We start from the raw sequence: 121896 nt of genomic DNA, 5'->3' as shown, positions 1-121896 counted from the left end.
AATACACCTGAAGGGCTGAGCCTTGATGAAGGAAGAGAAGAAGATACCTTAGACCCTAATCACATTCCTCCCCATCTTCATCCCTAGAAGGCAGGGACTTAGCTCAAGAATGCTCAGCGTGAGAGGGCAGGGGAAAAGGGAGAAGAGATTGTAATAGTTTGCAACTGAAATAGTAAACTTTTAATAACCAGGAAGTTGTGGACTCTTCCTGTGTCTGTCTGGGCTTGTTTGCCCTCAAGGTGTATTTCTCTCTCCCAATTCTGCCCCGTTTTGAGGGTGGGGACCTGATCCTGGCTGGCCATGCTGCCCAAGCTGTTGGCTCAGATGACTACCTTTGATAGGTGAGGGATTGGAAAGCAGGAGGAAGGAACGAATCTAGGCATTTTTCTTATACCTTATCTGCATCTACTGCAGCTTCCGGCTGTGGGCTCTTCTTCCTTTACGACTCCAGGCCCGATGCGGTCCAGCTTTCGCTGTTTGGTATTCATCTCTAAGCTCTGGTAACACATCCTCCTTCATTTGCCCCACTTTTGGTGATATCTGGATAGTCTTACTGTGTCCTGTTCAGTTTCTCAGCTTCCCCAGAACTTGGGTAACTAATTGTCTGCATCAGATTCCCTCTGTTTCAAATATTAAGAATGCTTTTGGTCTTTTGGATGGACCTTACCTCATATACTTCCCCAGAGGTTCATGAGGGTCTGTAGTCTAATAGTTCCATGCTTTTATCTTAATCAAGATATCTCAATACACCAGTTGCTAACATCTCATCTTAAATGCCATCTCTTCGGAAGGGTATCTCAGCCTCCTCCCCACTTCCAATCATACCTCATTAATTGGCCTACTTTTAGCAATAATCAGTACCTGATTTCATCTTATCTGTTTATTTGTTTGCATGCTTATGATCTATTTCCCCTCACACTGAAATATAAGATCTTTGAGGGCAATTACTCTTCCTCTATACCCCCAGTTTGGGTTTTCCAGGTGGCACAGTGGCAAAGAAGCCACCTGTCAGTACAGAAGACATGGGTTCAATCCCTGGGTCGGGAAGATCCCCTGGAGAAGAAAATGGAAACCCACTCCAGTATTCTTGCCTGGGAAATCCCAAGGATAGAGGAGCCTGGCAGGCTACAGCCAGGGGTTGCAAAAGAGTCAGATACAACTAAACAACAGCAACAACAATATCCCAATTTGCTCAATAAATACTTAGTAATTGAGTGACTAGCATAAGGACCTGGTGGAATGGATTGTACATCATCCAGAGACCCTCAACTTGCAACAGCTGGGTGTGACAGCTGAATGTCACTTTGGTTGTCAAATCTTAAGGGGGGAAGCTGAGTACATTTTTATGAGTTAACTGTATTGTAGATATGGGAGAAAGAGAGAAACCCAAGAGGCCAAATGTAATAAGCACCTTTTATTTTCTCATTTGCCAATTCACTTTTCCTTTCTTCTGTAGCATCCCCCTTTCTTTGAGGAATCACTCCTATCCTGGCCATAAAACTAAGAATGCAGGATATGGGGAGGAGAGATTTTTTATAATGTTTTACATTTCATTTGTGGTTAGAATATTCAGCTTTTCTATGTATTTTTGCATTAGTTTTGATCATTGTTTTCATATCACATGATTGATTATATCTATATTTTATAGAACAGTGTGGATACTGGGGCCCTGATTTGAAACTTACTCTAAGGAGAAGGGGAGCTGACCTGCTGAAGGGATTGTAGTAGACACCTCTGCATTTGCACCTTTAGCAGTCCATCCAGGCTTAGCTGTAGTGGGTAGTTCCCATTCACCTTCTGCTGCTGGCGTTCTGCCTTTAGACTCACGTCACTTGTCTGCTCCATACTGTGCCAGGGCCTTCTCTCAATGCCAGGGAACTTTCTGGGCTGGCTTATAAGCGCAGCTTAGAAGCGAAAAGCAGTTACTACCCTATGGGCAACGCTTGACCAATACAGAATGGCAGCCAATGGACAAAGCATCTAGCCTCTTGTCCAGCAGATGGATAATTTGAAGAACTACTCTGTACACTTCTCAGAGGTCCTGGTGGAACTGAACTCCCTTTGCTGACAGTAGAGAGGGTGATGATACGCATCCTTAGATGGGCTTTTCCCCCTTCTCTGTCTCACTCTCCCCATTGTCTCTCTTCTGCTCCCCGAGATCACCTGCATCGAGAGACACCAGCACAGTTCTCAGCACCATGAGGTCCCCACTCACTGCGGATGGAGCACTGACACCAGGCAAGTGAGTTTGGCGCCAGGGACATCCCTGTTCTTCTCTCCCGGCAGGGACCCACAGGCAAAAATGAGGAGACCTGACTGCAGGGGGAAATATAAGCACGCGTGGATTATTGGAAGGTGGAGTTATTCACGGGTATTTGGGGAAGAAAAGGACTGGACTTTGTGTTATTTTCCCACCGAGGACATCAGATTTGTAATTTGAGTTTTAAAAGAAACTTGAACCTATTCTGTCATCACAAACTGCTAAGTCTGGAACTTGTTTTATAACCACAATATCAACAATTGTTTAGTCCACTTTCTCCAAACTTGCTCATTTTCCTACTATCTTAACAATATACCATTTGTACTGTTAATTACTTAATATTTTTCTTTAAGCCAACATACTTTAAAATTTTTTTTGACTGTGCTTCATGGCATACAGGATCCTAGTGATCCTATATGATCCTAACGGGGGATCATACCTGCACCCCCTGCATTGGAAACAAGAAGTCTCAACCACTGGACCACCAGGAAAGTCCTAAATCAACAAACTTTTGTTTTTTATTTTTTTTTCAACAAACTTTTAAAAACTTAACTACCCACTAAACACTTCATATTAAATTAAAAATAAATGTGAAAATTTTGATTTGGTGCTCCCCGTATATTTCAATCACATGTGAAAATAAGTATATAACTATTAAAGGAAAAATCAATCTAGGTGTGGTATACATATTACAACTTGGGAAACACTGATTAGATAAAGCTGAAAATTACTTTGTTTCTCTTTAGCTTTCTAGTGTATTACAGTGCCCTCTACTTGGTGAGATCTTAATTCTCTGTTCATTTTTATGGGGTTATAATTGTTCTACTAAGTTTGTTTCTCAGGACATTACCTGGGGGTTATATTTTCAAGTCTTGACATTTCTGGAAGTATCTCTCTTTTGTTCTCAGTTTGGCTGCAAAATTTTAATGCTATAATTCTTAATCAACAGGATTATTTATCCATTGTTCCATTGTTTTCTGTCTGAGCCACCAGTAATATGACAAACGAGCACTCCAGTGCCAGTCTGAATCTCTTCCTGGATCAAAGTTTATAGGATTTTTATACTAACCTTGGAATTCTGAAATTTTACCAGATATGCCCTTGGGTGAATTTTTTGCAACAATTTTGCCCAGGACTAGTGAATCTCTTCAATCCATAACTAAAACTCTTTCAGCTCAGGAAATCTCCTTTCATTATTTTGTTAACTAATATTTCACTTCTATCCATTCTTTTCTCTTATTCTATGACTCCTGCTATATTAACATTGGGACATTATATCTATCACTCTATTTTTATCTCATGAATTTATCTTCTTGTCTGTGTTCTGAGAGGACTGTATTAATTCTTACAAGCTTACTGATAATTCACTAAATCAGTTTTCAATGGTATATATATTGCAGTCCTGTCTTATTTTGGGCTCATACAATCATGTACTTTATTTTCAAGGACTGTTTCTTGTTCTTCTAGTATCCTATCTTATGCTTCTTTTATCCTCTGACATTTCAAAAAGCAAATTTGAATTTTTCAAACATTTGCTCCAGTTTTCTGTAATAATTCTTTTTAATAAAAGCCACTGGCTCTGAATGATCTCCTGGTTCCCTTATTCGAGACTGCTTAATCTTCTCAGATGACTGGAGACTTGTCAAATCAAATATATGTTGCTATTTAAAAGTATGAAAGCCTGTATTGAAAAGGATGGATAGCTCTTCTCAGTGTTGGCAGCAACCTCCCAGGTCACCATGAACTTCCTTTCACAGGTCCCAGAGTATCTTTGCCTCCAGCCCCGGCTGGCACAGTTCTGTGCAAACCAGCATCCCAGGACAGATTCACAGGCAGGCCTTGCCTTTGCTGTGGCTGTAAGATATCCAATCACACAAGGTTCACTTCTTCCAGGAAGTTCTCGAGGCTTCTGCCTGGTTGATTTTGTTCTTCCTTTGCAACAATAGTATTTCAGAACTTTCTACCTCCTCTTATTTTTATTATTTTTATCACTTCAATGAGATTTGGGAAAGTTATTGTAAGCTCAAATTATTATCGTGAAATAGAAGCTGCATGGCTTCCCGTTAAATGAGCCTGATGAAATGGGCTCTGTGGTGCTGGCCCTCAGACCGCTGATTGCCAGCATTTGTGTCTTTGCCTGAGAGCTTTCTCCGGCAGTCAGAGCCCGCCGTGACTGAGCTCAGCAGGCCAGATGTACCAGGTGACGCACTCCGCCTTTCAGTGACTGCTGTGGGTTGGTGTATAAATACCATAGCTCCTTGTCCCTTAGGTGGGAAACTCTGCGGTGCCTGTCCTACACTGAATCCTAGAGTTCCTAAAAGGAGAGGATTATCTGGTCACTCCCAGCAGAGACTAGATGCCCCCCTTCAAAGCCTGCCTTCCTTTCCCTGTCTCACACCCACATTCCCCTATCCGGTGTCCTGGGATCACCTCCCACATAAACTACTGGCAAATGAATCCTCATCTAAGAAGGATGCCAATTCCAAACACTGACAGTGTGGCAGGTTTTTGAGAAAGATGTCTCTCCTGGTGTAGAGAATGAGCTGGAAGGGAGAAGCTGTGGGCCAGGAGATCAGCATGATGGGAGATGCAGTCCTACAGAAGTAAAAGCAAGCTCTTTATCTCAAAGGAGGACCAACATGCGCAGCAAAGCAAGACTCACCAGAGATATCTTTTTAAAAACACTTTGACATTTAGAAGAAGTAGCCATCATGGAACAAGCCATACTTTGCTGAACTTCCTTGCACCTACTTTACATTGTAATATTATTGTTTCTGTTATTACTAAGAAAGCACTCAGAAAATATCCTGATTAGTGGATAAGCAAATGACTCTTAGGCTACTGGTTGGCCGGTGGCACCATTCCCTGAGAGAAGGACCAGAGGAGAAGGAGCAAGTCTGGAGGAAGGGGAGGGGCATCTCCTCTATGAACATATCAGGTAACAGGGCACTCTGGGTCCTGCTTGGAACTAAGGGTGCTGGGCAGGCTTAGGCAGGGGAATAATCAGATTATCTCACAGTCATTATGGCACATGCTCCTGTCAATCTGAAGGAATCCAGCCCCAGTGCCAGATCGGAACCGTGGAGCTCCTACTGGGACAGATGATAACATTTTAGTTGTAGAATTAGGGGGAGAATGAGCAGAGAGGCAGGACAGCCAGGACCCCCAGGGGCTGGGGACAGTGGATATTCGTCAACAGGTAACAGCTGCACTAGTGTATACGGGTTGAGTCAGAGCCCTGGGCTTGAAGGCAGAAAGCCAGATTGGAAGATGCCACCCGGCAAGTCTAGAGAAAGGGCCCCCAGCTCATTTTGAGAGACACCTGGGGCAGGTCATAAGGACAGTCAGCACTTACTGGATTCTTACTCACGGTCACAACCCCATTCCTAGAGCTTCCAACAACTTAACTCAGTGGAGAGTTGTTTCATTTACTATCTCTGTTACAGATGAAGAAACTGAGCTGCAGGGAAGTGTTGAGTGTAGGGTAGGATTTTCAGTAACATGCCTATGATTACATGACTGGTAGGTGGCAGAGCCCAAATTCAAACCCAGACAAAGACCTGTCTACATTCAACTGCCCTGTAAGTTAGAGTACGGATGGAAGGTAAAGGGGGAAATCAGCCAGTGGAGATCAAAGAGCTCTGAGGAGGTTCAGTGGTGTCTTGGTGACTCAGAAGCTCAAGGAATAACCAGAGAGGTACTCCTCCATCGATGGGTTAGGCAAGAATTGCACACATACACTTGGCAAGGTCTTTGAGGATTTGGAGGAAGAGAAGATACACATGGGATTTGAAACAATCTGTGGCAAAATGGGCTTGGTGGATGTGAAAAGTGGGGGCACCATTTATCTTGTCAGTGGCTCAGTCATGTCTGACTATCTGCAACCCCATGGACTGTAGCCCACCAGGCTCCTCTGTCCATGGGACTCTCCAGGGAAGAATACTGGAGTGGGTTGCCATGCCCTTTTCCAAGGGATCTTCCTGACCCAGGGATCGAATCCAGGTCTCCCACATTGCAACCAGATTCGTTACTGTTTGAACTACTGGGGAAGCCAAATTTATGTCAGCATCTCCAAATTTAAACATGGTTCTGGGTAAAAAAGCATTACTTAAAAATATCTCTGGATGGATAAATGAACAAACCAAAGTCCTGTTTGATCTTTCTCAAACATAAAACTGATCCCAAATCTCAGCTTCTTGTCTTCCAAAGGTGCTCTATCAGTAGCAGGATGAAGTCCACACACCGCACCCTAGAATTCAAGGCCAGTGTGCCATTTACCACCACATCCCCCACCCTCAGCCCTTCCCTGTTGTTGGGTGTTGGGATCTGTCTCTCTCCCTCTTTGGTCTTCTTAACCTCCTGAGCCCTATCTTCTGGTCACTGCAGCCCCCCTTCACATTTTGGGTGGAGGAATAGTTTTTTCTGCACAACTCATCTTGGGTGGAGCTGCCAATTGCAATCATAGGCACACAACATGAGCGGGACTAAACAGAATTCTTTCTGGGAACTAATATAATTTCAGACAGGAGAGAGTCTTCTCTTTCCTCTGAGGCCACTCCCTGGGGTGCTGGGATAATGTAAGCCTTGAGCTGGGAGCAATCCCTGCCACATGAAGGAATCTTGTTCTCACCATAAGAAGGAAGCCACATACAGAGAAAAGCAAAAGCACAACAGACAGACATATTCACACAGAAGAAAAAATAGACGAAGTGACTACGTTGCTTGAGTCTCTTGGATTCCCTGTCCTTCCTGGTTTCACAAGCCAATACACTCCTTTTTGTTGGTTGTTCATTTTTTGGCTTATGCATTTCCTTCACCGATCAATATTCAGCCATACTGGACTGCTGACACTCCCTGGGGTCCATGCCATCTCCTACTTGCCCTTCCTACAGGTTCAAGCAACACAGTCTGAGCCATCTAAGTTCAAGGGTGCAGGAAATCTGAATGACTCTTGTGATCCGTTTTCCTCATTCTCTCAGTTCTTCTGCAGGCACCGCCGTGTGGCCACATTCAGGTCGGCCAAGAGCTCACCCTGCACGTCCCCCTCTGCACTCTGTCTCCCATGCCTCCCATTCCTTGCCAGTCTCTTGGCTGCTATGTGCCTTCCAGAGTCTGCCTCCCCATGGGACCTGGTGTGGGTGGATATGGGACAGCTGTTTCTGTCCTTCTGCTTCTGAACAGGGGACTGTGGATGCTGTCAGCTTCGGACCTTGAGAGCCCACAATATGGGCTCAGAGCAAGTACCCCAAGACCTCTCACACTGTAAAATCCAACAACTGAGGAGTATCTTCCATGCTGTATTATGCCAGAGAATGCTAGCCTGCTCCCCAGACTTGAAGGACACTCAGGGGTAAAGTGAAGGCTGGAGACTTTTCAGTCTTTACTTGTGTGACAAGATCCAGGTGTTAAAAACGCCAGGTGTTCAGAGGCGGAAGCATGATAAAAGGTTGGCAGGTTCAGAGAAGCAGGGGATGTCACAGAGGAAGAGAATCTGCACTGGTTGTTGGCTAGAGGGCCAGGTTAGACCGAGAGCAGCTAAGGCTTTCCCAAGATGAGGCAGGGCATGGACAGCAGCCCCACACAGGGGTCTGTATGCTCACATAAGTAATCGTGAGGGCCTCAGGCTGGTGGCCTTTGGCAAGTGACAGGAGACCTGATGTTCAGTGAAGGGCCTTGAATGCTAGACCCAGGCTTTTGACTGTCATTCTGAGCCTAGCCAGGGCTGGGGTTCATTCAAGGCCTCTGCTGGGAGGACAGTTGGTCATACCCTCCTTCAGTACACAAAGAGGACTGAGGAGCCAAGGCATGAATGTCAACCTCCTTCTTGGGGTCAGCACACCCCGAGCCCACCCTGTCCCTTCTGTGGCCCAGGGCCTCGGCGGGCTCTGGCTAAAATGGATGGGATAGCACCTTCACTTCATGACCTCAGCCCCTCCCACTCCCCTCCTCCCTCAGTTCCTGTGCACGCCAGGCACCCCATCACCCGCCCCAGTCACTGTCCTCAACAGTCCACCTCTGGGTCTTTCCAACCTATATGTGTCTTCAGCCCATGACTCAGATTCCCACCACTCTTCCATGTAGGAAGCCCCTAAGTGGAGGTCCTGGGCTGTCTGCTTTTTTTTTGGTCCTCCACTTCCTTCCTACCTCAAGGACCATTAGCGTGGATTCACTTTGCTGAGTTTCTGGACCAGCCTGGCTGAATGGGAGGAAATATCCTGGCATGCTACTTGCCTGGCGATTCTGTTTCTCCTGCAGCATCAAGCCAAGAGCCAGAGTCACAGCCTAGGAGCTGAGAGGGAGCGAAAAGGCAGCCTTGTGCAGTTGCTCCTTGAAACAATCCTGGGCACTGGAGTGAGATGGACCCTGGGCGTGAAACCAGCCCTACCACTCAGCAGCCTTGTGACCTGGAACAAGTGACTTCCTGAGCCTCAACTTTTTAACTTTGTTTTCATTTGTAAAGCAGAGATATAAATACTTACCTTGCAGGTTATTGCGAAAGACAAATGAGACTTATGTAAGTCTGATATTTAGGAACTGAGAGCTGATATTACTTATTTGATCTCAACTTCCTTGAGAGAAAAAGGCAGATCTGCCCAAATCATGTGTTGAGATACAGTTGATCCTATTTGTCACACTGGGACTCTTCTGCATGCCCCACGCTGCCCTCGCTGCGTGGAAGACAACACACAGGAGAAGAAGAGGATGATGGGAAGATCTTCCTGTTTTCCGATCATCTCCTGAGGGGACAGACAAGTGGCAGTGACTTGTGCGTCACATCACTTCCTCGCAGGGTTAGCAATCCTGCCTGGGGCCGCTTCCACATCAGTGATGAGGAATAAAGGAACCAAGGGGAAAAAGCCAAACAGAAGAAAGCGCCTGGAAAAGATGTTTTTATGTTCACTTATCACATGGGAAAAAAAGAACAAAAGTATACAGCATGAAGATATATGTGTCTCAGAAAATTTATCCTCATGAACCTGTTTGTTCAAATGGAGTTATAATTCAAGAATTGCCAAATGGAAGTCATAAAATCAGGGTAGGGGTGGGGAAAAGGGCCCCCAAGGGAAAGGAAGTAATTATGTGGTATTTCTTCTCTAGTTTCAGATCATTGGGAACTTAAACTTTTCCAGCAAGTCATTCACATAAACAGATGTCATACTGAAATATGATTGTGTAAAAATGTAAAACTCCTAAAGTATGATGGCAATAATATTTTAGGAAGAAAACATTAAAGTCTGGTAATATCAGAAAATACAAATAGGATCATTTGGAGCAGTTCTGTCTATATAAACAGCAGTTGCAAACAATGGATGTATATTAAAGAACAAAGTGTTTGGTCTGCACATAACTTAGAAAGGGGTAACATTTCTAAACACTGACTTTGTAAGAAAACATGAAGGACATCTTATACTCAACAATGGTTAAAAGGAGGAAATCACTTTCTGAAGGATGCAGTGGGCAGAATGCCAAGGCCTTTGTTTTTAACCTGCTCCTTTTTTAACTTGCTCTTAACCGTCTTGGGATGTGTTTACACTGCATGGGGTTTCCCGCAGAATCTAGCACCAATAGATGAATCAGATTTTGTCTTTGATCTGAGTCCTTTATGTCTTCAGTTTTGAGTATATTGAGGTATGTTTTCTTTGCTTGCTGTTGTGACGAATGTGTAATAAAAAACTAATATTTACAACGCTTAAACATTTTAGATTTCAGTGTCAACTCTTCACATAAAAAAATTGATAAACTCTTAAGAAGCATGGGAAGGTTGTTACTTCCTCGCATCTGTCATGAAACTGTTTTCGATACACAGCACAATTAGCCTGTTAGCACAGCTGTATGCTTTCTGGTCCAGAATCTTCCCCGTGTTCAGCGGGGAGGCCAAGCCCATGACTGCCATGTCGGCGGTTCTCCACGCTTCACAGTACTGATCCACAAGACGGACTCCGTGGGTGCTGGAGCCATGCCAAACGACCTTTTGGGGCCTACAAAGGAAGTTTGTTGTGTTACTTTTTGAAATGACCCTTCTTTGTGGCATATCTTGGTGAGGAAATCAGCCTAAGTCTAGTGAGTTAAGTCAAACTCCTGAACTCTCCAGGGTCTGACCGCACATTACTTCTCTGTCTTTATCACTGTTTCCAACTTTCTGAACACACTACATTCTGACCATATCCAGTTTCTACATGCTCCGAAATTATACTCTCTACTTTTGTGAATTGGAAACTTTGATGAGTCCCCTTAGGCTGGAATGGCCTCACTTTCATTTTCAGCGATTCCTTGTCATCTTTCAAAGTCCATTAAATGGACTTACAGGAAGCTTTCCTTCTTCTCACTGCTAAGGAATGTTGACTGTTTCCTCTGTGCTCCTACCATCTTATCTGTTTCTTCATTTTCCAATGACAATATCATGTCTAGAATGGTAGCTAGTCTGTGTCTGTCTTCCCACAGACTATAAGCTTTGAAAAGGGAGGAGCTGTGTAGGTTTATTACTGCGCCTTCCAGGCCTGACATCAGGCCTGGCATACAGTAGACAATGAGGAAAGATTTACTGAGTTGTTGTATTCTTAAAAGCATACATAATTTTCAAAGAATTAGAACACAACTCACAGGAGAGAGTTAAAGAATCACCAATAACAGCATTACTTACCACTAATTAAGTGCCTACTGTATCCTAGATATTCTCACACTTACCTTTTTATTCTCACAGCATTATTATGGTATGGATATGATTATTCTGCCCACTTGACAAGTGAGGCAACTGAAGCTCAAATAGTGGAAGTGCCTTACCCAAGGTCCCATATAGTTATTGGACCCAGGTCTCCTAACTTCAAGGCCAGGCTCTCTCCAAGGCCTCTGGCTGCCTCACTGGGGTTTTATCCTGGCAGCATCTTAGAGGAGTAGCTGATAAGGGCATCCCATTGTTAGACTGTTTCCTAAAGCTGTCTATCATATGATATACTTCAAAGGCTTCAACCTCTACTTACCAGGAAGGATCTGTCATTACATCTCGGCCATCAAAGGAATATATTGGAACGTGTGTATTGAACTGACCTCCGTGGCCAGAAAAAATTGAGTCCCAGTTATTAAAAAGTACTTGGCCCTGTGGAGACAAAAATGCTACATTAGAATCATTATACAAACAGCTTGCAAGTATTTATCCATTCTTCAAAGCTCGGAAGCCCCCAACTCTAATCCTATATCCTGGACAGAGTGAGAACTTGGGAAATACTTTGGTTTGATTTTATAATCTATCCTTGGAACCCTTTCAGCTTTATGATCTTATTTCTTGAGGTAATTTCTTTTACTATATGTGCATAATGTCTCTTCCCCATCAAAAGTGTGTTTTAGGTCTTTATTTTATTATTGCTATTTTAAACATTGTATAATTATATGAAAATGAAACTGTTAGTCGCTCAGTCGTGTCCGACTCTTTGCGACCCCACAGTCAGTTCATGGAATTCTCCAGGCAAGAATACTGAAGCGGACTGCCATTCCCTTCTCCAGGGATCTTCCTGACTAGGGGATCAAACCTAGGTCTCCTGCTCTGCAGGCAGATACTTTACCATCTGAACTACCAAGGAAGCCTTTATAATTATATTCTGAGCTTCAAATTTGTGCTAATATACAAATGGGTGAGTCTTCCTTGGTGTCTTAGATGGTAAAGAATCTGCCTGCAATGTGGGAGACCTGGGTTCAGTCTCTGGGTTGGGTATGGCAACCCATTCCAGTATTCTTGTCTGCAGAATCCCCATGGACAGAGGAGCCTGATAGGCTACAGTTCATGGGGTCACAAAGCGTTGGACATGACTAAGTGACTAAGCACAGCACAAGTGGGTGATGTGGAGATGAATCTTTTACTCCTTTTCCTTCAGTTATTTATATTCTAAGAATACAAACAATGTGAGTGGGTGAAATGGTAGAACAGACCCTTGGAAGAGAGGATAGGAAGTGCTGTGTGTGGGGTCAGGACGAACTTGCCAGGCTCAAGCTTCCAGGTTGGAATACTGGGATCACAGGGACCATAGGGTCTCAAAGAACCTTTAAGATCTGGTTAGGAATCAAGACCCAGGATATGTGTGAGCAGCAATGAGCTGCTCTTCTGTAGCCTTAAAGGAGTAGGCTATTTCCATTGTGTAACTGAAGGATGCAGTGAGGCCCTGCCTTGCCAGCGAACAAGGGCACAGAAATACCTGAGGGTAGCAAACCAGGGTGCCGGACAGAGTGGTTCTGGTGCCACTCAGGTAGTTCTCTACAGAAGGCACCCTTGGGTGGAAACAAGAGCCCTGGACATGGGGATCAAGGAAACCAATTCCAGTTTATAGTTACTCTGAGTGAACTGTTTCTCCCTGTAAGCCTCGGTTTCCTAACAAACTGAGAAAAGAATAACTCCGATTTTTATTGGAAGTATCTATTAGAACAGATATGAAGTGCTTTATAAACTGAAAAGCTGTATGAATGAAAGAGGTCATTACTATCCCTCCTGTTTGCTCCAAGGATCACAAACCATCTAAGCAGGAAGGGCTATTGCAAATATAAGGGAACTGAGGCCCAGAGAGGGAAGGTAACCACCCAAAGTCACACAACTAATCAGGGCCTCGAAATAGCACACTCCTGAAGGTGTGAGGAGTGGCAACTGCCCTAAGTCCCTGTGGAGAACAGTACATCCAGGAGGCAACGGGAACCATATTTAGTTTTACCTTGAGGTTCACTATTGGAAGGCTATATCTCTCTGCTTTCCTTACAACTGTGGAGAGATCTTGCAAATGGGAGGATAAGAATGCTCGGTAGGTGGACAACAGTCCTGCAGCCCTGGCCTGCTGGAAGCACTGGAAATCAGCTCGAATGTCCCCAGAAAACGGCGTGTTCAGAGCAACCAAGTGTAGCTGTAAAAAGTGAGAGAAAAGACAGTGCAGTTGGAGAACTGATAGCAAACTCCAACTCCTATAATCACACGTTCCTAATAAGATCCCCGACTTGCTGCACTGGAAGGCACGCTGAGGTCACCTTATTCCACCTCTACCTGACACTGGATTCCCAGCCCAGGTGTGACCATCTCCAGGGAAGGAGAGCCCAGGTCTCCCAAAGCAGTCTGGCTCAGCAGTCTGAACCGCTCTAACTAGTAGACATTTCTTATGAAATGTACGAGAAAAACAAACTAAAGCACTTCAGAGATCTGAATTCAGCCTGCAGGCAGGCCATCTATTGGAGACTTCTGGGTCTGCCCTTCATTGAGCTTCTACGAGGTTTTTAAACTGGCTTTGGTTCTAGATCTCAGAGGTGCATCAAACTATCTGCCTCCTGCCCTTTCTTCCACCTCCTGAGTAGGTCTGGGGCTGATCCTGGGGGACCAGAGGAAAAAGGCCTTGGAAGGAGAAGGTCGTGACATTTATTATGAAGACTGTTCAGATAGACTCTTAGAAACCAGGGATCATACAATAATTCTAGCCTCACATTCCTGACACCTTGGTCAGTAGCCCAAATAAAAGCCATTCCATAATCTTCTTCCTCCACACTTTCTCTCCCCAAACCCAGACTTCTTTCCCAGTCCTTTCTGCTGTAGCCTCTGAATTACATTTCATAATCAAGGAGCAGTCATCCCCCTCCTCAACCGCATGTCAGAAGTAATTTTTATCTCATTAGTATAGAGCTGGGGAAGCACAGAGCTGATGCAGGACCTGGGCCCAAGTCTCCAGGAAAGAAAAATATCTTAAGCCCATCTTCCTCTTCTTATATGTCTGAACACCGTGGCATGTGAGGGAAGAGGCCCTATGGTCTCATCACCCTCCAGCCACTGTGCCTCTGGGGACTACACCCAAGAGCAGTCACAAGAGGCCTCAATAGAACGAGCTTTCCTGGGGGACACCCAGGAAAGGAGCAGTGGTGAGAGGGGGCTTCCCTGCCACACCCCTGACCCCATCACTACCACTTCTTCCTCTCTAAGGAGATGCAGAAAAAGGCCTGGAACCATGGCTACTTCTGAATGGTGGGATTGGGGGCTTTTATGTTCTCATGTTTCTGTATCTTTAACTGCTGGAACATTTCTATAATGAATAGCTATCATTTTTGTGAAGACAATGACATTTCAATAATCAAATGCTAAAATAGTTATTTTGTGGATAGTTATAGTTTTGTAAAATTATAAGTGATTAGTTTCTTCTCCATTCTTTTTATTCATTGTCTAGACTTTCTAAAATGGATATGTATTACTTCAGAATTTATAATACACTATTTAAAACCTTTTTGTAGCTACTGCCCTTATGCCTCCCTGCATAGCTAAGCTTTTTGAAGGTTTACCTATACTTGCTTCTGTTCCCTCACCCCCCACCTACTCTGCCACCACCTAGAATCTTGTTGGCATCCCTCCATGCTACGGAAATGCTTTTCCCTAGTTTCTCAATTTGAACAACACCTATTAGCTCTTTGCATGGGCCTCCTGGCAGCATTTGACACTGTTGGCTTCTACCTTGCTTGGCATTCCTTCCTCTCTGGCAATAGCTTCTCGGTTTCCTTCTCATCTTTCTCCAGTCAGTGCATTTTATTTTTGCTCCTCACAATCCAGTCTCTCCTCACCATATAGATTCTCTTTTAGGAATCCTTCCATCCCCAACACAACGGCCATGGCTTTACTGAAGACTCCCAAGTCTGCATTTCCAGACTAGACCCACTGCAGGGTTGCAGACTTTCCGATGCTGCTTCCTTCTGGGGGTCTCCACTCAGGTATCCTACAGGTACTGCAGACTCACCATGCCCCACAGGATCTCCTGCTGGGCAGAGGGCAGCACTACAGGAAACGTGTTCCCAGTGCCCGCCAAGTTCATGCCTTGTGCTCTGAAGAGTGTCCCCACAATACTTGCTAAAGAGTCGCCTTAGGCCATTCAATTTCATTCTCTTGGCTGCTCTTGATTTGGCTGGGAGGGAGTCTGAGCCATGTGGACTGGCTTCTCCCAAGACTCTGAATTGAGCCAGGTGGTATGGGCTCTGCAGCTGTAAGATCACATAGCGCTGGGGCCAGGATCAGTGCCATGGCAACCCTAAGCTGTGTGCAAGTTTTGCAGATGTAATCTATGTCTGTGTCCTGGGGTGGGGTAGAGAGGAGGCAGGAGGAAAGACCTTTGCAGAGGCTGGTCTGTAGAGATGGTGGAGCAGACTCAACAGGGACAAGAGTCCACAGGCCTTGTATTTCCTGCAATTGAGGTTCCGGCAATTATCTAAACAAACTGCATGTCAAGCATGGGGCCTGGCACATGGTAGACACACTTTCGGCATTTGTAGAGTAAACGCATGAATGGTACTTACTGCGGGTCTGCCGTAATTGACATTTGAAATAGACGTCAGTGAAAGTTGAGGTTGATGAGGCTGTTCGGTAAAAAAAGAAAACAAACAGTCCTGAACATACATTCACTCTGCTCTTTACCGTACATTAAGGTACAAGTGCACTGTTTCTTAAAAAGCTGTCTTAAACAGTTTGTCATGGTCTTTGGACCACACTTAACTGAAGAAAGTTCATGCATGAACGAAAAATGATCCTCAGAAAGGGAGCAATATTCTCAAGACTTTTAGAAAGAGCACTGAACCAAAAAGCAGAATTCCCATGTTTTACAAACAACTCATTCACTTTATAGAGCAAGGCACCCCTTCAGAGCCTCAGTTTCCTCACGTGCAAAGTGGGAATGATAGTACCTACCTGAAAGGGTAGCTGTAAGGTTGAAACAGTGGACAATGCAAGTTGTTAATGTTCTAATCAGGTAAGGAAGTCTCAGCATCAAATATTAAAGGGTTCTTCTAGATTGCTTATGCCAACCATGTTTTCACAGATCAATAAACTGATGCCAAGAGAAGGGGAGTCCCTTGCCCAAGAGGATTCAGCTGTGACATGGGAATGGCAGGTCTCCAGCCTCTGGGTCCAGCTCCACCCCCCTCCCCGACCCGCCCCCCTGCCCTGCCGTCCAGTGTGAGAACCTTCTTTTGGCACTTGGTAATTTCTGGGCTTCTGCCAGATAGTGAACCCTGCAGGGCTGGCTGTCCGGAGTCAGAGAGCTTGATACTGGATGCCAAGGGGATTCAGTCAGGGCTAATGAATGAAGGAGCTAGAAGTAAGGCGGGGAGAGGACTCACATTGCTGGAAAGTGCAGGGGGAGGAGGGCTGTCATCCGGAATGGGAATCAGTTCTCCCAGCTTTAAGGAAAAGAGGATGTTGAAAATGAAACATCAACTGGAAACTGTTTGTGCATTTTCAAATCAGAAAAATGGCATTTACAGGAGCAGACTGTGATTTTTAGAGGGTACTTGGAGGCAGTCTGTTAAAAGGAGTTTAAGAATTACCTGTAATTTTTTCCAACCATCTCTGACCCGAATGAAAAACTCGGTGCTGTCCTTCAAGTAGATGAATGTCCCTTCTATGACCAAATGTGCTTTCTGTAACATGTCATCCATGTTGCTAAACGTTGTAACCTGTTAGGTAATTTTAAATACCAAACGCTGCAGTTACCATTAGAGTGATGGTGCGATTTGAAAGCCCAGCCTCTTTGTAAAGTCAAATATGAGCCATTCCCTCACAGGCAAGGAAAAGGTTATTGTGCCACAGAGAGATATATAACTTCATCAATAACCAAAGGACTTTCCTTTTGATCAAATAAAAACATTCATTACCTTGAAATAGAAATCTCATTTACAATAAAAAAATTAAACAAAGAAGATAATATCCTGTGAGTTTGAAGACATTTAAAAACTGTCAATAGACTTGGCTCTGCTGGGCATTGGTACTGGGAAAATCATGGGTGGGTTTTGCCGCTTCCATTCGCGTGAGTTGCACCATGGCACAGGCATTGTTACATATGTTACGTTAGCTCATGCTGCTCCTTACAGGGTTTCAAAAGTGTTTTCATTTGGATTCAGAAATATAAACAAGAGAGTGACTCTACCTAGGTCCTGAACCTTTTTTTTGCCTGGCTGAGTAGTTCCAATAATAAATACATACAAGAAAATAGGGGTCTATAATTTCTCTGTCTAGACAATTGCCAAAGGTTAGAAAATCATGTTGGCCTCTCTAGGCACAGACATAAAAGCAGGAAAACTCTATCAAGAAGTATCAAGTCTCAGAGAAATATCAGAAAAGGAAACTCTTATTTTTCTCTTCAACTGTAATTTTTGCCTAGCTTTTAATGACTTTGTGCATTAAAATGACCCAGACATCCCCCAAAGGCACCAAATATCAAAATTTCATCAACTGCTGGACAGTTTTTCATCTGGCAGCCCAAATTTCCAGCTAAAATCTATCAAAGACCAACGTACATTGCTAGGCCTCCTGACATCCTAATGAGGCATTTGTTCCTCTTTCTGTGCATCACAATAGTCTCCGTGTGCCATACAGAGTCAGGCGATCAGGGTAATGAAGGTACAAGAGACCTTCTTCGGTAAAATGGAGAATGCGGCATTACCCAGGGGAAATGTGACCAGCGCAGGGGCTCCTGTAATGTTGTTTACACTCTAGTCTTGTGGTTTTTGATGTAATACAATTGGCTCTTGTGGAACCTGAATCATAAATGATTTTGTCGTCTGTATCTTTTTACTAAGTCATCCAAAGAGTATAATAAATATCCTGTTTGTGGAATTATACCAATTCTGTTGTCATGGAGGCCCAACTCCAACAGAGAAGGTGTGCCAGCCCATAAACACTGTAGCCACAGTTCTAAACAAACTCATCCAAAGCAGAAGGATGAAGACTCCCTGATGATAATACTGACCAGGTTTCTGGATCCAGGAAGCCCTGGTTGTCCTGGAGGGCCAGGTGGGCCTGGAAGGGCCACAGCTAAGATAAAACAGGAAAGAGAAGTTACAGAAAAGCACACTGTGCAAAATGCCTCTGATGTTAGCCGATCACTGAGAGTGTTCACCACCTTACTCACAACGTTCGCAACTGCAAACGCTGCACCTTGTAACTGAATCTTAGGAGCTCTGTGCCCAGTTTATGACTCAGCCGCATTTGGCTGGCTTAGGGGAGGGCTGAGATTCTTAACTGTAGCCCTGAATGAAGTCATGCCTAAGACTTTCCAGTTTTGTAAGTGAATCCGTTTCTTTTGTTTCTGCTGTTTGTGTAAGTCAGTCTGAGTTGAGTTTTCTGTCACTTGCATCCCCAAATGTCCTGATTCATACAACTTACTTGTCCCAAGAAACAAACAGGTAATTACTGAACAGAGGAAGAAGACTCAGAAAAAAGAGAAGGTGCCAAGCTACAGGAGGGCAGGGTAGGGCAGTGCCAGGGCCCTTGCCTTCCAGCCAGAAGACTGAAGACCCTGGTTTGTTGATTCTCAGCTGTGTGAGCTTAGGGAAGTAACAAGCTCTCTGAATCCCAGCTTCATCAGTGAAATATAAACAGATATTTCTTCACTAGCCTATGTTGAGAACTGAGAAAAATACAAACTAGGAATGTGCTTTGCACACTGTATAGTATCCAACCAGAGATTCTTAGCTTTTGAAAAGTCAAAGTGCCCTTAAAAACCAGATCAAGGCCCTCTCCCCCAGGATAGAGATACACACACACACACACATACACTTTTCTACTTAGAATGTTAGTGGGATGATAGCTCTCTGAGGGCACATCCTTGAAATTCCTAGGAGTTTATGGTTCCCAAATGAATAGCCCTTACTTTAGGCAAACACAAATATCATTACAGCTATTTTGTTGTTCTCCTTCTATCTTTCTAACCTCCTGTCTCCCCTCAAAATCTGCAAAACTCTTGGCAGGGTTAAGGATATTTGTAAAAGTCCCAGTAAAACTTGGGGCTTCCCAGGTGGCGCTAGTGGTAAAGAACTCGCTTGCCAATGCAGGAGAAGTAAGAGATGCAGGTTCAGTTCATCCCTGGGTCGGGAAGATCCCTTGGAGGAGGGCATGGCAATCCACTCCAGTATTCTTGCCTGGAGAATCCCCATGGACAGGGGAGTCTGGCGGGTTACAGTCCATGGGGCTGCGAAGTCAGACACAACGGAAGCGACTTAATACAGCACAGTAAAACTACTGCATGAGATTTTTCAGGTTGTGCACAGAAGCCTGCAGTTCTGACATAGGACCTGAACATTCACACACAGGTGGTGAATGTCTCTAGTGGAAAGAGGGCCTGAGGACTTGGGTTTGGACCCCAGCCATGCCTCTTCCTAGCATTTGTGACCTTGAGTTAGTCTCTTAACCTCTCTGAGCTTTGGTGCCTTCATCCATAAGATGAGTTTTATAATCTTATCCATTTCATCTTCCTCCTGGGGTTGCTGTGAAGATGAAATGGGATAATGGATATGGGAGTGTTTTGTAAACTATGAACCGTCATGTATTGTGTGAAAGGTAATTCTTTCCAATGCAGCAAGGAGTTCCAGGGCCCTAGTTTAGGGCTACTGTGGACAACAGAGTCTGCATTCTGTACTCGCCCCGCAATGTCCCTCCACCTCTTGCAATTCCCTTCTATCCCTCAAGGTTTTGTGGGCACCTGTGGGACCAGCATCCCTACCTGCTCCTGAGAGCTTCCCCTTCACCTCTATGACCATTCAGGTCCAGAAGCAGCTGCCACGTTCTCATGTGAGCCCACCTCCTGGCCACGGTGACTGCTCCAAGGTTGGGCATCTGGCCCAGGACAGGTCAGTCAGAATCTGTCCCCAGAACATCCCTATGCCAAGGCTTTTCAAATGAAAACTGAGAAAGAAGGCCAAGATTTGTAGATGACAGTGGAAGCTGTAGGTTGTTGGTATTTCCCACCATGCAGAGGATGTGGTCTGTGGTGAAGAAGCACGAAGCTGCGCCCAGAGAGAAGCCTAGCAACAGATGGAGAATCCTCACAGGGACTGAACCCCTGGTTCTGGCTGTATCTGAAGTCTCACTGCATGCCTGCCCCTCCCACAAACTGTTCACCCCTCCTTCACATGCAGTAAGCTTCCCTGTTACTTGAACTAGTTTGAGTTCCATTTCTGTCACTTGCCCCAGAGTCACTTCCTGTGTAAAGTTCTCCCAGATGCCCCAGACATTGTAGGTCTCTTCCCAGGTGTGCTTCCGCCACACCTGGCTCATGCCGACCCAAACAACAAAAAAGGAGGTATTCATGCTATTACTGCCACTGCTGTTATTTTCCACCATGGGCACAGTGGAAAGAATGTAGGCTTCAGCGTTACTCTGACCTGGGTCCTGATCTGGGTCCTGATCTGGTGCCACTTATTGGCTACGTGACCTCACAAAGGTTCCTAAACATCTCTGGGCCTCACTTTCCTCATCTATAAAATGGGGATGCTAATACTTTCCTTGAAAGGCTTTGTAGGACTCCACAAAATATTGTAGGAGAGTGACTAGCAGATGGCCTGGCACTTAGTAAGTATTCAATAAATGGAGACTTTCTTCTATTTCACACAGTTTTCATTTGAGGAAGTGAGGTACCAAGGGGTAAAAAAATTTTTTACATAGAGGGTTAGAATCAATTCTGGTCCTCAAGTCCCTTAAGGCCCAGGCATTGACAAATCAGCCAAGAAGTTCACACACACACACGAAAAGATGTCCAACATTATCAGTCTTTAGGGAAATGCAAACCAAAACCACGATGAGATATTATTTCACAAGAATGAATGATGGTTAGAATAAAAAAGATATAATAATAACAAATGATGATGACAACAAAGGGAAATTGTAACTTTTGTACACTGCTAGGGGGAATGCAAAATGCTATAGTCACTTTCGAAAACAGTCTGGCAGTTCCTCCAAGGGTTAAATATAGAGTAATCACATATATTGGGGATTCCCTAGTGGCTCAGACGGTAAAGCGTCCGCCCGCAATGTGGGAGACCCGGGTTTGATCCCTGAGTCAGGAAGGAAGATCCCCTGGAGAAGGAAATGGCAACTGACTCCAGTACTCTTGCCTAGAAAATTCCATGGAGGGAAGAGCCTGGTGGGCTACAGTCCATGGGGTCACAAAGAGTCGGATGCGACTGAGCGACTTCCCCTTCACCTTCCATCACATATATGACCCAGCAATTCTACTCCTAGGTATAAACCCAAGAGAACTGAAGACATATGTTCACACAAAAACCTGTATATAAATGTTCACTGCAGCACTACACAAAATAGCCAAAACAGTGGAAACAACTCAAATGTCCATCACCTGATGAATGAATAAACGAAATGATACATGTGACATGGGGGAACTCTCAAAACATTGCAGTAAGTGAAAGAAGCCGAAGGCCACACCCTGTGTGATTCCACCGCCATGAAATGTCTAGAATAGGCAAATCCATAGAGAGAGAAAGTAGATTAGAGGTTTCCAAGATTAGGGAAAGATCAAGGTTTGGAAAGAGGAGTGACTAATAACTGGTACAGGACTTCCATCCGAGGTGATGAAAATGTCCTGGAGTTAGGGAGAGGCGAAGGCTGCACAACCTTGTGAATATATCAAAAACCATTCAGTTGTCCACTTCAGTGAGTGAATTCTTTGGCATGCAAATGATATCTCAGTTTAAAACAAAAGAAAAGAAAGAAGGCTCAATCCAAGGCTCAACACAGCCTCTGTCAGACAGTGTGGCTCCGACATGCCACCCAGAAGTGGCGACTCACGGTACTGACCTGCTCCTAGGATAGCTGGAGGTCCTGGTGGTCCCGGGGGTCCTGGTGGCCCAGGGGAACCAGGTCTCCCAAAGCCAGGTGGCCCAGGCAGGCCAGGAGCACCTGGGGGTCCCTGGGGCCCGACAACGGCTTCCCCTTTCTGGCCCTGTCAGGTGCATGGTAACAGAAGAGAGAAAGCACCATCAGTCACTAGAAGTCTGGTCTTTTTGTCAGGACATTGGTAAGAAGTCAGTAAACTCCCGCTATTGTTATCTTTGTCCTCAATCCTGGGCACAAGCTAGGTGGTGGAAGACTTAAAAGAGCAGTGGCCTAGCTGTTATGTTGAATGACAGGAGAGAAGCCCAGGAAGCCCTGGACTTACAAGGTCCACTGGAGGTCATCTAGTTCAGCCTTGGCATTTCACAGATGGAAAAACAGAGGCCCAGAGAAAGGTAGGGCTTGGCCAAGGTTTCAGAGCAAATTGGCAGCAGAGCTTGGAGGAGAATCCTGGCCTCCCGGCTTGCTTTGTCTTGCTCATGGCGAGTTCCACGCCCCTGAGGGTCAATGATCTCGTCATAATCTCACTGGAGACGTAAACTGAATTTCTTTCTTGTGACCTGGAGAAGCTTCTCATCCTAAGAAGACCAAGCTGACTTAGGGGCTTCTTGTTTGATGAAATTCCAGAAGAATCAAATAGCCACTCTAAAAATATCTTCCTCACCTTTGCTTCTACCTCTATTATCTGATGAGTCTACCATTAACAACTCTTTGCATTGAGTGAATTTTCCACCACTGGTGTGAATAAGGCAATGCAGTGGGTGACATGGAAGCTACCTGCATGCACATGGCCTTGGCCAGCTCCCCTTCCTCCGTGGCCTCAGTCAGGCTCCCCACCAGTTAGCAAGTATCGGGGGGAGAGGCTGACACCCAAGGCCTGCCTCTAGCCTGTGACTGGCCCTTGCTTCCCAGCTGCCTAGTCACACTGGGAGGCTTCCAGGAACTCCAGGATTCACTGAGGAAAGGGACTCGGAGGGGTCACTACTCACCACCAGACCTGGACTTCCTGGCAGGCCCGGTGGCCCTGATACAGAGAAGCCAGAGAAGCCACTGTTAGCGTCTCCTTTTTCTCCTTTGATTCCCTTGTCTCCATTCTCCCCCTGGAAGATCATTCAGAGAACATTCAGAAATGAGCCAGTCTCTGACATAAGCCTGAGAACTTGGAAACACAGGCCAAAAGTTCAGAAAAGCTCACCTTCAAGCTGTTCAGAAAGTGCCTCAGGTAAGCTGGATCCACAGGAGGGCCTGAAAAAGAAATGCTTTCTAAAATTTGCAATCAGTCTCAGAAACTCAAACACCAAAGCGTCTAGGAACATGATGAGTGCCTAGCCGAAATGACCTCATATTGGTTTAGCTGGTAGAGGGGACACAGCTTGGAAATGAGCCCCAGTCCAGGATCTGTGACCCTGTGGGATCCTAGGCTCTCCCCTGGTATTCTCTGGGGCTCGTTCTGCATATGAAGCTGGAATGATGGGAACTTCTGGTTTCTCCTGACAATGTTCCATCTTGAACACGCATCACCCATGACTGGGTCTCTCTGGAATTTCATGGAGCTTGCAGGCAGGGTGGTAATGTAATTAGCCTCACTTACTGGCTCTGTTGGCTTTCTCGAGAACAAAAATAAAGGGCAATATCCAGAACAAGAGTTGGGATACCTGGTGGTCCCTGGGGTCCCTGGTCGCCTTTTTCTCCTTTTGAGCCGGGAAGGCCCCAGGATCCTTTTTCTCCTTTAACACCTGCCACCAAATACACACATGTTTTTAAAAAAATAAGATAGTGGAAAAACACCTTCATTCTACATAAGACATTTTTGAGACAGGTTTTGAAATGGATCCTCTTAAGTCCAATCAACAAACAAAAGCTTATTGAGGGTATAAAATCCTTTGCTGTAGGATGGAGAGGCAGAGGTAGATGCAGTAGACACAATTCCTGACCTTGGGAAGCTCTCAGGGAGACAGACACAGTCAGGGTAGCACCAGGCAGGATGGAATAAGTATCATCATCAAGGTACCAGCAGTGCATCATGGGAGCACAGCAGAGGCTACAGTGAGCTCCCTTGGATGGCCTCATGCACGTGGACTGAGACTCAACACCAAGTCAAGCACTCAGTCCCATATCACCTAAGCCTGGGCAGCACAGCGGTGTAAGGGGAAGGGAAGAATGTCCCAGGAGTGCTGCAGAGGACAGTTAAGGGTGGTCAGTATTCCACTCACAGTTGGAAGAATGCCAACAGTGCCGTATCCCACTTCCCAGAGGACTTATGAGAAGCACTGTTTCTGTAGAATCAGCCTTAGAGCCTTCCCTTCTCCCTCAGCTCTTTATCTTGAAGACGGGCTCAGAGGGAGCCTCCTGGGAGTAGAGTTTGGAAAAGGAGGCAGTGCCCTTTCCCCACCTGGATAAGTGGGTGGACACTAGAGCTTTGAACTCCTGGTTCCTGAGAGAGACTAACCAATGTGTAGCCACACACAGGGGATCTGACAAAAACAAATCCAGCTCCACCTGCTCCTCCCCAAGGTCAACTTGGCACCAGAGGAAGGGAGAACCTTGAATTGGATCTGAACAAGAAGTCTGAGAACATCCTGGATTTTGTAACCAAAAGTGACCAAAAACCCATGACACTAGATACCATCAGGGAGACCACCACCTGGCAGGCCAGGGGTGACAGAGCTGAGCCAGAGATCAGTATTAGGGGGGAAAAATGGGCCTTTCCCTGTTTAAACTGCAAGTGTCCAGACTTCTCAATCAAAACGGGCACACATGGTGTGACATTGTGTGGGGACAGAGGACCAGAGTCATTGCTCACCCGCGGCTCCCGTCTCCTAGCCTATTTCCTGTCTGATGAGTGGTAGATAAGCTCCCACCAGCCGCAAACATGCTGAAGTTTACGAATCACTCAGAGCCAGCGTGTCTCACAACGCACTGTGTGTGAATACACCTCAGAGGGAGCTTATGAAAACGAAGCTTCTGACCCAGCAGGTCTGTGATGTGGCCCAAGGGTCTACATTCCTAACGAGCTCCAGGAGTGCTGATGCTGCTGGTCCAGGAATGCTCTCAGGCAAAGGCCTTCTGAGCTGCAGGGACCCCCTGCCTTAGCTCTTGGTATACTGCATTGTAATGACTTTTTAAATGGTTTCTCCCAGCAGAATCTAAGGGCCTGGGTGGCAAGAAGAGCATGGGGTCCATCTGTCTCAGCCCAGTGAATGGGACGGCACCAGGCGAGGAGAAGCTATCAGTGGACACATTAAGAACAAACTAACACACGGATGGAAAAATGGAGTGCTGGCTCCTAGCTAGGAGGCCCAGACAAGATGCATAAAATAGGCAGCTGGGTGACACAAGCAAACAGAGGTGCCCTTGGCTCAGCCTTGGTTCAGCCCCCCTCCCACAATGCAGTCAGACTTTTCAGAGCACCTAGTTTATGCCCAGAACTGGGCAAACAGAAACCACCTCTGCAGAGATAGGAGGGTCAGGAAACATCCCAGAGAAACATAAGGTGAAGACAGGAGTGTGTACCATGAAAAGTGATGAGTTCTGAATTCCCAGAATACGTGGTACCAACCTAGAGAGAGAGAGAAAGCCAAGGTCATACACTGTAAACCCTGTTCTGGTTTTTGTATGCGCAGGGAGCTAGTCCCCTGTCCCAGGGGCAAGGGGCAAGGTCATGGAGTTAGGCCTGCCCTGGATATTGGGGCCCCCAAAAGCCCTGAGCTCCCCAGTGCCCCTCAATGCAAAGCATCTCAGGTCTTCAGTTAGCAGGTGTAGGGGTCGGGGGTGCATCATGTAGCTGAGCCAGGGTGAAATCTATGGGCTGAACAACTCTGCAAAGGGAAAGATAAGTCATGGCAATGTTGGTCTGGCCAACCATGAGCATTCTTGGCCTCCTTTCTGATCAGTTAGGACTGACTCATATGAGAGGTGAAGAGATGGTAAGTGATGTACTCAAGTCATGAACCTGGGCCAGCCGTTAGCTTTGCTACCATGTGTAATCAAAGATGAGCACCCAGAACAGGAGTTGATGGTGGTGATAATTAATAAAGAGGAGTTATCCTTAGATTGGGGTGCTATTCTGGACTTCCCATTAAGTGCCATGGGTCTGGGGTCTAAGCTGTTCAAGATAATATTCCTTCACAGTTCATCCCCAGTTTCCTGCATTTTTTTCCCTCTTTTTTAATAACAGAGCTATCTGCCACCTTCCTTTTATAAGTCCAGCTTTTTCCCAGTTAATATGTGAATCAAAATGATCCCTCTGATCCCAGATCCTCCCATACTTTTGGGTGGAGGGTCACAAGCTGCTCAGGGGTCACCAACAGAAGATGTGGGAAAGGGACAGTAATCTTCCAGGAAAAACATTTCTAAGTTAAAGACAAAGGCGGCAGTGCCAAGCAGGTATCTTATAGCTGTGCTGATCAAGTTCCTCCACTCCAGGGGTGAGCTGTTAATTGTTACGGTATTAGAAAGGGGATGAAATGAGAAGAAGCCCATGAAATGCTGGATGTGAGAGGAAGCATTTCTTATTCAACTGTCCACTTTGAGAGCTGGTCAAGAAACATCCACACTCAAGCCTGCATGGTGTCTAGCCAGGCAACATGAAATCAAAATCAAATGCTCTTAGCTCATCTCTGGCTTTTTTAAAGTAACATCATGAGCCCCAGTGGCCATGGTCACTGCAAAGGGTCCTCGCATAGGTCACAGTAATTGCAGTAGCATTATGCAATACTCTTGAGTTTTCCAAGTTCTGTCCCACGGTCAGTCCATTTGAAGCCTGTTTGTTGGGAGAGGCTTTGGGCACCAACTCAGAGAGAGACCTGGCCTCTCTAGGCTATGATTCCTTGTCTATGGTGGGAGGCAGCCATCTCTCAGGTCACCTTACACAGGCAGGTCCCTATACAGGTGGGTCCCATCCTCTGCCTTCAAGACCAGAGTTCCCAGGTCCTGGGTTGCAGAATTGATTGTTTCAAAGTTTAGACGTGGACAGATGTCTGAGCAAACACTCAGTCAAACTGTGTCATTTTAAAGCCCTTGACCCAAGTCTCATCACCACCCCTACAGACATCAATTAAGAACCCGCTTCAAAGAACCTTTCTAAATTGTAATTTGCAGGCTCCCGAGAACAGAGCTCACGCCTGTCTAGTTCACCGCTGCAGTTCTAGGGCCTCACATGTACTTGGCATTCGTAAATCTTTGATAAATACTTGCTGAGTGAACGATTGTGTTCAGTGACTAATGCCTGTGCATGGGGAAAGGCCCACCCTCCTGCGTTTCCCCACAAAAACTAGACCCTCCTCACATGGGTGAGGCCTCCGGGACAGTGCCCTGACCAGTGGGGTGAACAGGCATGTGCCTGACCCCTTGGGGTTCCCAGGGGTGCCCGGGGACCTGAGCGATGGCCCAGCTGTGTCCTTCCTGTGACCTTAGACAAGCTGGTGAGCTTGTCTGAGTCACAGATTGTTTTGTCATTACAAAGGGGGAGAGAGGAAGTCCCTCCTCTCAGCGTTATGTACTGTGCAGAAACGTGACAGGTAAGAAAGGATAGTTATAGATTTTAGCCTGCAGCTCCCAATGTGAAGATCACTAGTCAGAATTGCCTCTTTATTCTCCTCTGTGTTTTAAAGTATCTATTTCCCCCTTTTTTTATACTGCTCCAAGCACAAAGCTAACGTGTCCACATGAAGATAACAAAAGACACTGCTTATTGATTGCAAAGAAACATTGTCCACACGTGTGCCCTTAGAAGCCCTAATATGACTCAGAGCCACCTACTCAATTGAAGACATCAGAGAGAACGCTGACAGAGTGGCCCAAAACAAAAACTAAAAACTTCTCTTCTCTGAGTTGCTTTCTATGCCAAAGCCTGCTCTTTAAGGCCATGACTGTTTTCTACTTACTGGTGTTTTGCAGTGTGGCCGGACTGGAATTGGGAAGACAGCCTGTTGGAAATGAGAATGAGAGAAGAGATTGAGGACACCCGACTCCAGCTCAGGCCAGTAGGGGACCATTTCCCGCTTTCCCAGGAGGTCTCTCTCCCTTCCCACCCCAACTTACTCCTTTGATGTTAATCACAGCTCCTGGTGGTCCTGGGGGGCCTGGAGGGCCAGGTAGGCCAGGTGGACCCTGAAGAGGGGCAAGAAAGGCCATTCCTGAGTTCAGCTTGATGTAAGCACAGAGGCAGCTGCAGGGTACTTCCCCAGGGTTTGGAGACGAGGAAAGGAGGGTCTTCTAAAGTCAACTAACTCCTCCCACGGGTGGGCCAGCCTCTTCCAGAAGCGTGTCCACCTCTGTGTCCTCACTGGATTTTCACAACAGCAGAGCAAGTATCACTGCTGGTTTACAATTGGAGGTAACAAGGGCCAGAAAGGGGAAGTGACCTGCTAAAGGCCACACAGCAATTCACAGAAGAATGGAGACTGGAAGCCAGATTCTGACTCCCAGAGCAGTGCTCAGCGGATACAGAGCCCACCACCTCTACCCACGTATCCCTCATATGGAGGGAGTGGTGGGGTGGGGCCTTGCTGGGATACGGTGCCTGAAAGGGCCCCTCATAAATGTAACAATAAACACCAACTCCTGTTACATGGCAGAGTCCATGGCAGAGCCAGGTCAGCCTGGCAGTGACACCATGCGATGTTTTCTCTGCTGATCCTGAAGCCCAAGCTGCACCTGAAGCAGACGTGGGGGAGGGCGAGGCTCTGACCGAAGGTGAGAGCCGCCCGGCCCACGTGGAGGCTCCACCTGATCACTAGACTGGCTGCTGTACCTGCAGCCCCAAGGGCTTGGTGAGTGAGTCAGTGCCCAGTGATTCAACACCACCTCATCTCTGCAATTCTGGGCATGCAGAATTGGAGACCAATTGGAGACCTCCTGGAGACCAGGAGGTGCAGACAGAATCAACAACATACTTCAAGCTGCATTTGCATGTAGCAAATGAGGGGGCCTCCAGCGGTGACTAACTTCTACAGGCCCTGGTTTCCTTTTGTGTAAAACAAGGACTCCACAGAGTGTCTCTCAGGAGAGCTACTATCAAGACTGAGATCTTGTCCTCAAAAGCACCAATAAACACTGGCTTCCTTCTCGCAGATGCGGGACACTGTGGATGTTCCAGGGTCTGCCATCTTGTGAGGCTCTGCGTACGCAGCTGATTGAGCTTCTGTGTTCTCTCAAGAATGCTCACCAGCCCCACCCCATCTACACCAGTGACCTGTGAAACCCCCAGGAATGTGTAATCCAGGAAAGACATGATATAACCCAAGTCAGAAGACCTGGGATTTGAAACCAGACTTCTTGAGGATTCCCAGATCGTGTTCTCCCACCCTCCTCTGGGTCTGGATGCAGAAGCTTATGCTCCACTAAGGTGGATTTGGTGCAGGACCTCCTGAGAATGAGCCTGAGGACAGGGCTGGGCTGCGGATCTTTGGAAGTGGCAGCAAAGGAAGAAGAACACTCCTGAGCATTCTGTCTGCTCACTTGGACCTGGCACCCGACCAATCCTCCTCAATCCACCCTGGGGCCATGTCCCTGGGTGTTGTGGGGCTGGGCCTCTGGTGTGGCACTTACCGGGATCATGACCCCTCGATCTCCTTTGGCGCCTTTGAGGCCATTCAGTCCTGGGCGACCCTGAAACCCATGAGAGAGGCCTTAGTAAACCCACAGGCCAGCCTGGCCCACATGTCCTTCTTCCACCAGCAGTCTGAGGAACTCAGATACCTACAGGTCGTCCAGGGAGGCCAAATTCTCCTTTGTGTCCTGGTGGTCCTTTGGGTCCCTGGAAGCAAAGTAAATGCCAGATTAGAAAGAGAAAAATAGTGTATGATGTCACTTATATGTGGAATCTAAAAAAGCCAAAATAGTAAAAAAACAGTGTATAAAGGTGGTTTCGGGGCAGGAGGGCGGGGGAGTAGGAGAGGTCTGGCTTAAGGTTCAAACTTGCAACTAGTACAGCGAGGTCCTGGAGAGCTAACAACGCACAGTACAGGGAATACCACACTGTATTATAATCCTCAGACTTGCTAAGAGTCTAGATCTTTATTCCAGCCGCAAAGAGAAATGATAATTATGTGATGTGAGAGAGCAGCTATCTCTACAATGGCGATCATATGACAATATATAAATGTATCAAATTACCATGCACACCTTAAATGTACACAGTGCTGTATGTCACATATGTTTCAACTAGAAAAGAAACAAAGGAACAGAAACTAAAAGGCCAGGGAGATGGGAGGTGTCCAGCCTACCTCTGTGGGCAGTGGTGACAATGAACCACTGCTGGGAGGATGGAGGACAAGAACCTACGAGGCATCCCCCTGCCTGGCTCCTTGGCTGCTGGTCTCTCTGAGTTCAGCTGGACCCACTTGCTCCATCCCTCCTACAGGCTCTACCCCATCGCAGACATGGGACCCAACCCTCTCAGCCAGTCAGGAATAACAAGGAAACAAGAGGTCAGGAGCCCCAGGCCTCAACTCCCAAGGAGTTGTGTGCTGGGCCAGCTCAGAACGTGGACCTTTGCCTTCAGTCTTAAGTTCCAGGGCTCTCCATATCCCCTGCTGTAATAATGCAGCCCAGACCCACTCCTCACGTCAGCCCAGTCCAATAATCTGCTCCAGGATTTGGTTCCTGGCTTGCTCCCACATGTCCCTAAGGACCAGAGTCTTAGCCTGGCATCCCAGTTCTCCAGATGAGCGCTGCCCATGGACCCCATTCCAGTGCTGGCTTTCTGTGTCCCCTTGCTCCCAGAGACACTGCTCCACCCTCCTGCAGGAGCCTTCATGCCTTCCAGTGCCTGGGATGCATACAATGCATGATCTCCTCCTAGAACAAGCTCTATGTCCAGTGGACACCTCTTTTTTTTGAAGCTGGGTCTGTCCTGTCTCTCAGGGGAATGACTGGTTTAACCCTGGGACCTATCAAGCCACTTCTTTCTGCTCTAATAACATGTTCATCCATGCCCTGAAAAAATGGCAAATAGACTGTGTTGAGACAGGCTATGTATGCGAAGTACTCAGATGTGTACAACTCTTTGTGACCCTATGGACTGTAGCCCACCATGTTCCTCTGTTCATGGGATTTTCTAGGCAAGAATACTGGAGTGGGTTGCCATGCCCACTCCAGAGGATCTTCCTGACCCAAGGATGGAATGCAAGTCTCCTAAGTCTCCTGCATTGGCAGGTGGGTTCTTTATCACTAGCACCATTTGGGAAGCCCTGCTGCTGCTGCTGCTAAGTCGCTTCAGTCGTGTCTGACTCTGTGCGACTCCATAGACGACAGCCTCCCAGGCTCCCCGTCCCTGGGATTCTCCAGGCAAGAACACTGGAGTGGGTTGCCATTTCCTTCTCCAGTGCAGGAAAGTGAAAAGTGAAAGTGAAGTTGCTCAGTCGTGTCTGACTCTTAGCGACCCCATGGACTGTAGCCCACCAGGCTCCTCCATCCATGGGATTTTCCAGGCAAGAGTACTGGAGTGGGGTGCCATCACCTTCTCCGTTGGGAAGCCCTAGTAAGTGGTTAACCAGTGGTTAACACAAAACTCTCCCAGTCTGCCCTAGCCTGCAGCTAGGACCAAGGACGCCTCTCCAGGGCATCCATTCTGCCTGACTTAAGGGACCAAACTTCGAGATAATCAAGCTGGATTTAGAAAAGGCAGAGGAACCAGAGATCAAATTGCCAACATCCACTGGATCATTGAAAAAGCAAGAGAGTTCCAGAAAAACATCTTCTGCTTTATTGACTACACCAAAGCCTGTGACTGTGTGGATCACAACAAACTGTGGAAAATTTTTCAAGAGATGGGAATACCAGACTACCTTACTTGCCTCCTGAGAAATCTATATGCAAGTCAAGAAGCAACAGTTAGAACTGGACATGGAACAACAGACTGGTTCCAAATCAGGAAAGGAGTATGTCAAGGCTGTATATTGTCACCCTGCTTATTTAACTTATATGCAGAACACATCATGTGAAATGCCAGGCTGGATGAAGCACAAGCTGGAATCAAGATTGCTGGGAGAAATATCAATAACCTCAGATATGCAGATGACACCACCCTTATGGCAGAAAGCAAAGAGGAACTAAAGAGCCTCTTGATGAGGGTTAAAGAGGAGAGTGAAAAAGCTGACTTAAAACTCAACATTCAAAAAACTAAGATCATGGCATCCAGTCCCATCACTTCATGGCAAATAGATAGGGAAACAATGGAAAAAGTGACAGACTTTATTTTCTTGGGTCCAAAATCACTGCAGTTGGTAACTACAGCCTTGAAATTAAAAGACACTTGCTCCTTGGAAGAAAAGCTATGACCAACCTAGACAGCATATTAAAAAGCAGAGACATTACTTTGCAAACAAAAGTCTGTCTAGTCAAAACCGGTTTTTCCAGTAGTCATGTATGGATGTGAGTTGGACTATAAAGAAAGAAGAGCGCCAAAGAATTGATGTGTTTGAACTGTGGTGTTGGAGAAGACTCTTGAGAGTCCCTTGGACTGCAAGAAGATCCAACCAGTCCATCCTAAAGGAAATCAGTCCTGAATATTCATTGGAAGGACTGATGCTGAAACTCCAATGCTTTGGCCACCTCATGCGAAGAACCGACTCATATGAAAATACCCTGATGCTGGGAAAGATTGAGGGCAGGAGGAGAAGGGGATGACAGAGGATGAGATGGTTAGATGGCATCACTGACTTGATGGACATGAGTTTGAGCAAGCTTTGGGAGTTGGTGATGGACAGGGAAGCCTGGTGTGTTGCAGTCCATGGGGTTGCAAAGAGTTGGACAGGACTGAGCAACTGAACTGAAGGGACCAAAGGCCTTAGAAAGTCCTTTGAAGGACGCACCTTGGAGTTTATGCACCATTCATCAAGGACACATGCCTGTTAGAGCAATGTGAGGTCCTTTCTCCCCAGTCCAGAGTTCCAGCTTCAAACAAACCCCACATTCAAATCCCAGTGTGCAATTCCCCAGCCCCAAATGTTTCAGAAGAATGAAGGCATTCACGGGAGGCAGTGAGGTGTGCTGGGAAAAACCAGGACACAGACTCTGACAAGTTCGGTTCAAATTTCCGCTTGTTATTAACAAGCTGTGTGGCAGTGGGCAAGTTACTTAACTGCTTTGACCTCAGTTTCCTGGTCTATAAAATGGGCATTCTGATATTCACCACTCAGGGTGGTGAAAATTAAATGAGATGATCTGTGTTGAAGCATCACTGTCCAACCCATAGTGGATGTTGCATGAGTTTTCTTTGTTCTTTGAGGACAAATGTATGACAGGGAAGTTTAGGGTTCATCTGGAGAGAACTGGTAGTTTAAAACTGCTCAGAAGCCTGAATGAGTTATAGGTTCCTGGAGCAGTAAAGCAAGAAAGGCCCAATCATGTCATTCAGTACTCAGTCAACACCCTCAATTGCAGATGGGAAAACAGAAGCCCAGAGAGAGAAGAGGACTTGTCTGAGGTCATACAGCAAATGAGCATCAGATCTAAGACCAGAAGCCAAAAGGCCCAGGTTGCCTGGGCAATGGTAGTCTACAGCTGGCAAGACCCATGGTACAACTGGGGGCTCACCACCATCTGCTTCCCCACTTCCTTCTGGACACACAGCTCCCCCACCACCCACCCCACTGTCTCCTGCATCAATGGAGGCCAGAGGTGGAACTCATCATCTTCCATGGTCTCTCCCCTCCCCAAGCTTGGCCTGCCAGCTGAAAGATGCCAGTGTGAATCTAAATCCACCAGACAGTGAAGTCACAGGACACAAGCATCATGGGCTCCCGAGTCACTGCTTGGAGGGGAGATACCCAACTGGCAACCACCACAGTGGATTTTGTAAAACTCAGAACTAAGCCACGACTATGCTAAACCACTGAGATTTTATTTAATCGCAGTCAGCCTACCCTTGATACATTGATACACACACACATTGCCATATCATTATTTTCACAACTCAATCTAGTTGAGCCAAAGTACGATAAATGCTTCAAACCCCAGTTTAGGGGCAACATGCTCTGGCTTACCATTGGTCCCGGGGCTCCGTGCTCTCCAGGTTCACCCTAAAACAGGAAGACAAAGACCTGTCACTCAGATGAACACAGTCAGCAGCAGAAACAAAGATGGGATTTGGAGCAGACATGTGCTTTCAGGGTCTAGTGGAATAATTACCTTTTGGCCCCTCAGCCTTTCCAGAGGAACATCCCCTGTCAGGATGGCACCCGGCTCTCCCTTCTCACCCTGTAATTCAGAGAACCTTTCAATGAAGCTGGGCCTCACCTCGCCACCTTATCCACAAGCTCCCCACCATGATTTCTTTGGCCTTCAAATCGCCTCTCCAACCCCCTGCCCTGACATGACCTCTTGCTGAAATATTGCACAGCCTCCTAAGTGGTTAAATATCGTCTACTCTTTTGCCTCCATCTACTTCAGTTACTGTCTGAAAGCACAGGTTGGGGTCCTGCAAGCCCCTCCAAGGCTCCTGCTGCTGCCTGCTCAGCATCCCCACCTTAATCCTCCAGGAACCTCAATCCTCAAGGTCCACCCCACCTCTGGCTGTATGCTCCCCGCTGAGAACCTGTGGCTCCTAACATTAATATATTTGGTGGCTTGTGCTCCTAACAGCTCAACTTGAGATCTGTTCTCGCCTAAAATCCTTATTCTTGTTAAAAGATCTAAAATTGGGAAAGCCATGAGAGCATGATCAGTGGAGACTTCTCTCAATACAGGGGTCCTGAGTCTCTATGTGGAATTTTGCCTCCAAGCTCCAGGCTCCTGTACAAACACTCACCTGATCAGGCAAAGTTATCTCAGTTGCTGGGACATACGGGGGATAGGGAGACCGGTGGCAGGGACACAGAATCCTGCCCCCAATTCTGCACTCCGCAGGGCTACCTACCATCCCAGGAGGCTTTCAAGAAGATATATGTCCAGAGAAAGGCCAGAGAAAGGAGCCATTCAAGGCTCTGGCTCCAAACTTCAATGCTGGCCCCTGAAGAGCTGGGCTGGACCACACGAAAGTCTCCTTTCAACAGGGCTGGAAGCAGCCAGGGCAGTGGCGCCAAAGCAATCCGAGCAGCCTCTCCTCTCTGTCCCCCACGCCCACACTTGATATTTGGATCTTACCACTCAACTGATGAGGAAAAGTGGTCCTGAGCACGCCAGCAGCAAGAAGAAGCAAGCACAAAAGCATTAGAGGTAAAGCCAGAGAAAGTGCATTTGCCGCAGGGGTCAGAGCAGAGCTGTCTGGGTGTTCTTCCCAGTTTTCAAGGTGGCAGGGGATTGGGGCAGGGATGGCAAGTAGGTCCTTCTTGATCCACCTGACCTTGCCACATGGAAAACAGAGTGTTTAAGGCAAGAGCTGATCTGATTTGACCAGGTTTCCTCGCAAGCCAGAGCTGCCCTGACCCCACACCCTCTCTGCAGGCCCGAGGCAGCAAAAGGCACCCCAAGACAAGGTCTCATGTAGCGTTAAACTCAGACCTAGCACACTGAACCCTCCATCCCCTGGACTGTAGTCCAACAGACACTAGAGACTCTCTCCACTTCCTTGGGGCCAGTGTGAAATGGTATGGGAAGGAAGGAAAGAGAGTGGCTAATGGTCCTTTCTCTTAGAGATGCACCCACCTTCCCTGACACCGCAAGGCAGGCTCAGGGTTTCTCCTGCTGGCTTTGTACAGACCCCCGTTACAGCAATAAAACCAGTCTCTCTGTGGCTCTCTGCATGTCTGTTCCTCACATCTTATCTCACTGCTCCTAGCGCCTAGCATAGGAACCTGGCTGGTACACCAAAGGGAATGGATGTAAGCAGGATTAGTATATAAATGGATGGATGAACAGATGAATCCAATGCAGAGTCACTGCAGTCTGTGTATGAAAATGTTACTCTCCCCTTACCTATAAAAACCAACTGGGAAATCAATTCTAAGAGGCAAATGTGGAAAGGTACAAAGATCATTTCAACGTCCTAGAAATCTCAGGAAGTGCTCTGCATGCTAAATATTTATCCCAAAACTTCTGGACCAAGACTGCTAACCAACTGTAGAATGCCCCAGCTTATAATAATCATAATAATTTAATAGCATAATAAGAATTTCTAAATGTTAGCATTCATTGCATTCATTACTCATACATCCTTTCATCCAGCAAATATTTTGAGTGCCATTCATGTACCAGCCACAGTGCTAAGTACTGGAGCTACAGAAAGGAAAACGGATGTGCCTGCTCTCAGGGAGTGCATATTCTAATGTGAAAGCCCGGCGGAGGCATAGACCGAGCACAGAACTCGTGGGAAGAGCATTCAGGGGAGTGTTGGCTGAGTTCTCTTTCCAACTATGATGAGAATCTATTTCTCCATGCACCGCACCTGCACCCTGGAGGAATCTTGAGATCATGAAAGTGAACAGCTGGGGAGTGACTGCTACAAGACACAGTGTTTCTTCCAACATGATGAAAATGTTCTATAATTAGGTAGTGGTGGTGTCTGCATGACCTTGCAACTATACTAAAAATCACCGAATTTCACAATTGAAAGGGGTGCGTTTTATGGTACCTGAGTTATATCTCAAACTTTAAAAAAAAGTTAACAGCTACTTTCAACCCACTTGAAATATTTAGCAAATTGTCCCACCCACATACCTGGGCCTTCTTACCTGTTCTCCTTTTAGTCCTGGAAATCCAGGTACGCCAGTGTCACCTTTCGGACCTCTTGGGCCCTAGAAGGAGTTATTGGAGAATATTTGGTTGGTTGTTAAAATTAAAATGCTTTAACTAAACAAAGGTTTCTTTTTTTTTCCCCCAAAAGTAAAAGAACACAGAGTGTCAGTGGAAGTCACAGTTACGATGTTTTCCTAATTTTAAGTGGTCTGGAAATTGTGGTCTGGGGGAGGAAGACAGCATTGAGTGTTAGGAGCCCTAGAGGCCCCATTTCTCTTTGAACTATGGTTTCCTCCAATGGGCATCACTGAAACGGCCTTGCCTGCTACCTCTGCTCACCCATGGGTCCTTGGGGCTGTCCTGCAGCCCACTTGCCCCATCATCCATCCTCCATGATTCCCACCCCTTCTCTGGCTCCCCACTACCTAAGGAATGGGATCCAAACACCCTAGTCTGACACCCAAAGTGTTCCCAGCTGGTCTCGGCACTTCATCCTCCACTCCCGTCGCTCCACCAGGGGCGAGCCTGTCCCCTTAGCCTCTCTGCACCCACCCCCAACCCCCACCAATGCCTCCACTATTCCCTCTGCAGAACTAAATTCTGCACATCCGGTGAGACGTGACCTCGTCTCAACTCCAACAGACACTTAAGATCTGCGACAATGACTCACACAGCCAGACGTCTGTCCCCAAAAAGAGTTTCAACACTTTTTATGTAATTTAGCTTTTCACAAGTCCCTTTCTTCTGGGTTAATGCAGTGGTCCTCAAATAGTTGTTATTTTTTAGCAGTGAAACTCTTTTCATTCCTTTTTTCAAGTAAAGTCTTAAACAAAAGCCCAATATATAAAATACATCAGATGAAGCCTTGTCAGTGCCTTGGATCCTGCTTACTTGGCCCCCTCCTTACTCTTGAAGTGGTCCCAAAGGTTCCTCTGAGAAGCCCAAGGCTCCCTCGGGAACACAGAACTAGTCATTCAGAGGCAAATGTGTCTGGAACACGCTCTGGTTTTGGAGAAGCCAGGCTGGGCCTGGAGCTCAGAGGTCTCGCCTCCTCTTCCTAACTAAGAGGTCTTCCCTGTGGCTGTCACTCTCTCCTGTTTTTTAATGTCAAGTTCTCCTGTATTTTCAGTGTCAGCATAGCATATGCTCCTTTAAAAAAATAGAAAACCTCGGAAAATATAAAAAAGTAGAAAAAGAAACCACTTATAATTCTACCATCAATGACAAATTCCCATTACATTTTTTGATAAATTTCCCTCACCTATCCTGGAAGCAGCACACACATCATCAGCGGCATTTAGGCCTTTTCATGACTGCACTGTACAGAGAAATGGTGCAGACTTCACTCTGGAGCCTTGGGCTTCAGAGCAGACGCAAACATTTAGACTCAACTGATCACTTCCTGCACAGAGATGCACTTTCACCTTCCATGGTGGAAGTCCCATAGCATGGTGCACACAGACTGCTAATTACTGGACTTGCAGGCTCTGATTCCCCCCTTTCGGTCCCCCATCACCACCATCCTCTCTCTCTAGGAATTTTATCTACTTTGACTCTCAGTTCAGTTCAGTTCAGTCGCTCAGTTGTGTCCGACTCTTTGCGACCCCATGAACTGCAGCATGCCTCCCTGTCCATCACCAGCTCCAGGAGTTTACCCAACCTCATGTCCATTGAGTCAATGATGCCATCCAACCATCTCATCCTCTGTCATCCCCTTCTCCTCCTACACTCAATCTTTCCCAGCATCAGGGTCTTTTCCAATGAGTCAACTCTTTGCGTGAGGTGGCTAAAGCACTGGAGTTTCAGCTTCAACATCAGTCCTTCCAATGAACATCCAGGGCTGATCTCCTTTAGGATGGACTGGTTGGATCTCCTTGCAGTCCAAGGGACTCTCAAGAGTCTTCTCCAACACCACAGTTCAAAAGCATCAATTCTTCCGTGCTCAGCTTTCTTTATAGTCCAACTCTCACATCCATACATGACTACTGGAAAAACCATAGCCTGACTAGACAGACCTTTGTTGACAAGGTAATGTCTCTGCTTTTTAATATGCTGTCTATATTGTTCATTACTTTCCTTCCAAGGAGTGAGTGTCTTTTAATTTCTTGGCTGCAATCACTATCTGCAGTGATTTTGGAGCCCCGAAAAATAAAGTCAGCCACTGTTTCCGCTGTTTCCCCATCTATTTGCCACTCTAACGCTAGCTACCTGAAATGATTGATTGATCTACTCGCATTTATAGGAAGCCAACCATGGGCTCCAACTCTGGCTCTGGCTGGCCTAGGCTAGAAAGAGATGAACAAGACCCGATCTTCTGCAAGCTGATCATGGTACAGTTGAGGAAAAAAGAATAGGGGCATAAGTAACTGTTATTCAAAGCAGAAAAGAGGTGAAAATAAAGCCCTTTTAGACTCAAAGGTGGGAACAATCACTCTAGGTGGGGGCAAGTAGGAAAGACTACATGAGCAAGAACTACTAGAGCTCAGCTGGGCAGATGAAGAGGAACAGCATTCCAGGTGGGAGGAACAGAATGTACATAGCCACAGGGCACAAAGGAAGATGGCTACCATGGTACTCACTGGGAATCCTGGCAGCCCAGGCATGCCCTCGGGGCCCTGTGACACAGAAAGACAAAGAGGTAGCTCAGGAGCAGCACTTCCAGGCCAGCAGGAACCTGCACCCCAGAGGCTCACTTCCTCTGCTGCTGCTAAGTCGCTTCAGTCATGTCCGACTCTGTGCGACCCCATAGACGGCAGCCCACCAGGCTCCCCCGTCCCTGGGGCTCTCCAGGCAAGAACACACTTCCTCTAGCACCTCCCAAAGGCCCAAGCGTGTCCCCACCCAGTGGGACTCAAGACTCATTCCACAGAGGGAGGAACCATGCAGTCACACAGCTAGTTGGCACGGAGCCAGGAAATGCCCAGAAGCCTGGAGCCTCTGCACCCCCAGTCAGGACTTGGGGCTCTGTAAGTCCCAGCCTCCCCCACCCCCAACCACTCCTCCTCCTTCTCGACCTCAGAAACCCCTGGGGCAATGAATGCAGTGCTTGACCTTCACAAATACCCTCAAAAGTTCCCAAACTCTGAGGAGTGGGCCCCAAGGGTGTGCTGGGGTATTTGGGGTTAGATGTGGGGGCAGTTGGTGAGACTCAGTTCTCTTCCCTCAGCGAGAGGGATTATTTTAAATGGCCAGCGGCTTTAAAGGCTCTAGGAAACAAAATTTGTGTTTCACTCCACATGGTGCCAGGACACTTTTTCCTCCAAGCCCAGCTACCCACATACCTATTAAAGGCATAAGAGTTTGGCAGAATATACATACAGAGATATAACTGAACGACAACAACTTTCCTAATGCACAGTCATCCCTGGGGTATCTGAGGGGTACAGGTTTCAGGATCCTCTGTAGATACCAAAATCCTCAGATGCTCAAACCCCTTAATAAAATGGTCAGCATATAACCAATATACATACTCCATACACTTTAAATCATCTCTAGATTACTTATAATACCTAATACAATGTAAAAGCTATGTAAATAGTTGCCAGCAGGCAGCAAATTCAAGTTTTGCTTTTTAAAACTTTCTGGATTTTTTTTTCAGTCTTTTTTTTTTATCCAAGGTTGGTTGAATATGTAGATGCAGAAGCAACAGGTACAAAGGACTATATACTAATACATACTAATATATACATATATATATAGTGTACAGACAAAAAGTGATGAAAGTGAAAGTCGCTCAGTCATGTTTGACTCTTTGCGACCCCATGGACTGTACAGTCCATGGAATTCTCCAGGCCAGAATAGTGGAGTGGGTAGCTGTTCCCTTCTCCAGGGGATCTTCCCAACCCAGAGATTGATATAATGGAGTGGAAAAGCATAAGGGTGCAACTGGGAGGGAACTATCTGAATAGGAAAATCTTGGTCCTCCCTTAGAGATACCCTTGAAGGCCCGGATTTGCCAAAGAGAAAGCCAGGGATTGAGACAGAAAGAAGATTCTTGGGGTGGGAAAAAGAGAAGGGGTGCGGGCAGACAAGGCCTAAGGCCTCAGAAAAGAGATGCCAATTCTTAGATCTTAGGCTGTGTTCTGCTTTAGAATTAAGCCACCTAATGCTCTAAACTTCCAATAATTAGAAGACACTTTTCCCACCCACTTTGGGAAATGACTTTTGCTTCTTTGCTTTAGGGTTTGCTTATTGGGGTGTTTTGGGTGGTTCTAGCAGAAATCAAGGAAAGGGAGCCCCATTAGATGTAGGGAAGAGACAGTGGAATGACCCAGGAACAGAGGCACCTGGCAGGAAACACTGGCTCTAGAGGAATCTCTCAGATATTTGGTTTCAGGATATATATTGCAAGAGCCTTGGGGAGAGAGCTGAGTTTTCCCCAGGATGTGGATGGCAGGGGTTCAGGCCAACCCCACTGGGGACTGGGAACCCAAAGCTTTCAAGGCCAGAGCTCTTTCCTCTCTCCCCAGCTGTCACCAGCAGATGCGGAAGATGCAATGGGAATCCACCCCCCGGGCTGCAGGAGGAAGCTTCCTTCCTCTGAGGTCCTACTGTGTCACAAACTGACTCTGTGGACTTGAAGAAATGAGCTAGCTTCTTTGTGTGTCCCTGATCTCTAAACGGGGCCAGGAAGACTGAAGCCAGTCACATTCCCTCTTCATGTGCCAGTTTCCCCATTAGCAGTAGGCTCATCCCCTTCTGGGAAATGAGACCACGTAAATAAAAGCAGGCCCAAAGCATTGCTCAGACGTCAATTAACTTGTTAGTTATGAGTCTCTGATTTCCATTACACATATTTCTGATGCAAGGGACTGGAAGCTTCCACCGCATTGGACAAAACTCCCAACACAATCAAATTAATGTTGCAGCAACTTCTCAGAGACACAAAGCTCTCTTTCCATTCCACTTTGAGACACTTAAGCTCTGTCCTTCAGGAGCGCAAAGATTCCAAACCCACCCAACTTAGTTTCAACTGGGGCATCTGGGTAGGACCCTCATTCCAGGGCAGCTGTGGATACACACCGGAGGCCCGATGAGCTCAGGAATGTCCGAGAAATTCATGAATCCTTGGGTGATGTTGGTTAAAGACTGAAAAGAGAAAAAATCAGACAAAGAGACAGAGGGTGGCACATATCCCACCTTGTTCCTGGCAGTGAGGCTTTAACTGAAGTCACCCCGCATGGCAGATGCAGGTGGACGCTGACAACACCCGCCCACTGCCAATACACACACTCCACCCACTTCTTAAGGTGGCCCTGAACCACATTATCACTTTTCTCTTTTGATAAATCTTAAAACTGCACAGTATATGAATGTCTTCTTTCTTGTATAATTTTAAATATTAAAATTTTATTAATTTTTAGAATTTAAAATATATACATGGTAAAGGAGATAGTGAAGGACAGCGAAGCCTGGCATGCTGCAGTCCATGGGGTCTCAAAGAGTTGGACATGAAAGAGTGACTGAAACAATTAATATTATATGTATGTTATTAATATATAATTATAAATTAATAATAATATTAATACCCACAGAAAATAGCATTGTTGGGATGTGTATGTGTGTTTTATGTGTATCTGTCCAAGTGGTTATTTTATATAAATGGTACCAGGCTATATGCATTATTCTTCAACTTGCCTTTTTTACTCAATCATATGAAATGGACGTCTTTCCATGTGGAAATTTTCAATATGAACATATTAGCAGGTTGCCAAAGAGCTGTCTAAAGGGACTGTACAATTTATACTTCCAACAAAGAGATTTTTCTATTTCGCCACATCCTTATCTACATTTGATATTTTTGAATTATACTTAAAAATCTCTAGTCATTGTTTTTTTCAGTTATTTGGGACTTTTTGTCTTTCTGTCATCTACCAGTATGACGTTATTTCTCTCATAAGCACCACGATTTTTCACAAATGTGATGTTCTAATGTCCAGTGGGCTGCGATTGGGTCCCAGCCCACACCCCAGTCTTCTCTACAAATTTCCATCACTCTCCACATACCCCCAAGCCCATCAGCTCCCTGGGCATTGGATGCACCCATGTTTTTCTATTCTGTGCTTCGGCTCTGAGAGTTCCAACCCCCTGAGTTCTGGAAGTCCTGTCCTCCACACCTACCTGGTAAATCCTGCTTAGCTTTCAAGTCCCTCTTAAAAGATACTTCTTCCAGAAAATCTGTCTTGACTTCTCATATTCTAAACCATCTTTCCTCCCTGGTTCCCCCACTTATGTTCCTTGCCTGTCAGTTACAGCTCTGTTACACTTATTTTCCTGACTGCAAATGCTGCCAACCAGAAGAGAGGGTTGGGGACACACTATGTGAGACAACAGAGGTATCACAGTAGGCATAGACAGATGGCCCACACTGGCAGGTAGAAACCCAACACCAGATGCCAGCTACACACCCCCTGCGTAACTAGCAGCCCTGAAGGCACCAAAGTTGTAGACAACCCTCCCTCCCCTTTAGCAAAGTCACAAAACATATAGCCATGCTCTGACCTGGTAATACTCACACTAGACAGGACCTCGATGCGCCCTGGTGGCCCCCTGGGCCCAGGGGGTCCCACAATGCTGGCTCCGTCCATCCCTCTGTCACCCTGGATATAGCAGTGAGAGTGGGAAAAAATCACTGTATATGGGTAATGCTCCTAGAACCAGGATGAAACCTTCTCTCACCCCTACTACAGATCTATGACCTCACCTTAGGTCCCCGGTCTCCTTTTTCTCCTTTGGGACCCTGGCAAAACAAACAAATATTCTTTGAATTTTTTTCTATTCACTTTGCCCACTTTCCATCTACCCTTCCATCTTGCCATCTCTCCCTAAGCTCTCACAAGGATTTTATCCCTGATAATGGTAGCAAAAGATGAAGGGCAAATTCCCCTTACAGAGTCAGAAGGAAGGAACATCTCAGACAGCAAGAGGAACAAAGGTCTTCTCCCAGCACTGGCTGAGTGTCCTTTGACCCTGAACCTCAGAGCTCTCTGCATCTGGGGGATGGGGGAGGTCTTCCTATTCAACCATGGAGGGGGCAGTGATGCTCTCCTCTGTGGGGCTCAGCTCCTCCTGTACCAGTGTGCTCAGCTCTGGGTACCACTTGACAAACATAATGAGATCCTGGGGACTGGTCTTCTTGAGAGAAGTATCATAGCAGAAGATGGACCACACCTCCCTGGGGGAAGAGGTAGCGGGCAGGGGTACCTGTTAGGAGCATGGGATTCTGAAATGGGGCAAAGTGTGAGTCTTGAAAGGGCAGCAGAAAGGAGGCAATGAAGCAGAGATGCTTGATAGTTAGGGACTGGGGAGAGAGAGAGAAAGGTAATTTTCAAGTTTCCCCATATTATATCTTGTGCAAAACCTCTATGCTGTTCCTCAAAGAAACAAGCTATAAAGACCACCTGGTCTCCCCACTGCACAGCTGGAAGCTGGAGGCTCAGAGAGTGTGAATTATTGAAAGTAACAGAGCAGGACAGCACCCCACAGCTTCCCCGCTCCAGCATGACAGCATGACAATCCTCAAAGTGAAGGTTTCAAAAGTCAACCTACACTTGAAGCCGTTGGCCCAGAGATGGGCTCATGTAAGTGCCTGATACTTCCTGAGCCCTCGGTATCCTAGGGAAGGAAGAAGAAGAATTTCAGACCTGACTCCCAGACACCTCCTTGTGCCAGGTATGGTGCTGGGAGCTGGGGCTCAGCAGGGAACCAGCAGCACCGTGGCGTCCAGTTAGCTGGCCTTTCCAGTCATCCGTAATGCATGTTGCTCTTTAACCACAGGGATGAAGGAAAATACCTCAAATCCAAGTCCTGTTGTACATCCAGGGCCTGGGGGCCCAGGGGGTCCAGGAGGCCCTGGGGGTCCCATGACCCCAGGAGCGCCAACTTGTCCATTTTTCCCTGGGGGTCCTGGTAAGCCTCTGTTGCCGGGATCACCCTGTGAGGAAGAGGACAGGCTGACTATCTAGTCTTGAGTTCATTCATGGAAGGAATAACATTCACACCTGAGTCAGAAAATTGTTCTTTGAATTTCATTAGATGGATGGATTTTCTGATTGGTGCTGCTTAATGGTACAGAAACAGCCGTCTTGCCAACTAACATTTTACTTGGAGATAAGCTGACAGCACTCACTGAATGCGTTTGGGTGGAGGGAGTGACAGAGCAGAGAACCTGGCAGGCTATTCACTCTCCTCCAGCTCCAGATGTTCCACCTTCCCCAAGCAGTTCCATCCAGATGTTTTTCTCTGATCCATGACATTTACATGTTTTGTACTTCAGCCCAACAGTTCAGTTATACTAAACCCAGAGAGACAGGAAGAAGGAAGAGAAAATTTTTCTTTTTCATTTTTTACCTTTTCACCAACTGAGCCATCAGGTCCTCTAGCTCCCTGAAAAAAAAAAAGATGGCTGATTATATATAATATAATAATATATCTTCCATTAGGTACATTTAGAAGAAAATGCAGGATTACAGACACGTAAGTAACAGGACATTAAAATGGGACTCCTCCTGTGCAGTTTTGACTGATGTCTCAAACCTGAGCCCATTACAGTAATTGTGAGTTTGCTAGGCAGGTCATGCTGAAAGCTTGTGAAACCCATTTTTCAACCATTAGTTCATTACCTACCTCAAGATTGAAAAGCAGAAGTTGAAGATGAACCAGGGAAAGATGGTAAAGGAAGGATTTCCCTGGAGAGCTGTCAGTGTTCTGAGTGGACCTTCTCCCCACCTTCCCAAGATGGAAGTAAAGGGGTGCCTCTCCTCCTTGAAGCCAAGAAAAGGGGGTTCAAGACTTTGATATATATTCCCTAGGCTTTTGGAGATAGGTATATAATGGCTGACTCTCTTCTGGAAAAATCTAAAGAGCAAAAGCTGGCTGGAATAGCCCCAGAATTGAAGGGGAGGGTCTCTAAAACAACTTATGTGTCCACCACCAGTGGGGGCCACGGTAGAGGTTTTCTAGGGGGTTAGATGTGGATCCCGAGGTAAAGAGCCAGGTGTGAGTTCAAAGCAGAGGGGAGGACCAATGGGAGCTGATGGCAAGGCGTGGTCAGCCACAGTATACACTGCCCTGAATCAGAGGACTGCAGTCGGGGTTCCCAGCAGGAGAACCTCCAAGGAGACCACCCAAGCACCCTCAAGAGAAGAAGCCAGAAACCGCATGGCCACACAGAAGGCTCTCGACACCATGACAAAGCCACAGTCTAAGGCTGCACCTTCTCCCAAACCCCTCTTCCCCTTCCTATATCAAATCCACAGAAGTGACAGAGTGGATAGTTAAACAGTCATGCTCAAAACTAAGATGGTGAGTGACACTTGAACCTGAAACAGTGAAGAATGCCAACGAGAAAACATGGGAAGCTGAAGCCAGAGGCTTCAGCCATGGAGACAAACCACAGGGAGAAAAATATCAGGTAAGGGAGGAGTGGAAGCCAAGAGCAGACCATGGCTCTGCTAGACAGAAGTTGACATTCTGGAGCTAGATAGCCATGGAGCCCTGCCCCTCTCCCCTCACCTTCCATTTTCACTACAAGAACAATAAGAGTTGTTTATTGAAACAAAGGGATATGGCAGAGCCCCAGGTGGCTAGCAGACTCTGGGAGGTCCAAGGGTACCCCAAACACCTAAGATCAGCTGTTGAGGCACATCCTAGTCCTCCTGTCCTAAAACCTGCAGAAGTAGCTACCACCCAACTCGCCAGTACTTTGTATAAACAGAGGCAGAAAACAGATTAAAGAGGGATTCCAATTTCTAAAGCATAAACACACAAGCAAGAAACCCTACACATCTGAGCAAAAGCACACTCTGAAAGAGAACAGCATCAATCATGGAATGTCTCCTGAGGAAACAGAGCTAAGAACACAAACCAATCAGGACTCTAAGTAAATACTATATATTCTCAGGGAGAAAAGGGAGGATACTATTACAGCCAAGAAACAAGGACAAACTATTATGAAATAAGAACAGTGGTTAGAGAAAAAAATCAATTAGAGATCTCAGACAAAGATATGTAACTGCTGAGAAGAAATACTCTATAGAAAGGTTGAATAACAGAACAGACATACTTAAAGAGAGAACCCCAGAGTGAACCCGGCTACTCTGTGGGGTGGCGGGAGGAGAGGAGTGCTTGCAGAAGGAAGTAGAGGTAACTGGGGTCCTGTGGCTTCCCTGCCTGCCAACCTGACCTGGGAAAAACTAAGTGTGATCTTACATCCAGAGCAGAAACAGAAAGAATTGGGTTCCAGTTTTGCTGCCCAACCTGCAGGCTACAGTTTCTGTGTCTGTTTTTCTTGGGTGTGACCAGCCACCATCGTCTGCTATCCGATGCAATTTGTCCTTGAAGGAAGTACTGTCCTTATGTATTTTTCCAGTAATAAGTCAAATCTCGGTCAGAGATATTGTGAAATAGAAGTTAACTTGGCCCAGTCTCTTGATTTTTGGACTCTATCCTCTGAAAACATTATTACTGTTGACTCCGTTCAAGAAAAGGATGCTCATAAGATGAAAAACTGTACTTTTTCAAGTGTCTTTCTGACTTTTCAAATCAAGAGTACATCTTGTAGAAGTTTCAAAGGAAGTTCCAGAAGATATGTTACCCTTTCATTTATCTGTCTCAGAAACAGATGGTTTTATCTAGCTTGTAGGTATGAAGAGATAGTATCTGGGCCCATTTCATTGGCTCACAGATTTGGTGACCACCATTTTGGAATATGAGTAGATCAGTTCAGGGATGGAAGAGCTTATGTTACTATAACATACATGAATAGGCAGAGTCAAAGTGGTAGCTCCAATTTAAAGGATCAGCAAAGACCCCATAGCTAAAATGGTGAAGGCAGACCTATACTTCACTCCTCAGTGAGAGAGCTGTGTGGTGAGGCTATGCACTGTCCTGGAATTCCAACCAGCAGAGTGGCGAGTCTGAATATGATGATGGTATGGAGAGACCAGTTCTACAGCAGAAACACTGTGAAAGAACCAGGTATGGGAGTGCTGCCTGTTGCAAAATGATGGTCTAGAATTTATTAGAAATTCTGGGGACTTCCCTGGTGGTCCATTGGCTAAGACTCTATGCTCCCACTGCAGGCAGCCTGAGTTCAATCCCTGGTCAGGGAACTAGATCCCATGTGCTGCAACTAAGGGTTTGAATGCCACAATTAAAAGATCCTGCATGCCATAACTAACTGAAGATCCCACATGCCTGGCGCAGCCCAAATAAATATTTTTTAAAATTCTGGCTCATTATGGTAGCTGGGTTTGCTAAGGACAATGTTAGACTTCATCACACAACATCAAAGACCTTTTCAGTTGTGGTTTCTTACTCAGTGCCTTATCAAGTCTGCTGGTTTTGTGTATAGTGTTACACTGATAACTTCAATTTGTTACAGTTAAAATTGACTATGCTCTATATGGTTTCATGGAGGCCTACAATTCAGATTTTTTACCAAATACATTTGATGATTAAAGAAGATATAAAATAGGAAATCCAGCCAATATCATAGCATTTAATTGAAACAAGCTGTTATAAGCTCTAAACCCATTACTAGATCCTATTTAAGAGCAGCTCACCACTCAGGTTCTTGGGAAGGGGTACACTGTTCCTTACTACACAAGATTTAGAGAATTGATCGAAGCCAATTTGGAACTGGTTGGAGAAAGGGAAGGTGATGGTCATTTACTTGCATTCCTCACATATCTCATGCAAAAGCTGGTTTTACAGGGCCCAGCAATGACATTTCAGGAGCTCAGTGAGGTTACTCACAGCCAGTTACTGGGAGCTTAACAGTCCTCAGCAATTCTGGGCACTGAAGAAAATTTGAAACATAAACTCTCTTCTGCCTGGGCATCCCAGTGCCTTTTGAGACTGAAGAATAACATGTATCAGTTAGATTATGAAATAAGCAAAAGAATGACAACCATTAGTCCTAGGTCTGTGCTGAAGACGGCAGAATCTACAGTGCAAAAGCAGAAAGAAATTTTTCAGAGAGCCATTTCCAGCGTGTTCTTCAGCAGCCTTTCCAGAACCATTCTATAGATGAGAAAGCAAGCCATCCCCTGCCCATTCCTTCATGGGCTAAAGATCTCAGAGTGGCTGCTCATCTTAATTTTGGGAAAATAAACTATGGAATATTCCTATGATCAAACTCAACACAGAATAATCTATTTGATGAATTCTTAATGACACCCACATTTTGATGACAATCTCACATTTGAAAATGATTATCTATAACAATATTATTTCCAGCCAAGTAAACCAAATCTTATTCTTCAGGGTTTTCAACTATCTGGACTGGCTGATACTTGAGGGTGAAGAGAAGAGAGCCTGATGTCCTGGTGACAACGAGGAACGACCTCCCTGCAAGTGTCCACCTAGCCGTGGAAGGCACTGCCTGGGCAGGAAATGAGTCCTCTGGCACTGGAGGCATGTAAACTGAAGCAGGGATCGGAGGAGACTCAAGGATCACCCGTATCATTGGATTTTATGTGGTGTTACATCCCTGAGATTATTCACTTTCTTTAGCATGTTTTTGTTGTTATTTCACCTTCAGACTATTCTGCTTGGTTTACTTTGCGCGGGTGCAGGTAAGTGTCATATTCAAGGTTTCCCTTCAGTTCTCCTGAAGCAAATTTCCAAGTCTTTCTAGAATCTGCTTTTCCTTGACCAGAAACCATCATAGACACACAGGGCAACAAATTAGATCTCATAGCAAATTCCAGGAAGAAAAAAGTGATTTATCTGCCACAGTTATTCTGGGCAAGCCTGCCACTTTTGTGCATGACCGAGTGTCTGAGCAGCTGCAGAGTGCGCCTGCACGGGTGTTTGCGGGCGGATGTGGGCGTGGGCTTGGGCATTTGTCAGTCTGAGACCAGAGCAGCAAAGGGTGTGGACGGGGTAGAAGTGTGAGGGGAAGGGGTGTGGGGCGGGGGCAGGGGAGCTGGTAAGAAGAGGAGGGAAGGCGAGAGTAAGTCTTGTAATGTTTCCTGCGAATTTTAATTTCTTATGAAAGAGCTGGTCCATGTACAACGAGTTCTGTAAAACTCAACAATTGTTTCTTCTTTTTCTGAGAAATGAGCTTTCCATGAAAACTGAGTTACTGTTTCAATTAAACACACTTGAGAGCTGACTGAAAACGGAAATTCAGTTCAGTGATGATGGGGGTGTCTAGGGAGTCAGCATTTCCCACAGCTTTGTCCCGGTGGGGTACACAGAGGGTCTCCACTCCCCTAGCCATGTGGATGAACCCTCCCTCCTCTGAACCCCAGTGAAGCTCAAGACTACATCTCTAGAAGGAAGCTCACCTTATCTTTATTGTCTGCCTGGCAGAACACAGCTTATCTCATCAACCAGGCCAGGAACACAATTGGCAGGAACCCCACCCCCACAGCACCAAGTAGACTTAACAGACAGAAGATTACATGGGTTTATGGAGAAGGAGGAGAATGAAGACGTGTGAGACTCGGAAATGGAGGATTCATCAAACTGCTCACAGAAGCCTGTGCTAGATTCTAAGGAGACACAGACAATGCTTCTGCTCTGGTTGTCAGAGTAGGGTGGGGGGCAGACTGGTAAGCTAACAGCTATAGTGTCCCTGGCTGGAGGGCTCCCAGCAGAATCAACATTGAGCTAAAGGCAAGTGGAGGAAGGAGCGTGCTTTCTACTCATGAACAGTCCAGGAGAACTTTCCAGAGGATAGATCTGAACTGGGCCTAGGAGGATGAGGAAAGGGAAAGGACAGGAAGCCCCGCGCAGAGGCCAGGAGGTTGCGCAAGCCTGGGGCCTTTCAGTAGTGCTGGCTGGCCCGGAGGCGGGTGTGCGAGGGAGCAGTGGTAGGGAACAAAGAGGTAGGTCAGGAAGGGACTTGAAGATCTGCACACAGTGAAGGTTCCATCCTGCGGGCATGAGGGAGCCAAGGGTGCTTTCTCAGTGGAAAGACAGTGAGTGATGAGAGCTTGCTCTGGCAAGATGGACTGGCAGGTGGGTGGAGGCTAGACTGTGAGTGGGAGAAGGGGCATCAGTGAGGGGCCTGATGCCACCCTGTAGGCAAGGAAGAAAGAATGTCAGGTCAGGGCAGAGAGAGGGGTGAGAGATGTGGACTTAAGATTGGCCACTCCTGGCCACGGACTGATGGTGGCAAGAAAGGAGAGGAGGGAGGACTTAGAGAAGACTCTGTTTTTGAGTCCAGGTGACTGGGCGGATGGCGGTGCCATTCTTGGAAGCTGGGAACATGCAGGAGTAGACGGGAGAAGATGCTGAGTGCAGGTTTGGGTATAGAGAGCCCTGGGGAGAGACATCCAGCAGGGAGGACCAGGATGGGGTCAGAGGCAAGGTCGGGCTTAGAGGACAGAGGCAGGATGGGCCTGGTGGTTCCCTATGCAACACCCCTCCCCTTTTCCCCGTACCTTCTCTCCTTTCATTCCAGGAAGACCAGACGCTCCATCAAGTCCAGGTTTTCCCTCGGGGCCCTGAGGAACATCAAGGACAATCAGCCTACAATATCTTTGATAAGTATCAAATACGAACCCTCTTTGGAAAAGGAGGCCAGAGCTGAGAAGACCCAGCGGGTGAGGCGGGTGGGTCTAAAGCCTTGTGTCAGTCTGTAGCGGAACAACTGTCCTGGCCACAGCTCGGCCACTGCTGGCTGTGCGCCTGTAGACGAGTGTCCTTCACTCTCTGGGTTGTGCTTTCTCTTCTGCAGGGCAGTCGGGGGCAGGGCTGGACTAGACGGTCTCTGGGGCCTCCCACCCCAGGCCGAGCACTGATGGACTACGTTTCCAAGATTTTACATGAGCCTGTATTTCCTACACAGACTAAGATGAAGCAGTGAAACAACGTGTAGGATGTTATTTTCCTTGGCTGTTGCTTCTTATCTGGAGTCAGTAAAAGCAATGTCTTGGCTGAGGAGGATTTTGTTTACAAGTGCCAGCTAGCTGCTTACACCTAGTCATAAGCCTTAGCACTGGGGTCTGCAGTCTGTACCCCCTCCCTGGCTAAAGGAAGCCCCATGGGTACTGAGAGGGGGCGGTGACTTCGGTAGCTCACCGGGGGACCAGGTTCACCAGTAGGTCCATCTTCTCCAGGAGATCCAGGGGGTCCCATGAAAACATCAGTTCCTGGTTTTCCTGGGATCCCAGGTAAGCCAGGTGGGCCTGGGGGACCTGGAGGACCCTAAAAAAAGACACCGTGTTAAAAAACAGGGCAGGAGGGGACAAATGAATATGTTCCACTCACTCCATTGTTGACAACGACCCTACGGGTACAGACTGGTGTTGCTCCTTAGAAGATGGGGAAACTGAGGCTCAGTGAGATGATGTGACTTGCTTAAGAGCTCACGCACACAGCTAATTAGGAGAAGAGCTGAGATTTGGACCCAAGTCTTTTTAAGCCCATTATATGTTTTCTGCCCAGATGTATGTATACGATAAAGATGCAATTTGTTGGAATTCTCAGAGGTGCTCTACTTTAGTTTTCTGATTACCTGAGAGGTTAGTCTAAAACTGCCTATTGTTATAAAGTGAAAAGGTTAGTCACTCAGTTGTATCCAATTCTTTGTGGCCCCATGGACTATATAGCCTGCCAGACTCCTCTATTCATGGGATTTCCCAGGCAAGAATAATGGAGTGAGTTGCCATTCCCTTCTCCAGGGGATCTTTCTGACCCAGGAATCGAACCCAGGTCTCCTGCATTGCAGGCAGATTCTTTACTGTCTGAGTTAAGGCTTACTTGTTAAGCCTTATTAAAATACCCCTGCAATGTACTAGTCTTTTTAGCCTGGGGCTGGGTTTGCTGATGCCACCAGCTTGGATGTTCTAAGTGGGTCCTGTCCCACTCATCCAGTGAGTCCTGAACCCTTCCAGCCCTGTCATGATGAGCAGGCAGAAAGGCAGCTGAGCAGAGCCCTCTAGGTGGGGATTCTTGACAGGGGCTCAGAGGAAGGGATGGAATGAGGTTGCGGCTCTGAGGACAGATGCATGAGATCCAGGTGAGAGGAGAGGTGCTCCCAGGGGGAGATCTAGAGGGAGCTCTGGTGGCCCAGCCTTGGGCAAGAGGCTGGGGGACCAAGAGTTGCCAAGGAGGCAGAAAGAGTGGTCTGCAGAGGTAGAAAGGGGGCTGCCTCAGGGTAGGGAGGGTTTTGAGAAGGGTCTGGAAGTCAAAGTGTGAAATGCTGTGTAGAGAAGAGGCCAGCAGGTCTCTGTGATGGGTAAGGGGGTGGGGGGTAGAGCTGGTGGTAGAGGTGAAGGTCATGGGCATACCTGCTGTGGAAGACGTGCTGGAGAAGGCTGCCAGGGGAAGGAGGCAAGTGTAAAGTGGGGCTCCTAACTATAAACTAAGGTCAGACTCACTTAAAACTGACCAAGGATGGAAATGCCGGGCATACATAAATGTAGATGGGAAGTATAGTGAGTCCCAGGAGCCCACCGCCAGCCTCAGCAGTCATCTACAGAGGCCAGGCTGGTTTCATCTGTTATCAATCCCTGTGTCCCCCCTCCTAGATCCTCATGAAGGCTGCCCTCCCCTCACCACCCAACACCAGGCCTTTTAACCCTTCACACTCACTCTCAACAGCTCCTCACTGTGCACCAGGTCACCAGAGCCAGAGCTGACATCCAAGCCCCAGCCCAGGCCGGAGCCCTCAGCCTCCACTTCCACCTGCAGAGAGAAAAAGTTCCCATGCTGGGTTTCACCATCATTCTCCAAGGACAGGCATGTCACTGAAAGCTTTCCAGTATTCTGTGCCCCTGTAACTGCTGCTGGTGACTTCCCTTCTGGCTCTTTCGCCCCGTCCCCTCTACAGCTGCCCTCCTTCTCTCCCTCCCAGCTGTGCAGCCAACATATGGCCAGTGCTCAAACACAGGACACTTTCACAGCCTCTCATCCTCTCTTTTCCTGCATTTCCAATCCCTACTCATCCTTCAGGGTCCAGTTCCATGGTCACCTCCTCCAGGAAGCCCTGCCCAACCCCGTTTTCAGACAGAATTCATCTCTCCTGCTCTGTGTTCCCACCAGCCTCTGTGGAAGTCTGGATTTGGCCCTAGGGCCACCTGGCTTTGAAGCTCAGTTGTGTGTATCTGTCGGCCCCGCTAGGCTAAGACTCCAGAATTGGCCCAGTCCTGAGACACCTCTGGGTGCCCAGGGTCCATCATGAGATCTGGCACCAAAAAGGCACTCAGTGTCTACTTGTTGAATGTCATCAAATTCCTCCAAAGAACAAAAGGAAACTTCCAAAACACCTTTCTGGTACTTAATTCCTGAGGATGGAAACCAGGCAAAGCCTCCTTCAATCATCAAGTAAGGAGGATCTGGGTTAGGGGTTAGAGCTGAGTCTGGGCAGGTTGTGTGTGTGTGGGTGGGAGAAGGGAGGTGATGACATGGAGGTGGAGAGACAGTTAGGAGGCTGCTGTCGCCATCTGAGGGATGAGGAGGTGTTGCACAACTAGACTGAGGGGCTTGGGGACTGACTGGATCAGGGAGGCGGGGGAGGCACTTGAGGACATTTCCTGGCTTCTCTCTTGGAGATCAGGAAGATGGGGTACCATTCCCAGAACAGGGGAGCCCTGCAGGGACAGCAGGCCTAGGAGCATGGTGACAAGTTCAGCTTGGGATGTGAGGGACCCAGGGGCCTTTCAGGGCACAGGATATAAAGGAGCTTTATGAATATAAAACTCCTGGGCTCCAGGAGAGAGTCCCGGCACAGGAGTGAGCACTGAGCTCTGACTGGAGGGCACTTGAGAGGAAGAATCCTCTGTGGCTGTTGTGTGCATCCCTGGCCCCGGCACTTTGTACACGTGACAAGCATGGGTAGGAATCTCACCGTGGGTTCAGTAGGCCCAGCAGGTCCAGGGGCGCCAGGAAACCCCTCCTCAGCTTCACCCTAAAGAGAACAAGATGTCAGTGGAGCACTGGGCACCCCTTCCTCCTGTCCCCTTCTCTCTCCAGAAATTACGCTCCTCTTCAGAGGAGGCTTATGCAGGAGTTTTATATACCTAATCTGTTAAGCATGTACCACATGCCAGGTAAAATTTCCAGGTATTAGCTCATTTGATTCTCATCCCAGGGAGAAGGTCTACATCCCCATTATACACACGAACAGACAGAGAGAGGGGTGTGGCAGGGCCAGATGTGGGTATCCCTCTCACCCATTACCTTGGGTGAGTCTAAGATTCAAAATCATCCAAAAGATACTTCAGAGTGGGTAGTCCTGTTACTGTCTTTGTGGTGTTTTTAAATCATTTCCTGAGGAATCAGGGTACCTATTTCAGCTCGTCACAGATTCCAGACACAGGCACTTAGGGTGAGGTATCTTTACAGGTTATATGCCAGGATGAAATGCTGCAAGCTCGTCTTTCCCTTTCTCCTTTCTCCCCCTCTCTCTTCTTTTTTCTTGTTGCTTAGACACTAAGTCATATCCGACTGTTTTGTGACCCCATGGACTATAGCCCACCAGGCTCTTCTGTCCATGGGATTTCCCAGGCAAGAATACTGGAGTGGGTTGCCATTTCCTTTTCTAAGAAATCAATCCTGACCCAGGGATTGATGTCATGTCTCCTGTGTTGGCAGGCAGATTCTTTACCACTGAGCTACCTCTCTTCTTAGAAATTTTTTAAAATCTCATTGGAAAAGTCAGAAGCACCCTTGGTGGAAACACCACCATATATTAGGAAACTATCAACCACCACAGTTCTGCTACTTTAAGGCCATACTTGCTGACATTTAGAAAGGGTATTTCCTTCCCGGGCTTTTGCATGTATCTATTTTTAATATGTTAAGACCACACAGTATACTAAATTTCATAACCAATTTTTTTCACTTAGCATTATACAGTATTTTCCTCTGTCATTAAATACTCCTAGTAAGTTTAATTTTAATAGCTGTATAATGTCCCATTATTTGAACATCCTTTAATTCAGTTAACTCCCCTATTGTTGGCTAAACTGTATCCAGTTTTCTTTTTCCATTAGGGACAATACTAAGATTAATATCCATGTACAGAAAGCTTTTTTTAATATAAGATTACCTCTTTTAGGATTGATTCCTAGAACAGAAGTGTCTGGGTCAACAAAATGCAATTTATGGTGTTTATATGTGTTGACACAGAACTTCTCAGAAGTAGTCAGTCACTGACACGGCCACCAGCATAGCTGGTCTCACCAGGCCCTCACCAAACACCAGCTTCTCAAAGCACAAAATATAAAGGATCTAAGGACAACTGAACCAGGCTGCCCAACAAATCAATGGCAAAAAGAACAAAGTAGGTGGGAGAAAATCAGACTAAAAGAGACTTAAGAGACACCAACCAAACAATGTAGACCCTGTTTGGATTCAGATCCAACCTAACCATAAAAAGGCATATTTAAATAGCCAGGGTATTAGATGATGTGAAGGAACCATTGTCAGCTTTGTTAGATGGATAATGACATCCATTATCACCCACTGATGGATGATACTGTGGCAAAGGAGAAAAGGTCCCAGATTAACCTTTTAACAATACACATTAATGTGTTTTTTAGTTAAATGATATGATGCTTGGGATTTGCTTTAAAACACTCCAGCCTTCCCTCCACTCCAAAAAGATAGCTGTAGGAGGTGGATAAAAGCAAGGCACATTATGTTGCTGACTGATGTATATGAGGGGGTTTATTATACTATTCTAAGTCCTTTCGGGAATTTTTAGAGTTGCCATAATAAGAAAGTTTAGAAGAAGGAGAACTGGCTCTGTGAGAGGGCACATGGCCAGCCAGCCCTGCTGCACCCGATGTGGCATCTCTGTGGGGAGACGCAGTCTTGGGGTTTTGCGTGTTCCTTGGGGTGAGGAGCAGAGGAGCAGGGGGACTTCATTTAGGGAGTCACAGCACAGGAGCTGGGGGCCACAGGCATCCAGCCAGCCTGGTGGGTTCCATGTTCATTTCCCAGTCGAGTCTCCCGGGAGCACGAACCCTGGCACCAAGAGCTCCTCAACTGGCTTGGCAGTGGACTCAGACACCTGCAGCAACCTAAGCATCCAGGTGTCTCCAAGATGCAGAAAAGTTAAAAACCAGAGCTCTTGCTCATCTTCTCCTTTTACAGAAAGCAACACCAAGACTCACCACAAGTCAGAACCTCAGCCTCCCGGCTCCCAACCTGGAGCCTCTTCACTACACCACACTCTCGGGGATGCGCCAGGGCATGAGCTTTGCAGGCCAGTATGCCCGGGTTCAAATCCTGGCCCTGGTCTTTGGGGCGCGCCACAGCAGGCAGGTTCCTTTACCTAAATGTCACTCCCCTTGCCTGGGAAACAGAGATGACTCTCCTTGCACCACAGAGTGGCGTTGTATAGATCAACTTGGAACCCAGAGTGCTTAATAAATGTCCATGCAAAAGGCTTATTTCTTGCCCCTTCACTGTGAGTTCCTTGGGGACAGGAACGAGGTCATATTCATCTCAGTTTCCAAGTGTATAGACTGAAGGCCCTGAGTTGCTGTGCACTGAGTCATGACAAGTGAACGAACAAAAAATAAAGAGACAGAGCAGTGCTTGGCAAGCACCAGGGGCTGGCGCAGTGGGCATCTGGGACTTGCAGCTGGCTCTCGGGTGTACCATCCCATAGTCCCTCCAGTCCCGGGTCAGCACTGTGGCTGAGGGACCACGTGCCTGGAGGTTGACTCAAGGCTCTGAAAGCATGTGTGACCAAGTGCTACTCGGGGAACTGGCAAGCCCAAGCTGGTCACCAATGGAACACTTTCCTTTAAAAATATCAACACTTAAAGGGCAATTTAATTCCCCAGTTCACACAAGCCCATGCCGAGGACTGGCTCTGGGTTTCCCACTTCTAAAAGACAAAGTCACAGCCCTTAAGTAGTGACAACCTCACACCTGTGCACAGAACTTTCCAAACAGTCTCTGACCTGCATTTCTGACTTGACGTCACAGCTACCCTATTTTACAGATGAGGAAACTGAGGCCCCCAAAAAAGGATTTGCCTGAGGTCATATAGTTGCAACACAGAATTATAGAAACTTGTGTTACACGGCACCTGAAGGTAATTGGACCCTCTCAACACACACACACCTTTGATGCTTCTATTTCCTTTATAGTCTCTGCCACAGCTTATAAGCTTTCTCACCTCCAGAATGGGAATCTCATGACATTTGAGATGGGCCTTTGTACCTTTCGGCAGGTCTGCCTGTTAGACTCACTTCAATTAAAGATGTGGGCAACTTGGAACACAAAGCCAGGTGCCCTAGCTTCTTACCTCGTGCTTTATCTCTACAGACTGCAGCTTCCTCATGTGTTCTCTCAAAAGCCCCAATTCTGCATGTTCCAAACCAAGATGAAAACCCACGCCCTTCCCACGACTCTGGCCTTTCTTTCCCTCCTCTGTAAGACTGGCCAAGTCAAATCTTCACACCTCTGTGTGAAGTGAAATCTTCACTTACCGGAAGGGCCCCGCTTTCAGGGGCTACTGAGGGTAAGGGGAGTGGGGGCCCCTCAGGGGGAGTGCTGCCCAATGCGTCTGCCCCAGCCGCAGTAAGGGGCTCCTCTGTCGTGGCTGCTGCTAAGTCTTCGTCGCCAGGACCCTGAGAAGCCAAAGCAACATAAGGACTCGTGTCGCCTCACCCACAACGCCACGCGCACACTGCTGCTGGGGAGTTTTGTCGACTGTCCTTTGAGTGGTGCTAGCCCAGTTTCAAAGCACTTGCCTACCTACAACTGTCATTACTCCCGACATACTCACCAAAGCACAGGTTCACGATCCTCTTCTGAAACGTGCATCTCCTCTGAGCCCTCCTCCCTAGCAGTGCTCACTGCCTCCCCTGATCCCAGCAACGCTGTCTAACTTTGGACCACGCTCTGAGAAAGTTCTCCTAAGACAAAGCTGGGCGTAGTAGGGTCAGGACCAAGCCTGTTCCCCTGACCCCCTCTGCCATGCTCCTCAGTTACATCCTGCCTCCCTCTGTTGGTGCCAACCTAAATCCGTGCCCTATCGAAGTCGCCTGTGCATTTGGCTCTGGGAAGGCCAGCAACTGCTCCTGTCCCATGACCCTGACCTCCCTCCCCGCTGTGAGCTGGAGAGGATGCTAGGAGACACCTACAGAAGTGACCCCTTGCTCGGAGGCCGCTGTCGGTGTGATGAAAGCCAGGTCATTGGTGGGGACCCCGCTGGCCTCTTCTTCCTCAAAAGTGCCGAGTGGCACATCTGTTGCAGCTGCTGCTGTTGTAGAGCCTTCTTCACTGATTGGACTCTGAAAGGAAATTGGCACAAGGGCTCATCCACCTCATCCATACCCCGGGTCGCTGGGTGTGTGACTGCAGGGAGGAAACTACTGAGGTCATCAGACAAAAGCATGGCCATAGCTCATCTAGCACCAGCCTCAGCCCACAGACCCCCAGAACTCCAGGCTTAGAATGCACCCCTCAGGTCATCCCCTCCCTGCCCCGGAGTCCCCTCAAAGACGTTTCTGCTGGATGCACAGCTTGAGTAATGGGAGCTCCCCACCTGCACAGGAAGCCCTTCTATCTCCAGACAGCTCTGCTAGCTTAGTTTCTTTTGAGTAAAGACTGGAACCTGATCCCCGGTTTTCTCACCCTGTGACAAGGGATTTGCCTTTAAGAGGAAGGAAAGGTAAGGGGGGAGGGAAGCAAGGTGAAGAAGAGGAAGAAAAAGAAAGAGCAGGTGGTAGTGACGATTAGTTAATTAAAATAATCCATGTAACCAGCAAGTGGCTTGGGGCACTCCATCACCTGGTAGGGGCATGCCCTCTCCACTGTAAAGGTTCCTTGTCTGGACATTAGTACCAGAGGTGAAAGGCTGAGAACGAATGTGTGGAAGGATCTCAAAGACCAGTGTTGGTATGTGACGGCCTGACGACCCCCTCCTTTCACGCACCCAGCAAACATCTACTGAGGCCCAAGCATCTGTAGGGATGCAGACAGATCTATGAGCAAGATGTGTGTGCTCCCCAGCCTCACAGAGCCCACAGCCCAGCTGAGCCAGAAATGAGCAATTTACCCAGTCTACTCCTAATTACAATTGTGATGAGACCTTCCAAGGAGACATTCAGGGGTGCTGTGAATGTGTCTGACAGGCAGACTTCACAGTCTGGGAGGCGCCTTCCTAATAAAGTGATGTTTGAGCTGAACTCTAAGGATAAGCAGGAATTAAATGAGGGAAGGAGGAGGAGGAAAAGGTCCAGGCAGATAAAAGAGGGGGTGGGAGGGTTCTAAGGCAAGGAGGAGTGAGGTATGATCCAGAAATTGAAAAAAGACCAGTGATGCTGGAGCACTGAGAGCAGGGACAGTGGCCCAAGATGTGGCCCCAAGGCTGGTGAGGCTGAACCCTGCAAGCCGTGGCGGCCAGGTGGGGGAGCAGGGCCTGCAAGGAGGACAGTGGGAAGCCTCCCACAACAGCTGCCCCCACCAGGAGGAGCTGGGAGAGAGGGTGGAGGTGGCCAGGGGAGGCCTTAGCCATCGTCTGGGCTGGGGATGTCTGGGCTGGGCTCGATCCAGGGGGCTGGCACTGGAGAAAGGTAGAAAGAGGCACAAGTGTGATATGTTGAGGCAGAAAAATCAACAAGACTTGACACGTGACAGAATGTGGGAAGTATGGAAGAGGGAAGAGAATTCTGGATTTGGCAGCTGGTGGATGAGGACTCCATCATCTGAGACAGGAACTCAAGAGAATAAGGAGTCTAGGTTTGAATCTGTCGAGTCTGAAGGTCGTGCAGGACAGCCATTATGACAGTGTTACAGGACAGACTTGCAGTGTCCTTGGATCCTTGCATCCTGCCTTCAGGAGATGGGAGCATCTCTCCATGATGCCTGAAAGGAGGGTTGAGAAGGCCTGGCCAGGCCATTGGACCATGCCAGGGCTTGCTTGAACCTGACCCTCCACTGTGCTCTGACCACCTGTGCTTGTGCCCACAAATGGGCGTGGCTGTGGCCACCATCACCTCCTCCATTCACATCCAGCACTCTTCCACTCCCGCTCCCAAGCCCTGCATCAGCCCTGCGCTGTCCGCATGCCTCCAGGGGCCACAGCACTCTCCACAGCACGCTCATGGGCACCGGCAGACCCCACCTCTGAGGGAGTATTTGTCAGGTGCCCCCTCCCCATTCAGGTTCTTCTGGATTTGCTAGACAGAATGGAGACTGGCCCTCTCAGAAGGCTGGGATCTGCTCCCAGCTGTGACCCACAGCCTTCCAGCACTTTACACTCTTTACCAGAGTGACCATTTCTCCAGGGTCCTGGGTGGGCATAGGAAGGGTCAGTCCCCCGGTGGGCACGCTGCTGGCCTCTGCTTCCCTGGCAATGCTCACGGGCTCCTCGGCCTCCCCTGCTGCTGTCGCTGCTGAACCTTCTTCGTTTTCTGGACCCTGAATAGGAAGACATCACCAGGGCCACCATCACTGACCTGCTGCACTATGGCTGGAAGGAACTGAACTGCCCTCCCTGAGGGCAGCAACCATCATTGTGACAGATCCGATGGATGTTTTCCAGGCCTTTACTCATTGGGATTCTTGGCAGGAGGTGGCATCATTGACTACTCCTACAGCAAGGCAACATTCCTGTTCCAGACCTAGACATAGCCCCCAAACCCACCTGCCTACCTCCCGGCTTGTTTACTTCCTTCTTTCCCTACTTAGGAGTCAAGGGATCCAAGATCCTGCTGTGACTAGGTCACTTCCTCTGAAATGCCCTTCAGTGACTCCCCACTTCTGCTGAGCGTTCAGGTTCTTTTTCACAGCACCCGTGGTCTCAGAGGCCTCTCCAGCTGAGTTTCCCTTCCCTACTGCTCACGCCTGGCCCTGCAGGCATGCTGCACTTGGGTAGGTCTTTTGTGTTCATCTTGATGCCTCCAGCTTCTGCTCCTACTGGCCTACCTCCTAGAACACCTGTCTCACTCCCATCACGAGGCTACTTCTAAGCATCCCCCGGTCTCCCCTTCAGCATCCTTTACCCAGAAAGGCCTCTTGGACCCCCAACTCTGGGTTCTGGGCCCCCTTTTTTGTGCTCCCCTGTGCTTCTCCTATCGTACCTCTCCCCTCTCTGTCCCCCCAGGGGCTGGATCTGTCCTTTTCACCTGGTGCCCAGCACAGTGCAGTACTCCACAAACACCTGCTGAGTCAGTCAACAGAGGCCTGGGCCTCCAAATCTGAGTCTACTTGGACTTGGCCCCACAAGGCCATCGCTCTGTACTTTGCAAGCAGGTGAGGAAGACCAGTGACTGCTCCCACCCGAGACACCGCCAAACTCCAGAAACAAGTGAAGTAGAGCATGCACTCTGAGCTGCTTACCAGAGTGACCCCCTCCCCAGGGTCCTCAATGGGCATGGAGAGGGTCAGTCCCCCGGTGGGCACGCTGCTGGCCTCTGCTTCCCAAGCAGTGCTGATGGGCATCTTGGCCTCCCCAGCTGCTGCTGTTGCTGCCAAATCTTCTGTGTATGGACTCTGGGAACAAAGACATCACTAGGGACCAGATCACTTGCCCATACCCCTGATCAAGATGGCTGTGGCTGGCAATTTGCATCTCTGTATCTTCTTTCCTCAAAGTACTTTCTTATCTATGATGTTGCCCCAGCTCCACAAAAGCCCCCAGAATCCCTGTGGCAGGAGAGACTGCAAGGCCCCTGTGTCTTCCACCTGATTCCAAGCATCTGTTTGCCACACCAGTGACTGGGAGATCGCTGCCTCCTGAGACACCTGCTCGGGTACTAGACACTTCAGTCCAGCCCCGTCTGCCTCCCTGTGACCTCTCCTGCGTGCCCGTCCAGGAGCATAGGAACAGGGTGAGTGTCTTCCCCCATGACACTGCTTCAGAGGTATGTAGGCAGAAACCCTGTCCTCCTCAGCCTTCTCAAGACTGGACACCACTCTCTTTCCCTGTGACTCAGTTTCCTTAGAAAATTCACAGGCAGATTCTCTGAAGGTTACACAGCAGATGCAGGATATGATGCGAGAGAGCAACTTATGCGGCTGGTGTCACCAAACCAACTGCGCTTTATCTCGGTTTCACAAAGGTTTGTTTTTTTAAAAAAAAATATTTGGGTGGGGTTTTGCTCTGTTTCATTGCAGAAAATAGTTCTTTTGATACTAAAAACACTAACCTGATCAGAGTTAGATTTCTTTGCTGCAAGACTTAGAGCCTATAACCAGAATACAGAGAGGAGCATTTCCCAAACCCACTGGGCTACAGAACTCTTTTCCCACATAACATTAAATCCTTATAGAATTATTGTCCCCCCCAAAAAGAGAAAAGATGATGTCATAGGATTTTAACATATTATTGACCAGGGGATTTTTGCAGAAACTAAAGCCTTTGGTTGGCGATTTGTTATATAAGTGAATATTGAAACACTCCAGTCAATAATGTTTGGGCAGCGAAAGACGCATTAATAAATCTTTGGTCAATAAGTTGTTAAAACGAGATTTTATTCTGACTCAGTGTCAGCTAAAGTTCCAAAGGGCAAGTATAATTCAAGAGGCTCCAGATACCCTCTGTTAACCTCTAAAAAAAAAAAAGAGCCAGACCACTTATGTGGGACATGCACAGAGACAATGAAAGGAAACAGAATCAGTTCTATCCTATCCTATCGATATTTGCCCTCCACCTGCCTCCGGGCTATGTAAGAAAAGGGAAAGAATTCATTTAGGGGCTAAGCAATTAGAGAACAAGAATTCCTTTCGGCAATTTCCTAGTAGCCTAGTGGATGGGAATCAGCCTACCAACGGAGGACACAGGTTTGATCCCTGGTCCAAGAAGATTCCACGTGCTGCTGGGCAGCTAAGCCTGTGCACCACAACTACTGAGCCTGCGCTCTAGAGCCTGGGAATTCAACTACTGAAGCCCACTTGCCCTAGAGACTGTGCTCCGCAAAAAGGGAAACCACCACAATGAGAAGCCCACGCACTGCAATGAAGAAACCCTGGCTCATCGTAACTAGTGAAAGCAACGAATACCCAGCACAGCCAAAAATAAATAAATAAACTAAAAAAATTATTTAAAAAAGATTCCTCTAGAGACAATTTTCTGTGTGCTGTGGCTTCCCCCCACCCTCCATCATTTGTTAAGCACAATACGTAGTCCTCGGACTTTGGGAGACAAAGGGACTGGTGTTTGATTCCTCTAGGGAAATACCAAAGGCAAAAGCAGGGAGCTATCTAGACTCAGAGTGAAGAGAGAGAGAGACAGAGAGATAACTGTCCTGCTGTTGCTTTCCTGGTGATAGAATGATAACAACCGCTCCAAAAAGAGCCATTAAAGCCATCCTGAGATGAACTCACCCCACAGGGCCCCCTAGAGGTTCAGGGTGACCAGAGGGTGGAAGCCCAGGAGGAAGTTAAAAGGTCAAAAATGGACTTGGGTCCTAGATCCCTTGCAGGACCTCTGGGGAATCACAAAAGCCCCCATGAGAGAATATTCTAGCAATAAGACATCTTCCCCACAAAAGGCCCAGATCACAGTCTGACCAGACACATAAAACTGTGCCGTTTTCTCCAGATGGGCCAGGCTCTGCAGATGTTGAAAACAGCTGCTGGGGGGTGGGTAGTGATGAGAGAGAGGAGAAAGAAGTAAGAAAATATACAGGAAGTTCCTGTGCTTCCTTCCCTGCCTGGCTCCTGGTTGTATCTGTATTTTTATTGGATTTTTTATATTATGCTGGACTGGATTTTGGAAATACCTGTGAAAATAGGCTGTTTACCAGACAGTGACTGGGAGAGGAGTGTCTTGAATTTTCGTCCCAGGATAGGGGAAGGAGTGAGCTGACACACCGTTCTTAGTAAAGGTCAGAGGTAAGAAGGTTCTGAGTTGGAGAAGGAAATGGCAACCCACTCCAGTATTCTTGCCTGGAGAATTCCAAGAACAGAGGAACCTGGCAGGCTACAGTCTATGGGGTCTCAGAGACGGACACGACTGAGCGACTAACACAGAGGAGAGAAACATAATGTTTTAATTTGGCACCCTCCCATGTCCAGCATTTTAAACAACTGGCTTTGCATGTGTAAAAGCCAATTTCCAAACAATACAGTGGACACACTGCAAAAAATCTGATTCTGTCCTGAAGGGGCTCAAATGGCAGAAGAGGCTGTGCATCTTCACAACAGGAGGGAGTCAGGTTCTGTGTTGAGAGCCCAGTATTCACCTCTGGGGAGGTCTGAGGACCGGCCTGAGCTGTGTCTCCTCCCCTGTCCTGGCACATCCTTGGGGAGCATCTTGGGCCCTGGGACTCCCACCTCCTCTGTACCAGAAAGAGGGAGGCAGTCTCCATGGTGTTCAACTAAAACTCTTGCAGCCTTCTGCAGTGCCCAAGACAAGTCACCATCAGGTCTGAAATAAGCAAGCAAATGTACTACCGACTTACATGAAATTTACCATTCACTCACCTCTTCAGTGACATGAAGGAAGACCCCATCCCCTGAGCCAATGTCTGCAGTCGGGGAACCGTCCACAGTCTGAACTGCCTCCAGTGTATCATTCAGGATCTCACCAGACCCTACAGGAAGCAGGCATTTTTCAATGAGTAACTGCACTTTGCAAGTGAAAAAGAATGAGGTTTCTTTTCATCTATGACTTGAAAAGATGTTCGTAATACAGGATTAAGAGGGGAAAAGTGCTGCAGAAAGACAGACGCTGAAAGGCAGTATTGCAAGGTGGTTTCAATTACAGGCTCCAGCATCAGCTGTAGGGTGAGAACCCAGCGCTGCCATTTACTGGGCATGTGACCTGTGGCAAGTCATTTAACTTGTGGCTCAGGCTGCTTGCCTATAAAGAAGGGATCGTAATTCCTATCTCATAGGGTCATTTTGAAGATTATGTGTTACAAAGATTAATTAAGCTAACATAAGAAAAGCATTGAGGACGGTGCCTGACATACAGTTAGTGATGGATAAATGTTCATTGTTAGCGTGGTTCTATATTTTTAAAAGGAAAAAAATATATGTATGAGAATACACACTTCATTATCATTAGATATATCATCATCAATATGTAATTAATATATTGTTATACATAACATATAAAACATACAGATACATACATATATATGTGTGTGCAGATAAACCACACATACTAAGCTAAACCACAGTACTTAATATTGGTTTCCTCCAGAGGACAGGAGAGGAAACTACCATTTTTTTGGTTCGTACAACTCTGCATTGATTGAACTGTTACCGCAAGCACATATTTCTTTTGCAATTTAAAAAGCAAATGGAGTCCTAAAGCAAAGAAAAAGACATTAAACTACACAAATGCCTGCCTGTTATGGGCTAGGTCCCAGGCTAACTCGTGCCATGCACTCCTTCCTGGAATCCTCTGGCGGGCCCATCGATGCTCCCTACAAGGACCTCCCACCACCTCACAGTCGGTGGGCAGAACCAAGGTAGGAGTCCCACGTTTTCAGTCTCCCCGTTGTCACCCCATGGCATGTGTCCTGCTCTGATCTGCATATTAGCACCTTGTGATTATTAGTCCCATTTTGCAGAGGAAGAACAAGGTCCCACACAAGAGGCTGGGAGGGGCCCTGAAGCCAGCCATTTACACACATGCTGTGCTCAGCCATATCCCGCCGTAAGGACGGTGTAAGGACGGTGTCGAAGGGAGATGCTGAACTATTCAAGGGAACCTGTGCCCGTGTGCACTTTAAAAAACGGAATGTCCTGGAGTCATCAGCCCCTCGCCAGTCACTCTCTCATTCTCCCTACTCTGGCCACCAGAGGGTGCTGTGCAAGCAGCCAGAGGGACCCCAAGCCTCTGCTTCCCCACCCCTTGAAGAATGAAGGTGAGGATGGCTCAAATGTCCTGTGCCGGGATGATGTCAGCGACCCTTGGAATACAACTCTTGGGAGGCTTTCCCTAGCCAGAGTTGGGGCTCGGGGTCCAGCTCCTTCCTCTAAAGGTCTCTAGCCAGCTCTGCTGTTTCCGCTTGGCCTCTGTCTGCCACAGAAGGAATCTGGCAGATGCTGGGAACAGGCGAGCTGCGCTCAGACTGGGTCCCACCTCCTACGCACTCACTTCTCAATCTAGGAGAGGCCTCGCCTCCCAACCCCGCAGTCTCTGCCCTCGCCTTGCTCCTCTCTCTGAGATCCTAATCACCCTCTGGAGAGCAGCATGCGCAGCTCACAAACCACTTCCATACCCGCAGAGGCAACATTCAACCCTCTCATCCACCCGGGAGGCAGGGGTTGTGAATGCTCCCAGTGGACTGAGGAGGAATCCAAAGTTTGGAAAAGTTGAGCAGCTTGCCCAGACAGCAAATAGGTGGCTAAGCAGGGCTTTCGTCCAAAGGATCTACTCTCAGCCAGCAGTCTTTCCATAGCTACACCCTGACTCCTTGCTGGTATTGTGACTTTATTAAATTATTATACAATTTTTTTAATTCAGTACTGTATACCTTCTCTCACGAACAGACTTCCCAAGTTTACTTGCTAAAATAACATTCATTTACTGATGAAAGTAAAAGTGTTAGTTGCTCAGGCTTGTCTCACTCTTTGCAACCCCATGGACTGTAGCCCACCAGCTCCTCGGTCCAGGGGATTCTCCAGGCAAGAATACTGGAGTTGTTAGCCATTTCCTTCTCCAGGGGATCTTCCTGACTCAGGGATCGAACCTGGGTCTCCTGCATTGCAGGCAGATTCTTCACCATCTAAGTCATCTTTTTAGACTTATAAAATACAGAAGAAAAAAGAAAATGAAAACCACCTATAATTATGCCTACTCTCAACATTTTGTTGTATATCATTCTAACACACACACACATACAAACACACACACAGCTCTATGTGGCAATATATAAACAGATATAAGTAACATATATTCAAATTTAGGGTCATAGCACACATAAAGTTTTGAAAGCTGCTTTTCCTTCGGAGTTCACCACGACCATGTCCCTGTGTAATTAAATCTTCTGTGTCACCAGTTCCAGGGCTGCATGTGTGAATATGGGGGGTTTTGCACCTAAATCTCGGTGCTCTGGTGTTGGCTATAACTTACTTCAATTTGAATGGCTACCCCTCTGATAAAGGGCAGAAAACGCAGGTTGATCTCAGGCTATGGGCACATGTCCAGCTGCTGCCTGGGGGATCTGTCAGACCCTGGACTTCTGCCGGGGCTCCTCTGTATGGCTGAGCAATGGTGAGAGCCTTGGATGGGTAACCAGGAGGCCAGGCTTGCTGATAACCTCCTGGGTGTCTGCCATTCTCTGGCCATCCGTTAGTTTCCGATAAGTGCCAACAGGAGTTTAGATGGCCTGATCCTCTGAGAGTTGGTGAGTTTGTGGCCAAGGCTGGAAAGAGTAGGGATTCTGGAGTCAGGCCTGAGTGTTGGCTCAGTTCCACCACTCACTAGCTGTGTGACTGTGGACACGTTGCTCACCTTTCCAAGCATCGGTTTTTCCATCTGTAAAATCCTGGCTAATACTACCAACTAGGAGATGTGTTGTAGGGATTGGAGAGGAAGTATATAACACTTGGCACACAGTAGGTATTTAATAAACAGTCACAATGATCACAAGCTTTTCACACTCCAGGCCCTCCTAGAGGGGTGGAGTCTGGGGGTTAAAAGTGCTTGGTATCAAGATTAAATGCCAGCTCTGCCATTTATGAGCTGTACAATCTTAGCTGGGTGACATCACTTCTCCATGACTTGACTTCTCCATCTTATTTGTAAGTTGAGGATGATTGCAGCTCCTTACTCAAGGTTGAAGGGAAAGGCAAGTGAGATGCTCCACACACACATCATCTATACATAAACACATCACCCAGTCATCACTCAACATAACCCACTGAGTATTAAGGAGCTCCAGGGACTTGCCTTGCTCGGGGCTGCTGTGCAGGTCAGCGCTTAAGTTGCTGGTTTCCTTGGTCCCTTCAGGTACAGGTTCACCAGAAAGCTCTGCATCCTCAGAGGCAGGGGATGGAGTTGGAGGTGTGTGTATGGGTTCAACTTTTGCTTCTTTAGACTGCAGGGAGGAAAAATGAGACCCAAAAGGATTTACTTGGCATGAGAGCAGAAAAGACGGCAGTGAGTATCACTGGAGAAAACAGTATCTCCACAAAAGCTGAATAAACCCAGAAAGCCTTATCTTGCCTATTATGTACCTGGGTCATCACTGATCTTCCTCAGTCCCTGAAAAAGGTGCATGTTGGGATAATTAAATTTTGTTCAGTTTACAGCGAGACCCTGCTACTCTTGGATGAAGCTCTTGGAGCACAGAGATCACATTCCTGTGATCCCTGCATCCCAGGCCAGCACAGAGGAGGTGCTCGGTAAAGATGTGTTAGAGGGAGGAGACAGAGGAAGGGATGGAGGAAGGAAGGATGGGAGGAAGGGGGGGAAGGAGGGTGAGAAGAAGGAAGGAAGAGAGGGAGCGGGGGGAAGAGGGCTGTGTTCAGCGAAAGCTGGATAAATCCCATCCCAGATGTATACTAATCATGCATGCCTATGAAAATAAAAGACAGGTATGATTTCCTTTCTAGGAAACTTCAGTTTTTGTGTAGCTTTTTCAAAGCCAACCTATATCTTAACCACCTTTGCCAACTAGGAAACAACAAACAAACAAAAAAACCAACAGTTGGAAACAACAATTCAGAGACCTAGGTAGGAATCCTGATAAAGGGTAGCAAAGGTCATCCCCAGACCCAGAATCAAACAGCAGTTCCTGTGATCCAGGGCTCATCAGGGGTCAGACAGTCTCATCATTTTCTGAGCTCAAGGGACTGGGGTGAACAGAAGGATCCTGCCGACCAGTGTTGGGTCTGTGGTAAGAACAGGAAATAACTAAGACATTAAGGTTTCAGGGTAAATTTCTTACCACAACCATCACTTACCTATCCTGACTAATAACAGAAAGCTATTTTCTTAATGTCAGAACCTAGTATATAAATGATGAATCTCTGGTCCATCAGAACAAGGAAGATTCTTATGGGCCCCATAACTTAGGACTTAATGGTTCAGTTCTCATAATCAAACTCAGGTCAAATCCCAACTCTCCTCTTATTAGCTGTGTTATGTTGAGTAAGTCATATAACTTACTGAGCCTCAGCTTCCTCCCCTATAAAATGGGGCCAATAATAACTACTTAAAAGGTATAAAGTGCATGGAGGTGCTTGGTGCAAGGCCAGGTCCAGAGCATGAGCCCATAAATGGTAGCCACCATCCACATCACTAGATGTGATTTCTCTGGGTATTGATATTAAAGGTAATAATTGTGTTTTTGCTCACCTGCACTTGTTTTTTCAATAATGAATATGGAATATTTCTGTACTAAAAAAAGATGTAGTTTACTGTACTCTAAAGTTTCCAAGGTGAGAGCAAGGATGGAAGGCTTCAAGAAGTTGAGCCTTGAAGAAGAAACCGTTTCAGAAAGCAGGAATGGAGGAAGGCATTGAGGTAAGAAGGGACAAAGCACTGACAGGGCCTGAAACCTGATCTTGGAGAGGGCTGGCGGAGTAGCAGGGGGATGAAGCCTGGCGAGGCAGCAGGAGGGATGGCACTGGCTCTTAGGTGAGAGGTCTGGGCTTGTAAAGGAGCAACAAACAGCATCCCCTTGGGTGGCAGGACGGGGGGATCCGGGCAGGTGTGAACTTTAGGGAGTTCACCCTGGTGTTCATGAGAGCACGGATCTGGGGCGTTGAGGTTTAGGCCAGGAGACCAGGAGGATGCACCAAAGAAGCCTGGTGAGGCACGAACCAGGAGGGGTAGTGGGAGCAGGACACAGGCACGCTCCCACCCAAGGAGAGGCTGGGAAGAGCACCAAGAAGGACTCCTCATTCCCAGCTGTATAGTGATCCAGCAGAGCAGTAAGCACCTCTGCCCCAGGCAGGTCCTCTCCTCTCCTCTCCCTGCCAAGGGTCCAGGGGAAGCCACTTCACATGGTTCCCTGATGGGGCCAAGAAAGCCCGTGTTTATCCTGGAGCAAGGCTGCTGGTGGCTGGAAGCCAAGTGGCTTCATAAGGGACGTGGGATTTGAGATGAGGTAGGCAGGGCAGGTCAGGGTTCAGGAAACACAGGACAGTCAGGAAAGGGGGGGCTAAGCTTAGTAACTCAATGTGGCAAATGCTGGGTTACAGGGAATCACTGACTCCAGCCTGTCAGCTAAAAACCTCTTTAGACAAACTCCCACCAAGGCAGCCATGAAGCCTGGGTTCAAGGCAGAGCTGGTGAGCCAACCCTTGGTGGTCAAGGTCAGGGGTCCTGCCTCCAACAGACTGCTGCTGGTTTTCAGGGGTTAGTGTAGATGGAGAACCAGTGTGGCCTGTGACAAAATGCGAATGTTGAGTCTTTAATTTTAAATTAAAATGTGGTAATTTGCTGGCCCTCATTCAACATATATTTCTTGAGGCCCTACTGTGTTCCATGGCTTACCTGATCCCTGGGATATGGAAATGAATTAATAAGAAGGGCGTCTGTCCTTGAACTTGTCCTTGTTGGACAATCGGGGAGACACAGACCCAGACACTACTTGCTGTAAGATTACAGGATGGAGAGCCACACGTGAGGAGGGGAGCGAGGCCGTGGCCTCCAATGAGGGGCTTTGGACTGGACCCTGAAGGAGTGGGAACTGGCCAGGTAGAGATGGGATGGGGGAGGGCCCGCCTGGCAAATGGAACCGCAGGAGCCAAGGCATGGAAGAGGGGTGAAAGGGAGGGGTGTGCTGGGGATCTGTGAGCCTTGGGTGTCGCTGGAAGAGAGGTCCTGGATGTGGAAAAGAATCCTCTGCAGAGCTCTGTGTAAGACAGACCCTAGATCTCACTCCATTCATTCACGAATCTGAACGTCTGGGCATGCGCCCAGACAAGGGGCTTTTTTTAAGACCGACTCCTAGTTCCGCCCACCCCCCACCCCATCCCATACATACACACACTATACATAAACACATACATACACACAGACATATACACACACATATACACACACACACTCAGGACTCTGATGCACAGCCAGGGCTGAGAACCATAGGGTATTAATTCTAACTCAGCAAAGATAGAACTTTCCAGAAATGGAAAGGTGTGTCAGCAGACACTGACACAGAAGGAAGAATGGGGCAGCAGGGACTCCTACCCTAAATGGGGAAGGAGGTGAGGAGGGGCTGGCTTTTTAAGTCCCTGACCGCTCAGGCAGTCCATGATTCAGTCTGAGGGTCATGGTTTGTATCTTAGAGGGTGGCAGGTTGCAAAGGGTGAGGACAGGGAAGTGAGATTCATTCCAAGAGAAAAGCCAGATAGAGAAGGGAGGGGAACATCTGAGCCAAAGAGGGAAATTCCCCCATCCTGGGGTGGGGAGCCGGGGGGGGGGGGTAGTTTTCCAGGGGAGGGTGAAGGGGGGGCAGTCCCCAGTTTGGGGCTGATGTGACTGACTGTGGCCTGGACCCAGGCTGGAAACCTGGCTCTGCCGCCTCCAGACTGCACATCCTCAGGCAAAGCTTTGCACTCCCGTGTACCTCAGTGCCTCCCCCGGGGAACGAAAGGAAAACACCGCCCTGCGAAAGAGGTTACAGCCGTGCCTGACTCGCCTCCACCTCCATGGCGTCCCATGCTCTTAAGCCCCACTTCATGTCCGTCCCTCAGTACCACCTTGGGTTATTAGTCTCTCTGCCCGAGTCAGCCTCACTCCTAGCTGTGAGCTGGTACACTGGGGGGCAGCATCAGACCAGAAAGCCTAGAGGATCATGGCTCTGTGCCCTGCTGCCCTACGTCCTGGACATGCCAGTGGGGTGGCCAAGGGATGATGGGCTCATGGGACTGCAACACTGCTCAGCACAGCTACCCCGAGTCACCACCCAGGCAGGCACCTTGGACCCTTCACTTTCTCCATCACAGCTACCCCCAAATTGGCTGTGGTCCTGGGGGGGGCACCCCTGCAATACCACGCCGGCCAGCAGCACAGGGTCATGGCCAAATCCTTGATGGGGCATAATGGGACTTGTGCTCTAGCCTCAGCTCAGCCACACACCCTAGGCCCAGTCTCTTTCCTTCTTTGGACCTCACAGTTTGTTCAGTAGTACCAAGGGCAGTTTTCTGTACCTCTCTGAACAGGAAGAGGTGACCGTTAAGGCCCTCTCACAGTAACAGACTCTGGTCCTATTCTGCCCCACCCAAACCTCTGTCACCGGAGGTCTGTGATTTATAGCCTCTGCCTTCTTTCCAGCTCCCTGCTTTCTTCCATCAGAGATGTGTCCATAGACTGAGCCAGACCAGTCTAGGAGATGGCTGGGGCTTCCGTGTTCAGTGACTCAGACACTGCTGGCTGTTTTTATTAGAACAGGCTCCTTGGTGTCTCCACAGTCTGATTCAATGCTTTCAAAACCACTTCCTTGTCTCGGCCACAGGGCACATTCCCAGGAGGGAGGAGGCCCACACCACCGCTGCCTTTCCCATGGGACCAGAAATGAGCTCCTAGGAGGGCTCTGCATCTCACAGGAGTGAGGGCCCCAACTTCCCTCTCATAGCCAGAGCCCCGAACAAGGGCAACAACAGCCACTTCCCTTGTGCCAGGCACTGGGCTGAGACCTTTTCCTTGCACAGCCTCATCGGACCTCGCAAGGACCCCACAAGATAGCACTCTGATTATTGTTTGGTGGAAGAGGGGCTGAGGCTCAGAGAGGCTGAGTAAGTCACCTAAGCTCACACAGCTGGGAGGCGATGGAGCAGAGTTCGCCTTTGGAAAGCCCTCCCCTGGTCACAGCACAGGGTGGCACCTGGGTATCGGCGTTCCCCTACACTGAGTGAAGTGAGGTGAAGTTGCTCAGTCATGTCCGACTCTTTGCGACCCTGTGGACTGTAGCCTACCAGGCTTCTCCATCCATGGGATTCTCCAGGCAAGAATACTAGAGTGGGTTACCATTTCCTTCTCCAGGGGATCTTCCCAACCCAGAGATCAAACATGGGTCTCCCGCATTGGAGGCAGACGCTTTAACCTCTGAGCCACCAGGGAATCCCCCTATACTGAGGATTTTGCAAAATGCCCACTGGCCAGTATTTTCCTGACTTCCCCAGGTGAGCTGTCGAATGAAGTCACAGACGTGAGGACAGAGACTTCAGACCAAGACTCTGGGTCCTCTTGGACAATGCCTAGCCCTCTAAAAGCTGACCAAGATGACATAGCACAGTACCCGGTACTCACTGGGGCTTGAGTGTAGGTGACTGCTTCTAAGATCTCAGCTACTCCATCCGTCTCCTGGAGCCCGCTGGTCTCTCCAGATGCCTGTGTGGAGACAAATCATGTGGGCAGAGGGGGAGAAAAGTTTATAATTGGGGAGTCATAGAAACAGACTCCTATGGAGAAGCAGGGTGCATGTAAAAGGAAAGATGTAGATGGAGGTGTACAGAGAAAGTGGGATGAAGGGGAAAGCATGTGATTGAGCTATTCTTTTTGTCTCCTTCCACATTTTATTGCTCAAACAAAAAATACAATCAATGTAGTCTCTCCAACATACCTACTAACATTTTGCCCAAGTGCCCTCCTATCTTGATCAAAAGGCACTCCCTCTGTGGTGACTGTCATCAGAATTTCTCACTGAAAACCACTATATTTGAAGAACATCCTCCCCTTGTTACCTAGTCTTCACAATTAGCCCCCTGATGGCAGCCAGGACACCGTGTGCCAAGATTTTGTAACCTGCTTGTGGACCCTTGGATTGTTTCTGTTTGTTCAATATTAATAGCACCATAGAGATGAAGCAATATATACACACAAGTTTTCCCTTCTCTCAGCATCATGGGAATGCCAGGCTGGAATCATGGACTCGAGGAGAGCAAATATTTTCCCAGGGCCAAGTTCTACCTCTGAGGGGCTGGCTGTCCAAGTACACTGGCAACATTTTTTACTGAATGAATGAAAGAAGTTTATGCTTAGCTTTGGGGCTGACAGATAGAGGATCTGAAGGTCTACAAATACGCCATGCTCTGCTGGCCTATGACTTTCCTTCTTTGTGTGGTGTCTTCTGCTGGGAATACCTTTTCTTCTTCATCTGGCTGACTCTTGCTTGTCACTGATCAGGAATCAACTCCTTCCTGACCGGCTTCCTGTTCTTCCTCTTCCACCTTCCTGCCCCCGCCTGACTTGTAGAATTTGGGTCTGAGGACCAATTACACTCAGGTCTATCACTGCTTTTGGGTATGTCTGAGCATCTTGAGGATGCAGACAGTCCCCAGTTCATCTCTTTATCTCCCGCATCTCCCCAAGTCGGGTCACCTTGCAGGTACTCAGTCAATCCTGGAGGGAGGGGGAGGAGGAAGGAAGAGGGAAAAGGAGCCATCTTTTTTTCCCTGCTCACCACCCCCTTTAACTGAGGAATTGATTCATTTGTCAAGCATAAAAGCTAAATTTAGGTTTGTTTTTATAAGAATTTACATTCAGAATGTCTTGGAGTTTTAACTTTTATTTTAGAATCCTGACACCCTTTCTTGGCAGGAAGTGTGGAAACCAGGCCATTGACTGGCACAGCCATGGAAGAACCTAACACCTTAGAAGAAACACAACTCCCTCCGCCACCAATCCTCCACCAAACACCAAAGACATGGCTGAAGTTCTCAAAAATAATAACGAAGCCAAAAAGCTCAAAATAGGACTTGATGGAGCACTTGCCAAGATAAGGGATTTCAGAGACTCCATGACGTTTGGGGTGAAAAACTGCCTGGGTGCCGGGCCCTTCTCTGGCTGCTGGGGCTTCAGGGCCCACTGTGGGGGTGACGGGGAGAAGTGGGGGTGACGGGGAGAAGTGGGGCGGCTCACCGAGGAGTCTTCAGCTTCACACATCTCCTCGGGAGTCCTGGGGTCAGGGTGGATGATGAGCTGCTGTATGGAACCCTAGAGGAAAGCAGAGGGGTCAGAGGCCACGTTTACAGCACAAGCGCCACTGGGACACACGACTGTTTTTATACAGAGCAGAACCAGTGAAAGCACAGAAGTGAGAAGTGCTGCCCGAGGCCATGAAAAGAAAACCATGCCATCCCCAGGCCTGCTCTCATTAAGGGGAACTCTCCCTGGGACAATGTAAAATGAGCCTCACTAACCAGAGAGGTCCTTGGAGAGCTCAGTATTCAAAGTGCAGAATAACAGCAGCCTCCTAACAGGTCCCCAGGTCCCTAACTTGTCAGCAAGGAACCCTAAAGTACTCGCCTCCCCCATCAGAAAGTGTCTCTCCCCCATGGCTCACAGCTCCCCAGCTGGAAGGACTTGTCCCCAGAGTGGCTGTCAGCCAGGCTCCCTGCCTCCACTCTGCCTCCCCTCCCCACCCCCGACAGCCCATTCTGCATATGTGGTGGTGGTGGGAGTCACTCAGTTGTGTCCAACTCTTTGTGACCCCATGGACTGTAGCCCGCCAGGCTCCTCTGTCCATGGAATTCTCCAGGCAAGAATACTGGAGTGGGTTGCCATTCCTTCTCCAGGGGATCTTCCCGAGCCAGGGATTGAACCCGGGTCTCCTGCACTTTGGGCAGATTCTTTACCATCTGAGCCACCAGGGAAGCCCATCTCCAAGTGAGAGTTTCAAAACTGTTCATTGGAGTCTACCTTCTTAAAATCCATATTCCACTGTATTACAGATAAACCCAAACTCCAGCTCAGTCCTGTCTTGAATCAATTGGGAAGGTATCAGTAAGAATCAAAGTGAAATTGAAAGTTGCTCAGTCTTGTCTGACTCTTTGCGAACCCATGGACTATACAGCCCATGGAATTCTCCAGGCCAGAATACTGGAGTGGGTAGCCATTCCCTCCTCCAGGGGATCCTCCCAACCCAGTAAGAACAGTGGTGACTAAATGAATGACCACAATAACTTGGGATTTGCTTTAGAATGGCTCGTTCATAAAAATCCATTTTGACAGTAAAATCAGTCTTCTGATATTTTTTCAAGACACATTGTCCCAAAGGAGAGACAGCAACTACTTCACACCCTCATCTCAGCTCTTCCACCTTTGCAGAAATTACATGCAGCTGCCACCATTTTCCAAAGATAAAATCACTGAGTGAACCTTGAATTACAAACCTTACCCTTTTTATAATGCCTAGAAACAGACAAAGTGCTTTCACACAGGCTAGCTCACATGATTCCACAACCCTATAGCCTAAGTTTTCTAATCCCCACTCACGGATAAGAAAACACAGAGAGGATCAGAGAATTCAGCTGTTGTTTAAAATCATCAGGCTACACTGAAAACTCAGGAATAGAATCTAAGTTCTGAGTTTCGAGCCTAGCTTTCGTCCCACTAGAACGCATGCCCGAGGACATAAGGATAAAAGGATAATAAGAAGAGTCATTCGTGTTTGCTGCAGTGTCCAGCAGCCTCCTCGTCTGGAAGACTTGAACTCACAATGAATCTCTCCAGCCCCGTAGCTCCTGCATTGCCCACAAAGATTCCCGCACTGGGCTCGAAGGTCAAGGCCTGGGAGGACCTTGGAAAGGGGACGCGGCCATGCTCCTCACAGTCCACGAGGAGGGTCACTTCCTCGCCCTGGACGACCACAGCAAAGTAGTTCCACTTGTGGGTCATCACGGGCACCAGGAAGGCGGCGGCCTCGCGGGACACCTGGGAGCTAGGCTCCGTGTAGTAGAGGATGACCCGCTGGCGGCCGTCCTCCACGCCCGAGAGCCGCAGGCCCAGGTAGATGACCTTCTGGAAGCCGTCCGTGATGGCAAAGAGCACACCGCCTTGGGGGCTGCTGGGCTTCACCCTCACGCTGATGGCGAAGTCCCTGAAGAAGGTGGACGGGATGAGGGTCCTGGCCGGGCGGCCGACGTTGGCACCAGGCCCAAAGCTGTAGGCTGGAAAGCCACCATAGCCAGCAACAAAGGACACAGAGGAGGGCAGCGGGACACCGACGAGCTCCGTGAGGTCCAGGGGGCCCCGGGAAGCCGATTCTGCGGGGAGAGAAGAGCCCATGCTTCATACATACGTTCCTCTCTGCTTGGAAATAAGGAGGAAATATACTCAGGAAATGAAATGGGATCCTTCAAGAAGCCCACTGCAGCATCTGAATTTCTGTTTGTCAAACTTTTTTGACAATGACCCACAATAAGAAATACATTTACATGGCCACCCACTATGCACGTTTAGACAAATATATATCTGTAACCCTGAAACAGATGTTTCATAAAACATTATTTACTTTTAATACTCACCAGGCACTATGATGTTTTCCTTTCCATTTCACAATTCTTTTTCTCTTTTATTTTATTAAAAACATGCTGGAAACAACCTACTAAATTGATTTCATTACCCACAAACAAGTCATGATTAGCAGTTTGGAAAACATATCAGAATATTTCTACAATGTTCCCCCACATCAACATAGGGATTTCCCCCCATTTCGCTCTGTAAAAGTGGGCAGGTTTGTTTTGTTGTGTTTTGAGTGAAGTCTACTGTTCAAGTGCCTCAGGATATGGGGGAAAGCGGGGACAAATCAAAGTGCTCCCAGACCTTAGGACAACTGAAATTCGCATCATTGTCATGCACTGTCAACTCCCTATGTCACTGTCGTCGTTATGAGAGCATCACCACATTCCCTGATCTCTCATTTCTAGCAGGCTCTAAGCTCTTCACGTACATTAGTTCATTTACTCCTCACAACCACGCTATGAGGATCGGTACTATTATCCCATTCTATTCCAGAGAGAACTTGTGTGTGTGTGTGTTCAGTTGCTCAGCTGTGCCCCACTGCAACCCCATGGACTGTAGCCCACCAGGCTCCCCTGTCCATGGGATTCTCCAAGCAAGAACACTGGAGTGGGTTGCCATTTCCTACTCCAGGGCATCTTCTGAACCCAGGGATTGAAACTGTATCACCTGTATTGGTAGGTGGATTCTTTACCACTAGCGCCACCTGGGAAGCCCCAGAGAGAACTTAGAGAAGGTAAAAAATTTGCCCAAAGTAAGCCCATCAGAAGTCTAAAGCCAGAGCATCTGACTAAAGAGGCTGTGCTCTTAACCACCACCCCTTGCGGGGAGAAATGTAGGGCTCCATTGTGGTGGCCTGGAGAGGACTTAGGCTCATAGCCTTGAGGCACCCAACCACTATTCCCTGGGAGAAGGCTGCAGGCTGGCTTAGTGACCTGCACCCACATGCACCTAGAGTGATGAGATAAGAATGCAGGTCCCAGGGAGAGGTGGACAGGAACCCTGCAGATGGACATAGATACAAACTGGATTTTGAAAAAGTAATGTTTGAAAAAAGGAATGTAAGATTGTCATTTTATTTAATCTGTTTAGATTGATTACACGTTGACATGATAATTTGGGGACACTCTGGGCTATATGAAATATATTATTAACATTTTTAAGACAAGAATAACATGAGGAATAGGCATGGGCCCAGAACCCCACTTAAGAAAGGAAATATCAACTCAGCCGAAGCTCTCAGGAACTCTCTGATCCTTTCCCCCTGCCCATGCCCCAGAGGCAGCCACTCTAGGGGTCTGGTGTTTATCATCCCCATGCATGCCTTTGTGTGTTTACTACACGAGTATATGTCTCTAACAGAACTCAGCACTGCAGTGCCTGTCTCCTAACCTCATGTAAGTGTTGGCAGGCTGCATGTATTCTGCAACTTTTTTTTCCCACTCAACATTGTATTTTTTTGATTTATCCCTGTTGAGTGTGGCTCCAAGTCTTATGTTTTCATAGCAGTATCCTATGTATAAATAAGTCGCTGAGGATTACTTCATCTTTCTGCTGATGGAAAGTGAGGTTTCCCATCACTATTACAGCCACTGCTGCTATGGACTTTCTTACTCACATCTCCTTGTGCTTACCTGTGCAAGTGAGTCCACCGCTTAGGGGTGGAATTATTCAATGATATGGACATTTGCACCTGTAACTTCACTGAGTATGGCTAAATTGCTCTCTTAAGCAACTGTAACATTTAAAAAACCTGATATATAACCAATAAATAACACTGTATAAGTTTAAGGTGAACAAAGTGTTGATCTGATACCCTTGTATATTGCAATATGATTACCACTCTAGTATTAGTTAATGCCCACCTCACATGCTATAATTATCATTTCTTTTTGATGTAATTATTATCTTGATGATCATTAAGACGCAACTGTGCCATTTTGCATACCCTCTAGAAGCATGTTCCTGCCAATGTTTAGAGGAGGTAGAGAGATGAGATTTGGGGAGAAGTCCATGGGGCTTTTCAACTACAGCGATGATATTATTTCTTAAACTAGGTGATATTCGAAAGTATTCCTTGTAGTATTCTTTGTTAAAAACGGTCATGGTAAATATTTCACAACACTAAAGAAAATGATTATTGCATCTTCAGCAAAAGGGCAAGTCTGATCATGTTGAGGCCTTAATGAGAAAGCGTCTCCGGTTATCTGTGCTCTCAGGGTGCCCAGCGGCCTGGGCACCTGGCTGGAGGCCTCTTGGTCTAGACCCAGCAGCGCATCGACTCCCCAGCAAGCCTGATGGTGTCCCTCCAGCGCCCCAGGCCATCACAGGTCCTCTCCCCGCATGTCAAATGCTCTTCCCTCCACACCTCATCCCACTGGCTATTTTTACCAGAATAACTCCTCATTCTCCCCACCCCCGAAATCCCTTGTTTCACCTCCTGACCTATATCCTCCTCCTTCAAAACACACTAGGGTCCCCCACTTTCACCCCCTGTACGCTACAGGTCACTGTTGGGTCACTTGTCTCTCTCCCCATTGGACCACACCATTCATCTCTCTGTTCCCGCATCCAGCTCAGTGCTAAGGAATGAATGAATGAAAAAAAATGAACAAATAAATGAAATTCAACCTCTTCAGTCTACAGAAAGAAGGCAAAACTGAGGTTAAAAGAGGGGAGGGGTTTAGCAATTATAAACCGACCTGATTCTCAATCCAATGCTTTTTCTGTCCAGTTTGCAATTTGCATTAAAACAGAAAGTAAAGTATAGCAAACCCGAGAAGGCAAAAATAAGAAGATTCATAAATTTGGTTAAATTTAATGACACACAAATTTTTTAAGTTCTGCATAGCAAAAATAAATTCCCACAGTGTCAAATAAAATCCCAACCTTGACAAAAATATTTGCTACATATATCACAGACAACAAACAAATTACCTTATTACACAAAGCAAATGAATAAGCAGGAGGTCAATAATCCGAAGATACTGGGAAAGACTGAAGAAGAAAGAAGGGGAGGACAGAGGATGAGACGGTTGGATGGCATCACTGACTCAATGGACGTGAGTTTGAGCAAGCTCCAGGAGATGGTGAAGGACAGGGAAGCCTGGTGTGCTGCAGTCCATGGAGTCGCAGAGTCAGACACGACTGAGAGACTGAACAACAACAAAATAATCCAAAAGAAAAAACGGGCAAAGAATAGGAAAGGCTTTCCACAGTAAAAGAAAAAAAAAGGGCTATTAAACATACGAACAGATACTTAGCCTCATTCAGAACAAGAAAGATACAAGGTAAGATTATGAAGAGACAGCATTTTCCCTATCAGACTGGTAAAGATCAAAATGTTGGCTAACATCCTGTTTAGCAAGCGTTTGAGGGAACAGGCCATTGCACACACTGCTGGTGGAAGTGTAAAGGGATAACATCTGTGGGAGGAGCACTCTCACTATGTTTATCAAAATTAAAAGTGCACATGTACTCTTTGATGCAGTGGTTACACTTCTACGAATTTTTTAAACAGATAAAGTTATATATGTGACATATAAAGAACTTAAAAGAATATCCATTGCAGCACTGTTTAAAATGTATCTGAACATATCTAAACCGTTCCATCTTGGAATTCTCAGGGAGTTAAATAAATACTAACTTTTGTTATAGTCACACAATGCAATCCAATGCAGCCTTTATTTATTTTTTAAAAATATTTATTTATTTGGCTCCCTCGGGTCTTAGTTGATCATGCTTAGTTACGCTGTGCCATGTGGGATCTTGGTTCCCTAATTAGGGGCTAAACCCACAATCCCTGCACGGCAAGGCAGATTCTTAACCACTGGACCACCAGGGAAGTCCACTTGTGAAGCCTTTAAAAAGGTGTGATTCCTTAGGTGTTAATATGAAACAAGAAGAGCCGACTCTTTGGAAAAGACCCTGATGCTGGGAAAGATTGAGGGCAGGAGGAGAAGCGAGCAACAGAAGATGGCATTATCGACTCAATGGACATGAATCTGAGCAAACTCCGGGAAACAGGGAAGGACAGGGAAGCCTGGCAAGCTGCAGTCCACGGGGTCACAAAGAGTCAGACACAACTGAGCAACTGAGCAACAACAACAAGATGTATTAACTAGAAACAAACAGAAAAACAAGGTGCAGAATAGAATTGCTATCCATTCAGTTCAGTTCAGATCAGTCGCTCAGTCATGTCCGACTCTTTGTGACCCCATGAATCGCAGCACACCAGGCCTCCCTGTCCATCACCAACTCCCGGAGTTCACTCAGACTCACGTCCATCGAGTCAGTGATGCCATCCAGCCATCTCATCCTCTGTCATCCCCTTCTCCTCCTGCCCCCAATCCCTCCCAGCATCAGAGTCTTTTCCAATGAGTCAGCTCTTCGCATGAGGTGGCCAAAGTACTGGAGTTTCAGCTTTAGCATCATTCATTCCAAAGAACACCCAGGACTGATCTCCTTTAGAATGGACTGGTTGGATCTCCTTGCAGTCCAAGGGACTCTCAAGAGTCTTCTCCAGCACCACAGTTCATAAGCATCAATTCTTCGGCGCTCAGCTTTCTTCACAGTCCAACTCTCAAATCCATACATGACCACTGGAAAAACCATAGCCTTGACTAGACGGACCTTTGTTGGCAAAGTAATGTCCCTGCTTTTGAATATGCTATCTAGGTTAGTCATAACTTTCCTTCCAAAGAGTAAGCGTCTTTTAATTTCATGGCTGCATTCACCATCTGCAGTGATTTTGGAGCCCAAAAAAATAAAGTCTGACACTGTTTCCACTGTTTCCCCATCTATTTGCCATGAAGTGATGGGATCAGATGCCATGCTATCCATTGGAAGTACATATATTAATACATATTAAATACATAAAATATATATTAGAATATTTCTAGAATGATATATAAGAAGCTGAGGCCAGAGACTCTCCAGGGAAGGAAGCTAGTGGCTGGGTGACAACAGACTTTCATCTCAGTGGATACTCTTTTGTACTTTTTGAATTTTACCTCAAGCACATGAAGTGAAAAATAGACATTTACATATTTTTAAAGATATTAACTCTTTACATCCTCTTTTAGAAAGTACAAAATCTTTTCTTTATGTTTTTCCTCACTCAAAGATAGCCCATTTCTGCATAGAAAGGGGGAAAGAGTGAAAAGAAATGAAACAGAAATAAAAGCAAGCACCCCACTGAGATTTCTTTTCTCCCCTCTACAGTTTAAAGATAAAAACAAATAAAAGCATGAGTACCCTGCTGATAGCTTTCTGTCTTCTCCATCTGATCCAGTGAAAGCTTTTCCTCCAGCTCATCTCTCTCTCCTACTGAGAACAGGAGAGGAAGCCCTTTTCCGGTGGGATGCTCCAGGTCTGCAGAATGTGTGGTTCCACAGTGGGTATATGACCCAGGCCTCTCATCCAGAGGCTTGTTTCTAAGTGGTGTTCCAAGGGCTCAAGGAAAAGGTGGGGGTTCAGGAACTCCGGGACAGGGGTTGAGAGGTTTCCACCCAGAAGCCTGCTTAAACCAGCCCAGTGCTGCCATGTAAAGCAGTAAAGCCCAGGCTTCCACATGGCCATTTTGGGAATTCTTAGTTCCAGGAGGATTCTGCTTCAGGGAAAAAAAAAAAAAATCACCCATCTAGCAAACCTCCTTATTTTATAGACAGGAAAATAACGGTCAAGGAGAGAGTTTCATGACCAGGACACACATCCAGGAAGTAACAGGTGGAGCAGTGAAGCAAGAATGGGCTGAGGGGAGATGTGATTCTGCCTTGGGGTGACTTGGAGTGGCAGGTGACCCACAACTGGCGCCCCTCCACGACCCTTGGGCTGCCCTAGCCACGCTAGGCACAGGCCACTGGTGGGCCAGCTCTAGAGTGGACGGAAGAGGCAGCCTGTAGAGAACTGCCTTGGCGCTGGACAGAGCTGGGTTCGGATCCAGCCTGTGCCAGTTACCGAGTAGGCAGCTTTTGGGCAGATAACTTACTGGTGATGTAGGAATGTCCCACCCATCTCACACATGGGGACCAAATGAGATAATGGAGGAAAAGTATACGTGCTCAACAAATAGTAGAAACTGGTCTTCTGCTTGATCCAAAGGTTTAAGCTTAGTAAAAACCAAAGTCTGCAAAGAGATCCTTTCCTAATCCTACCTGCTCCCTGCTGCCCAGACCTCGGCTATGAGGGAGAACCAGCATGCAAGCAGCAGGCCTTGCTTCCACTGGGTCAGCCACAGGGGGAGCCAAGCTACAACCTAAAGGAAGTCCAAGTCAGCCCCTGCTGTGCTCTCAGCAACCACCCCCTCCCTCCACACACACTGTCCCACGGCATGCTGTGGGATGGCAGGGAGTGACCCCTGGCCTGGAGTGACCCATGCTCAGGGCTGCGCCTGGGCCTACTGGCTCACTTCCCCTTGGCCTCTGGCAGGAGGGCCACCTGCTCAGGCAGCCACCAGGGAGGGGAGAGAAGCCAGGAAGCCAAGACAAACAGGCCCAGCAGCTAGGTCCATAGGCTTGTCCTGGGATGGCTCTGTGCTGGGTGGGAAGCAGGGGGATGGAGATCACAGCTGCTGGGAGGACGTTCCACCATCCTTGAGGGGCAAGACTGGAGGGGTGGTGCTAATAGGGGACTGATCACAGAACTCTCTAGCCTCAGGAAGCTTGGGGCCTTTTGTGGGAGGGTGCCACAATTCTCCACAGACAACTGCCTATCTCAGAGGACATCTGACCTCAGTCTTAATCTCACTTCATTAATGCATAGGGATAGCTTCATTTCTGGGCTTCCCAGGTGGCACTAGTGGTAAAGAACTCACCTGCCAATGCAGGAGATGCAGGAGATGTGGGTTCGATCCCTGGGTTGGGAAGATCCCCTAAAGGAGGGCATGGCAACCCACTCCAGTATTCTTGCCTGGAGAATCCCATGGAAAGAGGAGCCTGGTGGGCAATGGTCCATAGGGTTGCAAAGAGTCAGATACGACTGAAGCGACTTGGCACACACACTCGCAGCTTCATTCAGTGGGGGTTCTTCAACCCACTTTTCCATTCGTGAATTTGATAACATTTGTGAAGCCCCCACATCACGCCTTGTGTGCAGCTGCGGATGTGGAACTGAAACCAGAATGCAGGCTCTCAAGGAGTTCCTGATCTAGATGTCTCTGTTAGCAGTCAGCCATTTATGCTACTCACAAACTCCAGAGCCTTCAATGGCTCCCCGGCACGCTCAGAATCAAGTCAAATTTCCACTCAAGACATCTTCTGATTCCTCTCTTCATTCTCCCCCTTTTCCTGTTCTTGCCTTTGCTCACTGTCCCTTCTATTGGTAATACCTTCCCCTATCTTCTCACAGCTGAATCTTTCTAAGCTCACTCAGCTGCACCCCAAGACCCCAGAGCTTCACTCCTACACTATACACAGAGCCACAGGCATGACTCCCCCATTCAAATACCCACATGAGAGCTTGGAAGAGAGCAGGCACTCAGAGCTGTGGCCTGAGGAAAGGGGGCAGACAGATGCAACTGGGCCTCACTCTCCTCAAGTCTTTGGTTTGGGCACTGGAGTACAACTTTGCAGCAGCCCCTCCCGGGGGCACAGGGAAGAGGAATCAGACGGCTTTAGAGGTGGACTGGGCAGAGGAAAATCTGAACAGTCACCACATGGTGCAACTTTCCTCCCAGGGGTCCAAAGCTAGTTTCCATGGAAACTGGGACAGAATTCTAGTGATGAAGAAACAAACAGGGCAGGGTTCAGGTTTTCTTTCTACAGAGATGACAGTGACCAGAGGCCAGAGGAGGTGAAGAACTGGAACCCTTCCCTCTCCTCCTCTCCAGGATAGCTAACACCTCTCTTCCCCAAGCAGACCTCACTCCTTCTGTGTAATGGGCTGGTTCAGCCTTTCCATCTGTGGGGTCCTGAAGCAGTGCCTGGGGTTAGCCTGGGCTATGGAGCTTTGCCTCCTTAGGGAACTGAATCTGGCTTTGCAAAACTCCATCTTCATCTCACAGATGAGTATCTGGGACCTGAGCCCAGTGTTCGTGCTTGTCAGCCCCAAGGGACTGAGGAGCATTCCTCTGGCTCTAGGTCAAAGAGGGTTGCAGAGAGCCAGACAGGGAGGCTGAGGACACTTCAGGAACGCGCGCGGCAGCGGCCCCTGGTGGCCAGACAAAGAACTGCACCCATGAAACGCAAGAAGGGCTTCCTGGGCTGCAGCTGAGAGGGACACTGCCTGAGCCTAGGGAAACTAGGAGAATGCAGCCCCAACAACAGACTCAAAGTCAGGTCTGGAAGTGACCCAAGAGAGCAGGCCTGAGGTCAGTGGGGAACTGTGGACAAGACAGGACTAGAACCCAGGTGCCTCCCTCCCATCCTCTGCCCCTTTCCTACCCCGGCTGTCTGGGAAGGCAAAGGGTGTTCCCCTCCCTACATCCCATTTCCACCTGCAGCTGTGAAGACTACAGAACACTTCAGTCAGCTTAAACAGCAACTCACTGACTCCTGCTGCTCCCACTGGGGCAGGCACAGGGGTCCAGATGACCCCAGGTTACTGGAGCCAGCAGGCTAAGTATGTATAGGTAAAGTGCGCGTGACTGCCCTGGGGGCCCCAGCAGGGCATCTCTCTCCTGGATGTCCCTGCACTCAGAGGGGAGATCCCCAATACCTCCTATGCTGCCTGCTGCGAGTGCACCAAGCCACAGACTTGACGCAGAAAATGTGCAGCTCACCATCTGGAGAAGGAGCCTCCTCCGCCACATCCCCTTCCCACGACGTAAGTCCATCTGGTTACTGCTTGCATATGTCCACTGTCCAGGAGCTCATCCCCCACACCAGGGCAACCCTGGCCACTGCTGGGCAAATCGAAGTCAGTAAGCTGAGGCGTGTCCCTCTGTAGCCTCCACCTGCCTGGCTGGGCCTAACTCTGCCCCCTGGACCACACACGAGTCAGCCTGGACTTCCACACCATGGCCTCTCGGACATTATACAGGGTTGGACCCCGGCCTGTGAGGCAGACTCTGCCACCAGCCCAATGTGGCCGTCTCCTTTCTCTCTGAGCCTCAGGTTCCTCATCTGAAATGAGAGGCTTGCATCAGATGGCTTCCAAAGGCCCTTGCCAGGTCTGAATGTCTCCAATTTTGCATCCTCATCTCCCATCTGTTTTCCAGTTTCTCTAACCACTCTTAACTGCCGGTTCCCTCAGCCTACAGCCTTCAGGCCTGGAAGGAATGACTCCAAAAGGGGCCAGCACAAATCCAGCCCTCCCCTCACAGATGTCCTTGCCTTTGGGCAGCGCAACCTGGCCAGAGGCGATGAGCACTGTGCCCAGGAAAATGTCATGGCTCTGCCTGGGAGGAAACGTCACCCCACCCAGCCTGGAGTCCCCGAGGCGCCCAGCTCTACCTGACTCCTTTCTCAAGGAAAATGAGTGCAACAGAATTCCTGCTGCAGGGGCTCTATCTGCACCCAGCAAAGATTCAAGAGGTTCTTAGAAAAACCTACCACCCAATGCATTTCTTAGAAAAAAGAACTGTTTCCCTGCCAGGGAAAAAAATCCTGGATCAACTTAGAAGGGAGACCTGGGCTTGCCAACAATCAAAGACCTCATTTTTCTGAATTACAGAAGAGCATTTTTCTACATGTAAACTTAGAACGCCTCTTTCCCTTTTCCGGTTTTCATATATAGTGCAAGAATTTTCCTGCTCAATGAAGTTACTGTATGAGCCTTCCTTTCTCTCGCACACGCTCTTTCTTTCAGGCCTCTGACCTCAACTGAGAAAAGGATGGTTTTGAAGGGGCCTGAAGGTGGTCAGAGACCTAGCAGGGTGTGGGCTCTGCAGCCTGGCTGCCCTGCCTGGCAGCTGGAAGGAGCTGGGTCCAGCTGGCAGCCCCAGCAGGAATAAGTCTGTACCCAGCAGCATCCCCTGTGGTTTCTGAAGCATCCTCTCATCTGCTCCCTCTGCCAGAAGGGAGGCAAGATGGGGGTCATTCTCCCATTTGGCAAAGGAAGGAATCAAGCCCCAAAGAGGGAAAGTAACTCGCCCGAAGCCGCAGTGCAGGAGCCAACCTATTATAGCCCACCGCCTCCTGGCTTCCCCCATGGCCTTCCATCTGTGTCCCCACAGTACCTGACCATCCCTCCACCTCAGCACACTCCTCTCTGCATTCTGGTGGTTAGTGCCCTTCCTTCCCTGATACGCATAGACATGGGCTCCTGGGCATGGACCATGCAGATCCATCTCTTGGTGCCCAGTACCAGCACAGTCTGGCAAGGGTGACCCATAAAGGGATGAAAAGAAACAATAAGATCTGTGGCTAAGATTTACTGTGGGTGTGCTGCATGACAGGCACTATTCAAAGAGCTTTCCATCATTTCTTCACCCTTCTTTATGAAGTAGATAATATTATTAACCTCATTTTACAAGACAGAAAACTGAGGCTTGGAAAAGTCAATTACTGCCCCCAAGGCCATGAAGATAATGAGCAACTGGAGTCAGGATTCAAATCTGACTATGTAGTATGATGTGGTATGAAGGTCCCAGCCCTAAGCACTCATCAGAGTCACCCAAGGAGCTTCTGAAAAGACAGGGATCTGCTCTTCCTGCCCGGCCCTATCAAATCAGAGTCTTCCAGAGTCTGGCCTGGGTGAGTTAATGCCCTCGCCTGGTTGGCAGACACAGGTAAGGGTTAACCACCTGGGCTTTGGGAGCAGAACAACCTGGGTGTGAGCCCTAGGTCCACCACTAACTGGGGTGGGCAAGCCAATTGGCTTCTCTGAGCTGTAGACTAATCTGTAGAGCAGGGCAGCAATAGAAGAGACTGGAGAGAATGGACAACATTCTATTGTCCTGGAGAGAATGGACAACCCGACAAGGGCTGTGCTCAGCACAGGGCTCAGCGCATCAGGAGCACTCAGGACCCAGCAAATAGACCGACTCTGAGCCAGGTACCCTTGTGGTCTCTGCAGTTCCCCTCACAGCCATCCCCCAACTGTTAGCCATTTCAGAATAGATAATAGAATTGGATAAGCAGGCCCAGAGACCAGGGAACTGACGAGTTGAGCCTGGAGAGTGGTAAGACTCTCATCCTGTGGCCAGGGCCTGCACTACCCGCTACACACACACACACACACACACACACACACCCTGTGAGCTAGGTGGAACTGGCTCCAGTGTCAGAGCCACACTTGAGCCCCAGGAAGCAGGCAGTGTGTCTTGCTCTCCTGCTGCAGTGAGGGCCTTCAGACCCCTTCTTCATGGCCTTCCCTGAACCTGGGTTCAAAGCCACCGCAGGGACCACATGCACCAAGTGGTACAGCAGAGGCTGGCAGGTGTGGCGGCATGAGGGCCGCGGGCATCTGGGAAGAGTCTTGCAGTAACTTCTCTCAGTTTATGGCCCGTCCTTTTCCATTTGGGGAACAAAGCCTCTTTGAGTGTGATGGGGGCCTGGGCTCCTGAGGATGACATCAGCTGCAGTGAGTCATCACTCTGGGCAGCAGCTCTGGAGGACTGGGCCCCTAGCTCTGCAAGGAAAACTCACTGGCCTGGAGAAGGGGCTTGCCCGGGGCACACGAGGGGTCCAGAAAGGAATAGGTGGAGACCAGCTGGGTCTCCACCAATTTCAGGAACTCCTGGCAATGCCTGGCTCAGTACTGCAAGGGGACACAGAACCAAGGCTGGCAGGGTGGTGGGGTCAGGACAGATGTGTGGACCAGATGGTTCCTAACTGTTCCCCAGGGGTAGGGGAGGCAAGAGTGCAGGGCAGGATGTGGAGGAGGCCACAAGCAGGAGAGGGGAGGATAAGGAGGAGGCCTGCCCCCAGCCCGTAACACACGTGGACATATATGCATCCCACACATTCGTACAGATTCACACTCGAAAACCACACACATACACACACTCTTACCTATTCACAACAGTCCCATGAACATACTCACACTCTGCTACAGGTACTCATACACACACATTCACACAGACACATACCTTCACCTGCATTCATCCCATGCTCAAGCACCCTGACGCCTTCACACACTCACACACATATCCACCTGCAAATTGTTCGTGGAGACTCTCACACATGCTCACTCACCTATCCTGATCCACACACTCACACCAAAGCAACTCAGATCTGATTTGCTTAATATGCTGTTGTTTAGTCGCTAAGTCATGTCCAACTCTTTGCAACCCCATGGGCTATAGATCACCAGGCCCCTCTGTCCATGAAATTTTCCAGGCAAGAATAATGGAGTGGGTTGCCATTTCCTACTCCAGGGGATTTTCCTGACCCAGGGATAAAACCCACATCTCCTGCAGCTCCTACACTGCAGGCAGATTCTTTACCACACCCCCAGGGGTTGCATGGCAGGGAAGTTCTTGCTTAATTTATTGGGTTCCAATTATGGTCTCATTAGGAAAGAATTTTGCAGCTAAAAACTAACCCCTCAATACAGAGGCACCCAACAGAAACCTTTCCACATTATAGATATTGAAGTGAGGGCACTGTAGGGGCAGGTATTCACCAGGGGACCCACAGAGAGTCTGCGGCCCACTCTTTCTTCTCCAGTTGCCTCTGTAAAGGGCTGGAGATCTTTGACTGCTCTTCCTACACAAAGGGTTTCTGTTTCTCTGATGTGGGCACATTTTCCAGATTCTCCCCCTTGTCTGTAAAACTCTTTTTAGAATATTAGATTTGGACCATGTCTTCATACAGCATTGAACCCAATTAACTGACGCTCTTGGAATCAGTGCTAGAAACGGCTGAGCAAGAAGTATGCACTGCAGGTGATACGGGCACCTCGTAGAGCCTGGCACAGGTAGGACCCCAATAAATGTTAATTTCATGACTGTATGAGGGACGTATAATGACGGACCTACTGAGCCTTTACTGTGTCTTGGGTGCCATGTACTTTAGCTGCAGAGCAGTGGTTCTCAACCCTGGCTGCACAGGATCACTGGGGAGATTTTTTGAAAATGCTGATGCCAGCAGCCCACTCCCCCGAGATGCTGATTCAGTTGGTCCAGGCGGGGCCTGGGCACCAGCACCCCAGCTGATGCTGATTCACAGCCCCCCTACCCAGTTCTCTACAACAACTCCACTCCTGCTGTTCTCAGTCAACAGATGAGGTAACAGAGGCACACACAAGTTCCACAACTTGCCCAAGGGCACACAGTTATCAGGGCCCAGAACTAGCAATTCTAAACTCCCATCTGCCTGAGGCAAGGAGTGGAGTCTCCCTCTGCTGCCCAGGAATGTCACTTCAAGCCAAGGGTGGCCCACTCCAGGGAGCACACCCTGACTGTCCCAGCCCTCAGTGACCTTGGGCCCATCTGCCTCTCTATTCCCATTGCCCTGCTGCCCCGCCCCACCGCTCTGAGCATCAGCACTCAGCACCAGAGAGAGACAGTCTCTTACGAGCTTCATCTCCTGAGCAGATCTGGGGAGGGACCTGGAGAGCCACCTCTCCCATCTTGGCTGCTCCGAACTATCTTTCCAACTGGAAAAGGACCTCCAAGCAGCACAGTAATGGGGAGAAAGTCTCAGCCAGCTCTGGCTTCAAGTTCATCATTTAAAAGCTGTGCATCTTTGGACATGGCAGTTCATCTCTCTGAGCCTTGGAGTCTACACCCATAACACAGGAGTAATGCCACCTGCTTCAGCAGAGAGTTTTGAGAAATAGACATAAAATACTAAGCAGAGGGCCTAGCAAAGCATACGCTGTACACAGCACAGTGGGTGTTGTTATTGCAGTCATCGTCAATGACATTAGCCTTCTTTTCTCCCCGCTGAACTACTGTCTATAATTGCCAGGAAAGGTAGGTTTGTGCAATTTTCCCTCTGGGTCTCAGTTTTCTCACATGCAATATGGGGTGATATGATCTCCTTCAGCTTAGTTGCAGTGAGGGTCAAGTGTGGGTCTGCATGTGGAAATGCTTTGTTAAGTGTACCCTGCTCGGGTATGAGGAACAACTAAAATGGACAGGGGACTCTAAACTGGTGTCTGGAGGAGGAGCGTGCTGTTTTTCTCAGAGTAGTGAAATTCAAACCTGCTGAAATGCTATAATGTGGCCAGTGTAACTTCAAAAACAGAATTTCCTGCCCCAGCCTGGAGATGGCTTGAATAAAATGGGGCTGACCAAGGGGAGCTGGAACTTAGAAATTAGTATAACATTCCCACTCCATCCCCTCCTGACCCCAAGGCAGGCTAATGGCAGCAGCTGGAAGAAACAGTAACTAAATAATAATAATAATAGTTCATGTTCACTGTAGAGGACCAAATGATGGCCTCTAAAATGATAGGTACCTGGAACCTGTGAATGTGGCTTTATTTGGAATAAAGGTCTTCTGAAGATACACTTAAGGATCCCAAGATGAAGAGATGATCCTGGATTACCCGAGTGGACCTTAAATCCAGTAACCCGTGTCCTTATAAGACAAAGGGGAGATCTGACAGAGAGAAGACAGAGGCAGAGACCGGAGTGATACAGTGATGCAGTCAAGGATTAGGGACAGCCCTCATAGCTGGAAGAGGCAAAGAAATATTCTCCTCCAGAGCTTCCACAAGCAGTGCAGCCCTGCTGATACCTTGATTTTGGACTTCTTGCCTCTAGAATTTTACCAGTTTGTGGTAGTTTGTTACAGCGGACAAGGAACCTAAAGCATTCATTGACTGCTTACTGTATGCCAAGCATCCGAAAGGAAATCAGTCCCGAATACTCACTGGAAGGACTGATGCTGAAGCTGAAGCTCCAATACTTTGGCCATCTGATGCAAAGGACTGACTCATTAGAAAAGACCCTGACGCTGGGAAAGATTGAAGGCAGGAGGGACGACAAAGGATGAGATGGTTGGATGGCATTCCTGACTCGATGGACATGAGTTTGAGCACGTTCTGGGAGTTGGTAATGGACAGGGAAGCCTGGCATGCTGCAGTCCATGGGGTCGCAAAGAGTCGGACACGACTGAGCGACTGAACTGTATGCCAGTCTTCTTCTGAGTACAGTCAGTGCCTGGACTGAGTCAGTGAGGAAGGTGTTACTACCTGTGTATTCTTTATGAATAGACCGAGATGCAGAGGGAGGAGGTCACACAGCTAAGTGTGACAGAGACACTAAGTGTGACAGCTAAGTAAGTGGCAGAGACAAGACGAGAACCCAGCCTGGGTCCATGTTCCATAGCCCACCTGCTTAACCACAACGGTGGTTCTCAAAGTGCAATTCCCGGACCAGCAGCATCAGCCTCACCTGGGAACTTACTAGAGATTCAAATGCTCTGGCTCTTCTCCAGACCTGCTGAATCAGACCTCGTGCAGGGAAGAGGGCAGCAGCACCCTGTGTTTTACCCAGCCCCGCAGGTAATGATGCCACTCAAGTTTGAGACCCACTGCTCTACACTGTGCTGCTGAGCAGAAGCTGGAGGCCTAAGACCTGCATGGCCAGCAGTGGGGGAATCACGGAGCAGGAGACACGAGCAGGCAGCCAGCAGCAGAGAAGTCCACTGTAGGGGCGGAGACCCGGGCATGGGGCTAGGCAGGGCCCCAACTGAGATGGGGCTTCCCTCGGATCACAGTACAGCCACAGTGAATGGGCTGCTTCCCAGACAGGCTGATAGGAGGCTGAGTCCCCTGAGTGACTAGATCCCACTAACTAACAGGGAGAGGCAGCCAAGTGAACCCAGCTGTGGGAAGGAGGCTGGTGGTCTGAGGATGCAGAGAGGCTTGGGAGGTCAGCCCAGGGGAACTGGGCATGTCGGCAAGGGTTCTGCAGCCAAGAGGAAGCTTGCGACTCCAAGGGGGCTGCTCCCCCAGAGAAAGCCTGTCCCAAGCAGGAGGAGCCCACGCCTTCCAGGAGGGGTAGCAACAGCTATTTCCCTTGCCTCCCCATTGTCCCCTTGCCCTGCCCGGAGCTTAAGGGGCCTGAAGACTCCAGGAACTCCTCTCCAGCCACATGGGAAGCCGGGCCTCAGAGCTGACTTTTTCTAAATGCCTACAAATGAATTACCCAATCTTGCCAAGAAACCCTCCCTTGGTAAATTTCCCAGGAAGGTCCAATTCCTCAATACTCTGTTATTATCTGTTTATTTGCCGATGTTTCCCACCAGTCTGTGAGCCCTTGGGCAAGCAGGCATCATCTGTTTCATGTTTATATCTCCCAGCTTCACCCCGACCCCTTAAGCACAGGGCTTGCCTGAGTTAGGCAAGAATTGAGCATCGATGGAGGAATGAATGAATGAATAATGCACATGTAAGTGAATAAATGAGCTTAACGGATTCTGGACCAGAGTGACCATATATCTGTCTTGCCATATTGCATTTATTTTCATCAATAGATAAAATCAATAGTCTTTGTCATCAATTACGAAGAACTCTAAAGAACACCAGCTGCTGTCGCCGTCATCCCACCAGCACCATTTAGCTCAATATGCACTTAATAGTCTAGCTCTCCGCTGATCCCACTGTTGAAGTACAACGTAGTCTTAATAGCCACACAGAGGCTTGATGTTAACTTTTCTGAGTGCTGCGATTTTCCATCCTTTTGGCTGACCCTTAAGTAGGAGGGCACAGAATGACCAGTCTTCTGAAGAACGCCTGCCTTGGCTCTCACCCACCGACTGAGCTGGGAGTGCCGCTCTAAAACACACTGGCCTCTTAGACTTCAGACTGAATTCCAGCTTCCTCCACCTCCTGCCTCTCTGAAACAAGCGTCTGGGTAGGGACTGTGAACCACATATGCTTCCCCTTCTGGTTATATACCGTAAGGTTCTTGAGGTTTGGCTGGAGACCTCAGGGAGGCTGCTCCTTGCCACCTGGGGGCTAGGGCATGAGCTGGGGCCACTGGGCAAGATGGGATGGGACAGGCCAGCCCTCGTGGTCCTGGAAGAAGGATAAGACTCCTGCTCCTCGCTGCCATGTCCCACTCTCCCCCGACCCCAGCCTCTTGATGTAAGGTACTGAGGTGGGAGGGGCATCATTGGGATGGGAGGAGCTTGAAAGAGTAATTCTGGAGCTTTCTAAGTCTCTAAGTGAGGCATGTCCTTAGGTATTTGAGTTCTTTTCCCATGGTAGATACCACATGGTCCATAAAATCTCCTACAGAGTTGCTAACCACATGCAATTTGGTCATAATTTACATTGTGTGCCCTGAGAGAATGCAGCCACAAGGGGAGGATGGATCTTGGAAGGGAAGGCAGGAGCAGACCTCCCTGTCTTTCCCTCTATCCTGGTCCCAGTAGAGGGTTTCAGCATTGCACACAACCAGTACCCAGTGGCCACCCTCTTCTGGACTTGGGCCTGGGCTGGACTTTGAGAGATCATGAAAACTCAGACTCTGGTCCTGAATAGCTCTCAGCCTAGAAAAGGGGGCAAGACATCAACACACAGAGCCCCGATACAGGTGTCTGAACCAGAGGACTCTGCACAGGCGAACATCGTGGAACAAGCAGAGCACAGGCAAACCCATGGGGTTAGGAAACTGAGGGGTTTGTGAGTGGTCCTGGAGGAGGGGAGCAATGGAACGCTCAGGTAACCTCCACCATTAGAGCAGCAAGGAGAGAATTACGAAGCCAGATTCAGAAGTGTAAAGCCAACATCAGCTTATTCACTCTCAGGACAATTTGATAAGGTGGGGACTATTGCTCTCCCATTTTGCAGATCAAGGCTGAAGGAGATCAAGACCACAGAGCTGGAATGGGGTGGTTGCAGCCCACGTGTGGGTCATCTGAGGTCCTTCCTAGCTCTTTCTACTCTTAATCACTTTTTCACTTGGGAGATTGGAAACAGATTAGGGAGGGCCTTGAATGTCAAGCTGAGGAGACTAAAATTTATGCTGCAGGCTATGGGGTGCCTTGAAAGGTTTCTGAGGAAGGCTGCTGCTGACCATTTTAGGAGCTATCACCACTTCACCTCGAGCTGCTGCCCCCGGCAGTCGGGGCCCTTCCTTTTCCTTGCCAAGGAGAGGGTGGATTGGGTGATTTGGAATGCGGAGCGAAGGCGGTCTTTTGGCAACAGCAGGAGACATACTTTCCTGCAGCCTCTCAGCACTTGGCATGTTATGCCCTGGGCAAAATCAAGCTGCCCTGGGAATGGCCCAGGGCGTCCACAGATGAGCTTGTGTGAATTTAGCCAGAGCAGGGAGGAAGCCAGCAGAATGAGCTCATGGCATCAGCAGGGACTGTGCAATCTTGCCTACACTGATTAGGCTGATAGAGGCTTGGAGAGTTGGGGTGACCTCCAGAGCTGGGAAGGACTTCAGTCCAGTGTCCCCGAGATGAGAAAACCAAGGCCCAGACTGACAATGTGACTTGCCCAGCAATTCATGTTCCCACCATCCAGGCTACTCTCACCCATTTCCCTAAGAAAGTGAGGCATGGGGAAGCGTATGGTACACAGTAGGTGCCCAATATGGGAATGGATGCATAGTGGCGGGGGGTGGGGGGGGGTTGTGGTCCACACATATAATGACCTGATGCCACTGCATAGGGGGAAACGAACGACATAAGAACTTAGTCCTACAGCTGTTATCAAGCACACCGCTGCTTTATACAGGTTCTCCTGCTCCACTGGGCCGAGACGTGCTCTCTGCATGCTGCTGGAGCCCTGTGTGGCCCTGAAATGGGACTGGAGTTTAAGAGAACAGCCAGAACAGATGGTGACCCTGAAGTCATATTTTGAAACAGGCTGACTCTTGTTCAATCTAGATGAAAGTACAGCTTGATGGCCTCCAAATGTTAGCTGGAGGAAGAGCCTGGGCACTCTGGAGTAACGGGAGAGGGAATGAGGCCTTCCAAGCTGGGTACCCAGGAGATGCCCCTAACTGGAGACCCAAAACTGAGGGTGACCTTGGGCAGAGGGCCCCAGGAGTTTGAGCCCAGCAGATGCTGGGAAGGACATGGAATTCCATTCCAGGGAGAACTCATCACTTACAGCTGGTGACCTTGGGCCAGTTGGTTTACTCCTCTGAGCCTTAGTTTCATTATCTGGACATAGAGAGGACAATGCCAGTTCTCAGGGTGGCGGTACAGAGTAATGGCAGATGCTGAACTCACGAGCCTACATACTTATTCCTGAAAAGGTAAGTGTAGACAGAGATAGGGAAGCTTGCCTTGTTCATCTGTTTGTTCATTCATTCATTCACAAATATTCTCAAGCACCAACCACCACACGCCTGGCACTGCTACTGTGGAAGATTTACGAGTGAACAGGACAGACGTGTCCCCTGCCCTCATGGCATGTATGCTCTAGCACTGAGCTCCTAGCTGGGCTTTAGAAGAACTACTTGAGGGCTTTAGAAGACTGATACCCAGCTCCACCCCAGTCAGGATCTCTGGGGGTGAGGCCCAGGCCTCAGTATGTCTTAAGAGCTCCCCAGGGATGCTGTTATATGTACAGGGTGAGGTTCATGGCTTCAGGGAGAGCCCTCACCCACCAAGGCCCTGCCATCTCAGGCTCTACGCTGAGTGCCTCACACAGCCCGGGAGGCAGCACCTTGACTATCCCCTGTCCCAATGAGGGAACCAACCTTCCTTCTGAGCAATCTGCCCAAGTCACTCAGCTGATACATGGAAGAATTGGGATTTGAAATCCATTTGATGTTTCCAAGGGCTTCCCTGGTGGCTCAGGTGGTAAAGTATCTGCCCGCAATGCAGGAGACCCAGGTTCAATTCCTAGGTCGGGAAGATTCCCCTGCAGAAGGGAATGGCAACCCACTCCAGTATTCTTGCTTGGAGAATCCCATGGACAGAGGAGACTGGCGGGCTACAGTCCGTGGGGTCGCAAAGAGTGGGACACAGCTGAGTGACTAAGCACAGCACATGATGTTTCCAAGGCTTACTTGTAACCACAGGCTGCCAGGCACAGAAGAGACCCACAGCATGTGCGAAGTCCTGTCCCTACCTTTCCTCCCCCATCCCTGAGGACGATGGGACAACGTGTCTATGGTGAAACAGCAGCAAAACCTGGGACTTTGAGGGTGGCGAGATGCCAGCCACCTGGACATCAGAAGACCCAGTTCTGGATCCAGCTCCTTATATCTGAACTGTGTGACTCTCATCATGTCCCTTGTTCTCTCTGAGCCTCCACCCGCCTCTCTGTAATTTAGGAGAGCCAGATAGAGGACCCTGAAAGCCCAACATTTTCTGGGTCCTCAAGGTCCCCAGTGGGTTTTGGTGGGAGCGAGGTGTTTGAGGGACACATGGACCCTAAGAAGGAAGCTTAGGATCCCCAGCTACCCTAGGCACATGAATGGTGATCTGTGCCTTCCCCCACAAGGAGCCGCTATGGGCACGGACCACACTGGGTAGGAGGCTGCCTTCAAAAGGATTCTTAGAAACCTTGAACTTGAGTGGGACTGGCCAGTCTCCTGCATGCATATGCATGAACAGCATTTTTCACATTCCACCCAACGTTCCCATGCTCATGCACCCCACACACTTATTCCTGGAAAGGTAATTCCTGACTGAGAGAGGGAAGCTTTTTATAGCCACCAACACACATACTATTCATTCAACTAGCATTTATTGAGCACCTACTGTATGGTGGAGAAGGCAATGGCACCCCACTCCAGTACTCTTGCCTGGAAAACCCCATGGACGGAGGAGCCTGGTGGCCTGCAGTCCATGGGGTCACTAAGAGTCGGAAACGACTGAGCGACTTCACTTTCACTTTTCACTTTCATGCATTGGAGAAGGAAATGGCAACCCACACCAGTGTTTTTGGCTGGAGAATCCCAGGGACAAGGGAGCCTTGTGGGCTGCTGTCTATGGGGTCACACAGAGTCGGACACGACTGAAGTGACTTAGCAGCACTGTATGTGGCTCTGACCCCCAATAAGCACTGGGGCTCCAGCAGTGACAGACAAGTTTCTTCCCTCGTGGAGCTGAAAGTTCTAGTACAAGAGCTATGGAGAATAGCGACTTCCATCTTATCAATAGCTAAAAACACATCCATAGCCTTTTCCACACACAAGTGCATTAGGTAACTATCGATGGAGGAAATGTTCGTACAAGAATGGATTCTGGCAGCCACTACAATAATTTCAAGCCTCCCACCAGTTGGGGATCTCAAATCTATATATAACATCTCCACTAAAGCATCCTACCAGCAGAGAGGGGACCCTATTCTGCGGGGCCTGGGTCTACCCAAAGAGCCACCCTTCCCACCCCCTGCCCCACCCCCATTCAGAGCTTGGAAATTTAATTAAAGTCTCCTGCTCTATTGTTAAAAGCACTTAGGTTTTGCACTCCACTCCATAATAACTGTGGACTGTTTAGTATAAAAATGTTCTAAATTACTTCCCAGTTGTCACTGGACTCCCCAAGTTACCAACTGCTGGGTAAAATGGATGAGGAAATAAACAATGTGGCTTTGCACGTCACTGTCACACAGCCAAGGACCACGAGCACACCCTGTTTGAGAAGCAGGTCTGTAAAGGAACGGCCAGGACAGAAGTGGGCAATGCATCACTCTTCTGCCACCATCTCTAAAGGACTTGGTCCCCAAGTGAAAACATATAAAAACTTCCCACCTGAGTTACTCCCGCAACCTCCATTCCCTGGCAAGAGAATTCTGTGTTGTGCTTGTGGATACACATTCTGAACACAGACATCCAGAGAGAGAAATCAGAAGAGATAATATCTGGATGAGCCTCAGGGCGGGTCCAACCCTTCATTTCAGACAGGAAGAAGCTTTTCAGAGCCAAGACTAACTGTAGACTAACTGCAGAGGGCAATTCTTAGAATCCTTTCCCCATGACCTTCCCGAGCTCTCAGCTGGGCAGTTGGGTTGGCCTAGGAGGCTCTGGGTGGCCGAGGTGGGACCAGAGACTCTGCTCTGGGCTCTCATTCATCCCTGCTTCCCTATCATTTTACTGCAAGTCTCTCACAAACATGTCTCTTGGGCAACACAAAGGTGGAGACCCTGTGCCGCTCGCTGAAGCCATTAGCTCTTGGATATGTAGAGGCAAGAGCCAGGCAGGAAGGAGCACCCAGAGGCCCTCACCCAGGGCTATGAGCACTGGGAAGGACCCAAGGCATGGCAGAAGCCCAGAGGCTCGCCCAGAGCCAGGGTCAGGAAAGCAGCTACTGGACGGAGGCTCTGCTTTCATGCTGGAGACTGGAGACCACCCCCCGACACACACACTCCAGCCCCATCCCGTCCATCCTGTCCTGTCCCATCCCGGCCTCCCTCCCTGCCTGGGCTGGGAGAGTTAACTGCTCAGGCCACACACCAGGAGGCTGCTTCCATCTTCTTCTCATTCAGTCGCCTCTACCTAGAACACTCTCCTTCTCTTTTAGTCCACCAGCCCCACCCCTTTCCTGGCTAAACTGTCATAGCTTGGGGAGCGTTTCCTGACACCACAGTACAGATCAGAGTGGCCACGAGTGTGCTCTCATAGTTCCCTCTGTATGTGTGTGCTAGGTTGCTTCAGTCGTGTCCGACTCTTTGCAACCCCATGGACTGCAGACTGCCAGGCTCCTCTGAACAAGGGATTCTCCAGGAAAGAATACTGGAGTGGGTTGGAAAGTTCCAGTGCCCTCCTCCAGGGGATCTTTCTGACCCAGGGATTGAACCCGCATCTCTTATGTCTAACCTGCACTGGCAGGTGAGTTCTTTACCACTAGAGCCAACTGGGAAGCCTCTCACAGCTCCCTACTTCTCCATACCTCTTTTTACTCTTCATAGGTATTTAGGGCTTTTTGTACAACCCTTTGTTTAGTGTCTGTGTCCTGCATTAGAGTCTAGGCTCCACAATGTGGGGAACCACGCCTACGTTGTTCATCATTTTATACCCAGGATGTCCCACACTGCCTTGCACACAGTAAGCAGCTAATAAATCTTTATTAAATAAAAGTGAGGGAACAAATGAGTGACTGAAAAACCTACCAGGCTGTGACAGGCAGGATGACCATCAAGAAATGTTGGCATTAAATCTATCCAACTCACGCAACCATACTTCCAAAGTCCATGCTTAACTATATCTCATTTTTCCCACATTGGATTATGGCTGTTTATCTCCCTCCACTGCAAGGTCAATGACTCTGAACTCCAAAGATGAATGGCATTGCCCTGGCTCTCCCCATCCTTGGAGAGATGGACTTACAAGTGATTCTGATGGAAGAAACCAGGTACAAGCTATGCTCAAAGAGGCCACAGGAAGGTTTAGGGATCGTCCGTTAGTTTAACTCATCAGTTAGCATTGAGTTTGAACCTCATCACCATGGCCATTACCCTTCACTGAGGGTTCATGGTGTTCCAGGAATGCTACTAAGAGCTTTGGGGTAGAATTTCAGGTGCTGCAATGAAAAGCAGGGAAGGGTTCTAATGGGATGTGACATGATGGCATCTGCCACTCAGGTTGCAGTGAGAAGATGCACTAGAGGTCAGAGAGATGGGGGGTCTTAGGCCAGGACAGGGAGCCGCTGTGACAGTCCCTTACTGAGCATGACACAGGCCTGGACCCAGTGGGGTGAAGGAATGAAAGGATGAGATTGGATGAAACCGACCTTGCAGGGGCAGAATCCATTTCTCTGAAACAAAGTCACAACACTCTTCCCAGGCGCTGAAAACTTCTCAGTCATCCATGCACTTCCAGCGACAGTGCAGAGATGACAAAGCTGATGGCAAATATAAACTTAGGTGCACATGATTACCACAAAGTTTCAAACAAAACTACTCTTAGAAACAGGGCCCACCAATCGGTTCTTCCAATGGGCCATGCAGTCTCTATAGTGACCCAGCCTTTCCCTCTCTGCAGATTAAGTGTCTGAGTCCAAGAGTGGAAGTGACTTGGCCAAGCTCCCCACAGAGAGTCCAGACCCCAGGAATCCTACTATTAGCTTAGTGCTGTGCACCTAAGAGCACTTCCTCCAGCAGAGAAAATAAAGACATTCAGCTGCAGCTTGATAGCAGCCCACATTTGCAAATGTTAAACAAGCAAAACCATTCCACTTCTTCAACTGGGAGCTCATATTCTAAAAGGGGAGGGGGAGACGCTGAAATGGCACCACCTACTCTAGACAGTTAAACCTGAAATAAAATTAGAAAATGTGTCACATGGAAAAACTCTGCAGTGAGAAATGGTTTCTTTTTCCCTCCCTTTTTCGTCCTGTGGAGAGTGAGTAATTTGACATTTTAACTCGAGAGGAAAGGAGAAAATCTGTGGTCGCCGTTTTGTACCAAATACACACAGCCATTAGGCACAGTTCTGTACCCTGACCATGGAAAAGGATGTCAGGGAAGGGCGGGAACCAGACTGAGAGCTGCTGAGCTGGATCACCTCCCACAGCCACCACAAAGTTTGGGCAAAGTGAACTCAGATATCCTAGAAAGTTCCAGCTAACAGTGCATTTAGGGTTCATCTAGTCCAACTCCTTTATTTCCAGGATATGGAAACTGAGGCTCATAGAGAGCCAACCATTTGCCCAAAACAAAAGAGCAGGGGAAACATCGAAGCAGAGCCCCTCTGTTGCCATATCTGCCTCCAGCCTACTAGGGACCCTATGAGGCTGGTGGCGATCTGAAAGAACACAGCAGGCTTCAACTGGGTTATTCATTTAACAAGCATTGACCAAGTACCTGCCAGAGCCAGGCATGGGGCTAGGTGCTGGAGGTACAAGGAGAATAACGTTAGTCCAGACTCTCAGGATGCCTCCCAACGTTCCAGCCACCCTGGGGACTGTGCAGTTTGAGATAAGGCTATGAGGAGGGACACTCCAGGAGATGCGGCTAAAACAGCATACTGGGAGGACTTCAGAGGGTCTCAAATGCCATGATAAGGAGAGTTAAAATCATTTTCTATGGTTGCTGTAACAAGTTACTGCAAATTATGTGACTTAAATCAACATAAATGTATTAGTGGGTTGGCCAAAAAGTTTGTTTGGATTTTTCCATACTGTGTTAAGGAATTGACCAATACCTTCCTGTTTTGTGGGTCAGAAGTCCAACACAGATCTTAGATCAAAATTAAGCAGATCATGCTCCCTTCTGGAAGCTTTAAAGAAAAAAATCTGTTTTTGTTTTCTTTCGATTTTTCCAGGTTCTAGAGGCTACATATATTCCTTGGCTCATGGACCCTTCCTCCACCTTCAACATCAGCAAATACAACTGATTTGCTGAAGGTCAAGTCCATCTCACATCACCTCCCTCTTCCACTTCCAAGGACGCTTGTGATGGCACTGGGCCCACCTGAGTAACCCAGGGTCCTCTCCTTTTTGGAAGGTTAGATGATTATCAATGTTAACTCCATACGCACTCTAATTCCCCTTTGTCTGGGACCCTAACATATTCACAGTTTCTGGGGTCATATTAAGACGTGGACATATTTGGAGGGCCAGCACTTTGCCTGTCACAGCTGGTCAGCTTGGGAAGATGACGAGAGGTTCTGCAGCAGGGGTGACATAGTAAGAGCTGGTTTCACACTGCCGCTGAAAGGCTGCTGCTGCTGCTGCCGAGTCGCTTCAGTCGTGTCAGACTCTGTGCGACCCCATAGACGGCAGCCCCCCAGGCTCTCCTGCCCCTGGGATTCTCCAGGCAAGAACACTGGAGTGGGTTGCCATTTCCTCAAAGGTTAAGATCCCATTAAAATGCGGATTCTAATACATTGAGTCTGTGAGCGGGACTGGAAAGTCTGCAGCTTAACAAAGTCCCCAGGTGATACCAATACTGCTGGTTGGTGGGTCACACCTAAGTGGAAAGAAGCCAGAAGACTCCTAAGGCTGCAATACAGAGGGGGAGGTGGGGAGAACGGGGGCCTGGAGACACTCTTGCTGGCCTAAAACAAAGACAGGACAAGCGAGCACTAAGACTGTACAGCTGGAAGGGGAGAAGCAGCTGGCTGAACCAACAGTGTGTGGCACTGTTGAAACTTCATGGATTTAGGTTGAGTTTGTTACTTGCTTTTGGACTCTGTTCTACAGAATGCAATGGTTATAACTTTTTAAGACCGGAAAAGCGTCCCTTCAATTTTCTTTCATGGAATGTACTCCATCTCTGACGTATCTGTTATACACAGCCCCTGCTCCCACCCTGCTTTGGCCCCTCCACCACCACCACCGTCGGCAGCAGCAGCACCCTCTTCACAGTGGATGGCTGTGGGTGGTCTTCCAGCAGAGCTGGAGGTTCACACAGACTCCGCTATGGTCCAGGGTTCCTAATGCTGCGTTTTCACTCAGATCTCCACAGTCCCAGGCTTTGAATGATTCTTTCATAAATGTGTTCAAATGCTCATTGTGTCCATTCAGTGCCATGTCAGACGCTGAGGAAACATGGATAAATAATGTAGGGTTCATGCCCTCCAGGGACTCACAGAGATGTGGGAGCAGGAAGGAAAGAGGTACTGAACTGTACCAATTACAGGCCCCATGCTTCCCTCATTATTCCTCATAGTGGGAATTATTGTCCCAATTGACAGACAAGGAAAATAAGGATAAGAGAGGGCACTCAACAGGGAGTAGCAGTGCTGAGATCTGAACCCAGGGTGTGGGCTCCCAGAGCTCGTCTGGGGTCCAGTGGCAACTCTGCCTCTCATTTGCGTTACAATCACGGGTAAGACCTTCCCTTTCTAGGACTCAGGACTGTCACCTTTCAAACGAAGTCACTGGACTGCACTGCTTGTTCTCAGCTCTGGCCTCACTTTAGAATCACACCAAGAACTTTTAAAACCTGCAGAAGACCAGACCCCAGACAAATGAAGAACCCTGGACATGGGGAGGATGGGCATCAGGGTCTAAGGTACAGCCAGGGTTGAGAACCACCAAAGTCTTTGTGACCTGAGCTCGTGCATTCTAATTTCCTGAATAACCCTCTTCTCCTCTAGCCCTGCCACAAGGCCCATGCCAAACTGATGAACAAATGGTAGGGAGGAGGAGGAAATCCCCAACACCATTCAGCTAAGGACAATTTGGAGCAGTAATGCTGGGCACTGTCCATTGCCCTGTTGTCATTTTCTCCTTTCAGTGAGCAAAACAGCAGCAGTGGACAACAGTGGAGTAAGCTAGGCGGGTATTCTCTTACACCGTTGCAGGGAATATAAATTACTACACCTTTCAAAAAAAAAAACACACAATGAAAGACTTTGAAAAAATTGGGCAAGCACCAGACCCAACAGTTTTAGGAGTTTGCGCTAAGAAATAATTACGGAAAAGGTCAAATACAGAGATACAAGAACAGGGTCATCACTGGCCTTCCCTGGTGGCTCAGTGGTAAAGAATCTGCCTGCCAATGCAGGAGACACAGGTTCAATCTCTGGTCCAGGAAAATCCCACATGCTGCAGAACAACTAACTCAGTGTGCCACAGCTATTGAGTTTGTGCTCTAGAGTCCAGGAACCCCAGCTACTGAAACCTGTGCGTCTAGAGCCTGTGTTCTGCAACAAGAGAAGCCACTGCAATGAGAAGTCCGAGCACCGCATCTAGAGAGTAGCCCCCGCTCTCCACAACTAGAGAGAAGCCCGCGCAGCAATGATGACCCAGTGCAGCCAAAATAAATAAATAAAAATTAATATAAAAAATAAATAAAAAAAAAGAATAGGGTTATCACAACAGTGTTTATGGAAAGAACAACTGGAAACAGCCTAAAGGATTAAACGAGGCCTAGGTTAATTATGGGAAATCCACATAATGAAATACTGTGTCAATTACAAAGGATTTAGGGAAGAATATTAAATGTTCCAGAGGAAGTGTCTAGATAATAGTTAAGGGAAAAAATGTCAAGCAACAAAATACAACGTACAGAATGATCTATTCATGTTATAACATATATACGTGCATATTTAGGCATGGAAAATAAACTTGAAAAACAGTCCACAAATGTTAGCAGAGTTTATCTCTGAGTCATGAGATAACATGTGACCTTTCAAAACTCCTTTTTTTCCAACCTAGATTTGTACAGTGACTATTATTTTTATTATCAAAATATTTTAATGTTATTGAAAAATACAAATCTCTTCTTTCAAAGCCTGCTTACCTCCCTCCGCCTCCCCCATCTTCTGGTGTAAATGGACACCCCCACTTCAGTGGTGCAGAGGCTTGCTTGTATCCACACTAGGACACTCAGGACAAGCTCCATAGCATTCAAGCCAGCTGCTGCACCTCGGTCTCTACTACTAGATTATGAGTCCCTCCAGGACGGTCACAGGGTCCCATGTGGCTCTTTGGTCATCTCGCCACCCACCCCAGTGGGCCTTAGAGAGGGCAGGCAGCCAGGAAATACAGGAGAAAGACAGAAATTTATAGTAGTAGCTAGAACACAGAACAGAGCTGACAGTTTTAAGGACCTCAGCAGACATTTACTTTGGGAGGAGATTAGTTGCAAAGACCTCCCAGTGGTGAAGCGGGCTTTTAAGCTGGGCCCTATCTGAGGTGCTCAGTGATAGGAGGGGTGACTCCCGGAAAGACCTAGGCAGCGCTGCTTTCTGCAGGCCAGATTATAGCCAAGCTCTCCAAACTGAAAAAGGGCTCCCCCAACACCTGAAACCAAGGGTCCTGCTCACTCAAGAGAGACATGAAGGCCCTCAGAACAATTTTCTGCCCTGTCCAGTTCTTTAAGTCATCCATGTAACAAGGCATGTAACAAGTGTGAGATGAATTGGACTGGATAAAGTTGGGTTGGGATGGATTGCGCTGGGATTAGGTTGGGCTGAGTTGAGTTGATTCTGATTGGAGGTAAGGAGTGGGTTGTACTCACTAGGTGACCTAAGCCTTATGTGTTGCCTCGTTAGATCTTGCCCAGAAAGAGGTCTGGGCCTTCTCTAGGTTCTGCTCTAACCCTATACTTTTTTTTCTCTTGAAAAGGAGAGGAAGAAGGAGGTCAGTGAGCAAACTGGGCCCCTCCCAACACCTCTGACCCATCTCAGCAAACTGTGCTCTGTATCAACAGCAATAACTCAGGCCCCACAACCTGCTCCTCTGACTTTGAAGTCTTAGTTGCTTATCTGTTCTCCTTACCGCATATTAAGGTCTTAAATTGAATCTTATTGTAAGATTACCTCACTTTTTATAACCCTCACCCACCCACCACCATCACAACACTCCCAGTATCCAATCAAATCATGAGAAAATTATGTGATAAATCAGTCTATGCTAAGGATTTATGACTTAGTGAAGAAGGAAGGGGTAACTTCCCTTACCAGATTTTAAGACATATTACAAAACAATAGTTATCAGGACCATGTGGAATTAAAAAAAAAATAACACATATGCATAAGAATAGTATAAAGATTACACAAAAAAATTCTATCATGAAAAGGAAAATTTTATAAGATAACCAGAAGCAATGCTATGATAGAAAAATAGTTTACATTTTAATTAGTATTTCAGGGAATCCTGGGTACCAGTTTGAAAAAGAACTAACCTCAGCATATACTCTATGTAATCTATTTAATCAATGGTCCATTTTAAATGGATCAAGCTGTGGACATTCAAGGAAAACTTGAAAATAAGCTCATATATTAAGCTAGCAGAGAAAGACACAGCTTTTGACAAAATAGAGGCTTTTCAGGTATGAGCGGGATAAGCTAGAAAATAAATTGTTTACACAAATAGATGTAATGGAAAAAAGATAAAGAGCAAAGTAACATTAGGGAAAATTCCAGCATAACTAGTTATTAAAGTAATTAAATAAAACTAAAAGCCCTATAACATGCCCTGATTACTCAGCCATGGCCACTCCACAGTTGGCAGAGCTGTGGAAAAATGGGGAGGACTTAGACCTAGCAGAGGACATGGTAAATGGGTGCATTTTCCCTAGACCACAGGCTGGACCTGCCCATTCCTTCCCTTTTTGAGTCATTGAGCACCTACTCTGTGCCAGGCCCAGTGCTAGGTTCTGGGATTCAGAATCTGGGCAAGGCCCAGTCCCTGGTTCACAGAACTCCCTGTGTAGTGGGGAGGGGGGGGGTGGCAGCGGGTGGCGAACAGATGAGTAATCAATGGTCATGGTCCAGCCTGGGAAGCCCTGTGACTGAGAGGTGGTGATATATAGTGTTCGCCCAGAGGAGAGACAGTCAACATGCCTGGTAGAATAGGAGGGCTTCCCAGAGAGGAATCCTAAAGGATGAATGAGGGGGTGCTAGGTGAACAAGGGGAAAGGCATTCTCAAAAAGGGACTGGCCCATGCAAAGACACAGAGGTGGGACACAGGGGGACTTGGAGGCAAGAAGCATAACTCCATCCTAGGTGCACGGAGAACCCAGGAGGAGCAATTAAACTAAGGAGCAACACGATTCAATTTGTATCTCAGAAAGACCCATCTAAATATATATTAAGAATTATCCAACTAGTCTGTTATTTGATGGGCAAATCTGTTTGCGGAAATCTAGTTAAAGGAAATAATCCCAGAAGAAAACAAAGGTCATTTGTCTGAAGATGTTCCCAACAGCACTATTTATCATAATGATGAAATGGCCAAGGTCCAAGTGGCAAATTCTGGATGAATAAGGCATGATCCACACCCTCAAGGTGCTCTCATAGAAAAAAAGTGTGAAATAAATACATTGTCAGCACAGGGTGAGACAGTGGCTGGTGCTGGAAAGATAGATGAAGGGCTGTGGTGGCTTAGTGATGAGAAAGATCAGCTGGGGAGACCTAGGGAAGGCTCTCTGTAAGAGATGCTGTTTAAGCTGGGAGGTAGAATTAGACCCTAAAGAGAAACAGGGTGAGGAGGTGCACTCTAGACAGGGAGATTCATTCACATCTTGTGCACAGCCAAGGAAACTACAAAATCCCAAATATACATGGGGAGCTATGAGTGGCTCAGTGTGCTGGGGGTTTTCAGCCTCAATCTTCTGTAAAACAGTTTTCAATCTGCTATAAAACATATAAGCAGGACCTTATGCCACCATAGGCATTCCCAACTTTAGGGAAAACCAAAAATTTAGCCAGTAATTAAAATACTACAATCATTCATATTCATCACAACTTCTAATGGTACGTGGACAACAGGAACTCATTACAGGCTAGAGCACAGGTAAGCCAGGAGGCCAGTGATGTAAAATCCTAGCTGTGACTCTTATCCCCTTGTCTCTCACTCAGGAAAGCACATCAGCTGGCCACCAGCAAGAGTCAGAGGATTAGTGGGAAATCCTAAACCTGCCCTGATTAGTATTCAGAGTTTCTCCCAGAAAAGACCCACAAATGACCAAGAAACACCTGAAGAGATGCTCAACATCATTAGTCATTAGGGAAATGCAAATCAAAACCACAGAAAGCTACCACTAAGATGGCTGTAACCTAAAAAGCAGAAAATAACAAGTGTTGGAAAGGATACGATAAAACTGGAACCCTTGTACACTGCCGGTGGGAATGTGAAATGGTTCAGCTACTATGGACAATAGTTTAAGAGTTTCCTAAAATTTAAGCATTGAATTATGATATAACCCAGCAATTTCACTGTTGGGTATACAACCAAAATAATTGAAAACAAGTACTCAAGGCCTTGTACCCAAATGTCGCAAAACCACTAACCATAACAGCCAAAAAGCTTAAACAACACCAATGGCTCCATCAATGGAAGAATGGATAAACAAATTGCACTATATCCATACAATGGAACATTATTTGGTCATAAAATAATGAAGTTCTAATACATGCTACAACATCAATGAACCTCAAAAACATGCTGAGTGAAAGAAATCAGACACGAAAGGTCGATGTGGGGGACAAGGGGCCCATTGACAAGGGTCTCTTTAAACAGGGTGGGCCAGGAAACCCTTGGGAGCTGAGAAGCCTTGGGACTTTGGGCCTTGTTTCCTCATCTGAGCACAGTCCTAGTACCCAGCTCCTGGAGTGATTGTGAGGACTGGATGAATGAAGTATGAACGTATCATGCACACCTATGAAGTGGTTTACAAGCATTAGCCTCAATAAACTTCATGCAAGATTTGACTTGCAGAGGATATTCCACATCTAGGAAGAGTCTCTCCAGAATCCCAGAGGGACATTGAATATTCATCAATTACCCATCAATTGCAAATGGCCCTCTCCAGGCCCTTTTCATCTCCTGAGGGTTTCCTGGCAGGCCCTTTTTACATTATGGATATTTACAGGACTTCTTCGGTGTTAGAAAAACAGCCCTGACCTGGCGTTGAGGGAGCCAGTCTACAAATGCAGGAGGAGAAAGAAACTCCAGAACCTTCTCCATTTGGGGGATGGGGTTACAACAAAGTTCACAAAAGACCACAGAATCTGAAGATGCCCTCTGCCGCTGACTTGGAAGTACCCTATATCACATGCAAAATTGCAACGTTCTGACATGGGCCACAGTGCTGAGAAGCCAAAACTGTGCTCCAGCTGCCCTTCGATCTGTAAGAAATGCCAGTCTGGATGCTCTGGCAGGAAAAGTTGTCATGGCCTTTGAGTCTTGCTCCCAAGGAGACACAGTCTGGGCTGTGCCAGCTTTCCTCTGGCACACAGAGAGTTAAACACAGCCAGCGAGGCGGTTCTCAGTTTCTTTCAAGGGATAGAGGTTGTCTCCCCCACCACAGTCTCCCTGCACACTGCTCACTTACTCCTGTTGAGACTGTGTACTAATCTCCTAATTCCAAACGCAGTCAGAGACTACTCTTTGGAGCGCGGTAGTTCTCCTGCAAAACTGCATGGAGAAAGGGCTGAGCAGGGAAAGAAAGCCTAGAGACCTGGGCCCAAGCCCTGCCTTTTGCACAGAACCGTTTCTAAAGCCTGTCTCACCCTGAGTATCCTCTGCTGTAAAAATGCCTGCAATGCTTTCCAACACAGCTACTGCAAGGATCAACTTGCAGTTTCCATCACTTATATTGTGTCATGGTGTGGAAAGCATATTATTTCTAATTATCTCTTTTAATCTTCACAGCATCCCTAGGAGGAAAGGTGGTCTAAGTATTTCCCTTTTTCAGATATGAAAAGTGAGGCACAGAGTAGTAAAATTCATTGTCCAATGGCACCTAATCCAGCCACACACCTTAGGTCAAAACTATTTTAACTCAGATTCTTTTCATACAACCGCCTCTGGGTCTTGGTGGGGAAAGAAAGACCCAGGAACAGAAAGTACCAGATCCCCTGGTTCCCAGTCTATAGCTCTTCCCATCATCCATAGAGTCACTGCCCACGATGGATGGGGCTCTCCAGGTAACTCAGAGCTAAGTTAGTATCAGAGCAATTCGGTCCCGTTATTTCTTGCGCGGCAAAGCGCCAGGTGGTAGCGGTCTGCTTCTGCACCTGTGTACAGACGGGTCATCACATCTGCCCTTGCAATGAGCCAACCAGCACGCACCACCTGAGCGCGGGCGCTGGGTGAGCTGGAGCGAAATATTCCAGTGGAGACCGCTGGCACTGTTACTGGGCTTCCAAAGTCCCTCTATGCCCAAGATTGAAAGGGCTGCGCCTAGCTCGGACGCCTCGGGTTCCAGGATACTGCTCCGCCCGCTTCGGCCGCCCGGAGACTCTTTTTCAACCCTCGAATCCCCTGCACCGCCTGGGGAAGCCGCAGCCGAACCACCAGTGCGCCCCGAGCGGCGAGGACTCCCTTTTATGTCCAGGAATGAGGCGAGCACCGCAGCCGCTCCCGCCGCCAAGACCAACTATTCTGGGGCGCGGAGGTTGCCGGTGCAGCGCTCGGGCCGGGCTGCTTACCTGTCGCGGAGCGGGTCCGAGTGACACCGGGCAGAAGCGCGGAGGTGGAAAGCAGCAAAAGCAGGCGCCAGCACTGTGCGTCCCTCCTGCAAGAAGTGGTCGAGGGAGAAAGGTGAGGCGGGCGGTAGGGGCCGGGGGCTGGGGCGCGGGTTAGCGAGTCATACCTGGGCGCCATCCCGCCGTTCGGCGGGCCCCCTAGGGCACCGGGCCGCCGAGCTCCGCAGACGGCAACGGACCTTGCGCGCGGGCCGGTCGTCCTTCCTGCCTGGAACAAAGACGGCGCTGGGCAGGGGCAACGGCAGCGGCAGCGGCGGGCAGGATCCCAGCACGGCCCGCGTCCTGAGTCACCCGCGCTCTGAAACCCGACTCCGCCGCACCCAGCGCTCCCGCGCGAGCCGCGCCGCGCCCCACCTAGGGCAGAGCCGCGCCCCACCTAGGGCAGAGCCGCGCCCCACCTCGGGCAGAGCCGCAGCGGCGCACTCAAACCCCGGGACTCCTGGCTGCAACTACCGCCTGCCCACGCCCCTTTCCCCCTCGACGGATGCGCGCCCCCCAGCCGCAGCTTCCACCCGGGCGGCCTTGGGTAACCAAGAAAAGCCCCGCGCCCGCGCTCGTCTGGGTCAGCGGGCAGCTCCCTCCCGCCCTCTAGTCTGTCAGTGTCCGGGCTGCCCGGCCGACAAAACACTCCCTTTTTACGGGCCAATGGAATCTTCTCACCAGCCAAGAGAGGCTGGAATCGCTGTGATTTCCCTAAATGACAACGAAGAACCTGGAGGCTCAGAGAGATGCAGGGAATGTCCCAAGGTCACACAGCTGGATTGGACCCTGCCCTGCACCCCTGACTCGCAACTCCCTTGAACGCCCAGGAACCGCACATTTGGTGGGGGTGGGGTGAAGGGGAATAAGTGATACATATAAATAAATGCAATAAAGAGAATCCTAATTTTTAAAATGTAAATATATCTAATATTCCAAGCTTCTCCTCTTTGTGCTTTGCCTGCACCACCATCTCCCGCCACCAGAACATAAGCTCCGGGAGAGCAAGAATTTACATCTGTTTTGTTCTCTGTCTAAAATAGTAACTGGCCATAGGAGATGCCAATAAACAGGGGAAGGAACACAATTTTTAAGTGAAATACCACTCCAGGCACTGTGATGACTGGGTAAAGATGAACCAGTCTCAGTCTCCAAAAGCCATCAGGAGAGTTCACAGGGGAAGGAGGAGCAAAGGGTAGACTGTTCCACATGCACTAGGCATAGCACAGGGCCTGGCACTGGCTAAACCCTCAAATGGTGGCTCTTTATTATGATTACCACCAGGCCCAGTAGTGTAAGATATTTGGGGGAGAGGAGGCGCAGCTGAGATGAGCTGAGACTTGGACAGTTCTGAAGCCAGGCAGGCGCAGGGTTCTCTCCCCCTCGTGTACGAAGTAGCCACACTGGGCTGTGGCTCTGTGGTCAGTTCCTGGTTTTCATTTCTAGATGACAGGTCACCACCTGCCAAGTGAGACAGTAATATGAGTTGGCCCTGCAGAGATGGGATGGTGGTGGACATAGTAGCTAACATGTATTGAGTGCTGACTGTGTCCCAGACCCTGTGCTAAATGCTTTACTCACAAAGGTCAATCCATGCAACAGTCCTGGATAGGTGGTACTTCAGTGATCCTTATTTCATAGATTAGGAAGCTGAGGTCTAAAAAGTGCCCGAGCTAGTGCATGACATTGGCCAACACCCATGCTCTTCACCACTCTGTCATGCTACCTGTCTGTAACAACAAGATTAGACCCGTTTCCCCACCCTTGAGAGCAAAATCGCACTGGAGTTATGGAGCACTCAGGCATGAAGGGGTTAATACCCACACAGGCAGTAAGGGCTCCAAAGGGAGCTCAAGCCTGGAGTCAGGAGCCTGGATTCCCAGCCAGTTCTGGCCCACATTGGGCAGATCCTGTCCTTATCTGACTTTCCATTTCATCATCTATAAAATGGATGTAATGATCCTGCTGTGAGCGCATGCCTGTGAGTCTCAGTGAGGTCACATGCATCAGCAGTGCTCTGTCCACTGTAAAGTACTGTGCAGATGTGAGGGGTCAGGTCTGGGGTTAATGCACACAGTCTTCAAAACAGACAGAAAATTCAGCATGGCCTGGAGAAGGCGGGCGAGGCTTCAATAGAGAAGTAAAGTTAACCCAGACGGGGGGGGGAGGGGGGGGGGGTCTGCGGGTGCAAGCAGGAGGGAGCAGAAAAACAGCCAAGGCAGCTCCAGAGCTAGGATGGCCCCACGTGAAACTAATACACCAGATCCAGTGCATTCTAACAACACGGTCAGGCTTCTTTCTTATTCTCTTCATATTGTCTGTGAAGATGAATTCTTTCCCACTTGCAGTCACGGTGCGCTGGACATACCATTTTATTATGGTTTCCTAACCATAAGGAATTTGCCTTCTTAGTTCTATATTTTTTATTCTGTATAAAGTACCATAATGACTGGGAATGTAATTGACTTTCTTAGAACTATAATTCTATATTGCTTCGAAAGAGCCACATTGACTATGATTATATAATAGTTCTATTGTTCTGTTTAACACTTAAAACTGAAGGCTATGAACTGGTGGCTTAGCTTGGCCCATAGATAGGTATTGTTCAGGTGCCTGGTATCAATCTCCAAATTAAATTAGTTAGCAATATATTTGATAATTTAGCTTGGATGGTAAAGCATCTGCCTACAATGCGGGAGACCTGGGTTTGATCCCTGGGTCAGGAAGATCCCCTGGAGAAGGAAATGGCAACTCACTCCAGTATTTGTGCCTGGAAAATCCCTTGGACTGAAGAGCCTGGTGGACTACAGTCCATGGGGTCGCAAAGAGTCAGACACGACTGAGCGACTTCTCTTCACTTCACTTCATATTTGATAATTAGTTGGTTTACATTAAAATCCAGATTTCTGGCTTCTTTTTAAATTTTTGGAAAACCTGGTAACATGGGACTTGTGTTCCTTGTGCCAGTGATTGATTTGCATTGAAAGGGACTGCTACCTTCAGTCAAGGCCAATTTCTACAGTTTGCCATGGTCCCTACCATCCCTGGCTTCCCTGATAGCTCAGTTGGCAAAGAATCCACCTGCAAAGCAGGAGACCCCAGTTTGATTCCTGGGTCTGGAAGATCTGCTGGAGAAGGGATAGACTACCCACTCCAGTATTCTTGGGCTTCCTTGTGGCTTAGCTGGTAAAGAATCCACCTTCTATACCAGAGACCTGGGTTTGATCCCTGGATTGGGAAGATCCCCTGGAGAAGGGAAATGCTACCCACTCCAATATTCTGGCCTGGAGAATTCCATGGACTATATAGTTCATGGGGTTGCAAAGAGTCAGACCTGACTGAGTAACTTTCAGTTTCACTACCATCCCTATTGTTCCCCAACACCAAAGCTAAGAATCATTTGCCATTTATCATCACATATGCACTCTGCCTTTTATAAGAAAGAAAAAAGTGGAATAGATTGAGTGCTCATGTCATGTTAAAAATAGGGGGGGAAAGATATGCAGATAGAGAAGGGGGGCATGTTTCAAGAAAGATGTGGAAGAACATATTTCTTCATGTTTAATACACAAATTAAGTATATCTACATTGAAAGAATGAAAACTAAAATGCCATGATGAAACAAACCTGGTCCCCCTCAGTTATGCATGTTACCTGATGTGTGAAAGAACAGGTGCGTTTTGATTGGTGGGCATGATCGTGGTCCAATTTATCAGTCCAAGATACATACACATAAGGCAGCAGTTTCCTTTACTACTCTGGCAGGGAAGTCCTGTGTACACATTTTATATTTTGTTGGTTCTGTGTAAATATCTGCTAATATCCAGTTCACTAGAATCTAAACATCCCAAGAGCACATTTCTTTCCTATAAATGACGAGATAGATGCATGTTAATATTTCTAATTTTGTACTTATTTCTCTTGGGAAGTCAGACCATGTTCGTCAGCAATCAGGGCTTTCATTTTAAAGCTGGGCCTGGAGAGGGGAACCGTGAACTGACTGATGATGGAGGACAGAGAGGGTGTCTGGCCTGGGAGTTGAAGGGGACCAAATGGTCCCAGCTGCTCGTGTGGGAGGGATGAGGGCAGCATGCCAAGCAAGGCAGTTCGCCTCCTGCCAGACTGTGTTTTGAGGGTTTAAGCGATTTCCTTCTATTCAATATGAAGTTGTAGAAATAGCCAAGAGGAAGCTTTGTGTCATACTGGAACTGGTCTAAATTGTTTACCATGGCTTCAGTACAATCTACAAGATCGAGACGTGTGGAGATAGGGGATCTATGTCCCAGCTCTTCCAGGACTCAATTAAATTAATGGGCTGTTGCATTTTCCTATATACCACTCAAGTGTCCCAGTAAACTCGGTCTCCAAAAGCATCCTCCAGACTGTTTCAATCAGTTAGAAGGGGCACAAAAACCAGAAGGATTCTGGGTTGTGGTTTGGGATAAAGTGGGGCTTCCCAGGTGGCTCAGTGGCAAAGAATCCACCTGCCAACGCTAGAGCTGCACGAGACACAGGTTCGACCCCTGGGTCAGGAAGGTCCCCTGGAGGAGGAAATGACAACCCACTCCAGTATGCGTCCCTTGGAAATCTCATGGACAGAGGAGCCTGGCCGGCAACAGTCCATGGGGTCACCAAGAGTCGGACATGACTTAGCGACTGTGCACATACACATATAAGCACATAGCACACCTCTTTCTGAACCTGTTTCCTCAGAACATGGGGATAACATCTCTCTTGTGGAGTTGTGGTGAGGAAGTTCACAAGAGACACTCAAAGCTTGCACCCTCATCTGGTTTCAAGAGCAGAAAAAGAAGAGACCTAGCTAGTGGACCAGAGAAGAATTAACTATTCAGAGAAAAGCACTGCCTTTTGGGTAATCAAGAGGAAACAATGACAGTGCAATCCCAAAAGTGCCTTCCACGGAGGATGCTTTAGTTCTGAAGAGCGCCTTGATGTGTTTGGATACACCAAAGGGGACCATGGGCTGAGAAGAGTCGATTTGTTCTTCATAAGTAAGTAAGTGAAGTCGCTCAGTCCTGTCCAACTCTTTGCTACCCCGTGGACTGTAGCCCACCAGGCTCCTCTGTCCATGGGATTTTCCAGGCAAGAATACTGGAGTGGGTTGCCATTTCCTTCTCCAGGGGATCTTCCCAACCCAGGGATCGAACTCAGATCTTCTGCATTGCAGGCAGATGCTCTAACCTGTGAGCCACCAGGGAAGCCCTCTTCATAAGTGAGATGAATTTGAAAATCTGACAATCTTAGTGGGAAGAGGGCAAAAGCAAAGGAAGGGAAGAGTGTGTAAAATACCTCTTAGGTGCCACTGCCAGTGCCTACTCTCTGCCTCCATCACTCATGTGCAGTATAGACAAGGCCATCCAGCTGTCAGCGACTGCTGCCCTTCGCCTGAGCGTTTTCTCTGGCTGCTGGGGAATTAACGCTGACCTCCCCGCTGCTCTCAACCAATGGCCTGCAGGAGCTCATGGATAAAAAACTCAGCTTCCTTTCCCAGTTGGCGGGAATTTCCAGACCCCTGGAGTCCCTGCCCATGTCATAGCCCCTGCCCTTTCTGCACACTGAGCACTTCTCCCTTCCTACTCAGGGCCGTCCTGTGGGCGCTGACCTGTGACACACTGTATAACCTGCTCTGAGCAACCTGGAAGTAAGTAGAAATGACACCCCAGGAAGCAAATATTTAGCCAACGGAAGCCAGAAGATATACTTCTCTCCCTATTTCTCCCAGATGCACTGTCCTGAGATGGTCATTTATAAGGCATCTGAGAGACACTCTCACAAGACTAAGGGATCAATCATATAATCTCTCTCATCAGCAGTTTCTTCTTCCCTGCCTCATTTCCCTTTTCTTTACTTCTGCTCCCTAGGATTTTACTCCCTAATACCAAAGAGGCACCTAAGACTGAGTAACACTTCAGTGTGTGAGCCAGGATAAGCTAGATGGTGGAATTTATCTTTCACATTCATGATAATAATGGGGTTTCTAAACTGGTTGTCACTTCCATCTTACCAGGTCCAATCATCATGATGTTACCCAATAGGGGGTGAACATTAGGATGACAAGGTCCCTATGGACTATATTATAACAGAGAACAGGAGAGTTAACATATTTCTAGGAACAAAAAGTGAATATGGACCACACTCCTTACCATATGAAAGCAAATTGCTTTTGATTTCCCCTTCCATGGAGACCGTGACTGCATTTGCCAAATCATCGTGCATCCATATGTCAAATGTTGTTGATATGTTCCAGTAGCTACCACATCTGGCACGGCAGCTGCAACTGAGGCTACCATCTGGCCAAGTTTATAGCAATCCATTATTATCCACCATAATCCATTTGGCTTTTGCAAAGACCACACTAGTGAATTAGTGGAAATATAATGGACCTATTGCCCCTGTACCATTTAAGTGTTAATAGCAGCTCTGAGGGCTTCCCAGATGGCACTAGTGGTAAAGAACCTGCCAGCCAATACAGGAGACATAAGAGATGAGGGTTCGATCCCCGGGTCAGGAAGAGCCCCTGGAGAAGGAAATGGCACCTCACTCTGGTATTCTTGCCTGGGAAATCCCGTGGACAGAGAAGCCTGGTGGGCTACAGTCCATAGGGTAGCAAAGAGTTGGACATGACTGAAGTGACTTAGCATTTATGCAGTAGCTCTAAATTCTGCAATACTTCCTGGGATGTAGTATTCGTTCTGATTTACTCTTGGAGGTGGAAAAAGGGAGATAGATTCAAGGACTTCCACTTAACCTTTTTGTAAGTCAGGTAGTTAACATAAGGGTTCTGCTGGAAGCTGAGTATTATGTGATTATGTATAGGAATGGGCACAAAATGTGTTCGTCTTTGAATCTCATAGTGCTCACCAGAGAGCTTCCAACACAGAGGAGACGTGCAACAGCCAGGTGGACAGAGTGACTCATCCTGCGGATGTTAGCTAGCCTCTCACCTTGGCTATCCCAGGGCTGACATGGTGGAGCCTTAAGAAGAGTGACAGTGATGGCAGGGGCAAATGGTAGGTAAAGACCCAGCAACATGGGCCCCATCCTTCTGAAGCTGATCTACCTCCCGACTTTGTGGAAAGGCCAACCTGCTGGCTACAGGGACTGACACTGACTCCTCAATATGGTACCATTCCTCAAAGAGACCACCTGGCCACTTGGTGACAAGTTGATTTCTTCAGACCCCTTCTGAGCAATTCCTCCTCACCAGAATCAACACCCTTCTGCTAAGTAGAGTATTCTTGGTTGCAGGTTCTTCCCTTTCATCACTTTAAATATATCATGCCATTCCCTTCCGGTTTGTAGAGTTTCTGTTGAGCAATCCGCTGATAACCTTATGGGAGCCCTTGTATGTTATTTGTCATTTTCCCTTGCTGCTTTTAATATTTATTTAATTTTTGTCAGTTTGATGACTGTGTGTCTCCATGTCTCCTTCCTTGGGTTTATCCTGCCTGGGACTCTCTGTGCTTCTTGGACTTGGTTGACTATTTCCTTTCCATGTTAGGGAAGTTTTCAGCTATTATCTCTTCTAATATTCTCTCAGTCCTTTCTCTCTCTTCTCCTTCTGGGACCCCCAGAATGCAAATGTCGGTGTGTTTTAATGGTTGTCTCAGATGTCTCTTAGGCTGTCGTCATTTCTTTTCGTTCTTTTTTCTATATTCTGTTTTGCAGCAGTGATTTCCACAGTTTTGTCACATGTATGTTCCTCTGCCTCAGTTATTCTGCCATTGCTTCCTTCTAGTGTATTGTTCATCCTTCCCTGTTGGTTCTTCAGTTCTTCTAAGTCTTCAGTAAACATTTCTTGCATCTTCTCCATTCTTTTGCCAAGATCCTGCTCATCTTCACTGTCATTTTCTGAATTCTTTTTCTGGAAGGTTGCCTGTCTCCACTTCATTTATTTGTTTTTCTGCAGTTTTTATCTTGTTCCTTCATATGGGATATAATCCTCTGCCTTTTCACTTTGATTAACTTTTATGATTGTGGTTTTCATTCTGTGGGCTACAGAATTGTAATTCTTCTTCCTTCTTCTTTCTGTCCTCTGGTCAGTCAGTCAGTCAGTTCAGTCACTCAGTCCTGTCCAACTCTTTGCGACCCCATGAATCGGAGCACGCCAGGCCTCCCTGTCCATCACCCACTCCCAGAGTCCACCCAAACTCATGTGCCATCCAGCCATCTCATCCTCTGTCATCCCCTTCTCCTCCTGCCCCCAATCCCTCCCAGCATCAGGGTCTTTTCCAGTGAGTCAACTTTTTGCATGAGGTGGCCAAAGTATTGGAGTTTCAGCTTCAAAATCAGTCTTCCAATGAACACCCAGGACTGGTCTCCTTTAGGATGGACTGGTTGGATCTCCTTGCAGTCCCAGGGACTCTCAAGAGTCTTCTCCAACACCACAGTTCAAAAGCATCAATTCTTCAGCGCTCAGCTTTCTTCAGAGTCCAACTCTTACATCCATACATGACCACTGGAAAAACTATACCTTTGACTAGATGGACCTTTGTTGGCAAAGTAATATTTCTGCTTTTTAATATGCTATCTAGGTTGGTCATAACTTTCCTTCCAAGGAGTAAGCGTCTTTCAACTTCATGGCTGCACACACCATCTGCAGTGATTTTGATAGATGAGGCTAAAAGGCTTGTGCAAGCTTCTTGATACCTTTCTGGGTATGGGTTTGCCTTCCCTGTCCAAGTACCTTAGCCAGCACCATCATTCAAAGAGTAGCAGAATGCTTGATATATCAATGTGGTGTCTCATATAACACTGTCTCAAATGAAGGGACCTATTTTATGGCAAGAGAGGTGTGAAAATGAATGAATGACCAAGGGATCCATTGGTTTTAGCTTTACCACATCACAAGAAGCAGCTAACTTCATACAGTGGTGGACGGGCCTATTAAAGGCTCAGCTAAGGCATCAGCTTAGGCGCGATACAGTGCAGTGTTATGGCACTCTGCTCTAGAACATGGAACTCATGGTCACTGTATGGGCCTATGTCCCCAGGAGCTAGAATACTTGGGTCTGGGAATCAAAGGATAGTACTAGGATTGAGCCCTTTACCTCTTCCAGTGATCCACTGAAACCCTAGACTCTTTTGAGGTAAAGGTGCTGATTTTCAGGGGAAGAATTTTTCCAAAAAATATAGTAAGGCCACTCAAAGCTGAGAGTACCACCTGACCATTTTAAGTTGTTCTTGCCAGAGAGCCAGTAGACAAAGAAAAGTGTGGCTGTATTTGTGGGGATAAGAACCCTGATTACCATGAGAAGTATTACCAGTGACTACCTTATTGGGGACAGAGAGGAACTCAGGTAATTTTGGGGGAATTTCTTGGTGGTTCCATATTCCATAATGATGGTAAGTGAGCAAATGAAATAAACAAGGTACCTAAGAGAGCAGACCCTTAAAGGATAAAAGTCTTAGTCATTCTGCCAATCAGCATCAGTCAGCCTCAGTCCAGACCAGTGTTTCCTAACCTGTGGCCCATGAGCATCAGAATCATTTCGTGGAGAAAATATTAAAAGTATAGCTTCTGAGTCTCTACTCAGCACCTACCAAATCAAAATGTCTGTAGGTAGAACCAGGGATTTGAATTTTCAGAAGCTCCTCTGGTCTATCTTATGCACACTGAAATTTCATTTCCATTGGCCTAAAATTTGCATCTGTATTTCTTATAGCACCTGGTTTCTGACCTCTATCTTGCCATTTCTTGCCTTAAGACAGTTCACTGTTCAAATATAACCCCCTACAATGATGCCTTTGCAGCTTCTAGCTCAGACAGGGCTGCCACAACCTCTCTTGGATGAATTTTCCCATTTGCCACACCCTTGATAGAGCAAGAGATCCTGCATTGTTAACGCCAAGATTTTGGAAACAAAGCAGCCCAAAATGGAAGGGACCTTGCACCTGATCCCAAGTCCTATCAAATCCATCTCTGCTATGCAAATTTAAAGAAATAAGGGAACCAGGGGATCCCCTGTCTGCCATTTGACTGGAGAGGGAAACCTGTTGAAGAGGATGTGTGGGCAAATCTCTCCTCTGGGGGCTACCTATTTTCCACCCAACCCCAAACACCAGATAATAACTGTCCTCTCCCCAATATCTGTAAAGAATATGGAATATCTGTCTTGAATATGGAATCATGCTATTTTTATCTGAAGGAGGATGAGAGTTGATAAATATGTCCTTGTAATAAGTCAGAGAGGGCAGGACTTGAAATCTGCCCAAAGTAACAGGGTTTTATCACTGACTAAAGACTGATGAACCCAGATGGCAAGGCCACACTTTCCTTTTGAGAGTGGCCAGTAAGTGGTACAGCTTCCAAAATCTATAGCTTCTCTCTCTCCTCCTTTATGTGCATCCCGCCCTGGCTCTGCTGGCCTGGACTGCAAATCTGCAGGAGGTCTTAAATCAGCAATAGATGGTGTCTTCCTCTTTCCTCAACCCTACAGGTTCAAGTATTTGATCAGTTGCACCTTGTGTTTGGAAACGTCCAAATAGGGAAGTTTCTTTTGTCATTGAATGAGGATGCCACTGGCATTTGGCAGGCAGGGACCAGGGATGCTGAGTTCTACAATGCAAAAGGCAATCTATATAACAGCAACAAAAAATAGCCCTGAAAAATTACCAACTGTGAATGATAGCAGATTGTGACTTCCAAATTTTTTTGATCAAGACACTTGGTCTCACAGTCCCA

General features: G+C 47.8%; 1 protein-coding gene across 6 annotated transcripts; it reads right to left on the bottom strand.

Annotated features, from left to right (window-relative positions):
• Positions 1 to 9132: 9132 nt before the first annotated feature.
• Positions 9133 to 111808, bottom strand: COL15A1 (collagen type XV alpha 1 chain). 6 transcript variants are annotated; one of them, XM_044940075.2, is made up of 43 exons: positions 111589 to 111807; positions 111320 to 111420; positions 111156 to 111241; positions 76771 to 77318; positions 75193 to 75267; positions 73582 to 73662; positions 68272 to 68419; positions 64848 to 64957; positions 61761 to 61913; positions 60687 to 60839; positions 58559 to 58708; positions 57902 to 58042; positions 54301 to 54360; positions 53046 to 53138; positions 51531 to 51656; positions 50891 to 50953; positions 44844 to 44879; positions 44287 to 44427; positions 44043 to 44108; positions 43198 to 43233; positions 43010 to 43093; positions 41517 to 41582; positions 39074 to 39109; positions 36491 to 36553; positions 34011 to 34079; positions 33866 to 33901; positions 29581 to 29634; positions 29427 to 29486; positions 27918 to 27986; positions 27761 to 27802; positions 25389 to 25434; positions 23531 to 23611; positions 23071 to 23120; positions 22865 to 22975; positions 21840 to 21984; positions 17998 to 18062; positions 16577 to 16705; positions 16370 to 16429; positions 15939 to 15950; positions 15551 to 15610; positions 12952 to 13137; positions 11239 to 11354; positions 9133 to 10239 (listed from the first exon to the last, which is right to left on the bottom strand). In XM_044940075.2, the coding sequence occupies exons 2-43, from the start codon at positions 111328 to 111330 to the stop codon at positions 10026 to 10028; spliced, it is 4131 nt and encodes a 1376-aa protein (XP_044796010.2). In that variant the 5' UTR covers positions 111331 to 111420; positions 111589 to 111807; the 3' UTR covers positions 9133 to 10025. The 6 variants fall into 6 exon arrangements, with proteins under 6 accessions (XP_044796010.2, XP_025137570.3, XP_025137574.2 ...); XM_025281785.3 differs by having other exon boundaries at positions 111611 to 111807; XM_025281789.3 differs by having other exon boundaries at positions 60783 to 60839; positions 111320 to 111808.
• Positions 111809 to 121896: the final 10088 nt, after the last annotated feature.

The sequence above is a fragment of the Bubalus bubalis genome, chromosome 3 (assembly GCF_019923935.1).
Source record: "Bubalus bubalis isolate 160015118507 breed Murrah chromosome 3, NDDB_SH_1, whole genome shotgun sequence".
Lineage (NCBI taxonomy): Eukaryota > Metazoa > Chordata > Mammalia > Artiodactyla > Bovidae > Bubalus > Bubalus bubalis.
Note: the sequence above shows the minus strand (reverse complement) of the source record. Positions and strands in the feature narration are given on the sequence as shown.

What these genes read in the sequence shown, in the direction of transcription:
- COL15A1 (XM_044940075.2), bottom strand. An exon ending in TCGGACCCGCTCCGCGACAG is followed by an intron (nt 77,319 to 111,155) that starts GTAAGCAGCCCG and finishes CTCTCCCCGCAG; the next exon opens with AATCGGCTTCCCGGGGCCCC. An exon ending in CGGGGCTGGAGAGATTCATT is followed by an intron (nt 75,268 to 76,770) that starts GTGAGTTCAAGT and finishes GCTTTCCTCTAG; the next exon opens with GGTTCCATACAGCAGCTCAT.